This window comes from Telmatherina bonti (genome assembly GCF_933228915.1).
Source record: "Telmatherina bonti genome assembly, chromosome: 4".
NCBI classification, from domain to species: Eukaryota; Metazoa; Chordata; class Actinopteri; order Atheriniformes; family Telmatherinidae; genus Telmatherina; species Telmatherina bonti.
The window spans coordinates 10519763-10650700 of record NC_136622.1 but is presented as its reverse complement, the minus strand read 5'-3'; the positions used below and the strand labels follow the sequence as shown (position 1 = coordinate 10650700).

Sequence of the window (130938 nt, the reverse complement as noted above, 5' to 3'; positions counted from 1 at the left end):
AACCAGCAACATGTCTCAGCCCTTCAACCACAGAAAGGCTCCTGCACATTTACATACTCAATATAATTGAATAAAATATTTTCTAACAAATGATCTCGGTGATACAGGTGAAGATGTGTAAACTATTCCCCACTCTAATGCTTGTGCTGTTTTCTTGAATTGGTTTGTTTACCTCCACAGACATCTGGCATCCCACACCAGCATCAGGTCTGGACAAGTAAAGTAGTCAGCTTCCAGAAGTAGCAGTGGTCCTTCCATACGGAGCGATGTTGTTAAATGGGGATTATCAAGGGTTAAATGTCATTAATCACTTAGGTTTGTGTCATGATTCATTGATTATCATGAGAACAACTTCATATTTAATTGCATTTAACTTTGAGAAAACAGTAGTGTCATTATATGGTAAATCGTATGCACAAGTCATCATATTCATCATATGTAATACAAAAAAAAATTTGTCAAAAAGTAGAAGGGTTTTTCAAATTTTATATCTAAATTGTTCATTCATTTGAACCTTTTTTTTTTTTTTTTTTTTTTTTTACAAACACAAAGGAGCATATTTTTAGTGTTTCACTGACCATCTATTGTATTTGAAAAACTCATTTGAAAAGTTGCTATTAAGTCAATGATAGTAATAGTTCATATATATAGAGAGAGAGAGAGAGATACAGCATACATTCATATATACATACATGTTTTGGGGTTTTTTTTGTTTACACTTGTAAGATACTAAGAGGTCTCTGTTTCCATTGATGCTGGATCCAAGCTTTAAGCTAATGGTCCATGATTGTTGTTTTCTGAGCCCCTTCTCAACGACACTACATACATTTTCCATAGGAAACAGAATTAGACTGGAGGCAGGTCAGTGAAGAACACTCTGTTTATGAAGCCATGCTGAAAGTACTGTGGAATGAAGTCTGGCGTTGTCCTGCTGCAACATCTCTGCATCAGTTTTACCTTCATGCATATAAAATCATCCCTGCCACAGACAATAATGCTTCGTCCATACTATGACAGACACTGATTCTAATACCTTCCTCTGATAACAGCCTGAAGGATCTTTATCATGGATCTTCGGGTCATATTGACGGATGCAGTGATGAACACTGTTGAGAAAAACTACTCTTTACTAATGAACCTACAATCCCATGTACACATAGTGGTAGTGTAGTTCCACCTGAGGGCTCGAAGGTCAGCCAGCAGTTGTGTCGTTCTTTGGCCTTCAGGCAGTGTTTTTTTCAGCTTCTATGGTGCATAATAATGTGAAAGGATCCAGAGAGTTTGGAGAAATTTGAAGTTAATTTTTTTTACTGCAAAAACAAAACAAAGATGCTACTTTTATGCTGTGTTCTGACAACTTGACTTATGGCTGTTGAAGAGTTCAGTTATTCAGAAAATTGTATCTCAAATTTGTCTGCATTTACAAAACCTTCCAAACTTTCCAGGAAATGGGGTTTGCATTTAACTGCTGGTTAGCTGGGTGTTAAAGGTGTTCTCTCTATCATTGTCACATGAACTGTCTAAGTTGCCAAAAATAGTTCAAGGATAATCCAGCATTGCTTAGTAACCATGGAAAGAGAAAAAAGAAAGCTCACATTTCTATTTTCTGTGGTGTGCAATCAGTGATATAGTTGCTTGGAAATAAGAGTACATGTTGGGTTCTTTGTTAATCAAAGATTCGTAAGGCAAAGATTTAATTAAACAGAAGCACATCACATCAATGTTAACATCTCACTGTTAGCATTTCCAGGCTCACAATGAAATGCAAGAAACGCCGTCCTCCATGTTTGTCATAGACCTTGTACCTCATGTAAATATGCACCAGTAATACACCTGTACCTAACAGACCAGATGTGCATATTAACATATGGAAAAAGAAATGGTGAGAAATCAAACTTTGTAATTCTTTCCCAAGGAGTCCCAGTAGAAGAAAGCCAATGAAAGCAGATGTGGGTTAGTTACATTTAGTGATTCCCACTTTTGCAAAAGACCTCATTGCATTGTGGGAGATCAGATGCACATTCCCTCTCTCTCTCGCTCTCTCTCTCTCTCTCTCTCTCTCTCTCTCTCTCTCTCTCTCTCTCTCTCTCTCTCTATATATATATATATATGTATATTTATATATATATATATATATATATATATATATGTATATTTATATATATATATATATATATATATATATATATATGTATATATATATATATATTTATATATATATATATATTTATATATATATATATATATATATATATATATATATATATATATATATATATACACACACACACACACATGTATATGTATATATATTTATATCTTTTTTTGTAAATCTAACTCTTGGCAACAAGGGATGAGGAATCTAAAATGGAGGGAAAAGTACCCCGGTGCAATAGGGAGGCAAGACTCTCCTTGGCTGGTTAGTCAGTGTTGCTAAGCTGTTGTAACGAGTGAGAGGAAGGGAGAGGAGGGAGGTGGAGGTGGGGGAGTCTGAGGGAGAGAGTGAGAGAACGGACTGGCAGACTGTGGGGGAGGCGGAGGCCTCATCTGCAGTGCTGTGTGCAGAAGGAGCGCCTAACAGCGTTTCCAGGGGGGAAGGGGAGAGGGTGAGGAGAGGGAGGCAAGAGGGAGACGAAGGGAAGGAAAGGGGTGGGGGAAAAGGAGCTCATGGAGGGGGGGAGGAATGGGGGAGTCAGACAACACAGGGGAGCAGAAGATGGGTGAGAGAAAGAGAGAAAGGAAGAGAGAGCAAAGCAGTGAGAGGGGAGGAGGTGGAGCAGATCCTGACGCCCCCTGTAGCTGGAGGAGGGTGACGGTGTGGTCCCGGTTTCTGCCTTATCAGACACAAAGAGGTGTCGGGCTGAGACAAAAAAAAAAACATGGAGTTAACATGAGGGAGGCTCAGTGGATGAACTGGCCACAAGTCAGTCGTTTTCCATCCCTAAATGACCTGCCGCCCACATCCACCTGAGGTGTGATGATGAAGGTGATGAATGGGAAAGAGGAGGGAGAAGATATTAAATGTGATAAGTTTAGAGGAAGAAGAGAGGGACATGTGGGCAGATCACACCATAATAATTGTGGTGCACTCACTGGAATCAGCCCCTGATGTAAACTGGTGAGACTAGATTGCTTTTACAAAAGAGGAGGAAATGTATGTTGCTACTCTTAATATGACATGTAACTGGAGGTCATCTGGATCAGGGTAGCAAGTAAACAGGGTAAATAAAAACCAGAGACAGAAAGAGCGGAGGGGAGGGGGGCTGGGGGACTAAAGAAAGGCCTTGTAGACGGCAGGGTAGACAAGAGGCCTCTTCTGCAGTGTTGGGTGATGGAGGCTGGAGAGGCAGAGAGGAGGACTGGCTTGTGGGAGACAGAGAGGAATGGTTGCAGTTCCACTATGAGCGCCTCCTGCAGTTTGAATAGCCCTGCTGCACAGGCACAATGCAAATGAGTCATGGAGGGAATATGGTGAATTAAATCATTCAGAAGGTGGGGGTATTGGAGAATATTATGGACAAAAGAAATGAGAGTAGAAGACATAATGAGTTGAGGTTACATTGATAGAGATAGAAAGAAGTGGAACAAAAAGCCAATTAAGATTAAATTTACACGAAAAAGTAATTTTGAAATTCAGGTTAAAAACTTTCTTCATGTGCCTGCACATGAAAACTACATGGTAACTGTTAACTTATCGTGCTTTTAATCATTTTAATAAAATTCATGATATTATTATGATTTTATGGTGGTTTTTGCTATTTTTGGCTGCCTTTTACTCCTTTATAATGCTTTCTTTGCACCATCTGTAATGTTTTATGTAAAGCACTTTAAATTTTCTTGTACATGAAAAGTGCCATACAAAAAAGCTCACCTTTTGGACCCTGCAGCACACCATGTACTCTTTCTCAAATATTGTGAGCCGTTATCTGCCTGAGTAGGTGAAAGTTTAAGCAGCACTAATTAACCCTTTAATGTTCACACTAACAGAAAGGCCAGTTTCTGTGTTTTTCCTTTTGTTTGGGACAAGAATAAACAGAATAAATGTTTTTTTAGGAAATAGTTGAGATGTTAAAAAGAAGTTAATAATTATCAAGGATGCACCAATACCGATATTAGTATCGGTATTGGCTCAGTTCCAAGCGTGTGTACTCGTATTTATTATTAATGAAAGTGTACTGATACCACAGCCGATACCACACAAGTCAAGTTAGATGTGTTTGATGACATGCTTCGGACATGTTTTAAAAAAAATGTCTTGATTTTGTGATTGTGACGATTTTTGTTACACTAAAAGTTAGATCTGTGCTTCAAAACTACACATTTATAGTTGTATTTCGGTCAAATGTGCCCAATCAAATTAAACTTGTTGAAATTGTTAGATCTGTAACATTCTTATATTTGTGTTGGTGAGGTAACTTCAGAAAAGATGGGTCATTTATCCATCCATCCATCTTCTGCTACCCCTGCAACCTGAGGGCAGCAGCCTAAGCAGGGAAGCCCAGACTTCTCTCTCCCCAGCCACATTTGCCAACCCTGCGGGGGGGGATCCCGAGGCCTTCCCAGGCCAGCCGAGAGATATAATCCCTCCAGCGTGTCCTGGGTCATCCCCGGGGTCTCCTTCCAGAGGGACGTGCCTGGAACACCTCACCAGGGAGGCGTCCAGTAGGCATCCTGACCAGATGCCCGAGCCACCTCAACTGGTTCCTCTCGATGCAGAGAAGCAGCGGCTCTACTCTGAGCCCCTCCTGGATGACCGAGCTCCTCACCCTATCTCCAAGGGAGAGATAGAGCCACCCTGCGGAGGAAACTCAATTCAGCTGAGCCGCCTGTATGGGAGATCTCGTTCTTTTGGTCACGACCCACAGCTCATGACCATAGGTGAGGGTAGGAACGTAGATGGACTGGTAAATTGAGAGCTTCACCTTCTGGCTCAGCTCCTTCTTCACCACAACAGACTGGCGCAGAGTCCACATTACTGCAGACGTCTCACCGGTCCGTCTGTCAATCTCACGCTCCACGCTTCCCTCACCCGTGAACAAGACCCCAAGATATTTGAACTCCTCCATTTGAGGCAGGACCTCATGTTGGGCCTGGAAGGATGTGATATTTTTCCTCAGGTGCATCCTGACTGATTGGCTGCAGCTGTTCCTCGTTCCAGCCTGGCTGATAAAACTGAGGACTGCTCTCCAGCCATTGCCAGTTTGTCTGCTTGCCAGTGGTATTGTATGCCCAACCAGTGTTTGGTGTTGGTAGACTGAATAAAAGTCTAAAGAATCCTCCCTGTCTTGTTTTCCAGTCTTCAGCCCGTCCTGCCTTCCAGTCTTCAGCCTGCTCAGCCTGCCTCCTGCCTTCCAGTCTTCAGCCTGCTCAGCCTGCCTCCTGCCTTCCAGTCTTCAGCCTGCTCAGCCCGCTCCCCTGCCTTCCAGTCTTCAGCCTGCTCAGCCTGCCCCCCTGCCTTCCAGTCTTCAGCCTGCTCAGCCTGCTCCCCTGCCTTCCAGTCTTCAGCCTGCTCAGCCTGCCCCCCTGCCTTCCAGTCTTCAGCCTGCTCAGCCTGCCCCCCTGCCTTCCAGTCTTCAGCCTGCTCAGCCTGCCCCCCTGCCTTCCAGTCTTCAGCCTATCCAGCCTGCCCCCTGCCTTCCAGTTTTCAGCCAGTCCTTCACTGCCCCAACCAGTGACCAAAATAAAGGAATCGGGTTGAGAAGCATCTGTGTGCCTGACTTCTTGGAGGCTCTTTCCTGCACTATTCCTTAACACCTCATTCCCGACCCGAAGAGGGTAATCCACCCTATTCCGGCTGAGGACCATGGTCTGAGATTTGGAGGTGCTGATTCTCATCCCAGCCGCTTCACACTTGGCTGTGAATCACAAAAACCACACTGCTCCTCTTCAATCCGAGATTTGACTATCCGACGAACCCTCCTCTCCAGGACCCCTGAAAAGACATTACGAGGGAGACTAAAGAGTGTGATTGCCCTGTAATTGGAACACACCTTTCGGTCCCCTTTTTTAAGAAAGGGTACCACCACCCGTGTCTGCCAGTCCAGAAGCACTGTCCCCGATGCCCACGCGATGCTGCAGAGACGTGTCAGCCATGAGAGCCCCACAGCATCCAGAGCCTTGAGGACCTTTTTGACCCCCTCAGCCACTTCAGCCCCAGAGATAGGAGAGTCCTACCCTGAGTCCCCCAGCTCTGCTTCCTCATCGGAAGATGTGTTGGTAGGATTGAGGAGGTCTTCGAAGTATTCCCCCCACCGACCCACAATGTCCCGAGTTGAGGTCAGCAGATCCCCATCTCCACTATACACAGTATTGACGGAGCATGCCGCTTAGCCTGTCAGTACCTATCAGCTGCCTCCAGAGTCCCACAGGTCAAGAAGGCCCGATAGGACTCCTTCTTCAGCTTAACGGTGTCCCTCACTACTGGTGTCACCAACGAGTTCTGGGATTACCGCCACGACAGGCACCAACGACCTTACGGCCATAGCTCTGGCTGGGAACACAGCCCAATCATACTCAATGTCCCCCGCCTCTCTCAGGATATGTTCGAAGCTCGTCTGAAGGTGAGAGTTGAAGCTCGCTCTGAGGGGGGACTTAGCCAGACGTTCCCAGCAGACCCTCACAACACGTTTGGGCCTGCCAGATTTAACCAGCTTCCTCCCCCACCATCTGAGCCAACTCACCACCAGGTGGTGATCAATTGACAGCTCCACCCCCCTCTTCACCCGAGTGTCCAAGGCATGTGGCCGCAGGTCCGATGATACGACTATAAAATTGATCATTGAACTGCGGCCCAGGGAGTCCTGATGCCAGGTCTACATATGGACACTCATATGTTCGAACATGGTGTTCGTTATGGACAATACATGATGAGCACAGAAGTCCAATAACAAAACACCATTTGGGTTCAGAGGAGGGGGCCCATGCATCCCAATCCCTCCCTCCACGTCTCACTGTCATTGCCCACATGAGCATTGAAGTCCCCCAGCAGAACAATGGAGTCCCCAGAAGGAGCACCTTCCAACACTTCTTCCAAGGACTCCAGAAAGGGTGGGTACCCTGAACTGCTGTTCGGTGCATAAGTGCAGACAGAACCCATCCCCCCACCCGAAGGCGGAGGGAAACTACCCTTTCATCCACCGGGGTAAACCCCAACGTGCAGGCACCAAGCTGGGGGCTGATGAGAATGCCCACACCTGCTCGGCGCCTCTCACCATGAGTAACTCCAGAGTGGAAGAAGGTCCAGCGCCTCTCGAGAGTACTGGTTCCAGAGCCCAAGCCATGCGTCATGGTGAGTCCAACTATATCTAGCCGGAACTGCTCAACTTCGCGCACAAGCTCAGGCTCCTTCCCCACCAGAGAGGTGACATTCCACGTCCCTAGAGCCAGCTTCTGCTGCTGAGGATCGGACCGCCAGGGTCAGAGTAGTTTTTCAGGGTCCACAGTTGTAACAGCAATAATAACCATAGTCACAATAATTTTCATATAAACAGATTTGGTATCGGAAAATATCGGTATCGGAAGATATTCAAATTTCAGATATCGGTATTGGATCGGAACTCCAAAAACGTGGATCGGTGCATCCCTAATAATTATGTAACAAAAGTGAAATAGTTCAAATTTGAAAGAGTAGTGTTATAACAAACACTTAGTTTGGGTTTTGCATACCCAAACCAATTGGTAGAGATGCTCAGAGAGATTTATTTCCACAATCTTGTAAAAAGGAAAATCATCAAAGTCACTGCAAATTTACCTCTACAAAATGGTAGACCAGAACCTTAAAGGGGTCTATCATAGACCACACAACCTTTTATCTCAAGCTGCACACGGGCTTGAAAATGAAAGGTCTTCCAGTTCTTTCCACATTATTGTTTGTCAATTTTGAAAACCTAAAAAAAATGCAGTCATTTCACTTTTCTGGAGCCCAGTGGCATTCATCCCAGCACTTGTCTCCACTATGTACTTTTGTGAGCCACATAAAACAATATAACTCAGACCTTAACTGGATGTTGGAGGAATGTTTGTGGTGTTATCGTGAGCTCCTATTTAACTCAGAAGTCATCATTTTTCAATCCCACTAGTTCCCAAACTCTCATCTGGAAAGCTTTCAACTTAAGTGGGATGTCATTTCTTAGTTTTAACTTCTAAGACTAATGGGTCAAAGCATAAGAAACACTAGTTACTTTTATCAGGATGGACCTGTTTAATTACCTATAAACACAACCAGCTAATGGCAGCAACTCTATGAATTTAGCCGGACTTGGTCAAGGCAGCTTATGTAGTTCATTATGAGGAAGAAATGGGCTTTGAACATGGCTTGGTTGTTGCTACTAAACAGGCTGCTCAGATAGCAAGAAATGTTTAGCTCCAATGCATCCCACATGTCTAGTTTATGTTGGGCCCACATTCGGTCTTGACTGATGGTATTGATGGTATGTAAATGTGGCTGCTGAACTCAGCCACATCAATACTCGATGTGGGCCAAGTCTGAGGTGTTCTTTTGGCCCCTATCTGGCTTTGATTGCTACTGTGTGGCTGCCAAAACTCAGCCACATCACCAAAGATGTTCTGACTAAGAGTTGTCTTATTGTTAAGAGCCATTGGTTTAAGCCTTGGCGGGGTTGAGTGCACATGTTCTAGCAATGTGTGGGTTTTTTCCTGGGTAATTGAGGGTGGATATCTTGATTACTCTTTTGGATTTTCTTTTTTTGTGTGTTTTTATTTGTAATTACTTTGTTCAAATGCACATTTTGAAAAAGGGCAGTGCAAAAAAAACGAGGCCATGATTGTTAACCTTATGAAGATGTCATAGCAAGAGTTAGGTGTACCCAATGAATCCTTAATACCTCCAACTGCCCATTAAAACATGCATTAATAAAGAAATATTTTGTAATATTCAGTGTTGGAATTTGGTAAAGACAATATCTTTTTTTTTTTTTTTTTTTTTTTTTAAAATAAATAGCCTTTTGCTTGAAATTACTTGACATCTTTATTGCTGCCTATCAGGGTGATTGTTCAATATAAAGTCAAGATTATACAAATGTCTTCAAAGAACTAAAACAGTGGATTCTTCCATATCAGGCAGAAATGGGAAATTGACTGTAACAACTATATAATTGTGGATAAAGTAGGTTACTGTAAATCCTAGTAAAAAATGACAAATTCACACTCCTGGAATCTATAGATTTTTCATGACTACAGTTTGAAGATTGTATATTTCAGATTCTTCCAGTTGCTGAAGGGATCACAGCAAGGAAAACAATGACAAAGAAATGGTTAAAAACAAAAGCCCTGGCTATATAAAAGTGGTGCAAAATGACATATAAACTACATTTAAATGGAATTATACTAATAAAGCACTTTTCTTGTCATGCTGACCACTCAAAACTTTTTCCACTACATTGCCCATTCTCACACACACACACACACACACACACACACACACACACACACACACACACACACACACACACACACACACACACACACACACACACACGCGGATAGACACATCAGGGGGAGCAACTCGGGGTTCAGTGTGTTGCCCAAGACACTGAGACATGTAGTCATATTTTAGGAAATAAATTTACATTTTCAAAAGCCAATCTGCTGCGGTGTAGTGGTGCTGTTGCTGGCACCACAGCCTCCCCACAAGGAGAGCAGTGGTTTGTGCCTCAGCTGGGGGCAGGTTTGTCTGTTCTTCCCATGCATGTGTGGGTTCTCCGACTTCCTCCCACCACCCAAATACTATAAAAGACTCAAAAGACTCAAAAGAGCAATACAGTGTTTTCATGAGAAGTAATTATTTGTGCATAAAAATGTGGATGGTTAAACATCATTTCAAATTCAACAAATAGTCATATATATTTGAAAAGTGTAATTACGCCATTTAAATGGAAATATTAAAAAGGAATTGAAAATTGAAATAATAATTCATTATTAAATATTTTGATTTGTAGATGTATTTTCAAATGCTTTTTCATGAAGGAGAAATAAATAACATAATTCCTAAACTTGGTCAGAAATGCCTTTTTTATTTTTCATGTTTAAAACAGTGACTCCCTTTTCCATTTCCATTTTCTTTTCCCACTTGCATTTTTAAATCCTTTTTGCACTTGAATTTCCTTACTCTCTCCATTTAGCTTTTGTGTGACACTTTTGGCCCTTGAGCAGTAAAAACCAAGTTAAACCAATCAGACCTGCTCCTCCAATATAACCAGTTTTCTCAAAGGTTATACAACCACACTTATATACAATACAATTTATACAACTCTGTCATGCATTTGATGAAGCTGGAAAATAATATGATTACTTTTTACATTACCAGTGTATCCGCAGAATGCAATCGGAGGAAAGGTGGGATTCTGTAAGGTTTTGGGTGAGAGAGTAAAGTTCTTTGGTTAGACTAAGCAGAACCACTGTACTTTTAGGTGTGGTTGATGATTGGAGGGTTAAGAATGTGGGTGTATATCTGCATGGGTCAGGATGTTTGGCAACACAAGTGCTTTAAGACTGGATAAACTTCATGTATCTGATCCACTCATGTCCAGTTTAATGAAAGTGAAGTTATACCAGCAGTTAGTTCAGCCCAACACTTAATTAAAAGAGGAATTCTGGGTCATATTGACAGTTTAATAACAAAATGCTGCAAGATAAGATGTTTTGTGAAAGTTTAATGTTTTTCTGATTACAATGGAAGCAAAAGTGATAAAAAAAACAAAAAACAAAAAAAACCCAACAATAAATGGGATGTGGGTAAAAAAAAACAGATTTAGATTTTCTGACAGAATTATAGCTCTTATTCTGCCAACATGTTACCAGCAACAATACAGGGGCTTCAGGACAGCATGGTCATCAATTTGTGTCTATGAAAGATGTTTAGGCTGAAAAACATTAGGAGAGAGCAATTGAGGGACCCTGTTTGGTTCTCTTATCTGGATATAAAGTCGGTTACATATTTTGCAAGAAGCAAGAACTTTATCTTGTTTTCTTGAGGCCACAAAAACAAAACTACGCCATTTTGTTCTTGCAGACATAGTTGGGGACATCTAGCAGCCAAGCAGAACTTTTTTGTTGTGGTTTGAGTCCGCTTGGACATTTGAGGTGGTCATGGTTAATGTGGAGAAGCGTTAAGTGGAAAATTATCGCTTTAGAATTTGTGGTGATCACAGACATCCCCCCCACACCTGGAAAGCTTCTGTAAAGTAAGAGTTGACCAGACCAAAAACTAACTTTCAAGATGTCGTAGATATATGACCTCCCTTAGACCTCCAGCTGGATTGCTTTGTCCTACATCACCCTTGGTGTCACATTTCTCTGGACTTTGTCACTTGTCTGTCTATATCAGATGGTCACACTGTCATCCTGGAAGATTTCATCCTTAGGATTTCTGTCCTTAGGATTTCATCTGCAGACCACTGGCCAGACAGAGTGACTGAACCAGGGGTTGGAAACTGCTCTGCAGTGAATGGCCTGTCTGGTTCCCTCTTCCTGTTCGTTGCAGCTACTGCAAATTGAGTATGCACACAATTCCCTGACCTGCTGCTGTAAAAGCAAAGTTTTTACCATGAAGTGATGCTAAATGTCTCAGAAACTTGGCTGTGTAGGGTTAAAAGTAGGTATTTCATTAGTAACACCAGTATTGATTTAAATATTTCATGTCACAACTTCAAAACGCTGCATCATACCTGAGCTAGAATGAAACAATGATGCAATCTTTCAAGCAGAGGCTTCTTACGCTTTTTTTTTTTTTACACCATCTGTAGTGATTTTAATGTTTCATGTAAAGCACTTTGAATTGTCTTGTACATGAAAGGTGCTGACAAATAAACTTGACTTGCCTTCTGGACTCATGTTTTGTCTTTTTGCACACAAATCATGACGTGATAATCACAGATAATAAATCTCTGGTGCATTTTAACATGCCTTTTCTAACGACACTAACACCGCTGCAGCTAATTCTGGTAACTGGTCTGTAAGTGGAGAATAACTGGTTTGATATCCACTGTTTTGTGGGGTTTTTCCTGTGCATGTTGTGTGTCCTGCTCCTGCTTTCTGTGGGTGTCTAGCAGTTGCTGATCTGATAGATAATGCAGCTCACAGGTGAGCTCATGCTGCATTCTTCAAAGCCTAGATCTGATGTTCAGGTGTTAGTTTGTTTGCTTTCCAGTCATGGTGCGTTGGCAGATTTGTTATGTTTTAATATTTGAAATAAGTTTCTGTTGCTGATCTTGTCCACCTTTGCCTGTTCCACATTTTAATTTAGGATTTTGTTATTGGGATTCATTCGTACCTCTTCAGTGCATAGGAAATCATCAGTCCTGTGAGTTCATCCATCCTCTGGTCAGTCTGCACTGGTACGATCACTTCCTTGAATATTTCAGGAATATCCTCACCTCATGGTCAGTAGATCCCACTACTCTTTGGAGTGATTTCCCACCACTGAACTGTAGATTCACAAGTTTCATCTTCTCCAACAGTCTCTGTCCAACTCCCCCTCCTTCCTGTCTGAGTATCTACAGTCCATCTTATCAATAAATCCCTTTATGAACTGCAATTTGACTTTTCTCTCAGGGTCCTGCCTCCCACACAAAACTCCAACAGCAACTGTTTTCAGATGGTTCAGAAATAATGTAAATTTAAGAAAAATGAAGTTTATTTAGAATTCATGTTATCTATTTCCATAGATCGCGATCTACAGTGCCTTTAAAATGAATTTGTCTCCATGAGGTTTTTCCAGTTTTTTCATCACGGTTTGTATTTTAAATGAATTTTGGAGGGAATTTTAAAGAAAAAAAAACTCTACAAGATTATAATCTGAATTGTGAGATTGAAAAAAAATAAGTGAATAATATTGTAAGTCAGTGTTTCTGTAAACTGGAACTTTGTACACAGACTCTACTGATGAAATTGTCACATACATAGCAGATTAATCTATCCATCCATCCATTTTCTAAACCACTTAGTCCAGTTAAGGGCTGTGGGAAGCTGGAGCCATAGGCAGTTACACCCTGGACAGGTCGCCAGTCCATCACAGAGAGACAAACAACCGTTCACCCTCACAATCACTCCTACAAAGGATTTAGAGTATCCAATTTGCCTAACATGTCTTTGAACAGTGGGAAGAAGTTGGAGTACCCAGAGAGAACCCACACATACACGGAGAACATGCAAACTCCACACAGAAAGCCCGCTGTTTGAACCCTCACCCTGCTGAGGCTCACACCAGTGACCTTCTTGCTGTGAGGCTACAGGGTGAACCACTACGCCACTGTGCAGCCCCAGATTAATATAAACTTTTCAAATTAGGATAGAAGGAAGTATTCCAGAGACATTGACTCGTACATTCACATTAGGAAAGAACTGATGAACATATGCTGCAAAAAGCCTCTAGTTTGCCTGACAAGCCGTGTACCAAACTTTCAAGGATGATGCAATGAATGAGGCCTCTGAAACTCAGCTTAAGACTTTGCCACCGTTTCTCTTTGGAAGGTGGGGAGGACACAGAGAGAGAAAAATCCAGCAGGCTGGGGCTTCCTGTTACTTTGCCGTAGTTGTGCACTGAAGGTAGGAGGAAAACAGTGACTGAAAACAGTGAGTGTATGTCAGTGGGGGTACAACATAGAGACCTAAATGGAAAGGATTACGCGCAGCGAGGAGCTTTTTGTGACAGAGGCAGCTGCTGGCAAAGCTTGTAGGTGGAAAGAGGATGTCTGCTGCATCACTGTGTGCATACTGCAGATGGGTGGTGGGTGGGGTGACACGCAGGGGGTGGGTATGTGTGCTGGGAGGTCAGCTTTCTTCAAAGAGCTCTGTACAGCAGAGCGAGCAGAAAGAGACCAGAGAGAGAGAATATTCCAAACGCATCTTTCTGATTGCTGTAAACCCGGCTTCTTTGTTCAAACAGCAAAACGCTCAGAGGTCAGAGGCCACACACAGTAGTTAGAGTGCACAGACTTCAGGAACATCTTTTCAAATGACACAACTTAATGTTTCTGTCAGTAAAACAAACAGGACCTATACAAATGTGACAATATTGATCTTCTGAGCACACAGAGATTTTAACAACCTGCAAACACAACAGTGTGTTTTCACATGTTAATGATAAATAGATAAAGCTAAAGGGACAATTTCTACAACAGGTCTCAAGCGTGGATCAAACCACAGGCCTTCTTGCTTTTGCAGCTGAATTCATGTTATGACAATAAATAAAAAATACAATATTATAACTAATAACTGATAAACTGACAGGGTCCCAACACCATCCATCCATCCATTTTCTGCTGCTTTATCCAGGGTCGGGTCGAGGGGGCAGCAGCCTAAGCAGGGAAGCCCAGACTTCCCTCTCCCCAGCCATATCTGCCAACTCTGCGGGGGAGATCCCGAGGCGTTCCCAGGCCCGTCGAGAGATATAATCCCTTCAGCGTGTCCTGGGTCTTCCCCGGGGTCTCCTCCCGCAGGGACGTGCCCAAGACATCTCACCAGGGAGGCGTCCAGGAGGCATCCTAACCAGATGCCCTAGACACCCAACACTTCCATACAATATACCTCTGACTTGAAAAAAAACGTGGGATTCTGTGTAAAATATAAAACAGAATGTAACATTTACAAAACTCAAACCTTTAAAAAAAAAAACAACAGGACAAAGATTTGAAATGCTGAAAGCGAGAAATTCTACTATTAGATGTAAAATGAGATAAAATCAACCTTTTTTAGTCCACATGGGAAGGTTTATGGGATTGCAGCAGCACTCAGACGAATTATAAATGATTAAATATGATGGGCAAAAACTGTATTTATATAATATAAAATGCCATAAACTAAGTCATAATTGTATGTACAGTGAGACATGATACTTACAAATAGTGCTGTTTTGGGCTGTGATGGACTGGCGACCTATCCAGGGTGTAGCCTGCCTCTTGCCCAGTGAGGATAGGCTGAGATAGGCTCCAGCTTCCCGTGACCCTGAATTGGACTGAGCGATTAAGAAAATGGATGGATGGATGGATGGATGGATGGATGGATGGGTGGATGCATGCTATTTTGGGTCCAGCCCCTATGATCAGTCCATATTGCGGGATCTAACAGCAGCAGGTAGGAAGGACCTGCAGACATCTTCTTTGTGCACTCTGGATGGAGCAGCCTTCTGCTAATTGAGCTGCTCAGTGCACTCAGTGTGTCCCACATGGGGAGGGACTCATCATCAGTCATCATTCTGTCTCCTACTATCTGCTCTACTTCCCAAAGCAGAGGCAGCCTTCAGGATAAACCTGTTCCTTCTTCCTGTCAGCCTCTGGGACGCTCCTCTTCCAACACACCGCAGACTGCTGAGTTATGGAAGACCATCAGGAACGAGTCCTTACAGCCAAGTCTCCATAGCAGGAGCAGCCTTGTTAATCCTGGATTGGACAGCAGCGAAGATGCCTTTTCTTTCCTCAGTATGACATCTAAAAATATGTCAACTACATACTAAATTATACTGAAATCATAATAAAAGGGGCTCTTTAGCTGCTTATTGTATTAACAGTTAAATTCAGAGACATGTATGAGCAATCACCTTAATCAAACATTTTTTTTAAATTTAAAATTATGTTTTAATATTTAACATTTATTTGAGTTTTGAGAAGTCAGTAATAATAATTACTGTAGAACCATGCCTGTGGATCATCTCTTGTGTACCATCTGTCTTTTCTTTTTTCTTCTTTCTGTCAAGCCTGTTTCTTTATGAAAGTTAGGGGTGAAACTAAATGAAAGGATGCCAATCAGTCTCTTCTGAAATACGTCACATAAGTAGTGAAAATAATAGGGTTTTGGGGTTAAATACAATCATCACCATGATGTGGCCTATCCAGACATGATTATTTAATTTTAGCCATATTTTGTGAACACAATTATGGCATCAAAATATAAGATTCAAAACGTTGTGACTTCACATGTATAATTTTACTGGCCTGAATTTGACAACTCAATCACAATAACTGATCATGACTATTTTTAACCATGTATTTATTCTCTTTCTTTTTAATTAAGTGCTTAAAAAGTAGATAGTCGTTTTTATATCAGATAAACCAATCAAATAATTTTAAATCACTATTTTTTGTTAAGAGATGTAAATATAACATTGACATTTTGCAGCTGCAAATGAAGAAATTTTAAAGTTTAAATATTTAAATCAAGCTTTGTCATCAAATACTTTTTTTAAATTAATAACCTCTCTGTGTGCATAGAATTTAGCTTTTTTAACGATGTGTCATTCAACACCAGTCATTTTAGTGAGTAAAAGTAAAGCTCCACCATGCAGTTTTCTGGGCTTGACGCCAGCAGCAGTTTATGGCCTTTGGCCAGAAGATGTCACTGTACTATAAGAAAAACAGCTAATGCGGTTAACGCTTCTAATTTCACCTAATTTAATATATTTATCTATGACATCTCCATTATAACAGTATCTTTTATATACTTGGTACATGGCTATCTAACACATGTTGTACATAAAACACAATGTTAAAGGTCACATTTGAGGGGCTTGTTTTAATCTGGACTGAAAAGTGAATTATTTTAAGTCTCTGAATTTTTTAACCTTTTTTAACATTATTATTCATAAGGATAAATCAAAGTAAAATGAAAATCTAAGTCAAAGCCTTAATAATCTTAAAAGGAAATTATGAAAATATTACTGGTGGTTAACCAGTCCAGTGACTGAAGGTCAGGAATTGAAAATGTACATATACTGTTCAAATTAAATCACATGTTGCAAAGAACACGAGAAACATGACAATTTAGTGCAATTATTTTTTTTACATGTTTGAAGAGAAATATAATTATAACGAATGAGAAAGTTAACATTAGATGAGGTTGCCTTTATCCTTCATCCCAGCCTGAACATCCTTTGATAAGCTTTTTTGTCATTTCTGGAAGATGTCTTCAGGAATAGTTATCAGACGTCTTGAGTGCATTTTGGATGATCTTCATTGGATTTTTCTGCCTTATGTTCTGTTTTCTGTACAAATGATCCCACACTTTTTTTTTTTAGACATATGACTATTCACAGCCTGTTTCCCTTAGGGATTTGACCATTTCTGACTTTTCTGGTACAGCTTTAGTGACAGTATGGTTCAGATTAAGGTGCAGATATGCTGTGTGTGTAGGTGTGTTTTATTTATTTAATTTACTTCCAGATCCTGTTCATCTGCTGTAGATATTTTTTAGGGCATGCACTTGTCTGGTTTTCCCAAAGGTTAACATTGTAAATTATGCGGATATATCTCACGTTTTCAGGCAGTAGGTCTATAGGAATCAGCTTGTTGGAGGAAAAATACTATTTTATGTCTGTCAAACAATTTTTTATCAGTGGTATAATTAATAGATGCAATTAAAAAAAAAAGTGTTTGCAACTGACTGCTAGAAACAAAATTCTGAAGATACAACAAAATGTATTGTTTACTAATCTGTCTGCCATGTGTTGACACTGGTTCATTCTTTAAATTCGGTCCCTTTGCAATGCTTGAATGATTAAGATAAGATAAGATAAGATAAGATAAGACTTTATTTATTTCACAGTGGAGAAATTCACTGTTACATAGGCTCTCAAAAGCAAAAAGGAGGGTGCGAATAGTAATTAAAGGTGCAAACAAAGTAGATAGTGCAAATAGGTAGTAAATAATAATAATAAAAATAAAAATAAAACTAAAATCCACTACGAGTTAAAAAAAAAATCTAGAGAACAAGCAAAACGAGCAAAATACTGTACAATGCACATTATTGATGTGATATACAATATATATCTATATATAATATAATATATATTTATATATAAGATATATACATTAACAAGTCGATAACATGACTAAAAAAGATTACCAGAAAGTCTGACAACTTGGAGTGGAGATATAAAAGAGTTGTGGCTGATTATTGCAGAGGGTGTTGGGAGGAACCCAGCAGCTCCTGTGATGAGAAGTAGACTGCTGCGCCTTTTAGTGCTTTGAACCCTCCTCTCTCCAGCTCAAATGCAGCCAGAAGCCCGCAGACAGCGCAGAGAGCTGTCGCTTGTGTCGCGGCAACTATGAGAGGAGATAAGTAGCTGAGCCGGGCTGTGTGGCAGCCGCTGTCGCAGTTTTAAAAGGAGGCTAAACCGACCGGCGGACGCCGACAAGCCGCTGGACGAGCTGGAAAACAACTCCTGGCGGACGGTTCTGGGATACACGGCGGCCGCAGGGCACCGAGCAGGGCGGGCGTGAAAGCTTCGGTGGCGGTCCCGCTGCTAGCGAAACATGAACAAAAACCACCAAGTGCCGAGCAGTCGTTCCCCGAATGCCGTGGAGGTGAAGAGCAAGGTCATATGAAGACTTCCTTCTCGGTTTCATTGGCTGCGTTTGTGGTCCTAACTCTACGCTTATTAACATTACTCCTGCTAATTTAGCTGCTAAGTGGCTTCATGGCAGCTCATCATGTCGCACAAATTATATAGATATAGTACGACTTAAACTTTCCCGGCTTATACGTTGTTTTTATTATAACTAAAAGGTGGATAGTTTGTGAAACTTTGAGGTGTCTGCCATGGTTTAATGTAATAAGTTTGATGGTATGTTTGTAAGTTTGAAGGTGGAGGATAATGTCAGCTGACGCCGCAGTGTCACCTGTCACACAGACTCTTCCGCCGATCCCCCCCTCACTCTTTTTGCCAAGTTTTTACTTATTTTATTACTTTTTATATATATATATATATTTTTTTTTTTTTTTAATTTTATTTTATTTTATTTTTTTAGTAATGTCCCACTAATAGATTTAAACAAGTTGCATATTTATGTCGCGTTCACCCACCTGACTGTATTGGTGGCTGTTTATGTTATTTCTAAGTGTGCACAGGTGTCATACGGCCTGCAGGCTGGCTCCCTCCGCAACATGTTTGCATATATACAGAACAATGAGTACTTTTTACTACTGAAAAGTAGTTTTTATAGTTGTTGACACAAATATCAAACCCTTTCTTTTTGGTGCCACAACAGATTAGACTTTCCTACAGTCACTTTACAGATATTATTTTAAAAACTTATTTAAGGCTGAGGTGTTTAATCCTCTGACGTTTCTCCTCCTGGTAATGAATATATTACATGCTCCTTGTATGTAACAGGTTTCAAAGTTCACCGTGTATTGTAGATCATCTTTTGCCAGCGCTTGGCAACAGTAACCACAACAACCAGGGCTTCTCATCAACATCAGCAATTGTGCTGTGCCTCAGCATGTCTGCTGCCCAAAAGATCAGCAGCCATTGGTCCTGTCAGGCCACACAAATGACTCACAAGCCAGCGAAATGTGTTTATGGATACGCATTCGGCTGAAAAATGCGTGTTTTGTCTCATTTCAACAAACCAGCTAAATAAGACGATGACATCACTCTTGTATTGAGTGTGTCAGCAAATGTTAGCACACCCGTCACAGGGTTTAACTCACATTTATAACTCATAACATGGTGACGGACGATACGTACATGTCTTATGACAGTGCCACATCTCAGACCATTTCACAATATTTTCAGTGTGCACCTTTTCCTATCTCTCAGATGTGTTTTTGGTTTCAACACACATTCAAATTTCTGTGTTTGTATAATTGTGCTCACATGTGAACACCTTTTTGCCCCATTCTAGTTTGGTGCAGAGTTTCGCCGGTTCTCATTGGATCGGTCGAAGCCAGGCCGCTTTGATGAGTTCTATAGCCTCCTGCAGCATGTGCATCACATCCCCAACGTGGAGTTGGTGGTGGGCTACGCCGATGTGCATGGCGACCTGCTGCCCATCAACAATGATGACAACTACCACAAGGCAATCTCCAGCGCCAACCCGATACTGAGGCTGTTCCTGCAGAGTATAGGTAAGGACAAATGGTGAACTGCAAACTAGAAAATATCAGATAGGTTACTGAAACTTTTGTATTTTCCCTAGAGATAATTACAAAGGAATTTGCATATATTTTTGGCCAATATGATAATTTTGCTTACGCGCTGTCTGAGCTGTCATTGCAAACTTGGCTGCTTTCCATTAACCTGTCATGTGTTGTTTCAACTGTAACCCACATAGCCTGAGGTCAGTGACCTTTCTGTGAATCAGTGTATTATTCAAATAAGTCTCAAAGCTTGACAAAACAAATAAAAAGTGTAAGCTAGTTTAGTGTTTACCCTTTCTACTCCTTACATTTAAAAATACCAATACAATTTTCAAGTCCCTTTGGGCTGTGTTCCAGTTCTCCGGCCTTCGCAGCACACCAGTTCACAGCAGGAGCATTACAAATGCGTATTTATATTAGAGCTTCAGCTATTGAGTACTTCTGGATTCGGGTACTCTGTCGATTATTTTTACGAGTAATCAATGATTATATTTTTTTATTATAATTTGTAAAACAAATACTGCAAACTCAACCAAAGTAAATCTATACATTAATATTTGTGAAGCTGTTGCATGTGTTGTTACTACATAATGCATGAGGAAAATGTGTTAAAATGTAATACTATGGTGCAGCAAACGTGTTTGTGCACGCGCTCAATGTGTGGAGAAAAAATAAGTATGTTACACTCTCCATACACTCCCAAAACTGGTGATATCTCAACCTATGTGTTCTCCTTTCTGCTGTTGTCCTTGTGAAAAGGGTATATGAACCACCCCACCTGGGATCAATGGCTTCTAACTTGTTGTCACCATTAAAGACATAGTGTTTACAGAGTTCAGTGATCGCTAACCTGTATGAGGGACTTTATTTTGTTTTATGCTCAAAATACGCGTTACATGTCTGATTTCCAGTCCGAACTGTTGAGAAAAAGATACGGCGTGTATGTCTGTCGCAGAGCTGCGACAAGGTGCTTCTGACATTTACTGCGATGTGCCCGTCTTGAACAAAACCATTGACCTAAACACCCTCAATAAGCTCTGGAAACCGGCACAGCCGGCAGAATTGCACACGAAACCAATGGACACTGGGCTTTACAGTTGTTTGGTAGCTGGTTTTGCCAATGTGACCTCTTTGGGATTCATTCGTATACTGTACTTCTGTTGCTTCCTTCTTCCTTTACTTCCTGTTAAATAATTACTGGAAATATTTACTGTACAAAGTGTCCAGTAAATAGAGTACATGGCACTGGAGATCATTTCTTTAGCTTTTCTGGAAATTAGGAGTAGTGTTGGTTGCTATATGAGGTCAATTTGGGATTGTTTGACTCACATATTTTTGTTAGAATAATACCCTCCTGTTGATTTTTCAAGTGTTTTGTTGCTATCCCAGGATCTGCTGGCCAGGGGCACGCCTGCCTATGTGTGTGCTCTGTTGTGTTTAAGCTGTCTCGCTGTGCCATATGACCCTATAGAAGCTAAGCCACTTTGTCAGGAGATTAGTGGGGTCACTCTGTAGCGCTGCATGGGACCATGCTTCAGTTACACACTCCAGACAGTCTCTGGGCTCACTGCTGTCCATAAACACACAGTTATAACATGAACATATGATCATGAAGGCAAAGCAGGCAGTAGACATCAGTCATGTCTTCTCTCACACACACACAAGTACAAATGTGCTACCTTGTTTACATGCTGGAATTACACACACGTTTATGCAGCCACAACCCCCACAGACTCCATTAACCTTAGCCCCTGGTTTCCCTCCTGATTCCCCCCCCCCCCCCCCCCCCCCCCCACACACACACACACACACTTTACCGTTAGGCACCAGTTGGTCGAAGCCTAAAAAGCTCTGCAGTCTGCAGACGCAGCAAATTGTCATTGTAGAGAATTTATTATGTATTCGCAGACACCAGTTATTATCTTGTGATGGCTTTATGGGAAGTAAACGGCTTCTCTAAGTTTGGGTTAACACCAGAATATTTTTAGCATATACTTAACAAAATGTACCACATTTACCTCTAGTTGCATGTTTTTGTTTAGGTGTTTTGCTTTCTTGGAATATTATATCAGAGGATTGTAGATTCTAGGGGTGGGAAATATCAAACATTTTTTAAATGTATTTTTTTTTATTAAAATATAAACTTTTTTCAAATAAATAAAGATAATCCATTATAGATTTTTTTGGGTCATTTTTATTGTTTTTATTGATCGTTTTTACTTGTCTTCTTAGGCTTTATGGCAGCAGTATGATGGTCTGGCTACTGTGTTGTTTTCCCTTAATTGAAATTAAGAAAAATAACTAGCAAAAACAGTTTTGTACATTTTATTTTTTGTTTTTAGTCTAAAAAAATCAGCCATATCAAAGAATCATGAGAATCTCAATATAAATCGAATCGGCACCCAAAAAATCTGAATCAAATCGAGACGAATGCATATTGCCACAGCCCGAGTAGATTCCATGGAAAAATTTAAAGACAATCTAAAAAATGTGTTTATGTGTTGGGTTTATTCATGGTTTCATGTAAATAATGGAGATAAATTTGTTTGGTTACTTGAACGTATGGATGTTAAATGGAGTGTAAGAAGTATAAAAGTACACAGCATTGGGACTTAAACACTGTAGATGGTTGTTGAGAACATATGTGACACCCGAAAAGCTTCATGAGTACAGTCCTAACATTCCTCACAACTGTACAAAATGTAAATGTAACCATGGTAACTTACTCCATTGTATGTGCGAGTGCCAAAGGATCCAATCATTTTGGAAGGATGTGGTGAATTTGGTTTCCCAAGTGGTCGGCATGGAGGTGCCCCTGGAGGCGAGACTATGCATATTGGGTATATACCCTGAGCATTTTGTACCTGGCTACAATGCAACGTTGTTGGTTGATATGCACCTGCTCCAGGCTAGGAGAGTGATTGCCCTCAGTATGGAAGGCCTTACATCTGCAATGTGGTTACAGGAAATGGCGTCCTGCCTTTAATTGGAGAAACTTACTTATGTTGTCAGAGGGAAGCTAGACAAATTTAAGGAAGTGTGGAATACCTTCATATTATTTTTGGAAAGTATTCAGATTGAAGTTGATGACTGAAGCCATTACCATTCAGTATGCCCCCTTGTCTGTGTTTGTTTGCTTGTCTTAATGTATATGTATATACTTGCTGTGTGTGTGTGTGTGTGTGTGTGTGTGTGTGTGTGTGGGTTTTTTTTTTAATTTTTTAATTTTTTTAATTTTTTTTACCCATTCTCCTTGGGGGTTTTGGGGAGGGGGTTACTCACAAGTTTGGTTTATGTGTGTTTGTGTGACTCTTGCACAAAATAATTAAGATATTGTTTTAAAAAAAAAAAGTGTAAAAGTGGCCACGTAGTGAGAGAAAAAATCCTCAATGAAGAAAAAAAAGATGCAATGATAATAGTTTCACGATTCATCCCATGACTTCTAATTCTGGCAAATAGAGGACACGTTGCATTTCACATTGGAAGTTGAGTTTTTTGGAAGGTGTGTATCCTGTTTCATCAGGTTTAAAATAAAACAGAATTTGATTAAAAAAGAAAACATCATCATAGTCAAACATGGTGATGGTAGACAACACACCATCTACATCTTACATAAAAGTAATGAGATCTATGCACTTAGTGTTATTTATAAAGTTATCCAGGCAGTGAAACAGTGGTTATAACACACTGTTTGCCGATTTTGTCAGTGCATTTTACTTTGAAAAATCTTCTTTGCTGCTACCGTAATGTCCCATATATCAGTGCAAAGCTCCGCATCTCAGCTTTCAGAATCCGGTGGAATGGCGCCGTTGGCATGAACAGTCGAAGAGTTACAGTATTTCAAAGAATTTATAATACTTTGAATGCGAAAGAAGATTTTAAAGGATTTAAGTTCACGTATTAAATGGTAAAGAGTTTTTATTGTAACTGGACACTGTGAATCTAGCACAAACCTTAACCTACAACAGACCATGCAGTGGAAGGGAAAAAAAAAACTGTCTTGCTGTTACCTTACTAGTAGCGGACACATGACCTTTAGGACACATTTACATCAGCTTTTTTGATTCGAATCCGAGTCCATTTGCTCGGAAAGTCCGCTTCCTTTGGGGAAATGTGAATGCACCAAACAAATTCTGATTCGGACCAAAGAAGTGGACCCGGTCTGCCTGCAAACGCAGGTCTCAGCCCTTTTTAAGTGGACCAAATACAAGAAGCAGACTACAAAAAAAAAAAAAAATCCACTTCCTACATTTGATGTAGCATTGCATTGTGGGTAAATACATGGCAATGGCGTGTCTAGAATGTAAATGCTTTTCTATAATAAATTTTAAAAATCTATTAAAACTTTGTCCTATTGTAAATACAAGCGGCTAAAATGAGTTTCCTCTGCAAGGTGGCTGGGCCCTCCCTTATAGATAGGGAGGGAAACTGTGTTTCTATCAAACTTTTTTATTGAGGGTTATTTTTTTTGTCTATTGCACCATGTCTATTGATTGATATATTGTAATTGAATAGTCGTCTAGCCCTACTCCCGGAGGAGACCCTGGGGAAGACCCAGGACATGCTGGAGGGATTACATCTCTCTGCTGGCCTGGGAATACCTCAGGATCTCCCAAGATGAGCTGGTAAATGTAGCTGTAGAGAAGGAAGTCAGGGCTTCCCTGCTTAGGCAGCTGCCTCCGGTACCCGACCCCAGATAACCTGCAGAGGATAAATGGATGGATAAATGATGGATAGATGGAAGTGTTTAAACTCAACACAGATCAGTTTATGTGTAATAAGTTTTTGTGTACGGCATAGGTGCTCCCTGGGTTTTGTCCAGTCATCACTGTGCATGGTTAGCTTCGGTGGCTGTGAGGGGATGTTGGTCTGGCTCTTGAATAAAGCCTACATTGTTGTTGTTTGTGTGTCGATGGTGCATCACTGACCCGCTGTAAATGTTGTATTGTCTGCTGATTAGAACTGTGTTTGCATCTGTATGTTGACCGCTCTGTGCCAGTCATTTTTTAAAGTTGCTTCAACGCAAACCAGCAAGAGTCAGCAGCTGTAATATTGGCCACCACCATCTGTGAACAAAGTGTTGGTTATGGTTGAGCTGGCAGTGATATTCACTGTTTACTAGTTGTTATGGCGCCCCTAGAACAGAGCTGTTGGTTGATAGTCTGCACTAATGTGTAAAAATGCTGTGATGAAACTTTTTTTTCAGATGTTTGTGTCATAGAAACTACATTAAATGATATTCAGCAGAAGCAGTACTTCAGTGGGTATGGGTTCTTAGAGTACTTCCTGGTCCAAAGTTGTTTTTGTTTGTGTGTTTGTTTTTGGGTAAGCTCTATGTAATTGGAAAACACCATTGTCATTGTTAAGCTATTGAAGCCAAAACAGCCTACTGTGTAATGTCAAGGTTATTTTCCCTTTAAATATTTGTATTTTATTCTGCTCATGCGAGGGGATTGCTGTTTCGGTAGCTGACAGAGAGCTGATTTTGCCAGCTGGTTTGATGAATGCCTTTTTCATCTTTTGTTTTTGTTTTTCTAGTTCAATATCAGACAGAACTGATTGTATGTTAAAAGGAAACTTAGCTTTTTAAGTGTATTATAAATGGAAATTGATCATATAATGACATTCTGACAGTATTAAGAATATTTGAAAAAATCTTGATGATTTAAGGTAATAGTTGATATCATACCTGGGATCATTTCTGATACTTGAAGTAATATGATAGACTTCAGCAAAGCTGCCATTGGGCAGAAACACTACCAGATTTATGTTAACTTAAATAACTGTCAGATCAGATGAGGATGTTTTTAGGATAGTGTTTGACACCCTGTTTTCCTTTTATTGGTCATTCAACATGTCTTTTGTATGTTATGGACATGAAACTATCAGAGAGTTTCCAGTTTGTCATCATGTGGTGGAAACAGCTGTTAAAGCCATTACTCTCAGGGTGTGTTTGTTTGTGATGTTGCTCACTGCTTGTTCAGTTTCTTACCTGGATGGATCATAACTCTTTACCACTAAGGTTCAGGGCAAAGGTATGGGGTGGGACAGGAATGCTTGTATTTGATTATCCCAGCAGGACTGCTTGGTAATCAGTAACCAGTGTGTGAGTCACCCTGCTAAAGGAAAAGAAATGTATATTTATAAAACTAAGACAATATGTACTCTGTGTGTTAGACAAAGAGGTGTTCAAAAATTTTGAGTAACTTTTTGGTAAATTGCCAGGAAAACTGTAAATAAACAGTTTATTAAAACATTCAGTGATGAATGGAGGTACAGGTTATAAAGCAAAGACAGATTTGACTATTTTGATTTACTTATGTCAGTATTAGCTATGACTAATTATATTCTTCACATAGTCCAAACCTTGTTTTCTTATGATTTATTTGTATAGTCTTCAGGAATATTTATCCAGACTTATTGAAGGAGATTTAAAGACCCTTCTCTGGATATTTTCTGCCTTTTTCTTCCATTTTTCTGTCAAGATCATCTCACACTACCTCAGTGATGTTGCTACTGATTTTCAGTCCAATTCTTGTTGTTTAGCAAACTTCAAGGTTTTTTCTTTTATTGTTGAGTTCCTTTAGAATGGCTTCTTGACACCTGTCCTTTAATGGAAACCGTTTCTGATGTGGTTTTAGTGAACAGTAGATGGATTATCCGAAGCTCCAGTTGTATCTCTCATGTCCTCTGTCAGCTCTTTACTAAGGATGCCATCAGACTCGATCGGTCCACTCTGCATGGAACAACCCGCACTTCTGTCCCGCTGGTTTCCAATTTTGGAATACATTTTTGACTGGTGGAGGGTACAAGGAATTGATTGAAAATTTGTGGAAAAAGGAACAATGTCCCAAGAAAATATTTGAAATACCCTCAAAAAGCCAGGAAAACTGTTCCTTGAAACCATGAAGTCTGGCTCTGTGGAAACAAAGTATAAAGAAATGAGGGATGGCTCTGGGTTTTTGCACATCAGATGCGTAGTGATAGAGATGGTTGCAGAGCCAGATGTCATAAGCAAGATAAGAAAAGAGACAACTCTTGACTGAACGAGGACACCGCTGTGATTTAGATGAAATGATTAAAGCAACTCATGCATGCGAGTGGCAGGTGTAAATGATGCCTTTTACCCCAAGGAACACCGTCTGGGAAGGAAATAGAAATAATTCACTCCCAGTTTAAAAGAAACTTTTCTGAAGAGCATCAATTATTTGTCAGGATGCTGTCTGTTATGACTGAGGGAGTGATGGATTCAGTGCACTTGCAGAAGAATGTGTGGAGGAGGTGCACATCTTAGGTCTTATAAGAAAGATGGAAGGGTGGCGGGGAGACAGAGTAAAGAGTACCAAAGTAGGAGTAATGTATGAGGCATTGTTGTGGAACAGCGTATAATTAGAGATGAGCGGGAGTAGTGTAAGTGTGTGAGAGGAGTGCAACAAGATGCAAAGGGAGAGAGGGAGGGAGGGTGGTGGGAATAGTATTAGTAGGGGAGGAATGCAGAGAGGCCCAAGATGGGGAGGATGGGAGGGAGAGAAATAAAGAGTGGGAGAGAGATGGAGAAGTGGAGGGTTGGGGGCTTTTTGGGTGGAATGTGGCCAGCGTCTGATCAGGTCTGCTGGCTAGATTAGACAGGACAGCAGGCCAGACTAGAGAGACTAGCAGAGATAGTTTAAAAATGGTAAACAAGCCAAAACCTCACTCTTTCTACCCTTGGATAAATGTCTTAATTGGAGTCTGTGTAGGCTGCAAGGAAATGGAGGGAGTGTGGCTTGGATAGGGGGGGAAAGAGGGAGACGGTGGGAGTCCAGGCCCTGCTGGAGAGGCTGTTAAGATTTTCAGCTTGAAATTGGGAAGAAAGCTGAATGACCAGACAGAGAGGGAAGGATATGCTCTGCATATGAAATGCATTACTCATACCGCTTTCAACAAAGCGGTATGAGTAAAGGGGAACTAAGACTGAAAGACTCAAAGAAAAGAAATGTCAGAAATGTTGGATTTGGCCAATCCACAAAGGGGAAACTGGAAAGCAAGAGAAACTTCATGGTGATGGAGCGATAGATCGTAAGTGTCATATAGTACAGGAGCATGAAGGAATGCGTGGTGTGTGTATCAGGTGAAGGTGTGACAACACTGTTGAACTTTGTTCGGACTCAGACATCATACATGCCAGCTGATAAAATGATTTTGTTGGAAAAATTCTTTGTTGTTAAAAGAATTAGTGTATCTTGTTTTTGCATATTTTTGTTAACAGCGATCACCTCTGAGTGCTAGAAAGTAGATATTCGTTTAAAAATGGCAAGAAGGTGTTGCAAGTTATTTTTATTTTTTTGGATGGAGACTGAAAGATATCAAAACAAAACCTTGTGTTTTTTTTTTTTTTTTCCTTTTTATTTTGGTGTGCAAGATGACAGATTTATTTCTTTGAAATTTTCAATTAAAACACATTGCCTCTGTCCCCTGGGCTTGGCACCACTGTGATATTGATATGAACTATATGAACCATAATAACTGATAAGCTTATCAGTGGATTCCTGTCAGTTCACTGTTTCAGCATATTTGGCTTGGCTAGCTGCGTACCATCACCAGCAGGCTCTGACATGCAGCTCACAAACACTGTTGCTCAAATACTCAACGTTGATGCTTAATTTGCTCATCGTCTCGTAAAGTTTTAAGGATAAATTGAATTGGTCTTAGTTTTCTGTTGTAAAACAACGCTGAAGCACAAAGGCATAGATTGGACAGATTATTTAAAGATATATTTAAAGTAAATGAGAAATGCTTTATTAATCCCAGGGGGAACTAGAATATATTCAACTGAAAATGTGCATGTATATGTAATTTAGGGGTGTGCAATGATCAGGCGAGAGGCAGGGTACGGCCTGGACAGGTCGCCAGTCCATCACAAGGCCAGCACAGTGGAACAAACAACCATTCACGCTCACATTCATTACTCGGGATCAGTCAACTTAACATGCACGTCTCTGGATGGTGGGAGGAAGCTGGAGTACCCGGAGAAAACCTACGCGTCTGCATTTCAGTGCTTTAAAAACCAGTCATGGCCATTTTAGGAAAGAATTTTAAATTTATGCTGGGTGCTTAAATGCACCATGAAGTAGCCCTAAACAATATGGGAAAAGAACCTAATTTAGATTTTTCTGTCCAATAACACAAAAACCCCCAAACGATGCAATACACTTTGTAGGTTTAACTAAAGTTTGAGTAGGAGATCCTGGAAAAATGGCTTCAGCAAGCTGCATTTTGCTACTCCAACGTATGCGATTCGTGTACGAAGGGCGGCACGTGCAGAAGGGTGGCGGAAAGGACAAAGATGGGATAACAATCCTGCCATAATCTGAATCACAGATTCAAACCTCTTGTTACAGCCTTGCTGTTTTCAAGTAGACATTTTCATTTTCAAACACCCTCTTTATTTGTACACCATGTAATAACATTTTTTTTAAACTTAGTAATATTTGGACATTCCCTGAGCATCTTCTTCAAGGTATTCCACAATTTCACTCTGCATATTGTACTGTTCATAAGTTCTTCCATATCTCATTTACTGTGCAGACGTCAGGGGTAATAACGGCATAAGTACAATATATCCACGAGTTATTTTGCAAAAGAAGGCAATAAGGATCATTAATTGGGCAGGATATCAAGATCACACAAACACATTATTTTTACAGTCACGACTCATGAAATTTGTTGATATTGTGTAATTTCTGACAGCACAAACCCTTTTTAAAGCAAAAAATAATCACCTACCAGAACATATTCAAAAGTTATTCATCGGGAGGGAAGGGGGATATAATTTAAGGGGTAAATTTGATTATAAAATACTAAAGGTACGTACAACAAGAAGAACTGAATCTGCGGGGTTAAATTGTGGAATAGCTTGGAGGGGATGCTCAGGAAATGTCCAAAGATAGCTCAGTTTAAAAAAATATGTACATATAAAGAAATGATTTCTACGTGGTAAATAAATGAGGAGGGTGTTTGATCATTACTGGGTGTTACTATTAAGTTTTGTTATTAAGGTACTTTGTTATCTTTATTTATGTATGTGTTATTGTTATAATAAATAGATAATTAGAAAGATATTTTATTAATCCCAAGGGAAATTGTGAACACCAGCTGCTCGTTCACTCATAAAAGTAACTTTCATACAAAATAATAGGTCAAATAAAACACCTACTAAAATAAATACATAAATATAAAAAATAAAAACCAAGTGATAATAATAGACAACATAATGATCCTAATAATCGTCATCAGTCTGCTCACTAAGGCCAACACGGCCATCACAGCTCTACTATCCCTTTCCTCCTTAAAGTGGAACTATTATGTGCATTTCAGGCTAATTTATTTTAATTTCTGAGACCAGAAGGGCTGGGATTGATCGAGTTATTGTCACAAATCGCTTTATTTACTTCAGACTGACCCTCTCCGTAGGCTGTCAGATCAACCTGTGGGCAAAACGAGTGGATTGAGACTCTTCCGCATTAAGCCCCGCCTCCCACCACTGCGCTACATCAGGCGCGCATCACACCTGCTTTCGCAGTAACATCTCATAAACAGAAGGATTAGGCTCATATGAACTCAATAAAAACAACAAAGTACAATGTCAACACATAGCATACAGCCCTACATGTTGGAACCTGAATCAGAGCCTGAAAACAAAGTGGAAAACAGCAACGAATGCAGCAGGATGTCTCTCTTTGGTAAACTCACCAGCCATCGTTGGAAATAACTTTATCCCACATTTTCCACCCGCCTGATGTATTTGTACATGCCCTTGTTAACCAGTAGAAGGTAACCAATCACCGAACCTTATCCCCCGGGACGTCACAAGGATTTCCAAGCAGAAAAAACTCTAAAACGACGCGCTTTTTGTCGCCATGGAAACCGAACGGAGAACGTGCTGGAACTCAAACTCAAACTCAAACATGCGTTTAGGTGATAAAAAACAGTGCCGTTCACGTCTGATGAGGATTCAATACTGTAACACTGTAGAAAGCTCAGAAAACTTGAAATACCATAATAGCACCCCTTTAACAACAATGTAGAATATTGTTGTACACAAATTGTTAAAGATACAGATAATGATAAATTATTAGAAATATCCTGCTATTGACAGGAAGATGACTCATGAGGATGGGGTTTGGCTAATATAAGCTTTTACTTTCTTCTACTCCTATTTCAGATATGTAAAGAGAATATGTAGTTGTCAATTATGTCAGTTATCTTTGCTTTATCCAAGCACTACTATTTTGTCTGTTAATACTGTATAACTAATATGTGCCTTTCACATGTTGGAAATAAATTCAAATTCTGTTCAATTTAAAGCTGCAAATTGAATAAACAAGTTTCTTCTTATATTGACAGAAGAGTTTCTAAAGTCATTAAATGACTCAAAAGTTATTGGGGACATGTTTTGTCGTGGTTGGCAAAGTAAATTTGGGCTCCAGTGAATTAGCGTGAACAGTGCCAGTAGAATGGCGATGTAGATGGCTGAGTGCACCAGACTTTGGCCCGGTTTACACCGCCACGTTTCCATGCAAAACTTCTTCCTTTGCATATTTGAAAAATAAAATGCATTTACACAACAGCGGAGTGATAACTATCTCTGTAGGGGAAATACAGATAGAGCCAGAGACTCTGTATATGCATATGCCAAGCCTCGAGTAGGCAGTGAAGCTTTACAATAATACACCAAGGTGTGCACCGCTTCCTCATAAGATCAGGAAACACGACAACAGAAGTGTTGCGTGTCCACTGCTAGTTATCCGATTCATGGAACCTGTGCGTCTTTGCTGACAGGATAAATGCTCTTTATGAAACAGGTTCAAAGATTCCAATTTAATCTGACAAGACTTGTTTTCCGTTCGTTGCAGGAAAATTTTATACTGGAGGCCAGTGTCACATCTCTGTGGTTTTATCAGCCCAAAAAATGAGAGGCCAGAACACAACCACACTTATACTGTGTCATCGTTGTGGTGTAAACAGAGCCATCATCAATACAACTTGATGGAAACCTCTTTCCTGTATCCCAGTGCTGAAATAACCAAGCAACCCTCACCTGGCCCCTGTCCTTCCCTGTTCCAAGCTGAAAACCCAGTCCCACTAAAACCAGTCCAAACCAAATTACACATATTGACCATCTGGTACGGGCGTCCCTGTTAATGAGGGAAACCTCAGTGACCAACAAGTTGAAATAAAGGTTTTATATGGCTCTTGTGAACCCTGTTTTCACTACAAATTTCACACTAGTTGTTCAGGCGCTAAAAGAAAAAAAAACAGCAAAAAAAAAAAAGTAAAAAATAACCCTGTTATCCTTCATTTTCCTTCAGATAAATGAGAAGCAAAAAAAAGTAGAGAATCCTCCAAACCAGGTGGAAACACACACAAAAAAGGCTTATGTTTAGAAATGGACTGGAGTGATAAAAAGACAAGTTTACAGTCAAATTAATGGGAGGTAGTAAACTGGAGGCCAAAAAGGAGAAGAAATATTGCAGGAAGGAGTTTGTCAGCACTAACTAAACTGAAGGGACTGCTTCATACTGCAGTGACAAGATGGAAGCAAACTCACAAATACTGCACAACTCTTAAGATGGGAAAATAAATTCCTATTACCTGAAAGTCAAAAACGACTTTATTTATCCTTAAAGAGTAATTCAGTTTCAGTCCTCAGTTCATACTACAATAACCCCCTTTAAGTCTATGAAAACAAGCCACACAGTGGCAGTACTGTGTGACAACTTGTCTACCAGCAACTTATAAAAGTGAATAAATATATTTTTGCCATCAGTCTTGTTTTAATCGTACAATGCTGCTACATTAAATCTCTTCTTTCCTGATGAGGTGTTTTAACTAGTCACACTGTATTGAAGCTTATGTATAAACCTCATTTTTGCAGATTTATATAAGATTTTCTTCTTTCTGCTCATTTATATTCAGGTGTTTGAAATGCATGTTGTATTGATTTTTCTTTTCTTACTTAACAATGAAATAGATGGAAAAAAAGTAATAAAAAATAAAGAAATCGCACCTGTCCAGCGAGTGTCACAACCCATGAGTTTAATGGAGAATTTAGGTCTGAGGTTATATGAGGAGGCCTTGAAGTAGTATAATGAGTCTTAATGATAAGGAGCTGTTTAAATAATAGAGTTGATGCCTAATTCCTCACATTTTTAGCTCCGTTATACGTCATAGCTTTCTCTGTTTCAGCCTGCATCAGATCTCTGCATGTTTCTACAACTGCTTCCTAAAAACCTTGCTCATATCAGCACACTCACTGTACTCTGCTTCAGTGTGTATCATTACTGGTCCTATTCTGTCCCCTCCCCTCAGCACTCTCTCTTTGACCTCCCTTCCTCCATTTCTTGCTCCTTCTCTTATCAGCAGCATTAGGGCACTTTTATCTGGGGTGTGCCAGGGAGGTATGCTTACCATACCAGGAATAGCAACCTTCTGGGAATTTACTCCTTTGAAAGTATTTCTTTTATTTTTATCACCTACACCACTGTTTTGCTTTTGTTCTGTCAGAGTTGTGCATATTTGCTGTGTTTTTGTCTGTCCTTGTATTTAGTTTTCACCACCTCTGTTTTTACATTTCACCACCTCTGTTTTTACAATCTACAAAGCTTCTCACACACACACACACACACACACACACACACACACACACACACACACACACACACTCTTCCTTCCCCTCTTGTATCACTCTGTGTCCAGAACACCGTGGCACCGTCGGTGTGTGAACATCCAGGCTTGTCATTAAAGAAAAAAAAAAAAAAACCTGACGGTTTGCAGACCATTGTAGCCGCTAACTTGTCGACTCTTTCACTGAGTTTTTTTTTTACTCTGATGGTTGGAACGTGTTAAGTTTACTATGTCAGCCTTTTCCTTATCATAAACAACTGAAGAGCTGACTTTTGTTTTTTCTTTTTTTTTTTTTAAAAATCAGCATGAATTCAGATTTTTTTTCAGTATTAGCTAGTTGTATTTACTGTATTATATGATGACAAATTGTAGCTGTTCCGTAGCATTTTCTGTGGCACCATTAATAGAAGGGATAGTGGTATTGCTTAGGACTGCAGCGTAGCTACTTCCTGGTCCTGTTCCACCTGGACACGGTGTCGGGTTTCTGTGACGCACCAGAAATGAGCATCAGGAAATGATGGATTGCGGGCTTTAGTGTCAGTGATTATTACACAACAGAGAAGCGTCTCATTATCATGTGTCATCGTTATTCTTACACTGTGCACACTAGCAGTGAAGTGGCTGCTGCAGAAGTGGCCGTAATGGGCATTGAAGCGAGTTCATGCAGGAATGCATCACTGGAGAGGGAAGTATATTAATGCACACGTGTGATGGGTTTTTTCTTCTGTTCTGGTTTGAGTTTCCTCTTTTATAGTTCTGTCAGGATGGAGGTTGTGCGTGATTTTTGTATTTGTTCTGCGTGGTACTTCTCCCTCATAACGGTGTGCTGCTGGGTTGAAAGTTTCTCCTCTACTGCTTTGTTTCCCTCATTCCTCACTGACTCTGTCCAAAGTGTGGGAAATCAAAGCCCCCTCTGCATTGTTGGAATACCTAAGCTGTGAAGAGTCATGGTAAATGTTGAGTTCGCCAGTATGTTTTTGTATTCAGGGCTCATTATGCCTCCAGTATGATCCTGGTTCTGAAATGCCACATGTCTATTTTTAAGGTATTGTCAGACCAGCAGAGTGGTAAAGTAAGCTAAACACACTAGTTTTATTGGTAACTGTGTGGTGATAACTGAAATTTGATCAGATAGTTCACCGCAGATGGAAAAAATTACATAAGGACTCTTCAACTTGGTCCCACAAAGGCCGACAGGTTTTCAATGCATCCCTGCTTCAACACACTTGACCCATATTAAATGGATCCAACAGCCAATGAAGTTCTGTGCAAAGACTCATTAATATAAACTGAGTTTTAGCTTTATTAGTGTAGCGACACTTCACAACAGTGTAATCTCTGGGCATTTTACAGACACATCATCGAGCCAGTTTATAATTAAAACCAACTTTGAGTCAGGTGTTGTTGCAGGGATATGCTGAAAACCTGCCGGGCTCTGGACCTCGTGGCACCAACTTGAATAGCCCAAGAATACATTAATGTTATTATCTTTAAGCTCTTCTCACACATGCTCCGCAGCCCTGAGATGTTCCAGATGCAAACTAGAGGGGCTTTAAGAGCACAAATGTTTGCAACACTCCATTATTCCTGCAGCAATTTTATGTCTTAGATTTATCTGTGATCTCCCTAGATGTCACTCTGTAGTATTTCCAGCCATAAATATGCATCTGTATCAGATATGTACCAGGTGTGTATCAGGTATTTGTACAGAGGCTAAATGTGGGTGTGACAGCCAGTCGGGGTTGAATCCCAGTCTTTTAAGTGTATGCCATCCCACTCTCTTTCTCTGTCCACTTTTATGTCACAATCTTTGAAAGAAAAAAAAGGCCAGAAACGAGCAAAAGAAAAAACCTACCTAGAATGAAATGTCCAAGATCACTTTAAAGTATCTTATTTTAACTTTAGTAGAAGCTTTTAAAACACTTTCTCATAACAAAAAGGATGATTTAGTGAACGATGGTGTGACCTTTTCCTGCATTGTCTTTCATAGTTTCTGCTTTCTAGTGTTGATATGTCGTTAACTTTCCATGAAGTTGACAAAAAAGGAAGTTTCTAAGTTGTTGTGCGCTTACTGTATGTACGTCATTTACATTCATAGTTGACGTATTTTCAAATATTTAACTTATGTGCCTTAAAGGCCTTCAACACACTATTTCCTTGCTTACAGTAGTATTTATTTTGGATTATAAAAGACTTATTAAGTGTAAATAAAATGCTTATGCTGCCTTGTTTGACAAATAAATCTTCTCCAGCAGCAGGATGTATCCTCGTGCTCACTGGCATAGCGACCTAAAGCAGCAGGAAAAAAATAGTCCCACTATAAAAAGATCTGCTTTACAGACCTGGTCGCTCGTCCGCTCACTCTGTATATCAAGAATTATAAACTATGATACTGTGAGATGGATTTATATTTAGCGTTGCTGGAACAAGCCGTGAATATTAAATTTAATGTACTTGCTGATAAGTGTGGATGTGAGATGTTTTATTGTGTGACGGACGGAGAAAAGTTAACGTTCTCTTTGGTTATAATTGTTTTCTCATTGCTGGAGCTGACTGGTTTCCTTCTGTTGGCTTGGGTTCCCTGCTGGACGATGTTGCGTTTGTTACCGTCGGCCGGTCCTCGTCATGTTTTCTCTGGTTTGCATGAAAATTTAGCTAAACCAGAAAAGTTTCATTTTGACAAATGAGGAGGAGCATGTTCACGGAGGTTATATTAGCAACTCGCCGATATGCATCAGTAACGAATCAGAGAGCTCGGTTTGTGTCCTATAATGAGCTCTAATGGAGCTGTGGTTTTGCAGGGTGTTGGGTTTCTCAGTGCTGCTGCTCATTATGGTCGAGGCATCATCGTGTACTCTGGATAAATGTTGTGTGTGTTTATAAGCGAATGTCAGCTTGCAGACCAGTTCATATGTTGTGTTTACACTTACTTGCAGGATGCTGTTAGCTTACACCATCACCGTATCTATTTTCTGTTCTATTTAAGTAGGTCTCTTAGTGGCCCTGAGGGGGAGTCACACTGTCTGTCTGTCTGAGATTCAACATTTCCTATACTGGAGATGGAGGGATGGCTTAGATGAAAAGACATGTAGTGAGAGTGAAATGAGATGTGGAGCATCCTGCTATGCATGGCTGCACCAATAGAACAGCTCTTGTGTCAGTCATGGAGAAAGTTCAATGTGTGTGTGTGTGTGTGTGTGTGTGTGTGTGTGTGTGTGTGTGTGTGTGTGTGTGTGTGTGTGTGTGTGTGTGTGCGTGCGTGCAACTGACGACCTTTACGACGACAACCTGTCTGTACTTTTTCTGCCTTTTTGGCTGCAGAACATACAGAAAAACGCAATGGAACAGGATAATGATGCAGATGATAAAAACCTGTTTGAGGATTTTTACCTCAGGCTTTTGTGAAGCCGTTGCTATGGCATTTCTTCCACTCTTCAGGCCTGACGCGGATGTAGCAAGTGTGTGTGTGTATACGCCGAACTCCTGCCTCATGGGAACTGAAACGCGAGACTGCCACTCTTTCTCGGGACAATTGATCCTTTGTTTTGGTTTTGGGATGGAGTAGGGAGCGGCTGGGCGCATACCTGTCCGAACCTGAGAGCTGGAATCTCTATCAGGCACCTGAGCGGATACTTTTCCAGTTTTACACTCAGGGAAGCACATTTCAGTGGGGCTAGTATTTAGCACAATTCTGTTAGGGCTTTATTTATAGATCACTTTCATCTAAAAACAGCTTTAACAAAGTGTTGAAAAGATAAAATGATCAGTTTTTTTTAAGGTTAAAGCTATTTAAAGTACTTTTCAAAGAGTGAAGGTAAAAATAACATCAGAAAAAGAAAGACGTTAATGTTCAGCCAGATGTTTTATGCTGGTTAACTATTAAATGATACTCAAGGTTCAGTTTTTCTCTTGCCAGGCATGAGAGTCTGTTGTACCTTGGCAGGCACTTGGCTGTCCTTGTGACTCATTCAGCTTTTTTATGCCAAAGTTAACACAAATGTTTAATATTTAACATAACACTGACAACGCTGTTTTACTGTATGTGTTTCAAATACTATGCATACATGAACTTCTTCCTTTGATTTTAGCATAAAATGTGCAACATAAAGGAAATGAGGGCTCAGCTCTGTCAGGTCAGGCAGATATGATCTTTATTTTCTGTCTTAAATTAGTAACATGTTGTATGTCTAAAGTGTAAAAACAGAGTTCAAGTTGTAAATAAAAGCAAGACGGGTGGAAGTCCGTCTGGTCATGAAGTATTTCAGCACATTCAGCTGTGAAGCCACAGCTTTACATATTCTCTCACCTGATTTGTATGAATTATGCAGACAGATGTGGAGAATTTATGCTTTGGTGATTGTTTTATGTCTGAACAACTGTTTCCAGTTTCTCTGATTTAATTTAGACTGTGTTTGTGGTTGTAGAGCTGAACTTAAAGCAGAGAAATTATGTTTTTCTCATTTCTTAAATTATCCTTTAAAATAAATATTTATGCTCAAGAACACATTTTTTTTTTTTTTTTTTTTTTTTTTTTACCTTTTATTGATTTTTATTTTGATAAAGTGAAATGTTACATTAAGTTTAACTAGACTGCATTTTTATTAGCATAGCTGCCTTGACTCTTGAAGTTAATTTGTTCATTTATACTTGGCAATATAATTTATTAAAAGGCCATACTGGTAAATATGTTCCAAAGTATAAACTGAGTTTTTATTTTTTCTAAATGACTTCAGCCTGAGAATATAATTCATGTGGTGAGTCTGTGGCAGCAGTGAAATTTTTATTAATAATGCAGCACATCTGCTCCCGGTGTGCACCTGTGAGAGCGTACAGGCTCATTTTTGGATGGCTGAGAGTCCAGATATAGAGCTGGGAGCCGTGCAGACTCACATCCGTCAGGACCTGAGGGGAACTATGAGGATCAATGTCTCGTGCGTGTGTTCATCTTAGATACCCTGAAGCAGCGCCTCGGGCTGATAGTCACGGCATTATTCATTACTACATGATGCAACGGCATGTCACCCTGCAAGTTAATAAGTAACTGGCTCCACATGATATTTATGGAAAATTAACCCACTTTTTAAATGTCTTTTTTCTTCCTCTTAATTTCTGCCTTTTTTTTAAATTAATTAAATTAATCTCCTCTTCTCCGTTTCTCTCCTCTACTTCCTCCACTTTGTATTTTGCAGAGGAAGCTGTTTACACGTTCGGTAAAGACTCGCTGACCAGGAAAAAGAACACCGGGCTTTCGGCAGTTCTACGACCTGATGCTAACAAGAAGAAGGTGCACGTGATCATCGGCCCTCCGAGAGACTTCCGGCCAGTGTCTTCCATCATTGATGTGGACATCCTCCCAGAGACACACAGACGTGTTCGCCTGTACAAGCACGGTCAGGAAAAGCCGTTAGGTTTTTACATCCGTGACGGCTCCAGTGTACGCGTCACTCCTATGGGTCTGGAGAAGATCCCCGGGATCTTCATCTCTCGCTTGGTGCCCGGCGGGCTGGCTCAGAGCACCGGCCTGCTGGCCGTAAACGATGAGGTGCTGGAGGTGAACGGAATTGAGGTGACTGGCAAGTCTCTGGACCAAGTGACGGACATGATGATCGCCAACAGTCACAACCTCATCATCACCGTGAAGCCTGCCAATCAGTGGAACAATGTTGTCCGCGGCGGAGGAGAGTTAGGAGGCGGCGGCACTGCGTCTGGTAGTTCAGGACGCTCTTCTGACAGTGGGGCTAGCTTCTACGGGTACTCCTCACATGGCGCAGCAGCCTCCATGCCGTCGCACATCATTCAGAACTTCCCCGTTGGGGAGCTTGATAGCGACGAAGATGATGAGGATCTGGTGATCGAGGCGGGAGGCGAGGCTGAGCCCATCAGGAGCGCCCCCAATTACAGCACAGCGTCGCTGTCTCGCTATGAACCACATCTCAACCTCCGCACCACCACCAAGTCCCCCTCTGCCTTCTCCATCAGCGCCAATGGAACGATGCCTGCCAGCGGCAGCAGCGGATCGCTAAGCAACATCAACGCCAATTCAACCTCGCTGTCCCCAGATGGAGCAAAGGAGAGGCAGAGTCTGGAAGAGGATGGCACTGTCATTACGCTGTAAATGGAGAAAATCACTGGAAATCAGAGAGAGACGAACGTTTGAGTACTTTAGCGCCCTCTGGTGGTGATGGGGAAGTCATAGACCAACAAAACCATCACAGTAAGTCCTGTTATACTGGGACTGTACCTGTGAAGCACAAAGAATCTCAGCATTACAGTGACACCTAAATGTTTCTTCGTCTTAACACTTACAGGTCAAACTAAACCCCATACTTTACTTTTCTACATGCCAATGATGATGCATGTGTGCCATAGCGATAACTCACCCCACCCCCCACCTTTCATGGGTATAGTAAGATCACATGATCTGATCTAATGTCCAACTGCGCTCCAATCTAAACCGCTAGAAGCACTCTTTTTAGCCCCTCAGCTGGTAATGTAAGCCTCCATGAGAGAGCAGAGATGAGACATCCCATCCTCCCTCTGGTGTCTCACAAGTTTGTGTGAACAAGTTTAATCTTTTCCATTAAAAAAAAAACACACTTTTGCTCAAGCATTAGTACCGATCCTTGGCTTTGCATTGCCTCCAAGTCACAAAGCCCCGACCATCGTCCTTCTCCTGTTTAAGATTCACAGGATGCAAGGCAGCGTGATGTCCTTTGCTCAAATGCTGAAATCTGCAGCTTTTACTTGAGGGAAAGCCTCCTTTCAAAGGAAAAACACATCTTGGTTGTGTATTAGGATCATTTTAGCCACTGCTTTACTCGCTTTCCTTTCTTTACCTCACGTTTTGGTGAAGCTTTGAGATTGCTTGTACTGTAAGAATCATTTTTGTCATCAAGCCTGTATTTTTACTATAACATTGTCTTTCCTTCATTCTTTCATTATTGGCCTGAATATTACTCTTTTACAGATTGTTTACTCCTGGGAATTAGTCACACTTCACCATAGGACATCTTCAAATTAATTCTCCTTGTATTTCTTTCATATTTCACTACCTTTTCCTTCCACAACAAGGGCTATTTCCCCTGCTGCATGTGTATAAATGGGAAAAAAAATGTGAGTGATTTTAATTTTCTTTTTCTCCCTCTCAATTCTCGCTGGACCACGATTTAATACATGTAATCTGTTTTTCTGTACACTACCACCTCTTTTGTTGACTCCTCTTTATATATGAATAATCTGCAATATGCATTTTGGTGTTTTAATTCTTATGAATTCAGTGATGTAATCTGTTCAGATGAACTATTTAACTGGTACAAAGAGGCCCACAGTTAGCTGTGCTGTAATGTTAGAAAATAGAACTGCAGAAGTGAGATAAGGTGACTCGCTCACATGGAGAGGAACAAACCAATTCACTTTCTGTGTTTGTTAAAGGTGAGGCACGTCTGCTTTTATGTGCAGTGCCTCGCAGCTCTTACCTGTATTTATTGTTTCTATTGAGGTTGAGCATCCTTAAAGCAAAAGCCTGATCCATGTTATGTTTCCTCGGGATTCACAAACACGTCCTGTCTGACACATGACAGTTGTGGCAGACTAGAGACGTTTCCTCACATTAATCATGACACAGATCAGTACCGTTCGTTCGGAGCATCCTGTACATCCCTTCCTGCTGCACGCTGCTGCTAACTGGCTCACTGAAGTGAGAGCAGATGGTCTATTATTTCTCATATTGATTTTCACCGTTAGCTCTCCCGTTAAGTGCTAAGCCTCACATTAGTGTAGGCTTGTTTTGTGCATTAAAAAAGGCACACACTTAGTCACTTTCAGTAATGTCAGCTTCATGATCACTATCATGCTCATGTTAATTATTTGCAGCTCTGTTTAGTTTTTCATTGTCTGATGAGCCCATTAGACCTGAAAATCCACAAGTGGAAGCCAGTACATCCGTTGTACTCTAAGATGTGTGTATGAGGTACTATCTTTCTGACCTTCTATGGTACAGCAAATGCTGGTTGGGGTCTTGTTTTTTCCAGACTGTAATGAGTGAAACTGCATGGATGTCGATCAATAATCATTGTTAATTTATTTTCCATATCTCAAACTTCACCACAGGACACTGGGATTGTAACCACATCTGCTTTTTTATTTATTCTCTCATCTTGTGTCAGGATATTTTCTTTCTTTGTACACATTTTAAGATGTTTTGGGTTTTTTTTTTTTTTTTAATAACAAATGCTTTTGTGTATTCCTGATTGTCATCATGTTCAAATGAAAAAAGGTTACGGTAGATGTATTACCCATAGAGATCATTTCAGTAAGTGATTTTGCTCTTCTGGTTATAGAGAAAAATCTGTTCATGATATGACAAACTATTTTCAACTACTACTTCTTTTTTCCATACTGTGAATTATTTTGGTAGAGGAACGTTTGGACTGATGCAGCCTCAAAAATGTTCGGAAATGTTTTGCTTTGAGTTGGATTTTTTTTTTTTTTTTTTTAAAAGAGATCAAGCAATGATTTTTGCTTGCCAGATAAATCCTATGGCATAGATTTGTAATGAATAATGTCAGTATTTTCATATCGGTGTGTGATATTATGTATGTTTTTATGACATTAAATGAAATTGTTTTAAGAGTCAACTGCAGATGTACGAATAAATAGACATACCTGTTACTGCTGAATGGCAGAGCTGGATAAAATAAACTAATATGTAGCAATAATCACTGTTTGCTCTCTGTTGATGTTGGGAAATGGTTTTCCAGGGAATGAAGGAAAGATTATGCTTTGTTAGTTTTTGTACAGATGAGAAATCATGGTATATAAAACAATCCCTGACTTAATATGTGAAATCGCCACACTTAGATCATATTTTTTAAAACTATGTTAAAAGCTGAAAATTATGACTACAGCAGAAGATGTTGCAAGATGATGAAGCATTCAGACTTTGTGAAACTGAATAAATTTAAGTGATTGGGGGGGGTGGCGGCTAACCTGGTTTGTATGACTGCATTGCATCTTTGACGTGTGAACCAATGGAAAAAAAAGATTCCACCTTTCCTGTTTAGCAGTTTGCAGATCAGCTTTGCAGGATGTTCGTATTTGTAGATGCACCATCATCCTCAGCAGTACCCAGCCTCCTTTTGGAAAAAACTGCTGGAATAAACTGAAACATCCAGAATTACGATGTCCATGTGTGTGTTTACGGGAGAGGTAATGACTACCATCTTCCCGCCAAACTGTCATGAAGTCCTGTTTCATCACTCATCTGTCCGTTTAATTGCTTTATGTTCTGCTTTTCTGGAAGTAAATTTTTCAGTTTTGGTTAGGATGTTTTCCATTCTTTTTTTTTTTTTTTTGTTTTTCTACACCACTTAGTCCAATTCAGGGTCATGGAGAAACTGGAGCCTATCCAGCAACTAGCAGGGTAAACCCTGGACATCACCAGTCCATTGCAGGGTAAAGACATCGAGACAAACCTCCAGTCTCCCTCGAATCACACTAAAGACATGTAGTGATCAATTAACCTAACATGCATGTGTCTGGATGGTGGGAGGAAGACGGAGTACCCAGAGAGAACCCACTTAAACATGCGAACTCCACACTGCTTGTTAATCAGTTGTTTGCTTTTTTTAAAATGATAACAACAGAATCTACTGAAATGACCAAAATGATGAGAAGTTTGCATAACCTAGTGTTTTAATACTCTGTATATCCTAATTTAACATCAATGACAGTTTGAAGTATTTCATGCTAGTTGTTAGGGGTGGGGAATTGCGTCAAAAAAAAAAAAACAAAAAAAAAAAACAATCTGGATTTATGCTTCACAATTTCAAAATTGATATTTTTGTTAAAAAAAAATCTTTTTTTTTTTTTTTTGCAAATAGATAAAATACTCCCATTATTAAATTTTTTTTGTCATTTTTATTGTTTTTATTGATCTTTTTACTTGTCTTCTTGGGCATTATAGCAGCAGAATGATGGTCTGGCTACTGTGTTGTTTATTCTTAAGTGGAATTAAGAAAAATGACGAGAAAAAAAAAAGTTTTTAACATGTCGCAATTTAAATCGAGTCAGCCCTAAAAATTTCTCAGTTCCATCTAGCTTATAGAAGAATGAAGTTACTTACCTTTACCTTTTGTTAGTGAAATGTAATGATAATAAATCAAAAAATCAGTTCTGAATCGAGAGTTGTTGTAGTTGTTGATGAGGGACCTTATTTTCTCACATGGTTTCATCCTTCTCACTAAAAAGCATCCAATTCCTGTAAATTCTGGTTCTGTCTTTCATGAACTGCAGGTCTGAGATCTCCTCGAAGTGTTGCATGAGGTGAGTTTTTTTTCCTGCTGGAGCAAACGGATTGACTTGGCCATGTATTTTGAATCATTTGGGGTCTCTGTAAGCGGGTTGCTTTGTGGTATTGGTGTAGTAACAGCTTTTTCCCAGCAGCTCGACCATGCAGAGTAATTTTATTCAACTGCCTCATGATTATACATCTTTAGGCAGCAACATTGAGTGAGTGAGCTTAAGTTAACTGTGAGATTGTTATGAATTCATTTCTTGCTGTTGTAGCTGATGTTTTTGGTGGTCTACATGACCATGACTTGGTATCAACTGAATCTCTTACTTTGTTCGTGATAAGACTTTGAATGCTGCTCTTAGAGGTTTTCTCAATTCCGTGGACATTTTATGAATAATGTTTTCCTGTTTTCCACCAATATCAATGAAATGGATAAAACATGCCGTCTGTCAAGAACCAAGAAACACACTGATTTTTGACACATCAGTTACCAGCAAACTTATCCCAGTTGTCTATGTTTGCCCATAGTAGCCATTTGAAGGTACTGCATGAAATACAGTGTTTCTAAACCCTAGTCTGGGACCCCTGACCTGCATGTTTCAGAGCTGTCAATACTAAATTAGCAGCTTATTAGTTGACTTGCAAGAAACTTGATGAGCAGTTCAGTTAATCTAAATCGACCATGCTGGGGTTGGAAACCTCTAAAACATGAAGAGCGGGGCGCCCCCGAGAACCAGACTTGAGAAACAGTGCCTTGCTTTAAATTACTGTAACTTTAAGTGGCAACTTCAGCGAAAAAGTATAAGAGTTACTGACATCTAATGATAAAGGTGCGCAGTTATAAATGAAACAATGGCTGTCAGCGGTCAAAATTCTTCCAGACATAAACGTGTTTTCTTCTGCAGGTGAATCCAGCGGCTTCAGGTGCAGCAATGACAGCACCACAGGCAACTACCTCAAAACTGTTTACGTATTTAGTGTTTTCTTTGGTATGCCTTTTAATGCGTCATTTATCTCAAATGGTGCTCCAGTGCCTATCAAACAAAGCCGGTCATGCAGTTTTTAAACCTGCGTTTTTCCTTCACACACAAGTTTGGCCATTTAGAGACACCATGGTAAAAAGAATGGTGCCATAAATATAGTTACAGATGTGTGTGGATGTGGACACATTAAAAGTAGATGAACGGCTCATTCTAAGAGAAGGAAAACAAGAGCTATATCAGTGAAGTGATTGTAGTGGTTTATTTATTTTTTATTTCATTTATTTTTCAGTCACCTTTGATTTGGAAACTCAGGCCCATCAATGTGAGATGGTGGTGGACTGTAGGAAGAATAATCCACTGCCCTCTCCTGTCTGCATCAGGGGGACGGATGTGAATCTAATGGACTCATACAAGTACCTGGGTCTAATACTGGTCAATAAGCTGGACTGGTCCACCAACGCAGAGGCCATTATGAGCTGGCTTTACTTCCTGACAAGGCTCAGGTCATTTCATGTCTACAATAAGATTCTGCAGATGTTTTATCAGTCATTTATGGCAAGCATCTTTTTTGCTGTGGCGTCTTGGGGCGCAGGCATTGAGGTAATAGATGCATACAAACTAAACAAATTGATTAGGAAGGCACAGTCTGTTTTTGGCTGTAAACCAATCACTCTGGAGGAGGTGGTGAAGGAGAGGATTCTAGCAAAGCTGCTGACAATCATTGACAGTCTCTGTCACCTCCTCCACAATACACTGAACGAGCTAAAGAGAAGTTTTAGTAACACACTCATTCAACCCCGGTGCTCTCAGGAAAAATACAGAGAATCCTTCCTACTTTCTGCAAACAGACTTTATAATTCCCTACCTCCATGTATGTGTATATATATATATATATATATATATATATATATATATATATATATATATATATATATATATATATATATAAATGTATATGTGCATATGTATTAATATGATCCTTCTTATTATTATTGTTATTAATGTGATGTAACGTATTTTCTTTTTACTTCTATTGATATTATTATTACTCTTGCTATGTTTCTATTATTAGGTTATTATAAAAATTATTATTTTCAAATACCATTTCTGATACAATAATATACTATTATTATTAGGCTACACTGTCATTGTTACACTGTTATTAATATTATTATTATATTTTTATTATTATTATTATTATTGTTATTATTATTACCTTACAGGTGCCTTTAAGGTATCTATTTTATCTTTTCTACTTCTTTACTTTGTCTTAGTGTTATTTTGTGCATTTGTGCATTGCACAACATAGTTATCTATCTATCTACCTACCAACTTGTAAGCCTGTTATGTTGTCATTATTTAAAAGCGCAAACAGAAATGTTTGATAATTAGTGGCTTGTGTACCCAACTCTTTCGCTCCTAAAAGTATTTTTTAATAAATGCTGTTGGAAAATGTTGTGTTTTGTCGCCATCTGGTGGTCTGTTGTTGAAATATCGCTTTCTTTGGGAGCGCTCGATTTTCTGTAGTGGTAAAATTGGGGACTGCTGCACCACTCACGAAACTCGGAGTTTAACCATATAAATTACTTTTCATCAATTTCACCCGATATCCGTGTTATATTTAAGTCAAACAATGAAACCGGGACTATTTAAGCCCTATTTCGGAGGTCACGTACGCTTCCAGGGTTTCTGTTGTCAAACCAAGACAGCTGAGAATCACGTGACGTGACGTGTAGTCAGCATGGCGGCTCTGAGCTGAGATAGAACCCCGACTGGACGGATACAGATAGGCTGGCTTTTCGTTAGTTTTCCTTGTCACCTGCCTTTTAGCAGGACCAGGCCGAAGATGTTGGCCTGAGAGAGGAGCGGCTACGAGACAGAGAGAGATGCAGCAACAGTCACACCGCCCGCCGCAGCAGCAACACTCGCAGTCGAAGGCTGAAAACAGCAGAACCAAGAGCATGTTTCTGTCCAGGGCGCTGGAGAAAATCCTCTCGGATAAGGAGGTGAAGAGAAGCCAACACAGCCAGCTGCGCAAAGCCTGCCAGGTGGCGCTTGGTATGTTGCTTTTGTGTTGTTTTCCTGTTGGCTAAGCCAGGTGTTGTGTGTGTAATTCATACATTTTGCTTGTTTGGTAGACTGTAGGCCTGCATCGCCTGCTCTGCCATCTGCTGACCCAAACAGTCAATAATGGCTAATAATATATTGTCAATACTCTCACGTCTTATGTTAACTCTTCTTTCTTTTGTGTCCTGCCACTGTGAGGAAGTAAACAGGTTAACTTGTAGCCTGCTTTAGCTCGTGTCGGCTAGTGAAACAGACCAATCCCTGTGCTGTACGTATCACTGTCAGCCACCCAGCCGGCCAGACAGTCCAGTCCGGCTCTGCACACACACACACACACACACACACACACACACACACACACACACACACACACACACACACAGAGGCTACCTAACTCCCGGATACTCTGACGTCCCTGCCTTTTTTTCCTTCTTCAACACAATCACGGATAGTGTTACACCTCTACAGTTCATTTTGCTTTTGCCGTTTGTAGTGCAGCCAAACTCTTTGCACATTTATACACACTCACCTCACTGTGGCAACTGGGAGACTAGCTGGTTTTGCTAATATGCAGGTGCCAAAAGCTTGTGGATGTCAACGAATAAATATTCTATTAAAGATATTTATATTGATGTAAAGTAAGGATTTTAAAGCATGTGATAAGATGGTACTGAAAGAGTTGAATCCTCTGAGTGGTGGGTTAACAGGTTGCTGTTCAACTCAGTTTTCAATTACATACAATTTTGACTTAGTTTATGGCATTTTATATGATGTACATACAGTTTTTTTTCCCCATCGTGTTTATAATTTGTCTTAGAGCTGCTGCAATCCCGTAAATCTTCCCATGAGGACTAAAAAAGGTTGAATTTTATCTGATTTTACATTCATAGCAAAACTTCTCGCTTTCATCTTTGTCCTGTTGTTCTTTTAAAGAAACACAGGTTTGAGATTTGTAAATGTTACATTCTGCTTTGTATTTTACACAGAATACCAAGTTTTTTTTCAAGTCAGAGGTATATTGCATGGAAGTGTTGGGTGGCTCGGGCATCTGGTTTGGATGCCTCCTGGACGTCTCCCTGGTGAGGTATTTCGGGCTCGTCCCTGTGGGAGGAGACCCCGGGGAAGACCCACGACACGCTGTTCAATTCAATTCAACTTTATTTATACAGCATCAAATCACAGCAATGCCATCTCAAGACGCTTTACATACAGGAAAAAAAAACATAATGAAAGCCAATTCATAATAGCCTATATAAGGAAACCAACAGATTGAGTTGGAGGCTCCAACTCAATCTGTTGGGGAGGAGGGGAGGACAGAAAGACAACATACAACAGGAACTGCTACTCCCGGCCAGGCAGACCTGCTGAGACAGGAGACATACATGTTAATGATGCAACACTGTTATTGGGGGGGGGGGATAAGAGAGAGAGACAAAGAGAGAGAGAAAGAAGCTCAGTGTATCAGGACATGTTCCTCAGCAGTCTTACCTGCTGTGTTGGGAGTGTGTGATATTTTGCTGTCTAACCTGTCTTCCAGTGGCCCTCTCTCATTATTAATGACACAAGCAGCACCCAGCACTCCTCCTCTCGTCACAAATGTGGGCTTTATTTTACTATCTGTATGCCCCATTTCCCATTTAGTTTAGTTTATTTGACAGGGACAATGTACATCAGCATTAATCACAGAGAAAATATGCCCAGTACCAGATTATAGCTCTCAGAACTAATTTCCATCTGTAGTCCCTGGATTAACAAGACACAGAGACATAAATTAAACACAAAACAATGTAAAAAGATACAAAAGTTCAACATTTCATAATAAAACAGTAAAAATGACCATAATAAAAGGTGCATCTGTGCACTGTCAAACCCCTGTCCCCTGTGAAGTGCACTACACTACAAAGGGATACACACCAAATAGTGCTCACATATCTGTGCATTGAAAAGATGTTTTGTTTCTGTACAGAATATTTTAAGATTTTTTGCATAATTTAAGTTCTGCCGGAAGTTTATTCCATTCTGTTTTTGTTTTAAATGAAAATGTTGATTGTCCAAATGTTGTTTTTGTTTTTGGTATTGCACATTGTCCAGCTGTCGTTGATCGTGTTGTTCTCATCATTTTTTCAGATGTTAATGTAACAAACTCTTTGGGAGGTGGAGGCGCCATGTTATGAATTATTTTAAAAAGCAGACATAAATAAGCACATTTGATATTATTGTTCAAGTTTAACATATATTTTCTGATTATTTAGCAATTGTGATACTGTCGTGTTTTCCTAAGTGCTTGTTTATGAAGAGTTTCCAGTGGTTTGATGGTTGTCTTGTTTGCTTGTGACCAACATGACATACCAAAAGATAAATGCAAATACTGGTCAATAAGCTGGACTTGAATGCAAAATCATTGCATTCAAGTGAATCCTAGCTCCTTCTGTTGTCAGTGAGTTTCTTATACATCTAAAGTTGGACAAATTATATTTAACGCCCAGATATCTAAACTCATCTACATTTGCAATCTGTTGTCCCATTACAAATATTGTAGGGTAGGTTTTGTGTTTATGTTTAAGTGAGAAAACATTGTGGATGTTTTCTCCACATTTCATGTCAAACAAGAGTCATCCAACAAATTTATTTAGCAAACTGCAGACGAGCAGCATTGCTCCTCTTTGCCAGCAGCTGTTATTCATAAAGTCATTAACTATAGAGGCTAATAGTCCCTGTTAATGTGCTGAAGGAGTCCTCGGACTCTCCAGAGTTCTCTACTTGTTGTTTTTGGAGTGATCTTTGTTGCTGGGCACTTCTGGGGACAATAACAAAACTCTTTTAAGTTTCTTCTATTTGCACAAGCTCTACTTCTGACATGGTGTTCAGATTCTTCTGTTAACAAAAAGCAGCTCTTTTAGAGGCGCCAAACAATCATTGTGTGAAAAACAGATGCTGATCTATTCCTGCGCTTCAATAAATAAGCAAGACATCCACTTACATGTAGTGGTCCTCTCAGTTAGTAAAAAAACAAAAAAAAACATTTTCAATTTTACTTCTTATTCTTGTTAATCCCAACTTTCCACTCACAGATATATAATATTAGATCGTTTCCTTAAATAAACACATTGCCTTGAACAATATTTCAGTTTTTTGGGGTTATATTTATGCAGAAGATTTAAGGGCTTCACAAACTTTCAAGCAGTGCTGTATTATCCACAGACACAAACTACTTGTTCTAGCATATAAATATCTAATTTCTTCTGCTTTAAACTGCAGGCATTTTCATGTGCTTCCTCCATGTCTGACTAGGCATGCAGTGGAAAGAGCTGTGAATATTTTCTTCCTTTTTATGCAACATTAGAGGCAAGTTAACTAAATCAATAAATCTTTGAGCATTAATAATGCTTAATTTTTTTTATTTTTTTTTTATATATAAAGGTCCAGTGTTAACTAGACAGTAGGAAAGGAGCTGAGCTCACAGTTTATTACATGCAATGACAGGTCACATATTGGAGGTTGTTTCTTAAAGTATGTTCATCACTATAACTGTGATTGTGACAATTTCTGGTTAATGTTGCTCAACCTTATTTCCTCTGTGAAGCCTAGAGATATGGGACAATTTGTCAGAGTTGAGCTATTAATGCTTTATGTGTGTGTGTGTGTGTGTGAGAGAGAGAATCTAGTTGATTTGGTCGATCACATCAGACTGGATGTACCAGGTTACTCACAATGTCGCCAGACTGCAATGACAAGTTCAGAAGAGTATGCGTTCTCAGTTAAATGTTTAAATGGAAATTAGGTTTGACCAGCTCTGGTTGAAGAGCGGGCAGCGTTATGTGGTGATTGTAAAAATATATCAACTAAACAGATTATGTAAGAAGGGCCAGCATTAAAAACACAGGTTATCCCAGGTTAAATTCTTAGCTATAAATTCAATACCTGGACCAGAGGTAGCACTTGTAAATTAAACTACAATACAGGTGAGCGTTGAAGTTATGCTGAAGTCTTATTTGCCATAAGATCTTCTGCTTAATGTCTTTTGTTTCTTTTTTCACAGATGAAATCAAAGAAGAACTGGAAAAACAAAAGTAAGTATTACTGCTCGCTCTGCCTCTTATCTGTTCCAACAACACAATGACAGCGCCGCCATGGATATACTTTAATTTCCACCTGTCTTTTTGCTATACGTTGTTCCAGTCTGAGTCTGGAGCCGCTCACTGTGATCTGTTACTATGGAGATTGAGTTTTTTTTGTAGCTGCAGCCTTTAGGTATCATGCCTGCTGCCAACGGCAGTTTCAGAAACGAAGCCTATAAAATTTAATCTGAGAGCTACTGAATGCATGTAAATATGTATTAAATAGTTTTAACTGAACCTTCGGCGTTAGTGTTTCGGATGAAGCTCATTCAGCTGTTTGTGTTTTAGGGATGGTACCGTGGTCGCACCCAGAGCCAATTACATCGAGGCTGACAAATACGTGCTGCCCTTCGAGTTGGCCTGTCAGTCAAAGTCCCCTCGGATTGTTAGCACCTCTTTGGATTGTCTGCAGGTTAATGATCACACATACACACACACACACACACACACACACACACAGATATGAGGACTTGACTTCATGCCTACAGTCAGAAAAACTTCCATCACTTTTCCACTGCAGGTCATTTTTGGTTTGATTATCAACTTGCATGCTTCAGCTTGGCATGTGGGTGAAATCCAACTCCACCTGTTTCAGGCATGTGACATCCACTTAAAACAATAAACATCCATCTTTTAGTTTCTTGTGGTTATGCTTATTGAGTTAATATCCAATATTTTATTTTATTTCAGCTGAAATATAATCATTATTTACATTTTTGTGTGCTTTATTTACTTTCTGCTCCTGCAGTGTTTTATTAATGATTTACTCAACCATGTTTAAGAAAAGCATGTTGGGTCTTTTCTGTCTTATTTTGTCTTTTTAACTATTATGTTGTCTTTATTTTAGAGCTTTTAATGTTGATTTATTTTATTTTACCTGTACAGCACTTTGGTTACTTTGAGGTATGTGAAAGTGCTCTACAAATAAAGATTGATTGATTGGTTGATGTATGACATTACTCTAAACTTACAAATCAAGCTGATGCTCATCTGAGTATTTCTATTAATCAAGGTCTTCGATAAATAATCTGTTATCTGGACTTATTTGACTTGCCTTGTTACTGTGACACAGTGACATCAATCAAGCCAATGTCACTGTTTTGTAATAGTTGACTCAGCGGTGAGCTATCAATGGAACAAATTAATCATTGTTTCCTGTCAAGATGTGTGTCAATACCAGGTTTTCACATCAAATGAAGGATGATTTACAATTTGCCCAATAAATTATGTTTTAAATCAAAATGTTATGAAAGGAAGGCTGCGGGTTTGAAAACAGAACATAACCAAACACTGACAATGACTTGGGGCACATTCACATCAGCCTTTTTGCACTGGATCATGGTCCGTTAACTTGGAAAACCTGCCCTTTTTGGGGGGAATGTGAATGCGCAAACTAATTCTGATTCAGGTCAAAAAAGTGGACTTGATCTACCTCCAAACGCAGGTTTCTGTTTGTATCAAGCTGACCAAATGCAGTAACCAGGTTTACAGAACAAAGTGCATTGTGGGTTCAGCACCCAGCATTGCAGATAAATACAACCCAAACACACATGAGTGTGAGATGATGGATGGCTGTGGACGGTAGAAGTAACTCACGGGGAAGACATTGAAGAATTTGGTCAAAGTTTTGATAAAAATGGAATCAACCAGACCACTGTGATGTGATGCAGCTCCATGTTACCTCAGATGAAGAGTGAGACGTTTTATAAAAGGTCTGATTGGTTTGAGAAGTGCAGCGTGAACACTGGGGCTGTGACAATATGCTTTTCTCCTGATTCGATTCCAATTTTTTAGGGTGCCGATTCGATTTAAATTGCGATTCTCACAATTCTTTGATACTGCTCATTTTTATAGATTAAAAACAAAATAATTGTATAAAATTGCTGATGATTTTTGCTTGATTTCAATTTGTAAAAAACAACCCAGTAGCCAGACCATCATTCTGCTGCTATACCGCCCAAAAAGACAAGTAAAAACATCAATAAAAACAATCAAAATGACAAAAAATATAATGGATTAGTTTTATTTATTTGAAAAAAAAAATAGTATTTTTTTTTTTTGTTAAAAAAAATAGATTTTAAAATTGTGAAGCAAAAAAATCCCGATTTTGGATTTTTTGATCCCATTTTCCTACCCCTAGTGAACACAGTCTCAGTTCCCCCCCTCCCCCAACTGAACAGAGTCTAGCGGACCGAGTCTAGCGGACTATCTTGATGTGAATGCATCCTTAAAGTGTCTTGTATTCAGTGCAGTCTGTTTCTTTAGGGGCTTGCTGGTAACCAAAACATCAGATTTCCTTCTTTTTTTTTCCCTACAAATACCTGAACTTTCATAGTGGTGAACAATCTGATGACCTTGAATTAGAATATAATTTCCCATCTAAGCAAAGTTAACACTGATAATATTAATTCATCCATTCATTATTTATACCACTTAGTCCAATCGAGAGTTGGGAATATTGATGTTATTTAACAATAAATAACACATCCTGTTTTATATGGTCGATCAAAGATAAATCTAACCTCACACAGCCCTGTTCAGGAATACATGTGCATTAGACCCCAAATAGCACTTAAACCACCCAGAGTCCATAATATTCAAGTAATTACCCCCTAACTTGTGTGCTGTTTCTCCACCACAGAAGCTGATCGCTTACGGTCACATCACAGGGAATGCTCCGGACAGCAAGACCCCGGGCAAGAGGCTGATCGATCGGCTGGTGGAAACCATCTGCAACTGCTTCCAAGGCCCTCAAACTGATGAAGGAGTCCAGCTACAGATCATCAAGGTAGATCCAGCTGTTCTCCCTCCATCTCGCAGACTTCATATCTTCCAGCTGTTATCATTTACGTGAGACACAAACAGTGGAATCTGTTGGATGAGACCTCCTTACTGCAGAGCATAACGATCAGCTTTAATATCTTTAGCTAAATTTGTACTCCAAGCCTATAATACAGCATATTTTTTTCTATATGTCATTAACTGCTTCTCAGCTCCCGTTCAACTTATTTTAACTTGAAATGATTTTGTGTTTGGTTTTAGTTACGGATGCTTATTTACGTCCCTTGTACACATCCTGGACGGTAGGAAAGGCCAAAGTCCCTCTTTAGGGTGGCTACCTGGGTTCTATCAATGTTGACCAAAGATTTATAGAAGGATTATCTTCATCTGTCTGGATTATATTCACTGCTGAAGGAGACCTGACTTTCTGTAATATTAGAATACCATATGAATACATCAGCATAGTTTTCCAGTCAAAATGGAAACAAACAGCTGACATCTGTACAGTAGACATGGTGTGAAAGTACTGCTTTGGAATGGATAAGGTCTCTCACATGTGAGACACCGTTCTGTCTTAAAATAGACCATTTTCAGCTTTCCTTTGTCCTGCGGAGTTCACCAGGGGTCTATTCTTGGGCCATTGCTTTGTTTTATTGCACCCCCTTTTGGGGCTTGGTGAAATGACCAAAATTTCATATCCTGATATAGCTAATTTTATATCCCCATAACGATATACATAACTATATAAAACTGTAATTTTGTGTCAGTCATCAGTTATGTGTCAGATGTACTTGGCAACGGCAGCCATGATTTCCTTCCTTCTGCAGGAACTATGGCCGTATGACGTTTCACGGGTAAATGCCTGTTGCACCGTTTGCGTCTGGAGTTTATTATGAGCTTTTGCCTCCACTTGATGTGGCTTTTACTCGTTGACTCTGTTCTTTATTTTGTATTCTTTATCCTGATTCCTGCGCAGGGGATAAAATGAGTTAGTTGTGCCGGAGTCCGCTGTTGGGACTGTGAGCTAGTCTGTTGTCAGTTCCACGTCGGTCTTTTTACATCCAAAACCACATCCATGCGACAGTAATTTGTCCTCTTTCATGAACAAGCACATCAGTTTGGGTTGGCTGGTCATATTTTAGTGAATTATCCAGCTCTGAAATGCTTCTGCTACCGTCTCTCTTCATGTTTGTTTATATATTGTAGCATGCATGCCGTAAAGCACATCTTGATGTAAATTACTGCAGTAAAGCACCTTATTGTGGCGTAAAAGATAGAGCCTCATAAAACGATAGACATTTTCTATCGTCCAAACGATATATATTGTCATATTGCCCAGCTCTACTTCCATCTCCTGGGACATGTCTTAGAAAGCACAAGTATGCTTTTCATTTCTATGCTGATGCCAGTCAGGTCTGTGTGCCCCTAAACATAAAGACTATTTCACACAATAACTTTTAATCTGTCGTGAAAAAGTTAAAGCCTGGATGGCTTTAACTGGAGGCCTGAAGATAAAAGTATTCTTTTAAAACAAGACTTTGAAACAGTGAAACTCTTCCATTTCTTTTATATCTACTTTATTTCCATCTCATTTTGTGCCATTTTATGTTTTATTAATTTTATGTTCAGCACTTTGTCAATAACTGCTGCTGTAAAGTGACTTATAAATAAAGTTGTCTTGCCTTGGCACAGAAGTGGGGAAGTGGACTGTTGATTTAGCTCCAGCAGCAGCATGTTAATGTCTGATAAGTCTTGACTTCCTATTCTCTGTCCAGGCCCTGCTGACGACGGTGACGTCGCCACACATTGAGATCCATGAGGGCACGGTGCTTCTTACTGTCCGGACATGCTACAACATTTACCTGGCCAGCCGCAACCTCATCAACCAGACCACCGCCAAGGCCACCCTCACACAGATGCTCAACGTCATCTTCACACGCATGGAAAACCAGGCGGTCAGTTTGCTCTCCTCTCAATATCGATTAGAGGCGGCCTGAAAAAGACCAAAGCTGATCACTGGTTTCTTCACAATGTTTAATCACCTGCAGCCAGTCGGTTATTTATCATGTTCATCGGCATCTTTACAGTTAATTTCAAGCCAAATGGTGCAACAGGGGTTAAATGAACATCCTGTTTTTGTGCCAACTTAGCTTAAATGTAGCAGGCGGTGACCTAAGTGCCGGCTACATTAATTAAAAGTATTTTTTCATGAGCTGGCAGACTAAAAGGTTACGTCTTTATTCACTAAGTTGTGTATTATTTATTTGTAGGAACAGCAGTTTTTGTCCTTTCTTGTTGCAGCCATTGTCTTAGCTTAAGGACATAATTCATAGACTGTTTTTTTTTCTGACAAAATCACACCATGTTTGCATCTTTTATTACATTTGTATAGTTCTGTTTTGATTCGCTGGCTTCCAACAATACGGTCCAGGGTTTGTTTTGAATCCATTCATCAGAATTTCCCTCCATGATTTGTTTGGATTATAGCCACTAACTGAGAAATTGCTGTGGTTATTTAATGTTGACCCTCTTTTATCTGGCAAGACACGTTTATTTGGAATAGCACAATTCAACAACAGAAACATTAAAACATTAGAAAAGAAGAAGCAGAAATTAAAATTAAAACAAGAAAGAAAGTAAAGGAAATGGTTTTAGATAAAAACTACTAAAAAGAGGATGAATTCCAGCTTAATGAATAAAAGCAGATTTGGACTCGAAATAAAATAACTTTAAATAAAAATGACTGAAATGCAGCTGAGAACCGAAAGCCAACAAATGACTTGCCGTGTGCTGGGATTTCCACCGACAAACAAAACCAGCCAACATAATCTACTAAAACAACAAATAAATGGCGCCATCATCAAGCTGCAGGGTGTATCATTGATATTAATGAATGTTTGTATAAATAAATCAGAACATTGTATCCATATCTGATTAAACTGATTATTTTTGTTTATTAACACTTATATTTTCTGACTAAAAGTATTTAATATTATGTTCCACTTCTACCATGACATCCACAGTCTCTGGAGGCTCAAGAACAGGAGAAGGACCGGCTACATCTGCCCCAGCAGAACCCGTCCCCGGTCCCAGGTAGTCGGAGGTCCGGCTCACCCCGGTCTGACAGGAGTCCGACTCCAGAGCCCCAGAACTCCCCATCTCCAGCTGGCAGTACTCCAGATCTCAACAACACCGCTACTCGCTCCACGCCTTCTGACTTGGAGCAGGACCAAGCAGCAGACACCCCGTCGATCAACGGAGAGCCAGACGGTGGCAACATTCCAGTAAACGGCGGAACAGAACCAGTCACACCATCAAGAGGTGTGTCAGATATAATTTCCATTAAAAAAAAAAGAACTAAACCTGACAGACATATTTTATAAAGTCAGACTGAACCTGTGGTTCTATGTTGTCATTTGCATCAGATTCAGTTTTTGAAGATGAAGGTGCAGAAATTCCTGCAGCAGCTCAGCAGACCGAAGAAGCACCAGGAAGTCATATAAATCCAGCAGGGCTGGCGATGACTGAGGAAGAGGAGGAAGAGCGACAGAGACACAGTGGAACCGGTTAGTGTATTCACTCATTTCTGTTTACTTTTATATTCTTCCAGATAAATACATCTGTCTGCGCCGTGTATATATTTATCACGGTGATGAGCTGGAGATGCTCATTTTGGCCTCTGTTCCAGGTGAGCCGCCAGTCCATCCTGTTCCTGAGCAGACGGAAGTCCCTCCAACCAGGGTCAGGTCAGAAGGTCAGCAGATGAACGGCATAATCGAAGACCGCTCCTCTGTTTCCTCCACAGACATGCTGGTGAGCATCATTTACACACATTAGTGTGTTTACATGGTTCAGGTTATTGATTGAATGCATTGTGCACTTCACTTTCTCAGTTTAGATCCTGGCCTCTGTGGTTTGATCTGAGATCAATAAAACTCATCATTCTTGTCAATACTGCTCCCTTTAATCTCCTTCTGTTATTATTTTTATAGCTATTTTATTGTTGTTTTGTTTTGGTCAGGGACTTGAGATGGGAATTGTTATGGTCTTTCATGTGTACATCGTCGGTCAGTCATTTTCCGAACCACTTAGTCCAATTAAGTGTCACGGGGAAGCTGGAGTCTATCCCGGCAATCATTGGGCGAGAGGCAAGGTCACCAGTCCATCACTGGGCCACACAGGGAGACACAGCCATTCATGCTCATACTCACTCTTATGCTGGGCGGACACTGTGCGATTTTGAGGGGATTTCACCACGATTTTGCTGTCGCAGACCACGCTGCGTCATCGTAGAAACATCGTAGCGTCGGGATGTCCGGTCGGGAGGTCGTAAGCCGTACAGTGTGAGAACACTCACGAGGAAGGATTAATTGCTGCTACGTTCTAACGATGATGCTGCGACCTCCCAATCAAACTTCTGGCATGTCAGAAATTTTCGCCGTCCTTGGACAGTGTGAGTGGTGTTACGTCACAATTCTACGTTCGCACCTGCGCAGAAGACACCGGTGGAGCTTTAAACAATGGCGGGCAACCCCAACTTCAGACGCAGCTGCTAGAAGAGAGATTAGTAGAGCTATGGAGAGAACACGAGGTTTTCTTTTGTTTTTCGTTTCAGCGCACAAGACAGCGCACACAACTGTAACAACTTGCTGTCTGCTCGCCATCTTGTTGTCAGGCACGCTGTGGTTGTCATAGGAACTAGGAACCTTTGTTTTTCGTTGTTCACACTCGAGCACGTCGTGCCGTCACACACCGACTGACGCCGACAAGTAGTCGTGGTTGTCAATAATCGTGGCCAACAGGAGTCGTACAGTATGAGTACACATGTCGTAGGGTCAGATAGAGTACGAGGGACAAACCCGGTCGTGCAGTGGGAGCATTTCCCCAACAGTCAGATTTCTAAAATCGCACAGTGTCCGCCCAGCATTAGGGACAATTTATAGTAACCAGTTAACCCAGTGTTTCTCAATTCCGGTCCTCAGGCCCCTCTGCCCTCCTTGTTTTATGAGCAACCCTACTTTAACCCATCTGAATGAGATAAAGGTTTGTTAACAAGCTGCAAAGAACTTGATGAGGAAGTTCAATAATCTGACTCAGGCGCTTTGGAGGAGGAACGTGTGTAAAACATGCAGGGCAGGGGGGCCTGAGCACCGGAATTGAGAAACACTGAGTTAACCTAACATGCATGTCTTTGAACTATGAGAGAAAGTCGGAGTACATGGAGAGAACCCACACATACACAGGGAGAACATGCAAACTCCAACCCTCAAACAAGCGACCTTTTTGCTGTGAGGTGCTAAGAGTGCTAACCGCGAGGCCACTGTGCTGCCCTGCACATTGTATCTTGTATTAACATACACCGTCCCCCAGTTCACTTCAGGGTCACTTCTCCTAGCTATGGACTTTTTTTGGCTCATCATTTATTTAAAGTGAATAATAAGTAAATAAAAAGTTTGTACGGGGCTGCATGGTGGTTAGCACTGTGGCCTCACCACAGTGTGAGTGGTTGTTCGTCTCTCTGTGGCCCTGCGATGGACTGGCGAGCTGTCCAGGGTGTACCCTGCCTTTTGCCCTAAGACTACTGGGATAGGCTCCAGCTTCCCAGCGACCCTGAATTGGATTAAGTGGTTTGGAAAATGAATGAATGAATAAAAAGTTTGTTGATCAGTTTGTGTATCATGCTTGTAACTTTGGGGCAATATTGAGTTGTGTCGCCAACATGCAAATGTCGACAAGAAAAAAAACAGAGAAGAAAAGGAACAGAAACAAGACAAAGCAGAAACATACAGATAAAGTTGGAAACTGTTTTATTTTTCTACTTCTTCTGGTGTTTGGATGATTATAAACAACTTCACAGCGGTGTATCACTGTTGCCAAGTGGTGTCAAAACATGGAAGTAAACTCTGAACTCTTCACTGCCACCTAGCGGTCGAACTGGCTTAACAACTACAGTTGCGTAAAAGACGTATAGAAGTATGAGAGAGGCGATGCATGGCAAGGTTTGAAACAGACGTTCCCATTGACATACATTACGTAAGAGAGCATAAACAAGCCTGACGCATCTGCTGAAGAGACGTGAGATATTATTTGTAATGTTTCCATAACTGTGGGTTTAGAACTCATGAAGTTTAGCTTTGATATTACATGACTATAGGAACATCTTGATGAAAACCTATTAGCAAAATAAAAACCTTTGGTTTTTTCTTGTCTTTTTAAATGTATTTTTCTTTGTCTCTGTCTCCCTCAGGATGCTGAGGCACTGCAGGGACCCCACAACGCAGCCCGTTTTTCTCATATCCTGCAAAAAGATGCCTTTTTGGTGTTTCGATCTTTGTGCAAACTTTCCATGAAACCCCTTGCTGATGGCCCTCCAGACCCAAAGTAAGTGTTTAGGATTTAGTTTTTTTCTCCTTTATGTATAAAGCCATCACTCTCAGCCCTCTTAGTTAGCACTAAGAAAAAACAAAAGAGGAAAATGTTTCTCTGTGCTTTTATCCTTTCTTTTGGACAACACTGAGTTTTCTTATTCCTTTTAAAGACGCATTACAGAACTTTTCCCAGCGACATATCTCCTATCGTTTGCTTATTCTGCGTCCATCTCACCTGTTCTGTGAGCTGTCTCCAGCCTGCAATAGACAGTTTATCCTGAATCTTGTACTGTCCCTTTCTATCTTTTCCTCTTTTTCCTCTGATAATGTATTTTTGCAGTTTTTTTTTTTACCAAATATAATGCGCTTTCTTAGCCTCGAGATGCTGCTGGGCAGTGACAGCTTCAGAAATGCACATGATAGATGTCACAGTGCCATCAAATGTCCCTGGAAAGTGGAGTTTTAAGGTGGTAAAGTTATGTCATGCACCAAATATTTAAGATACTATATTAAAGTTTGTTTCATCCTCCAAAAGAAGCAAAAACTTTGTTCTTGCATCTCGAGGCTGCAAAAACAAGAAAAAATTTCTATTTCTTCAGGTCCATTCAAGCTCCACGAGAAGTTTTTTCTGCAGTGGAGGAGGGATCCCTGCTTTTATGAGCAGTGAACCCAGTTATTTTATATTTAACTATAAACTTTGTCTGCATGGGTTGTAGGGTTGTGAAGATATGCTTTCGATTCGGTTCCGATTTTTTTTGGGTGCCGATTCCATTTAAATTGCGATTCTCACGATTCCTCGATATTGCTGATTTTTGTAGACAAATATAAAGATCAATAAAAACAATAAAAATGACAAAAAAATTTATAATGGGTTATTTTTATTTATTGGGAAAAAAATCTTTTTTTTTTTTTTTAAGAAAAAAAAAAGGATTTTAAAATTGTGAAGCAAAAAATCTCAATATTCGATTTTTCCCACCCCTAGTGGGTCGTGCACACAGCTACATGCGTGTGTTTTAATCCCTCATGTTGTAAAAATGTTCGTACTTTCTCACCACTTCGATCAGCTGTTTTATAAAAACAAGAAACAATGTTCTGCAAGCCTGATGTGATGAGAGCTGCCTTCAAACACGTCCACGAGAACAAAATAACGTTATTTTTATTCTCAACGCCTCCAGAACAAGAACAAAGTTCTCGCTTCTCATTGAGTCTGTAACAAACTTAATAATAAAGAAATTATAGTAAAATGGTCCAAATTCAAAATGGTGACAAGGTTACAAACACTTACTTTTGGCATGAAATTACCAAACCAAGCGGTAGAAATGTCAATGCAGGTTTATTTCCACAAATTTATAATAAATCTCAGGGTCACTGAAAAATGTTCTCAACCATATGGGCAGCGGGTTGTTATAAGTTTAATCATTTTGTTGTTAACGATTGTTAAAATCGTTTTCTGTAACATCCTGACCAAGCGGAAACGTCCGGTGGTTAAAAATGGAGCTTTTCCCAATGTGCCAAAAACTGCAGTTCCCCCTTCATCCACTAGGGGCTGCAAAACAGAGCGAATCCCCATAGACTCCCATGTTAAAAAGACCAACTTCACAGCAGAAATATATTGTTTACAGCCTGGGACCAAAATCAATTTTAGGTTTAATAGGTCAGGTTTACCTTCATGACAACTTTGTGGGGAGTAATTTTTTTCTAACTCCCCTGTTTGTAAGAAATTTCATCTCGAAGTTTGGCATATTTAGGGACATGTTCTTTTAATTGACAGGTACCCGATCCCCCGCTTCAATAAGGCATAGTGTAACACAACTGTGCTTTTTAGCCAGTTAGCAACGTGACTTAGCTTTTGCCCACCTACCTCGTTAGCTGGTTAGCTTTGATTAGCTCAGCTCTTAGCCACAGGCAGATCAGAGGCTGATAGATATCAACTCCCCCCCACGCTTTCAGCCTCCTTCTCAGGTCTATATATTTGCCAATTTTTGTATTTTCTGGGAGAGATGGCATGCGTGACACTGCCAAGAAGACGACAGTGGAAACCACCCAATGAGCTTCAATTCAGCTCTTCACAAATCTACGGGTGATGTCACGGAGGCTCCATCCATCTTTTATATTCAGTCTATGATCCTGACTGAAAACATAGACACAGCCCTACCTTCTTTCTCATACACCTTTGATTTGATATCCTATTTTTTTCATGCTGTAGTCAGCTATAATGAATACAACTGCTCTGCATCAGAGTCTGCAGGTTAACTTGCCCTTTTCCATCCTGGTGTGATCCTGTCATCTCTGGTTACTGTAACATTATATCTTGGCCCAGCCTGTGTAAATAGGCCAGATCGAAATGTGCAAAGCAAGACTCTCACTAACAAGGCAGCCTGGCCATTATTAGATATCCTGCTGAATTTCCACTAATCAGATACATGTTGTTGGTTTATTTCAGCATAGAGTAGAACTCTTGTTATTAGACTGGGTATAAACACTGACTTTTACCTGCAGGTCCCATGAGTTGCGGTCAAAGATCGTCTCCCTGCAGCTGCTGCTTTCCGTGCTGCAGGGCGCCGGACCAGTGTTTCGCACCCACGAAATGTTTGTGAATGCCATCAAACAATATCTGTGCGTGGCACTGTCCAAAAATGGTGTCTCATCTGTGCCTGAGGTCTTTGAGCTCTCACTGGCCATCTTCCTCACCCTGCTTTCCCACTTCAAGGTCCATCTGAAGATGCAGATTGAGGTACAAAGCAGACTGTTTTGAACTGTCTCAATAAGTTTTGTAGCATAAGAAATGTGTATTTCCCCACCGTTGTGGTCATTTAGAAATTTGATTGTGTTTTTACATCTTGCTTGATGAATCAAACTGGATTTTAATCTCACCCTCTTTACCTCAGGTGTTTTTTCGGGAGATCTTTTTGACTATTCTGGAGACATCGACCAGCTCCTTTGAGCACAAGTGGATGGTTATCCAGACACTTACACGCATCTGTGCAGGTATACTTCAACATAAAACATTTGACTAAGACCATGTCCACGCATAGCCGGGTTTTTGTAAAACCAAATATCTTCCCCCCCTCCTGCCAGTAAAAAAAAAAAAGTCCACACAACCTCGTTTTTCAAAACCAAACCATCCACACATAACTGTGTTGTTAAACACGTTCATAAGCAAATGAAACCTTTGCGCGGCGGTAGCGCCCATAATCCTATCCAATCAGAATAACCTTCCATCTCACAACATCACCTCCACAAAACGCAAAACTGCCTCCAACGTGATCTGGCTAGGTGGTGGAAAATAACTGTCTTTCATGTCGTCCTTTGCTGTTGGTAGTTTATGTGGAGCGGTATGAGCTTGTAAAAACAAACACAAGCGCCTGGACAACAGATAACGCCATCACAGTTTCGAGGACGTCCATGTTGTTGTAAATATAAAAGAGTTCATGTGTTCAGGAAGCGGTGTGACTACAGTTTTATTTTGAAAAGGCCAGACAGGAACTCTGCGCTGTGTTGTTGGTGAAAGTTTGACGATGCTGACTAATAGTAAAAGACGGCGGCTGTGCCAGTTCTGCAGAACTTCTTTGTGTTCTTGTTTTATATATTATAAAAGTATAGTCGCATGAATAAGACTCCCTGTTACATAAACAAAGGTCGCACATGTCACGTCATGGCATTTTCTGTCGCAGACTATCACATTTGAAAACCTAAAACCCCCGGTTGTATGTGTCCACATGCAGACATGCAAACGTTTGCAAATCTTCACTTGGCTCGGAGGTTTTTAAAACCATCGTTTTTGATGCATAAATCTGCATTTTGGTGTGGATGACAGGCCAAATCATAGAAAAATCTCTTTGTTTTGTGAGATACCTGCTACGTGTGGACAAGGCCTCACTTTAAAGCGGTTTCACATGTGGAGGTAACCGCCTGTGTCAGGTTACCGTTTTATGGCTACTCCATAATCTGAGTAATGATGTCCTGCTGAACAGTTTGTAGTAACTAAAATATAAGTGAACAACTCCGATATTCATTTGGCATCTGCAGACCTGTCAGTCTAAATGTATTTTACGTAGCGAGCATGATCGCGTTAAAAGCTGCTGACACCATCTTTCTAAATTTTAGAAATTAAATTATGTTGAAGTTGACAACAAGAAAATTCATTCTTCTTTCTGTGACCCACTTGTTAAAATGCATCCCTCAGCAGTGCAGTTAGACCTGTTTGTTTGCTCCCTGTTTCCCCTTCCTCCCTCCTGCTGGTGGGCTTGGAAGGATCCTTTGAACTTTTAGCACAGAGGTAAATTGAGAGGGAAACTGAAAGTATAAATTACGACAACAGTAGCTAGCATGTTCAATTTTACTTTGACAACATTGAAAATAATCAGCTGATAGTGTCACAAATGTTCAAATGTGGCTTTTTTTAGATTCTCTGATTTTGATCCCTACAGTCAAACACAGCTATGGTGAGACGAGCTCTCTAAGATATTTGTGCCTACTTCTGCTAAAACAAAAACAAAGTGCATGCACAGCTGATATTTTCACAAAGACACAGTAAGAAATGTGTTTTGCACACACTGCAATGCTGATAGTGATATCAGAACGACATGATAGCATTGTAAACACTGTATTGTTTGTGTGTGTGAGAATGAGAAGTGCATCATAAAGCACTTTTTCAAACATGGATGAGGTGAAAAGATGCTCTCTTGATCTATCCATTGATCTGTTCATGTTAGTTCAGACTAGTGTTTTTCACACTCTTGTTAAGGTTCGTAAATGTGTGCAAGTTTAGTCTTTATGTGGATCCATTCATTCAAAAGTCACAGTTTTGAAGGCATGGCAGCTTTTATGTTGCCGTGGTGATGCATAACGATTATTTACATGCAACAGAAACCCCAACTCTTGTCATCTGAATCCATTACATCTATTATTACAGTTTTACTGACATATTTTCCATCATTTCTTCTCTTTGTCCCTTCAGATGCTCAGTGTGTGGTTGACATCTATGTAAACTATGATTGTGACTTAAATGCTGCTAATATTTTCGAGCGTCTTGTCAATGATCTCTCCAAGATTGCTCAGGGCAGGAGTGGGCAGGAGCTCGGCATTACTCCTCTACAGGTATGTGTCCATTAGGTGTCACTGTGGTGCATATTAAAGAAATGTACAGTATAAGAGGGTTGATGCAGAGCATTTCTATGAACTTTGCTCATTTTCTGATTCCTACAGGAGCTGAGTTTGCGTAAAAAGGGTCTGGAATGTCTGGTATCCATCCTCAAATGTATGGTGGAATGGAGCAAAGACATGTATGTGAATCCAAACCTTCAAGCAAACCTGGGTAAGCATACACTGACAACACAAAATGGAGCGGGGAGTCTGAACATGTAATAATTACGGTGTGTTTATTTTTCAGGTCAGGAGCATCCGTCTGACAGTGAGGGAGGAGAGTTGAAGCTTCCTGAGCAGCTGGCAGGGCGTCGGGACAGCATCAGCTCACTGGACTCCACTGTTTCCAGCGTCCCCACGTCTCAGGCGGATCATCCAGAGCAGTATGAGGTTATTAAACAACAGAAGGACATCATCGAGCACGGCATCGAACTGTGAGCTCCTCTTCTCAGCCTGGCTAGAAGTTGACTTTAGGATTATTTAGGAGTGTACCTGAACCTTATGATGTTTTTGTATAAATTTGTCCCATTGTTCTTTCCACAGCTTCAATAAGAAGCCAAAGCGCGGCATCCAGTACCTGCAGGACCAGGGGATGCTGGGCTCCACAGCTGAGGATATTGCCCAGTTCTTACAGCAGGAGGACCGGCTAGACACAGTGAGGGGAATAATCTACATAAAATTATGCAGTGTTAAATTCTCATGTAGTTGGGTCATTTTACTAAATTCCAAGCTTTTTTCTCTTCATCCGCAGACGCAAGTCGGAGAGTTTCTCGGTGAGAATACCAAGTTCAACAAAGAGGTGATGTACTGCTATGTGGACAGGCTGGATTTCTGTGGGCGGGACTTTGTGTCTGCGCTGAGAGCGTTCCTGGAAGGCTTCAGGTTGCCAGGAGAGGCCCAGAAAATTGACAGACTAATGGAGAAGTTTGCTGCCCGGTATCTTGAATGCAACCAGGGGTAAGAGTCAGAACTTTATAATATTTCTTTTTACTGTTCCAGTTTGCATTTCATCAGACTGAGGAGCCTGATGCCCTGTTGTGCATCCTCTTTTGTAGACAGACCTTGTTTGCCAGTGCAGATACTGCCTATGTGCTGGCCTACTCCATTATCATGCTCACCACAGACCTGCACAGTCCTCAGGTAAAAACTTTCAGTGCACAATTTCCTGTGTCACCTTTTGTCTGTGTGTGTGCGCGTGCGTGCGTGCGTGCGTATTACTGCTTTTATTTGTGTGCAAACAGACCAGACAGTATTAGCTGTAAGTGTCACCATAGGTTTTACATCAACCAATCTGTGATAAAGACTCTGAGCCTTCGAGAGCTTATAAGGACTTCAACCGTCATTTTGTTGCTTAATTTTTTTTTTTCTTTCATTTTTATTCACAATAACAAATAATGCATTTTATGTAGAATGCCTTTCACGGAGCCCAAGGAGACTTAACTATCCAAATTGACAAATAAAAATGTTATTTATGTAGGTGAAGAACAAAATGACTAAGGAGCAGTACATCAAGATGAACCGTGGTATTAATGACAGTAAGGACCTGCCGGAGGAGTACCTCTCCTCCATATATGATGAGATTGCAGGCAAGAAAATTGCCATGAAGGAGAGCAAAGAATTTTCAATCACCCCAAAGTCCACCAAACAGAGTGAGTACTTGAAGGTTTTGTCAGACGTTTGCCCTGTAATATTATGCTAAATTGAGAAATGTGTGAGAAATATTTCTCTACTTTTTCGTCTAGACGTGGCCAGTGAGAAGCAGCGCCGTCTCCTCTACAACATGGAGATGGAGCAGATGGCAAAGACAGCTAAAGCTCTGATGGAGGCTGTAAGCCATGCTCAGGCGCCATTCTTCAGTGCTACACATCTGGAACATGTCAGGCCCATGTTCAAGGTAACATTTTTAGACATTTTCTCACGTAAAGTTAAACACTAATAAGGTTAAATGAATAACTAACATCTATCACCAACTTTCCTGCTTTTTTCTCCATATTAAGGCTTTTACTTTTTGAAAGTTTATGTTTAAATATGCGAATGAGATATTCAGCCATTACTTGGTTAAAAAAATCTAACCACTGAATTAAACCATGTCCAAAGTTCATGTTGCATTTTGTTGTTATATTAGAGCCAGAGGTTATTGCAGAGCTTCAAGCTGCAGTCAGAGCAGAGGTGCAAGAGGTTAAACCTCTGCTGCATGACCAGAATGAAGTTCCCACTGATTGATCCTGTCCTGGTTTACCGCCAGATATTAATGTCTATTAATGAAGTGGGTGGATGAAAACATGTTGTAGACAGTTAGAGAACAGCTGGAGATGTTGAAGTTATATGTTAACTCTCGGTCTGTTCTGTTTTTTCTATTTCTATTTTACTGTTTTTAAAATTAAAAGCATTTTTCCAGACATTAATAGAGCCTGAGTTTACATCCACTCAGTTAGTCATCCAGTAAATGTAATTCAAATGAAAAAAGTTGCTTTTTGGGGCAAATATACTTATGTGATTAATATACTATTAGTTTAAATTAATTAATCACAAAACCTGTAATTAATGATATACAATTTTACAATAGAGCCCACTCCTATTTAAAAAATAAATATTCTGATGTTTTGTTTTTTTTTTTATCTGATTTATATGATTGCATGTCATAGCTGCCCTCTGTGTCTATGATGGTGTCCGCAAGCCGATACAGTAGGATACGATATGACAACACGTTACCAGTTCTGAACTTTCAGAATATTTAGAAAGAGTCCGCTGAATGAAACGGTTTCATCAGCACATTTGAAAAGTTCACATTGTTTTTTGACCAGGTTGTTTTTCTGGCTTTGAATAGAAAGAAACACTGATTTTTTTTTTTTCCAGAAATACATTGAATTAGTATTATTTCAGATTACTATAATTACCTGATTGCACTTAGATAACTGATTTTGATTGACTTTTATGTGGGCTCAGTATTATATAAAAATTATTTGCAAATGTCTAATACACATTTAAATCAAATTAAATCAAACTTTATTCATCTCTGAGGGGAAATTCAAAGTTCTAGACAGCTTGTCCAAGATTTGACAGACAGACATTTAACATTTATGACAGATAAACGGGTCTGAACTGAACTTAGGCCACGCAGCCAGTTTTACCGGCGCCGCCTTACAACAGGTAAGAACAGAGGTACATTAGGATCATAAGGGTTGAGGGGAAAAAAGCTGGAAATGAATTGATATATCAAATCTTTCATTCAGTCATATTTTTTCTTAACCATTTAGTCTAATTAGTCTAATCAGGGTTCGTGGGGAAGCTGGAGCCTATCCCAGCAATCACTGGGCGAGAGGCTGCTGCACCCTGTACCCTGCCAGCCTTCTTTCAGAATGATGTCAGAATTTTAGAAGTAGGCGATACAGCAGAACGATAAGTCCAAACATCAAAGTGATGCTACTGAAGGTTTTCACTTACACACACTGCTTCATCGCCTTGGTATTGTGTGAAATGACCTAATGAGAGTTGTCCTGAACACACACCCAACAATGTGGCTGGACATTGAGAGGATAAAAGGTTCAGATTTCTCCTGAGTATCCACGACTTTTCAGATGTATAAACAGATGTTTGTAATTGTGCTGTAAATAAAGATCAGCACCGATTTTAAGACGTGTATAGCTAGCTGCTATACTTCAAATTCCCAGTTAGGTTGGATTCTTTGAAAGTGTTTTCACTTTGTAGCTGAAGGACTAAACTGTTAATGCAGTCTGATAAGTGTAAATGTGGAGAAGTCCACTTGCTGATAGTTTCTTTTGTGCAACAGCTTGCATGGACTCCATTGCTGGCAGCATTCAGTGTGGGACTGCAAGACTGTGATGACCCAGAGGTGGCCTCGCTGTGCCTGGAAGGCATTCGATGTGCCATCAGAATCGCCTGCATCTTCAGTATGCAGGTTGGTAACATTCTTTAAATTAAAGTGCTCAAAACAACATTTTTACATTTTTTGCAATGTATTATTAGCCAAAGAGTCTTTCTTGTTGATGCTTGTAATACTGTCGTGCCTGCATAAAATTTATGCCATAAATAAGACCGTGGCACCTCTCACCGACTGAGGGAGAAGGGGAAGGAGACGTCAACGTGACAACACCTGCCAGTAAACAGAAAGGCCAGCAGCAGCTTCGTAGCAGAAACCCCCCCCAGTTTTACCATTAAACAATTGCAGCTTTGCCGTCACATCATACTACAGGTTGAGCTTTTTCATGCAGACACCAACTTGTGACTGATGATACAGCACCATTCAAAATCGTCATGATGTCCACCTTGGCTGTTCCAGTGTCTTGTGAAGAAAATAATGTGTTTCTAACATGAAAACAAAGGCAGACCAGTCTGTGTTCCCCTGCTGTGTGTTTGCCACTGCTGCTGTAGCGGTCATGTTTGCCTCTCCACCGTCGCTCTCGACTCAGTCTGAATTGCACGATTCTAAGTCCCCTCAATAAGGTTTGATCTTCCCTCATATTCTTCAGCATTAACACACTCTGAACTGGAACTGGCCAATGATTCCACCACACAAACCAGACTAGATGTGCTTGGAACTATCATCGGTGTTAACCCACTTCCACAATGTGTGTAGAACGGTCAAATCTTAAGGTGTTCTCCCACTGACGTCACAACATGGTGGGGTTTTCCGTCCACAGACAGACAAACTTTTAAAAAAAGTTTGTCTGTCTGATTTAGAAACGCAGAAAACCACCTATTTCACCATGTCATATTATTGTCATGCGCAGATTAATACCTGCGCTGCCCAGTCTGTGCTATTATGAATTGGCTTTAATTATGTATCTGTATAGTGCCCTGATATTGCATTGTTGTGAAGTGGTGCTATACAAATAAAGTTGAATTGAATTAAATTCAGTTAATATTATATTTTATTCCGTATACTTTTATTTAAAAAAAAAAATCAGTTCAATGCTGAAAATCCATTACTGAGTCCATGACTGAGTAAAAAATGTCCTGTTTGTTTGCAGTTGGAGCGAGATGCCTATGTTCAGGCCTTGGCCAGATTCACTCTGCTGACTGCCAGTTCCAGCATCACTGAGATGAAGCAGAAGAACATCGACACCATTAAGACCCTGATCACTGTGGCTCATACTGATGGAAACTACCTGGGAAACTCATGGCATGAGGTGGAAAAGCTTTATCTCAGAGGAGGAATGTAACAAAAAAAAAAAAAGTGTTCATGATCAAGTTTACATTGTAGGAGAAGATATAGATGTATGTTGCGCACAGATTGAGTTGAAAAAAAGTGATGAAATTTGAAAATAATATAACTTTATTAAAGTTATAAATTTGTCATTTAATTTAGCTTGTGTACATGTGTATTTATATATGTATATATGTATGTAGGGATTTTTCTTATTTTCAAAATGTACTGATATTTCTTTTTAAATCTTGTGTGTAAATATATATCAAATGTGTTTTTTGCTCAATGTATATGTGTTATATGTGTGTGTGTGTGTGTTGTAGATTTTGAAATGTATCAGTCAGCTAGAACTCGCCCAGTTAATTGGCACTGGAGTGAAGACGCGCTACATCTCGGGGGTTGTTCGAGACAGGGAGGCTGGCATTAGGGGTTTACCTTCAGGCACGGAGGAGTTTATGCCACTGGGGCTGGGTAGGTCACACATGCACACCTTATCCACAACATAACCTTTATCCAACACCATCTTCACTGTCACTGCAAACAATATAAACACACTTATACTTTATCAATAATATATATTTTTAATCCTTTGTTTTTCCCATTGTTGTTAGTTAAGTCTTCTGGTTGTTGCATGTTTGTTTATGTTGAATATCATTTTATGCTGCAGGAAACCTGGTCGGAAGTCAGGATAGGAGACAGATGGCTCACATTCAGGAGTCTGTAGGAGAGACCAGCTCTCAGAGTGTGGTGGTAGCTGTGGATAGGTGAGATGACATTCCCTCAAAACCCTAAGATTCAGCACATGACTAAAGATGCACAGTTTACTTAAACATTTTTATCTGCAGGATCTTCACTGGTTCTACCAGACTTGATGGAAATGCAATCGGTGTGTATCTTATGCTTCTGGCTGTATGCTCATGTAGGGTTTGTCTGAGAATAATTTCACTCAGCAATGATGTTGAATTCCTTCCAGTGGACTTTGTGCGGTGGCTGTGTGCAGTGTCCATGGACGAGCTGGCCTCAGCACACCAACCGAGGATGTTCAGCTTACAGAAGATTGTAGAAATATCTTACTACAACATGAACCGCATCAGGCTGCAGTGGTCCCGAATTTGGCAGGTCATTGGAGACCACTTCAACAAGGTCAGTTCAGCAAAGCATCCATAAACTTTGAGCTGTGGAAGTCTATGTTATGTGTAGCATGTGTGAAATTGACTACAGAGTTAGATATTTTTAGGTAAAATAACAGTTTTTTATGCTGCTCTATGCTGTATTCATGTTTGTCCTGCATTTTCTAATGAAAACCCAGGATTTATTGTCGGGATTGATTTCCACCACAAAGCCACTACAGTCAGTCACTGAGCCATCATTTCAGTCGTAGAGATTAGCTTAGACAATTTTACTTTTATCCTTACAAAGGGAGCATGAAGTAAAAACATGCCAATAACTGAGTGAAAAACACTAATAATCACACGCATGCATCAAGCAGAGGTTAGTTAGAGATTTAGGCTCTGATTACACCACAGCTTTTCCACACACAACTTGAAACCTTGTTCTTTGTATTTGGGGGGAATGACAAAAATCACAATGCAGGGGGAAATCACAGATAGGACCAAAAACGATGTAGTGTGCATGCCAGGCCTCTTGCGGGCGACACACGCAGGTGTGCACCATCTCTTCATAAACATAACAGAAGCGTTTCATGCTAACAGACAGTTATCTAGTTCACATAACCTCTGTGTCTTTGCTGACCATAGGCCTGACACAGAAACAAATTTTGCCATGCGATTAATTATCTCAGAAATTATTGCGGTAGACAATAATATTGCGCTAAGCGATTATTGTTGTCATTTTGAGACAATTTTCAACTAAAATTCCAAAAATGCTATAATAATGCAAGTACGCCCTTTCAGAGATCAACATACTTTAATTTCTACCGAACATTTAGCTTGATGTGCAAACTAGACTCATCCAGTCCCCAGTGTGCAAAAGCAGATCGGGATTTCTCCAAGGGCTTTGGCAACGTGGTTATCTGGAGCACATGGTCTCTGAACTCTATGTACACATAGTCTAAGGTCAAGCTCATATAAGGGGACATGTTTGAACTTGACCAGAGGTGGAATGGTAAAATATGTCTGGAATATGTTGTATTTGAAGATTTGCAGATTTTATTCATCCATATAAATTGTGATGATTTGTATTTGTGGTTGGACATTAACCAGCTCTGCTTTTTGTATCAGCCAAATGGCGAAGGTGTGAGTGTTCGCAGTTTGTCATATAAAAGACATCTGGTATAATCAGCAGCTGATCTGGTGTTTAAATGATCTACAGGTGTAGTAGCATGTACTGCTGTCATCTATACTGTTGTCATGTCTCAGCAAAAAAGACAAAGTCTTATGAACCTCATTGCCCCCACCATCACCACACCACAGACAGACCACATGGACTTCTAACTAGGTCATAGGTGAACATTTAAATGCATTTTGCCTGAAGAGTGAACTATTTCCTGTCATTATGTGAGCCATGCGCTGCCTCGATGGCAACACAAACATACATGTTTATGATGTATGAATATATTTTGTCATATCATATATCATATCGTATCATATATATCATATTTCATATTGTATCATATCATCATATCATGTATCATCAGTCATCATATCATATATATATATCATATTGTATCGTATCATCATATGCATCATCAATCATATTATCATATCACATCATATCATCATATCATATATCATATCGTATCATATATGTCATATATCATCTTGTATCATATCATCATATCATGTATCATCAATCATCATAACATATATCAACATATCATAGCTCGATTTTAATAATTGCTCCTCCGCAGGTGGGCTGTAATCCCAATGAAGATGTCGCCATCTTTGCTGTGGATTCACTGAGGCAGCTTTCCATGAAGTTCTTGGAAAAAGGAGAACTGGCCAACTTCCGTTTCCAGAAGGACTTTCTCAGGCCTTTTGAGCACATCATGAAGAAGAACAGGTGGAGAATATTGAGATAGAAATGGATCACAATGACTTACTATATATTTTCAACACTTGGAGTAAAAGTGGAGCATACAGTATGTTGGAGGGAAGAGCTGTGGTTGTTTGTCGGGAAAATTTTTCACAATGTGTCAGGGATAATGCCCGACGAGGTGTCCATTGTCAGAAATTAATGGACAACACGGGGAGTGAACTGCGCCCAATAATTTCTGATAATGGACACCTCGTCGGGCATTATTCCTTACTTAACGGACACCCTGCCACCAATCAGAATCAAGTATTGACCCAGACCATTGTATAAGTAAGGATTAGCCAATGAGGAGCCGTGCATTAGATGCTTATAATGCACGACGCGGAGTCTAGAACACCACGACGCACAGAGAAGTGCATTACACCTGTATTATGCACGGATCCAAGTTGTTTAATCCGCTTATACCATGGTCTCACACAGTAAACATTTTATAACAAATGTTGATTTCTTTTTACCAACACTTGCTAAATATGCTAAAGTACAGGAACAATTTCAAGTTGGCCTCGATGTACTTTTTATGCCAAACAATCGCTGTCAAGCTACAACGCATTCCTCTTGTTCACCTATTAAAAGCCAGCTGATCTGAATCAGCTGATTAAGTTGTAGCTATGGTGACGCCGCATCATGGAGGGCTATTACAGTGATTTAACTCACAGAACTACATGTCCATTTATATGAAAATAACGCACACCAGATGTCATTAGAATTCTCACTGACCATGGTATAAGTAATATAACAAACATCAAACACATTTATCACATTAAATTTGCTTAACAACTCCCCCTCAGGTCTCCCACCATCAGAGACATGGTGATCAGGTGCATAGCTCAGATGGTAAATTCCCAAGCGGCCAACATCCGTTCTGGTTGGAAGAACATCTTCTCAGTGTTTCACCAGGCTGCCTCCGACCATGATGAGACGATAGTGGAGCTGGCCTTCCAGACCACTGGGCACATTGTCAGTGAGTATGACTGTAATGGTTATGACTACTGGTGAGCACTTTGGTCAGCAGTTGTTGTTTAAATGTTCTATATAAATAAATTTGGCATTGACATTTTGTAGCTGCAGCTATATTGTCAGCTGACACAGGAAGAAATCACCGCTTTAGCTTTGCATATTTCTGAAAATAGATTAATTTATGTTCAGCAAAAAGCTCATTCTTGTTTTTGGGTTGTTTCTTTCATCAGTGAACACCTTCCAGCAACATTTTGCAGCTGCTATTGATTCATTCCAGGATGCAGTAAAGTGTTTGTCAGAGTTTGTGTGCAATGCAGCTTTCCCTGACACCAGCATGGAGGCGATTAGACTCATCAGACATTGTGCAAAATACGTCTCTGAAAGACCACAGGTGGGGGGTTTTTTCAGCTATACATACACTGCTTGAAGAAACTGTGGGAAAATTGAAATATCTTTGTGAAATGATGAAAAATAAGAAACTTCTACCATGCTGTGTATCTGTTCAGGCTCTGAGGGAATACACCAGTGATGACATGAATGTTGCTCCTGGTGATCGGGTGTGGGTTCGTGGCTGGTTTCCCATCCTGTTTGAGCTTTCTTGTATCATCAACCGCTGCAAGCTCGATGTCCGGACCAGGTAGCAAAACAAAGTAGATTTATTAAAAACATTGAACACCAAAACATCACAATAACACAATATGATCTAATCTGAACATGGAGATGTGTGATCGCTGACTTACGTGATTCATACTAAAGGTAAATATTCATGAATCAGCTGCAGTCTGCATCTGCATCTCCAGTCAGATTCTCTTGTTCAGATGCTTTTCTTGCAGTGCTATCAAGGAACACATATTGAAAGCTGTAAACATTCCTGTTTTATTTAATTTGCATCATAGATTGTTTTTTTTTTTCTTTTTACATTATAATAAGATGATGAGTTGTTTTCGGGCACATTCACATCAACCTTTTTGATTCAAATCTGACTCCGTTTGCTCGGAAAGTTTGCCTCTTTTGGGGAAATGTGAATACGCCAAACGAATTCTTCTTCAGACCAAAGAAGCGGACTCGGTCTGCCTACAGACTCAGGTCTCAACCTGTTTCAAGCAGGCCGAGTCCACAACCGTTGCAGTGTATTTCTGCAGTATACTTGTATAAGACAACATAAAAACCCAAAACAGCGATAGTTTTGACTCCATGTTTAATTCGCAGCGGAGTTTCCTTCTTCACGCAGGTCTTGGCCTCTCTTTTACTAAACACTAGTGCAGTGCAACCTTTGCTGGGAATGGGGATATATTATTGTAAAAGTTTGACTCGTTTGACCAAAGTGCAGCGTGATTGCGGTCTCTGTATGAATGGATACACCCCCCCTACAACTGAACTGGGTCTCCAGTCGGACCCAGTCTAGCAGACTATCCTGATGTAAATGCACTGATGTGAATACTGTCCTTTAACCGGTCATACTTTTAGATATGTTGTCTGTTGAAGACCACTGAGAGTGCCAGAAAACAGTCAATTAAACAGAAAAAATGTAATATAAAAAGGTACTACTTGGAAATTGATGAGATTTAGATTTTTTTTTTTTTTTTTTTTACTAAATTATTTCAAAATTGGTAGAAAAGTGAAAGTTTTATTCAGTTTACCTCTTCCATTACATGAGCCCCCTGTAAAGGCGGTAGCATGAGATGCATGGAATACATAAGATCCGAGCACCTGCTGCTAAGCACTGGAGCTTATCAATGGCTTGATAAAAAAAACTATCAAGATTTTCATCCAAATGGAACCCAGTTCACATCCCAAGTTGTAAGATCAAAAACATGAGAACAACTCTGACCACTTTTGAGTCTCCTCTAATTTCTTCCTTTCAAGTAAACCACTCAAACAGTGTTGTATAAAAACAGACCCTCTGCTGATCATAAATATATTCGTCTCAGGCTGAGCTCGCAACCAACATCATAAACACGTCCCCTGCTCCTCCTGTGTGTGTTGAAACCTGCTGGATCGCAGCTCTTGTTGGACTAGAATGACTAACTCTGTTCTGCAGCCATCAAGACTGTTTGCATCTGAGTTGTTGCCAGTCCCTGATCTCTAGTCACCCCTGAGGAAGTAGCTCTCTTCGATGTAACTAGCCGCCGACAGCAGGGGTGTCCAAAGTCGGTCCTTGAGGTCTGCTGTCCTGCAGGTTTCCCATGTATCCCTGTTCTAACGCACCTGGCTTCCATTAAATGGATCCAACAGCCAATGAAGTTCTGCACAAGGATTAGTATGAGTCAGGTGTGTTGGAACAGGTATACATGGAAAACCTGCAGGATTGTGACACTTAAGGACCGAAGCTGGACACCCCTGGCATACAGCTAACCAGAACCTGATCAGATGTGGCAGTAGCGCTGGAAGCTCTACTTCTAGTTGGATAGTGTTCAGGCTTTATTGCTTATTTATTTAGTTTTGCTTTTTTTTTTGCTTTTTTTTTATTCCATCGCAGTCACACTACACTGATGCTGTAGCTTCAACATGCTCCTGTTTTCCTGTGATACATCAAACTTGATGTTTTTTCCTGTCTCTGCTTTGACAGAGGTCTCACAGTCATGTTCGAGATCATGAAAAGTTATGGCCACACCTTTGAGAAGCACTGGTGGCACGACCTGTTCAGGATAGTTTTTCGCATTTTTGACAACATGAAGCTCCCAGAACAGCAGACGGAGGTAGAAATTGATCAAATCTGGTTGGTATGCGTTGAGAAAAAAGTCTGTGCAGACATGCTTTAATGTTTTGTTTGTTTCCAGAAAACCGAATGGATGACGACGACGTGCAACCATGCACTCTACGCCATTTGTGATGTGTTCACTCAGTTTTATGAGCCTCTCAGTGAAATCTTACTGGCAGACATCTTCACACAGCTGCAGTGGTGTGTCAGGCAAGGTGGGAGTTTAGTCCTTACTAGAGCAATGACACTCAACAACCAGACAAGCAACACCTGTTTTATTTTTATTGTACAGACTTGATCTTTTTAAGCTTCCGTTTATACGTAACTTTCCTATTCTGGAGATTGTCAGCGTGTTTAAACGAAGGGGTGGTGAGGGAGCTTTCCTTTTTGTATTATAATTTCAGCTTTCTTTAAAGAGATTTGTTTGGTTTCTGAAAAGATATATATTATCTTGAAACATATAGTGCTATCATCAAAATGCCTAAATAATTAAAGTGTAATGTGGATAGAAATGGACAATCTCTCATCCTGTCTGCAGTTTTTTTTACATCTCTCGGGGTGTCATCTTTGTAGCTTTGTATAAATAACAGAGCTGATGACTTCAAATGCAACTTTGGCAGGTCATGGTAAGATGACATGAATGGAAACACACCAGTCCATTCATCTAGTTAGACAAACCATCCTTAAATACAACCCCTCATTTACTGCCTGAGTAGCCTGAAAGGCAGGTGTTTGTGTCTGAAATATGTTCCTGCTGTCATTTTAATGACCAGCGATCTCACAGTCGCCATGACAATTTTAGCCAAATATTTAAATTCCCTCCATGTTTTCCTCCAACACAGAGGCAAAGCTTATAGTTGTTGACGACAAGCTGAGTGATGTGGAAAGCATGTGTACATGGCGGATGTGTTTGACCTGGTTTCTGTTGCAGATAATGAACAGCTGGCTCGGTCAGGAACAAACTGTTTGGAAAACCTGGTGATTCTGAACGGGGAGAAGTTCAGCCCTGATGTATGGAACATCACCTGCTGCTGTATGCTGGAGATCTTCCAGAACACCAGCCCTCATGTGTGAGTACTGTACCACTTTCCAGCCTATTACATGGGTCTAGTTTCCACTCTGTTGAAGAACTCATTAATTATGGCTGTAAATATTTTCAGTAATTTAGTAATTTAACTGTTTTTAGTATTCTTTGTGTTGATTTTGAGACTTAAACCTGTTTTTCAATCTGTTATCACATTTCTCTTTTGCATCAGTTTGTTAAGCTGGCGACCAGCTGGACAGGATGAAGACACTGCGGATGGCAAGCACTATGTAGGAAAATATTAATGATAATAATGCATGTAATAAATTGCTTTATGAAATGAAAAGAACTGCTCTGTGTCCTGGTAATGTTTTAACTGTAAAAGAAACGAGCGACTATGTGAATGTGAGTAATGTTTGTTGCTGTGCATCTCCAGGATGCTGATTTTGACTGTCAGTCCCAGAGTAGCTATGACAGAGCTCTGTCTGAGAGAGGACACAGTCAGATGTCCAGCGATGACACCTGGAAGTGCAAGTCAAATGGCAGTAAGTACATCCACACAACGTTCTTTTTTTCTATTTTTTCACTTCTCTATATTCATATTTAGCCCCACATTTGTCCTGATGAACATAGTGTGAATTCTGTTCTATTTTGTTCTTCTGCACTCCAGGAGTCTCAGACCAGAAGCTGTTTGCAGGGCTGCTGATTAAATGTGTGGTACAGCTTGAACTGATCCAGACCATAGACAACATTGTTTTCTACCCTGCAACCAGCAAGAAGGAGGATGCTGACAACATGGCTGCTGCACAGGTGCAGTGAGAAACAACCACCACTGTCTGTTTACTGTTATAGGTCAAACAAACACTACTGTCTGTTTTATTTCAACACTTTCTATGTCTGTGAACTTCTCATTTTGAGGGAAATATTTTTAACCTGACTGTGAAAAATGAACAAAGAAGTTAGCTTGTTGTGTTTTTCTAGTTCTTGCTGACAAGAAACCTAAAACAACTGTTGTAAACTATGTAACTATGCCTGTCTAACTGCTTCAGCGAGATGCTCTGGAGGAGTCGGAGGCAGAGGGAGGCAAGTTAGGTCCAGATCAGGGCATGTACAAACATATGAAATCTGCACACCTCTTCAAGCTCCTGGACTGTCTGTTGGAGTCACACAACTTTGCCAAGGATTTCAACTCCAACAATGAGCAAAGGACAGCTCTCTGGAGGGCAGGTAGATGGAAGATGCTTAAAAAAAATCCTCTTATTTTAGTTTAAAAATCTTAAATTTTTGCATTTGTTCCATAAATAAGCATTTTGTTTTTTAAATAAACAAATGAGAAACAATGTTGAGCATGTCCAGGTTGTGTGAGTGTCTTTTGGGTTTTCTTTTTGTTTGTTGATGGCCAAAAAGCCTTAAACGTGTATAAGATACTATCCTGAAAGATAACAAAGATTATTCCAGTAAGTGAAATTCAATCTAAAGTTTATTTCCAGTGTTAACATTTACAGGTATTGAAAACTAAAAAGGCCAAAATAGCACTTAGTTTTCTGGAAAGGTTTATTGTGTTGTTTGTTTGTTTTCTCCTTATTTACTTTGATTAACGCAGTCTGGCTACCAAGGGGTAAAGAAGGGGGAAAAAGGCATGTGACATGCAAGAAGTATCACCAACCACAGTAAAATGAAGGACATTAGGGAAAACAACACCATGCACCTGCAAAACAAACACCTCTCTTCTGTCTTCAGGATTTAAAGGCAAATCTAAGCCCAACTTGTTGAAGCAGGAGACCAGCAGTCTGGCTTGCAGCCTGAGGATCTTGTTCAGGATGTACTCTGACCCTCAGCTGCAGGACTCATGGCCTGACATTCAAACACGCCTGCTGCTGTAAGTGAAATGTTCCAGATTATCATCATATATTTGACAGTCAATGTTCTGGCGACTGGTTCACCTGTCAGCACAACGATGTAGGAGAGGGGTATTCAGATCGGTCCTACGACGGCCGCAATCCAGAAGGTTTCGCATGTATTCCTAGTTCAATACACCTCAATTAAATGGATGTAAAAGCCTGCTGGGTTCTGCAGAAAGACTTAATCATTTGGGTCAGCTGTGTTGAAGCAAGGATACAGGGAAACCCTTGTGGTCCAAATTCAGTACCCCTGATCGGAATGTGCTATAAAACCAAACAATCCCGTGTGTTTGTGCTCATGATAGGACAAAATGGCACAGCTTCATATAAAATATCACAATCACAGACTCTGATCACAGTGACAACGCTGCTTCTGGTCCATTTACTTTATGTGGAACTTGTGCAATGAGGCGAAAATGACCTCCCTTCTCCAGCCAAGTGACAGGCGTCGTTTGTGCACACAAAAAAATTGAGAAATGTTTGACCTTTGTCACTGTTGCATGGCACTCCAACCAATCAGGGAAGGTTTCAGTGACTGATCAAGTTGAACGTGAATTTTTCTGGATCAGCTTTGAGATTTTCCATCAAATGATGATATTCACTGGAATGTGTCCTTGTTTTTAATAAAGGATGAACCCAGGATTGTATTTATTCTTTAAAGAAGTTAACAGCAAGATTTCTGTCTATTTGAGCCATTTTGCCATTGGATTTGGACAAATAGCGAGAGCTGGAAATTACAACCACATGAAGCCAAAGAGCAGAGACCCAGTCCTGAGGCCACCAAACCGGATCCCTTCAACACCTGGGATAAGCCTAGAAATTCTGTCCACAAAGGTTATGAATAGAATCTGTGATAAAGGGCAACCTTGACAGTCCAACCCACACTGGAAACAAATCCAATTCACTACTGGCAGTATGGACCAATCTCTGACACCAGTCTTACAGGGACCAGACAGCTAGTAGAAAGGGGTTTGGTAATCCATACTCCCTTAGCTGGTCCACTGTTTGACAACCAGGGCGAAAACCAAACTGCTCCTCCTCAACCCGGGATTAGACTATTCAACGGATCCTCCTCCTCTCCATGACCCCTGAATAGACTTTACCAGGGAGTCTGAGGAGAGTAATCTCCCTGTAGTTGGAGCACATCCTCCGGTCCCCTTTCTTAAAGACAGGGACCACCACCACCCCAGTTTGCCAGTCCAGGGACACTGTCCCTGATGTCCATGTGTATGGACATCAGTTAAAGCTCCCCAATGACCAGGATTTGGTGTTTACCCTGGAGGACGAGAGGGTAGCCTCCCTCCGTCTTCAGACGGGAGGTTACCCTCTCATCCTCCAGGGTAAACCCAAACATACAGGTGGCATGCAGACTGTAAGTAAAAAGATGGACGTAGCCTCCGTGACGTCACCCATAGGTTTCTGAAGAGCTGAATTAAAGCTCGGTGGGCGGTTCCTACCATCGCCATCTTGGCACGGGCAAGCGTGTCGTCTCGCCCGGAAAATATAAATATGGGCAAAGAGGTGGAGCTGAGAGGGGGGCTGTGAGCATCATGGTGGATGATTGACATTGAGTGAACTCCGAGCTGCCTGTAGCTAAGAGCTAACCGAGCTAACCTGGTGATAACAGGAGCTAACCAGCTAACGGAGGTAAGCGGGCTAAAACTAAGTCACGCTGTTAACCGGCTAAAAACCGCGGTTGTTCTACGTTCTTCTGACTTTAAGCGGGAAATCGGGTACCTGTCAATCAAAAGGAAATACCCCTAAATATGCCAAACTTTGAGAATAAATTACTTTTAAATGGGCGAGTTAGGAAAAAAAAATCACTCCCCCCACAGTTGTCATGAAGGTAAACCTGACCAATAAACTGAAAATGTATTTTGAACCAGGCTGTAAACATGTTTATTTCTGCTGTGAAGTTGGTCTTTTTAACATGGGAGTCTATGGGGATTCACTCTGTTTTGCAACCCCTAGTGGATGAAGGGGGAACTGCAGTTTTATGCACTTCCACATAGGCTCCACTTTTAACCGCCAGAGGCTCCGTCCATCTTTCATATACGGTCTATGGCACTACGTCATGGGGGCAATGAGTATGCCCATACTGCTTGGGGCCTCTCTCTGGGAGCTACTCCAGAGTGGAGGAGTCCAGCTATTCTCGAGGACACTGGTTCCAGAGCCCAAGCCATACGTTGAGATGAGACCAACTCTTATCTAACTGGAACTGCTTGACCTCGTGCCCCAGCTCAGGCTCCCTCCCCGCCAGAAAGGGGACGTTCTACGTCCCTGGTGCTAGTTTCTGCTGGAACTTTGTTCCAATGTTTTTACTCGTGAAAATGTACACTCTTAAGTTAAATCACTTTGTATTTGCTCTAGCTCATGCTTTAGATATCTTCAATATTTAACATTTAATAACACTTGGTGATGTTAATTCACTTTGATACTGAAGTTATTAAAGGATATTGATCATCTTATATTTCCAGATGTCATGGTTATCACAGCTGTGTGTTGTTGCCTCTTTCAGGGTGTGCAGTGATGCTCTGGCTTACTTCATCAGTCTGACCTCAGAGAGCCATAGAGAGGCTTGGAACAGCCTGCTGATGCTGCTACTCACGAGGACGCTACGGCTACCTGATGACAAGGCAGGAACACGCAAATACAGCAAAAAAAAAAACACTAATCAGAGGCTGAAGTGGTGGATTTCAGGACCTGAAAACTGAGTGAAACTAAAGGGTAAAAATGAGAGGGATAAAGAGACAAAAGAAGAAAGAAATGTGGAAAGCTGCCAAAATTACAACTGTATTTCCAAAAAAAAAAAAAAAAACTAGTTCAATCCTACAAAAAGAAATGCATAACCAAAATGGGTAAATGTAAGAAAAATAAGAACAGGCACATCCAGCTGGTGCATAAACCAAACAGACAGCCTTATGTAATCTCCATGAAAGTGCAATAAATAGTCATGAAAAGTACTTGCAGAGAGACGTACAGACTCATAGACAGCAGTAGCAAACAGCCGAAAGCAGGTGGGCACAGTAGTACCTCGGTGTGCAGACATGTCAACACTTGTTGACAGACTGGTATCGTTCTTTCATACAAGACTTACTTTGAATTTTGTAAAAGCAGTTTCAGAATGAGAAGTTTGATGAATTTCTCTAAATGCAATATTTGAAATTCAATTTAAAAGGAAGAAAATACAAATACTCCATGTAGGAGTCTGAGGTTTCACAGTAGCATCAACACAGCCAGGCTCACTTCCATTTCACTTCAGAATATTTACAAACCAGATATACATTTGGGCCTGTAACTTTCCATATGGCAGAATTGTGATGCTAATATGCTTTATTTTCCCTTTTTTTTAGTTTAAGCCCCATGCTTCCTGCTACTATCCCCACTTGTGTGAAATGATGCAGTTTGACCTGATACCGGAACTGCGGGCTGTCCTCAGGCGCTTCTTCCTCCGAATCGGCTCTGTCTTCCAAATCGCTGCTTCTGAGGGGTCTCTTACTTGAACTCCCACCTCAGAGGAAAGATTGTTGCAAGGCCAGGGGGAGAGAAATGGACATGGCAGTGGAGACAGACTAGGAAGATCTGACTTGGACTCGATACAGCAGACTTATGAGGAGATAAGTGAAAAAGACTGTAGCTTTTCAGTTTCACTTCAGTACTTTGCATTAAAGTGTTACATTTTTCTACTCTGCTTGGCTTGTTGAAAAATTGCTTCACGCTGTCCCTCCTTTCTTTCTCTCTTGGATGAGCAGCACTGTGACCAGCACTCCCTGCTGACTGTTGTCATTCATCACCCTCCCTTCAACTTTCATCTCAGTGACCAGTATTTAGAAGTCTAAATAATTTATTGTTGCAAATCCTGACTGGGTTTTCATGATTTTTTCTCCTCTTTGTTCTGGTTTTTAAATGCTTTAAAGAAAAGCGACTGAGAGAAAACGATGCAGTGAATCTGATTAACCTTGGATTTGTCCTTTGGCCGCCTGTGCCTATCAGAAAATGTTATCAACTAATAGTCTTTGTATCAGTACTCCACTTGGAGCATTACTCTAGTGTTTACGCTTTGTAAACACTCACATATCGGTGTTATTATATCAGGCTTTTGTTGAAGAGACTGAAAACCTTCATCTGCAGGTAACTCTATCAAAGATCTGATGTGGCTTTGTTTCTGATTAATCTGCTCTATGATCAACCGTCCTGTCATGTTTCTTGCTTGTTGAGATTTTACTTATTTATTTTTTCTAACTTTAATTTGTTTTATGACACCTCCCCAAATAATAGTTGGTTTACAATGTAAAATACTCGTCTGTCCTGTCATGCATTCTTGTTTGTCTTGCACGAGGTTGACTCCTCTGCCTTTAGTCTTCAGGCCATCTTATAAAACTCTCTACTTATCCATCAATTGGCTGTATGACATAATCCAGCTATTTTGCACATTTGTCTGCTTACTGTATTGACAGAACCCAGTGTATCAACATAGAATGTCAATCATTGTTGATTCACTTTTATATGAGAATACCACATGAAGGTCAGACACAGAGCAAAAACAGAACATGCATCAACAGAGACGCTGGAATCTATCTATCCTGGATCCTTGTAGTTATACTTCATGCCTTTATTTGAATCCCCCCCCCCCCCCCCCCCCCCCCCCCTTTTCTTTTCTTTTTGAAAAAAGTTGTATCTAATTATGTTAAGTGCATTCATTTCTTTTTTGTTTGGTTTTAGTTAAGCATTCCTTCTCTTCCAACTATGGATGTCTTTTTCATATATATATATATATATATATATATATATATATATATATATATACATACACACATATATATATATATATATATACACACATATATATATATATACATACACACATATATATATATATACATACACACATATATATATATATATATATATATATATATATATATATATATATATATATATATATATATATATATATATATATATATATATATATATATATATATATATATATATATATAAAATATGAAATCAATAAGTACAGACTGTAAAGTTTTCAATGTATGATACATAGAAATGAAAGTGCTATACGGTTCTATACATAATATTGTGATGTAATATTCCAGACATTTGGTGAAGTAATTAATAAACCAGAGTTCTGATCCATTTCAGTCATTATTTCTGTAGTTTTTAAGAGCTGTTAACTTTTTGATACAGTTAAAACAAACTGACTTTTGCAGAGTCCACCAGTTTAAAGGTGGTGATAATACACTGTCATGAAGGGTAAGTTATTGAGATGAGACAAATAAAACCAAAGGATGCAAATCCTTACCACTTGTAAAATTGGCTCAGTTCAACCTAATATGTTGTCTATGATGTACCACCAAACCATTTCAGCTTGAGGTCTGGGCTTGAACTGGTCAAACACATTAATTCTTACTTCAGCTGTCAGACCAATAGCCTCACATTTAACTCTAGATTACTCATTCAGCATACTAGTAGTATAGTGTCCAGTTCAGTCTATGGTCCAGGTCCTGTGGCTGCAGAACAACCCCAAACCATCAACCTCTCACTGCTGTGTGTTACACTATATACAGTTTATGGTTTTACAGTAGGTATCAATACTAATATAGACAGTTGAATCTGAGGTCCGTAGCATCTGAAATGTAGGTTGTAGGGGAGTTTTGTAGAACATTCTCAGAACATTGCATAGTCTAACTCTGGGTAAACAACACTCCAGGAATATTGTCTTCACTGTTTTCCATTTTAATTTAATTATAAATTTCCAAATTGTTCAGGGATCGGCTCTTGACCCAACTCAAAATAATGGGCAGTAATAAAATATGTTTCACTAAGATACAACATTATACTGGTGGATTTCTCTGGGAAAATAATAGAGACGCCACGAAGAACATTCTACTGTAAATAAGCATTTAGTTCCATCACCATATTTCAGTTTTTTTAATGTCATTTTGCTACAGCAGATGGGAGATTTATTCCTGTTATGACCACACGATGGCATTGTAGTCCAACCAGTGGGCCGCCCTAGATTTAGGGGTAACAAAGGTTACTATGGAGACCTCTCACATCTTTTGTTAACTTAAGTGGAAAAACGCTAAACCGCTGCTTCATGAATTGTAAAGAAAATATTATTAATCAATAAAGCTGCGATGAATACAATCCTTTGGCCTCAACTACTAACTTCCTACAACTCCTGTATGGATTTAGCCGTTTTGGATGATCAAACCAGCTTAACTTTTAGCCTGTTAGCGCTAACAGAAATTAGCCAGCCGCAGCTAACGACATCTGGGACTTTCAAGGTCTTAATCTGTCACTGACCCACAAATCTCACAACATCAGTGACTAAACTTCCTTGATTCCCATTAATGTATTTGTTGTGGGGGGCCCTAAAAATGTGCATGAAGGCCGTCTTCCATCTGGCTGGCTTCCATGAAGCGGACGGAGCACTGGAAGTGTCCGTGACGCAGGCAGCGTAGTGTGGGCGGACCTGCCAGTAGCTGCGCTGAGCCATCTTCCTCGGCGTTAGCCAGACAGGCTAGCGATGACGGATTGGATTGCTCCGACCGGGATTGTAGGCCACCAGACATGATTTTGTGGAGACCACCCTACAAGTAAGAGACCCTGGTTGATGATAAAATGCAAACTGTAATTCCTGCGCTAATGGTGTTGGGGGAAATTATGTGTGAATGAGTGTTGGTGAGGGTGGATTTTCCTTCCTGCTCCTGTAGAAAATAGGGCGACAGATTTGAGAGAACCTGCAACCTTTATTTTCTTGCTAGATTATATATATATATATATATATATATATATATATATATATATATATATATATATATATATATATATATATATAATGGATGTTTACTTTATGGTAAATGTGTTTCAGAGTTACTAAAAAAGATTAAACCCATGCAGAGCCACGTTAATAGGCCTGCAGTCTTCCACTATGCGAGTGCAGAAGTCTGTAAATGTAACAGTGACAGCCATCTTCACTTCATTGCTTCTTCACTTATATCAACCTAGGTGGAGCAGTGTCTGTACTCCATTCTTCCCATAAAAATTGCATGTCGTAATACTAGTTGTTGGTGTGGTTGAAACTATTTAAAGCTGGAACAGGGTGGTGTTGCAAAGTGGCTTTTTTTATGTGGCGTAATCAAAGAACCTGGCCCTGTGCTGATGTCAGGCGATGGGATGGCCTGTGTTGCCTTCAGGAGCCGCTCAGATTAGCCAACTAACACAGTGTAATGTGTGCATCTGTATCTATATGTTTGTCTGTTTTTAATAAAGATAATAGCTTAACTATTAATCTCAACGCAAACATACATCCGTTTACAAATAAAGTGCATAGCATCGAGTAAACATATGTTACGCGTTTGTTTTTGGTTTTTTTTAAAAGAAGCAAATGCCTAAGAGAGACGAAACCATATTTTTGCTACCAGAGTAAGTAGTTTTGTGTGTTTTAAAGCTAAAAAGACGAGAATTTTCTGTCAGATCTCAGCTGCATCAGTGATGATGATGATGATGATGATCTGTTACGTAACAGGGGAGGGGACACAGGAGAGTGGTGGGTACGTGCAATTTCTCGCAGTCCCACACAAAGTGGATTTATTTAACAATCCAGGGATTTGACAGCTTTTGTACAAACGCAGCGACACATTGAAGTTTTGGACCTTTTTGGTACAACGAAACGGTGAGCAGACAAAAGGTAAACTCCCCGGAATATTATTATTATTAATAATAATAATAATAACAATAATAACCATAAGCGTATTATTATTTTATTATTATTAACAATAATAATCATACACGTATTATTTTTAATTATTATTATTATTATTATTATTATTATTATTATTATTATTATTATTATTATACCATGTCCTTGTAAGACCTATTCGTGGTAATATCTGCGCGTGTTTTTCATATGAAAGCGCTACATTTGTTGTCGGAGTTAATGTTTAGTGTGGACATTTATCGTGGGCACAACCAGAAGATAACGTCGAGTTTCGTACCGGATTGCTTTACGTGACAGTTCAGAATCCACTATGATAAAAAGAGAATCAAGTTGAGTTTGAGTGAGTTAATATTTGAGCCAAAGTGTGTTCAGGTTTGCTGCTTTACGTCCCGTGTGCTCCTATAGCAGCCGCGTGGTGTTTACATCCGAGCTGGCCTGTAAAAACTCCAGCCACGTGTTGGGATCTGGGCACCATGTGGTTGTTGTAAACACTGTCGCCTTGTTGGTCCTTACTTGCTCTAACAAGCTGATTCTCTTCCTTTTATTTCGGATAATTTACTTTTGCTTTAAAGGAAGTTTTTTAGTCTGAAATTGCAGTAGTTCTTTGGAGTCAGTAGACAGGTTTCTTGTCTCTATTGTGCTCTTTAGGATGAATCTGTTATGTAATGACGTAAGTATTATTTGCACGAAGCTCCCATCCTTGTGTCTGTCTGTAATTATTTAGTTCAACATCTTATCAGCTTATGGGAATTTTATTACAGGAAAGGTCAGGCTCCCACGGTAGCTTGCAAATATGTTCATAAGCTGGTCATGATCCTCCCACATCTTCTTGTTTATGCCAGTATGAATGGTATACATGGATGAGAGAATGGCTTTGGAGGCGAGATGCTACTTTCAGTTGTCTTTGTTTCAGGAGCAGCTCCAGTTAAATCTGCAAGAAATATTTAATATAGGTCTTATTAATGATAAGCTGATGCCCCTGTTGTAATGGAGGAAATTGGGGTTTGCTTTTATGGTAACAAGTGTTATTCTTTCATTGTGTGTCTGGGTTTAACGGGTGTATGCCACACTGGAAGTGCTGCATTATCAGATACAAAACGTATCGCAAACTTACAAACATGTAGATGTTTAACATTAGGTGAACACTGATTTAACATGTAATGAACTGTTATTTCCTGAATAAATCTTTGACAAATGATGTTTACAAAGTGTGTAAAAAGTCTGACAATTTCCCACAGTTTTCATTTGCTTTGTGTTGAGAACTTAAATATATAGTCAAAAAAGAGATAAATAGATAGATGTGTGGTTGTGCGTGTCTGAAAGAGCCATCCCATTTAGCTCCTTTTTTCATTTTTGCTTACAAAGAACCAGATTTTCTTATGTTTTATTTTTAAAAAACGGCCCTTAGCAGAGGTTCTCCATCTTTCTGAAGGTCTTATAGATGTCTTCTTCTCATGAACCTGTACCTTTTTAAAAGAGGATGTTTTTATTTTGCTTAAGCCATTTAACGCTGAACTTGGAATTGTTCAAGAACAAAGCTTCTAACTCAGAGGATGAACCAGTGTTGTGTTTTTATATGATAGGTTATTAAAATGATTTCTAGATTGTTTTAAGCAGAACAGCCTGTTACAAAGAAACATTTTATGCTCTTATTTATGTCGTATATCTGAAAGATGCCAAAGATTAAACAATTTTGCAAGACATAACAGCATTTTTGCACAAAGAATTATTATTTCGGAAGACATTTGTTGAGCTTGGCTTAACAAGGTGTTTCTAAAAATGAAGCAATGTGGACAAATGGAAAACAAAATAATAGGTGTTGGGCCAAAAACACCCCTTATCTGTTCCAGATTAGCAATATCTTAAAATTAGTCTTTAAATAAGAAACTGAAATCCAGCAGAATTATCTAGACCTTCACAAATCAGAAATGGTCTCCATGGAGGTAAGCCTGTCTAGAAGCCATTCTTAATGAACAAAAACAGGGAAAGTTGGCTGAGGTTTGCCAAATGACTCAAAAACTGGACTGAAAATCTCTGGCAAAAGGTCTGAAGGAGTGACGAATCCTTCCCAGAACCCGACCCCCATCTTATTAAAAGTCTGACAGATCATCTTCACAGATAAGGTTACAAAAAGCAGCCAAACTCCTGTAAAATATCCTTTAGGAAGCCTGGAGAACTGCTCATGAGGAAAGGACCAGAAAGGGCTCAGATGGCTCGAGTCATTTGCAGGCGACTGTACAGAGAAAAGACTGAAGGTTCCAAATAAAGTGTGATTTTATTTAGGTTATTTGACTTGTAATTCAGCTTCAGATGTAACTCAGACACGTGGCCAGAGTGTGGTGATTAATTCAGGCCTATTTGGATGTCATAACTTTTAGGAAATTCAGGTTGGTGTGCAGATTTAAGGATGTGTGTGTGTGTGTGTGTGTGTGTGTGTGTGTGTGTGTGTGTGTGTGTGTGTGTGTGTGTGTGTGTGTGTGTGTGTGTGTGTGTGTGTGTGTGACAGCTTGGGTGTCTGAGCGAAGTCGAGACAAACAAGACGTCTAAAAGCTCAGACTGGAGGTTAGAGGGCACTGATGATGAGGACAGGGGGCTGTCTGCGTGGCCAGACCGTCCCTCTGATCTTTCCTCACACCATCTCGCCCTTTGTCTCCGCAGCTCAGCGTGACATTCTCAAACACACACTTCCTGTAGCGTCCTCTCATGAATATCGCCACCATCTGCTCCATATGTAACAACCCAATTAGAGAGATGATCTCTGACCGCACCTGTCCAAAGTTAATTTGAGATCCCACAGCCGTCCCCGTGCTTTCTAATACACACGTGTTATCATATATAGATGGACTGTCCAGACTTTGACCTTTTGTTGTCGTCTCTCTGCAGGACCTGAGCTGATTTGTCAGCCTTGTGTAGGTTTGGTTTTCATCCTTCAAGCGTCCTGTGGATATCAGCTGACCATGGTGGTCTGAACGGAGGAAGCTTGGGGAAAAGCAGTGTGTGTTCGCCCTTAACACAGCAAGGATTCACCAAGAGAGGTGCATAGACGGGTCGCAGCGAAAGGAGACGGATATTTAAAAACAAAATGTCTCAAAACAGAGAACTGGTGGTTTTCTACATAAAATATAAACTCTCCCAGAGAAACTATCCTCTCAACCACATAGTGCTCAATGAGCCTCCCAATAGGACTGGTGCAGGAGATGATGGGTTGACTGAGGACCAGAGGACAGAGACACACGCCAATGGGACTTATAACGGGACGAGTCCCGGGACCCCACCAGTGTCGCCACTGCGGCCGCAACCGTCGACGACGAGTCTGGATGTGGTGAAAGAGACCCTCCGAGACACAGCGAATGAGTTCGAACTGAGATACGCCCGCGCTTTCAGCGACCTGCACAGCCAGCTGCACATCACGCCGGCCACTGCCTACCAAAGCTTCGAGAACGTGATGGACGAGGTCTTCCGGGACGGCGTCAACTGGGGCCGCATCGTAGGGCTTTTTGCGTTCGGTGGGGCGCTGTGTGTCGAGTGCGTGGAGAAGGAGATGAGTCCCCTGGTGGGCAGGATCGTGGAGTGGATGACGGTCTACCTGGACAACCACATTCAGCCCTGGATCCAGAGCCAAGGAGGATGGGTGAGTCTCATAAACACACACAGAAACAGAGAAGTGTTTAGTGCTGCGGGGCTGGTTCAGGTCTGCTGCATGGAAAATTCCCATGTCCACACTTCTCCCTCTGTGCTCCCAACCGCCAGCAGTCGGGTGGAAAATGCAGATAAATGCTGCTCTTAACTACTTCTAGTAGCTGTTTGTTTTGTTCCAAGCAGAGGAGAAAACAGGATAGCAGATACACAAGTTCTGCAGAAGTCAGCAGACACAGTGTCTGCGATTAAAACCAATGAAAACAGAATGTTTGTGTGGTCAGCAGCTGCTTCAGCTGTCCTCTAATTGATCAACAGCACAAAACTCAATGAGCTAAATCGAAATGGGGGGCTTAGAAGGCTACTTCGGGGCTTTGCAGCTCTTTTGCCTGGGGATCGAAGTTCTCATCACAGGGCGGGATGAAGTCCAGGGCTTTGACAGATAGCCCTTTGTGTTTCTACGGTCAGTTGATTGGCTCTGTGCTTTGTCCTCCACTCCCTGACATCTGACCATTTTATCAGCCTTTTTTTTTTTCTGTGTCTGTTTTGTTCTTCGCTGAGGCAGCTGCGTGCACATGAAAGCTTTGTTGGCTATAAAGCGGTCTGTCCTGGTGCAGTACAGTCCCTACTGTGTGTTAGTGTGTCCACGCGCTCACGCTCACCTCCATGACAGCGAAGGGCAGCTTTTTCCCCTTTTTTACAGTCAGTTGAAGGTATGAAGGAAAGCAGGAGGGGAGGGGCTGTTTATGTTCAGTCTGCTGCTGGACACACCAGGTCAAAGGTCGGTCCTATGGAAACTGACATCTGTGTGGCTGATACCTTTGTGTAGCAGGCTCTGGCTATATGTGTTTTCCTGACTAAAACAAAGCATCTCTAGGCGCGTACAAATAATGATACAGCAGGGAGTGCCACCATTTTAGCATTTCTTTGTATGATTACTGTAAAAGAAATAATCATATTATAATTATCACAATTATTCTGCTTTTTTTTTTTTTCAATATTAATATGCAAAACTACATGAACCCTGCCGATTGGTCCTTAAGTTTTATGCATCTCTATATTTTGATGCCACGATAACAAAACAATACATCAACAATTAATTAAACATTCCCATTCCAACATAGTCCCCCCCCCCTACCTGTCCGTTGAGAAATAAATAAATAAATAAATACCACATTTACATGGATTTCTCACAGGGAAAGCGGATGGAAATGGTTTTGGGACTCTACTTGTACTTGGGAAGTTTCTTTATGTAAACTAAAGCTACACAAACAGGAACACAGATGTTGTTTTTGTTCCATTTGTAAATTGCACAGATCTGCTGACGCAGCTCTGACTTAATCTTTGGAAAGTGATGACACACAGGGATCTTTAATTGATTAATTAAAAGCATTGAAAACTGACATTGTGAAATGAAATAAATAGTCCTTATCTACCTTTAAGCGCAGGCTAAAGACGGAGCCTGTCAAGGAGCACTTCTGCACATAGCTTAACGCTGCTGTCCGTCAGGGGAGTTGGAGAACTTGGTCCAGCTCTTTTCAACCAATCAGCTCTGAATTAGCTGATGTCATCTGCGATGTCATCTTGCTTGTGTTGTTCTCACTCTCATATGTACGTCGCTTTGGATAAAATGCTAAACGACTGTAGAATAGAAATAGAAAAGAAAATATCTGTGACACCTCTAATCTCACCAGGTTTTGCTGTCGCTCTACGTTATAATATCTCGACAGCCTCTTGTTTTGTTGCCATGACATTTTGCAGATACATCCCTTCAGGATGAAATACGATCATTTTTTCAAATATTTGATATTTTATTCAAACCTCACCGTGAGGAGAGTATTTTAGATTTCCAACAGCTGTAGCCGTGCTTTGTATGGGACTCTGCATCTTGCAAAAATCACCTCTCTTTGATTATTATCTATCTTTTCAGTATCGCAACAAGTAAAAGCTTTTTGCAGAGACAGATTCATAAACTGCAGAATAAAAAATTATGAGCCATGGTGGCGGCTATTTTAAGGGTTAATCTCATGTCTCATCATGACCACTAAAAGATATTTTTCTGGTTGCTGTTTTTGTTATCGGGGGAAGCAACGCTTGTGTCATCTGTGGGTGATCTCCATGAACTCATATGTCCAGAATGGTTTAAACGCACAAACTCCTTTGATGACATGAATACAAGATGTTTCCCGTAGCAACAAGTAGGATGTAAACATCAGTCAACATGCAGTTGGATCGATGCTCGATGTCGGTGGCTTCCGTGTCAGTGTAACCCAGGACCGGAGAAACTGATGACTTAACCAGAAATGTTGAATGGATCAGCGAACCATTTACAGTTTCACTTCTGCTGCAGACGGATGAAATTTCCCTCAGCACATGATTCCACTTCCTTCCCTTCTTTACTTCAGCTTGTGATACACGGAGGATTTACAGGTTGGCACACTGAGTAGGAGAATAAAACTAAAGTTTCAGCAGGTGCTTTCCTGCTTGTACTTTTTCTCATCCTTTTTGTTTCTGCTCTTTGCACATTTCCCTTGCTGTGGTTTTATCGGGTTAAAGCTTTCATGCACTCTCTCTGAAACTTACAAGTCTTTCACTGAAACCCACATGAGACTTTGTTTCTTTTTTTCCCTGCTCTGTCTTTTTATTTCCCTCATTCTTCATTCCTCTCCTCCCCTGACGCTTCCTCACAGGAATAAAGTCAAAGCTGTTGGCAGATGTGGGCGTAGCTTTGAGGCAGGTGTGCCCCCAGCGTTAGCTGATGAAATACTAGTCTGTCCTAAGCAGCCGCAAGGTCACTTTACGTTTCATTCAAATATTTTTCAGTCTCATGATCTTATCGGTGCAGATCATTTAAAGATATTTGCTCTTTTCTTCAGCAGAATCTGGCCAAATATGGTGGAGAAGTTATTTGTATTATTTAAACCAGTAAACATTTAATGTAAATGGGCGGTTTTTTTCAGTCTTTTTCATTCTTAATCTTAAAATATTTTCTCTTATTATGTTGAGCCGAGCTCAGAGATGCTTTTCCAAGTGATGGAAACTTAAAGCCTGAGGAAAGCAGAAATGTTTCCATGCACTTAAACGGATTTAGGACCATTAATCTGCTCGTCAGCAAGGAGGTTTGACTCGTCGTGTCAAACTGAGAATCGCATGAACCATCTGAACAGGAAACAATGCGACACCTGAACTGGTGGAAGCAGTCAAGGTGACGGGTAAATATTGGAAAGTAAAAGGTGTTTTGCAAAACAGAGCGCAGCTAACCGGCATTAAGACTGTAAGCCTCAGCCCAAATGATCCCGCTGGAGCTTGTTTGGAGCCAGGGCTCATGCTGCTGATTTGATAGCAGCGACGGATGTGAGATAAATATGCTCAGCCAGGTTTTCCCTCTGCAGCTCGACGGTTTCAAAAGGAAGCACAGGAGTAAAGCTATATATCGTCGGATAATAAACCTCCTTGGCAGACAGCAGAGGTACACGAGGCAGAGACGGTGCTGTCGACCTAATAACGCCGTTTCCAGCAGAGCAAACGATGGCAGTGATTACTCAGTGGAGATTGAGACGCCTCAGGGTGGGGCAACGGGGTTATTCCCAATTATAGATGAATAATATCTCAACACGCTACTGGGGAAAACAATGACACCCCCACCCTGACAGACTAATAAAGGCTAAACTCAATGAGAAAAACCACACTGCCACAGTCTGGGGATGCTCCGCTGGAAATGCATGGAGATGAAAGGGTGGAGGGGGAGACATCATTAGTCCAGTTGTTTCCATTTGAGCTTGCAATGGTTTCAGTAAGGTCAAGGAAAAGTTAACAATGAAGAATGTGTTCGCCCAGAGCAAGTCTTGGTTTAGCTCATGTGTCTGTTTATGGTCGCAAATGGCAAATGACGGGATTTTAGCTTCACAGTTAAAATCTTTTTGTTTTTTTTTTTGTTAAAAATTGATTTTTTTTTTCTAAATAAAAGTAATCCATTATAAAAAAAAAATTGTCGTTTTTCTTGTTTTTATTGATCTTTGTACTTGTCTTCTTGGGCATTATAGCAGCAGAATGATGATCTGCCTACTGAGTTGTTTTTTCCTAAGTGAAATTAAGAAAAATTACAAGGGAAAAAAAGTTTTGCACATTTTTTTTTGTTGTTGTTTTTATTCCACAAAAATGAGCAATAAAATTAAATTGAAACGGCACCCAAAAAAATCGGAATTGATTTGAATTGGGACAAAAGCATATCGTCACAGTCTTAATGTGTGTGTGTGTGTGTGTGTGTGTGTGTGTGTGTGTGTGTGTTCATATATGTATATATATATATATACATATATACACATATATGTATGTATATATATATATATATATATATATATATAATATATGTATATGTATATATATATGTATATATGTGTATATATATATGTGTATATGTACATATACACACACACACACACATATATACACATATATGTGTATATATATATATGTATATATATATACACATATATGTGTATATATATATATATGTATATATATATATATGTGTGTGTATATATATATATGTATATATATATATATATATGTGTGTGTATATATATATATATAATGTATATATATGTATATGTGACTTACTACCCACTGTTGATTATGTGGTGTCCATGAAGCTCATTCTTTTCTCCTTAACATTGAATTAATTTCTAATTATGTTAAAAGAAGCAAAAAAAAAAAAACAGAAAATAATTTGGGAAAAATATATGAAAAGAAAAAACGCTAAAATACAAGAACACCACTATTAATAAGATTTAATAAATAAGGATAGATAATTACATTTAATGAAAATAAGTAATACATAAATAGAATAATGTTTTAAGATATAAAGAAATAATATAAACGCCAGAATTGATTTGTCACAAATTTGCTCTGCCAGAAGGCAAGGGGTTAAAAATGTTTTTAAAAAAGAAGAAGACATATTTTGTAGTTTATTCATTGCAAAATGATTTAAACCTCTGTCGGTGATTTTAGTGACATTTACCAGAAACTACAGTGTGCCTCTGTTTGGGGAAAACCCGCCCACCCTCAGCTATTAAAAACAACTTATTACTAAAAGTATGGGTGTGCTGCGGAGGAATCGTCGGGCTTTGAGCTGACGACCGGGGTCAGTTCAGGAAAGGCAGAAGAAATGTGATGATAACGCTGCAAGGTAAACACTATGTTCACACGTGTGATGATGAAGGTCTCCAGACCGGCGGTGTGTGAAGTGGGATGGTGGTGAGGCTGTGATTAAAGACATGAGAGAATCAGTCCATCGACTTGTTTTGACTCGGGAAACACCTGAGTTTCCTTTGTGCCTCTCTCCTCTGCAGACTTATTTACTCTGGGTCTCTCCGTCTGTAATTAACATGCACATAGGATACGCAGCAGATTGATGCAGTCCTCTGTCATACTACTCTAATGTGTAGGAGCGAGAAATCTCACCCGCGGGACCCATCCAGACTGCCTCTCCTTCTCTCCCTCTTTCTCCTCCTCCTTTCCCCATCCCCAGCTTCATGGTCTATACATCCCTCCCTGTTGTTTTTGTCCGTTGTCCTTCCATCTCCTCCATGTGAACCCCTCCGTCTGCCAATAAATCGATTTCTGTACCTTATTTTTCTTTGTGCATCTCCACCCACCCTGCTCTGTTTTTTTTTTTTCTCCTCCTGGTGCCTCCTCTTACCTTTCCCTCCATGTCTACTCCATCTGTCTCTCCTCCATAGACCTATATGGCTTAATGTCCCCGAAATATGTGACTGCACACACTCGGATTCTTGCCATTGACAATGTCCACCCCTCTTCCGGTGCTTTGTTCCAATTTTGTTCGTTGCTTTTCCATAGAATAAACCATCTATTGATTCAACCTGACTTGATCATTTCTTCGACATCATTCCTCCATTCTTTAATCTTTCTTTTGCTCCCCTCTTCCTCCATCACATCCTCCCCATTATGATGAAGAAGAAAGGTTGTTTTTAGCTTTAATGGGCTGTTTTTACTCATTAGGTTAAGTTTCACAAAGTGATGTATTTTCTGTTGCACCTGCTTTGGGTTGTTGTTGTTGTTTCACATGTTTTATTGTATGGTGGCGTGCTGCAAAGGGGAGGGGACAGCGCCAAGTCAGACTGATCATGTGACTTCTTCAAACAAAGGACCTGTGGCCACACACACACACACACACACACACACACACATTTGCTTCATTGTTTCTTTAGTTATGCCCACAGGTGTGTTATCGGTTTGCAGACGAAGTCGTGTCTGAAAAAAGACGAGCCGATCGTAAAGCAACTTTTGTCGTCGTCTCTTTCTGGCGCTTGTGACACAGAATCCAGACACAGACAATGCTCCCACAAGCCCCCTTCACATCTGATCAATGGCGGCTACTTTTTGTTCAAACCGCATCCATAAATGCCTCTGTGTGGTGGGCGGCTGTATGCAGATTGATCGCATGAATGTAGCAGCTCAACCATGGCCGTGCCTATTGTTTTTGTATGCATGTGTTACACATATGCAGTCGTTCTGGGACACCAGATGTGTGAATTTGTTCATTTGTTCCCGCTTGTGCATTTCTAGCATTTTCTGGTGGGTGTCGGAGTCATTGCGTGAGAATGGCTGGAGCAAGCTGTTGTATGATTCATTTGCTTCAGCTCAGTCACTTGGATCACTGGGACTGTATGGTGGGTTTTAAAGAATATCGACATACAGTAAACATGCTGTAAATTTCCATTGGATTAACCTCCTTTCATTTTTACATCTCCTGTCTGAAATTACCCAAAATAAACTTAGTTTATTGTGGAGCCATAAATTCTGCTGTTTACCAGAAAATCTTGAATGATGACATTCGGCCATCAGTTTGTGACTGCAACCGTACTTGGGTTATGCAACAGGACAACGACCTGAAACACACCAGCGAGTCAACTGAATGGCTTCAAAAACCAAAATGGAGTTTTTGGAGCAGTTATGTCAAAGTCCAGGCTTGAATCCAACTGAAATGCTGCGCTGTGACCCCAAACAGGCAGTTTCAGCTTGAAAACCCTACAGTGTGGCTGAGAGAAACAATCCTGTGGGGTAGACTGGATGAAAATTCCTCCACAGCGATGTGAAAGACTCATTGCCAGTTATCGCTGCTGCAGGTGGGACAACCAGTTATTCGGTTTAGGGGGCAAAAACCTTTTCACAAACAGTTAGAAAGGCTTGGAGAGATTATTTCCTTAATAAATAAAATTACTAGGGATGCACTGATACAGATATCAATATAGGCTTAATACCATTTGTGTGTACTCGTACTTGGTATTAATAAAAGTGTACCGATACCACACTAGTCAAGCCAGCACAGATGTGTTTGATGACATGTTTCGAACATGTTTTAAAAGAAGCAAATGTCTAGAATGTTAAAATGTGACATTTTTTGTTACACTAAAAGCTAGATCTCTGCGTTAAAACCGCACATGTATAGTTGTATTTCAGTAAAATGTGCCAAATCAAAAATAACATTTGTTAAAATTGTTAGATCTGTAATGTTATTATATTTGTACTGGTGAGGTAACTTCAGAAAGGATGGGTAATTTATTACAATCTAATGAAATCTTACACAGTTATTACAGCAATAATAACCATAGTCACAATAATGTTCACATAAACAGATTTGGTATCGGCAAATATCGGTATCGGCAGATCCCTAAAAATTACCATTTAAAACCACATTTTGTATTTACTCAGGTTATGTTTGTCTTATATTAAAATGTGTGTGGTGCCCTGAAAAACTTAGGTTTGACAGATATGCAAAATTGTGAGACATCAGGAAGGGGGCAAATACTTTTTCACAGCACTGTATTTGTCTAATCTTCGTCTCAACAGAAAGCTGATACACGTGGGATCATGTGAGTAAATTCTCCTGGTTTTTCCTTTGAAAAGAAAACCGCATAACTGTGAGTGAAAGCCAGAGAGTGGTGGCCCAATTAATTTAGGAATGAGTCAAGTAATACCTGAGGAGGTACTCTGTAAAAGTAGAAGGTTAAAGTGAACCTGAGCAGTTTTACAGTAGTTTTAATAGAGGTTTTGCTCAAGTAAATGTCTCAGGAACCCATCAGTTGATGTTAATGATGGACATTTCTGTCAATCAGTGGTGGGGGTAGAAAATTTCTGCAAGGGGCTGCAAAGGAAGGGCAAGGGGTCTAAACAGGGTTGCATTAGTTGTGTTTACATTGAACACTTTTGAAACGCCTGTATTTACAGGAATGAATTTTAAACCAGATCAGGAAGGGAATTTAAACATTTCCACAATCTTGTAATTAGAAGGAACTGAGCATGTCTACCAGGGCTGTGGCGATATACTTTTGTCCCGATTCAATTCCAATTTTTTGGATGCCGTTTTGATTTAAATTGCAATTCTCACAATTCTTCAATATAGCTGATTTGTGTCGATTAAAAACAAAATAAATGTATAAAACTTTTCCCTTTGCTCGTCATTTTTCTTGATTTCAATTAGGAAAAAACAACACAGTAGACAGATCATCGTTCTGCTGCTATAATGCCCAAGAAGACAAGTAAAAAGATCAATAAAAACGACACAAAATTTATAATGGATTATTTTCATTTATTTGGGGAAAAAAAAAAGTTGTTTTTTTTTTTTTTTTTTTTAAACAAAAAAGCAGTTTTAAAATTGTGAAGCAAAAAAGTCCAGATTTTCACTTTTTTTTAAATTAGATTTTCCCACCCCCAATGTCTACACTGATGGTTCCTGTGATGTCTCTGCTCATGCTGACACCACCAGGGGGTAAGGTGCTCTGGAAGCATACAAGATGTTAGTTGTAAACTGAGCATCTCGAGTTGTTCAAGCACATATCTGGTCAAATTTCTCCTTTTCTTTTCATCAGTACACACTGTGATTGTCTGAAGCATCATGATTGTATAAATCTTCCCATCTTGCAACACATAACTGTTCAGATCACTTTATCCGGGTTCCACGTGAACACGTCAGCTGGAATCTCTGATCAGACTGATGTCAGTCAGACGAAATGTTTGTCCATGTAATCGCAGCTATTGATTGTCCTAAGTGCAGCTTGGAAAATGGAGTCAAAACAAGATCTTTTAAAAACATTTCAAAACATTTTAATCTTGTCATTAACATTCTTAGAAAACTAAGACAAAATTTAAGCTTTCTCAAATTTTTCTGCACCATAAGTGCAGAAAAAGAACCTAAAGAACAGGAAGGACATCAGCCATCAGATGACGTTACGGTGCTGTGCAGTAAAACATCTCACAAACATCACAATCTCAAGCTCTTAGAATACTGAGAAAAACTTTGTTACTCACATGATCATTACTTTGTTTTCATTTTTCTAAATAATATTCTAATAGTGACAGAATGATCTAATGATCTCTATTATAGACTTTAAATATTTAGATTCATTATCATCACTGGTTAAATAAATGGGATGTATTAGTACAGCTTACATATCTGACCTTATAACACATCTGCAGCTTTTTATTGAAATCATGTTTTATCCTTGGGATAAAACTGCACTGGAATTTATACAGAGAATAAAAACAGACCATGTGGTCCATCTGGAAAACAGGATGGATCCAGTTAGATTGCTTATTATTATCAAAGCCTGTTTGCTCTCGAAAAGGATGTAGCCTGGTTTAACTGATAAGCTTCGTTGCTGATACTGATCACACAGAACCGTCACTGAGGCTTCGGCCCCTTGTTCATGTCTGAAGTATTCATAAAATGCTGCTTTTCTGTTTACTAAAATGAAATGTAGATAACTAGAGAAATATTTTCCCATGAATTGCAGGCAAGCGAGTCCTTATCAGTACATAATTAATAGATGCAATAAACTGCGACCATCCATTGCCTTCTGCAGGTACTCTCTTTTTTACATGTTTCATTTCATTTCAGTTTAATGTGGTGAAACTGCTGCTTGCAGCATATGACGGGTTGCAAGCGGACTGTCTTTTGCCTCTTTTCCATTAGTATCAGCTTGTCTCAACTTAACTCGCCCCGACTCGGCTCAGCTTGGTCCTGTTTCTTTTCCATGACCATTTAGTACCAGGTCTAAAATGGGCGTGGTTTGTGTGAAATCGCTGTGGCGTCAGTGTTGTGCACGACAAGCTCTATAGAAAAACAGGACCTGGGGCAATCTGCTACTTGGTCTGTGGATCGCCGGGCGCTGATTATAAATCGTATCCATTTGTTGGAACCACTTCCAGTCTCGTCTGTTTGATCCACTCCAACCATTGTGGTTCTTGACCTGCCAATAGTCACTTTTTAGCTTTTTCAGCTTCTCTCTATACTGCTGGAAACTCTGTTGCTAGTCGCAGCCATTGAGTCGAAAAGCTCTTGATAGATTTTTTGCATTTCGTGTTGCTCCATCTGGTTCCCTCTGTATCCCTTCCTCAGCAACCAAGCAAAGAAATATCTCCACCTCAGTTAGATCACAGAAGAGACTTTTGTAGCAACCATAGACCATATATGAAAGATGGACGGAGCCTCCGGCGGTTAAAAGTGAAGCCTATGCGGAAGTGCATAAAACTGCAGTTCCTCCTTCATCCACTAGGGGCTGCAAAACAGAGCAAGTCCCCATAGACTCCCATGTTAAAAAGACCATCTTCACAGCAGAAATAAACATGTTTACAGTCTGGTTCAAAATACATTTTTAGGTTTAATAGGTCAGGTTTACATTCATGACAACTGTGGGGGAGTGAACATTTCTTTTAACTCGCTCGTTTAAAGGTAATTTAATTTTGAAGTTCAGCAAATTTAGGGGCGTGTCCTTTTGATTGACAGGTACCCGATCTCCCGCTTCAAGTCAGAAGAACGTAGAACAACCGCGGTTTTTAGACAGTTAACAACGTGACTTAACTTTAGCCTGCTTACCTCTGTTAGCTGGTTAGCTCCTGTTATCTCCGGGTTAGCTCGGTTAGCTCTTAGCTACAAAAAGCTCGGAGTTTGCTCGATGTCAATCATCCACCATGACGCTCACAGCCCCCCTCTCAGCTCCACCTCTTTGCCCATATCTATACTCTCCGGGCGAGACGACATGCCAAGATAGCGATGATAGGAACCGCCCACCGAGCTTCAATTCAGCTCTTCAGAAACCTACGGGTGACGTCACGGAGGCTACGTCCATCTTTTTATATACAGTCTGTTGTTGTACCATTGCTTGTCACGTATTGTAAACAACTTGCGAGTTGGATTCACTCTTCCTGTGATGTCACCTCCAGACCCTGACCTCTGATTGGCCGCGCCCCTGACCAATAGTGACATGCAGTCTGGCGACATCGCACACAACCTGACTCAGCTCACTTATAACATGGGCTGAGGAGTTACAAACAAAATACCGGTAAACTGGTACAAAAGGCGAGTGGAAAATCCTACAAACCGAGCCGAGGCGAGTTAAGTTGAGACAAGCTGATCCAAATGGAAAACAGGCATTTGTCTGTTGCATGTCTGTGATGCACCACCATGTGAAGCCGTGGACTGCAGTCAGACATGGGTTGATGCAGGGCTACAGCTACATTAGGCCCTGAAAATAAATTTATCATTTCTTTTTATGAATTATTCTTTTATTTCAAAGCTCTGAGAGATTTTGGACTTACCAAGGATTTGTGTTTTAACAGGTATCATTTAAGGAAAAACGTTAGGGGAGGGTGAGGTTTTTTCCCCCCTGTAGATTTGTCAGGAGAACGGGGGGAGAGCCTCAACCATGACGATCCAGGAAGAAGTGAACCCCAAGAGGGTGTACTGTAGCGTGAATACCTCACTTTAACACCTCTTTCATCTTCATGAAACTAGCCGGATCTTCATGATTTGTTTGAAATACAAGCCACAGGAGAACACACTGGCTGTATTTTCATAGACTTTTGACCACAAAACGGCATGTCTTTGGCTGCAAGGTCTCAGAGTTTTGGTCCCACAGTGGTGACACGGACAGCTTTTTAATCAGCAGGGCCTCTGCTTTCATGTGACACCTTTTGTGGTTTGCTTAAAGTGGAGAAATTAGCAGAAGCTTGTAAGTGAATAATGCTGCTCTTGTGTTTCTAAATGTTTTCTCATACACTTACTTGGGGTTGGAACTGTGTTTAATCTGGATGCCAGTCTTTGGTCTTGCAGCTGAGTTTCTCCCAGTGACTTTAGTGCTCTGCATGCTTGGACTGCTGCTTCCTGTCGTGTACAAACATCTTCTGTTCTTCGTGGATCTCATGCCGTCTGTTATGAAGATGAGGTTAACACTGGAAAACTCGACGAACTTGTGCTTATTGACACTGGAGCGACAAACGATTACGCATAAACTGCGTGATTCCTTTGCATGGAACAAGCAAACATCATAAATCTGCCTTTGAATAGCTCTATGTATGTAGTAGCTGGAAGATCAACCTTTAAACAAGGACTTCCCTATCAGTATGCAGCTTCTGTTGGTCATGTGAAAGACGAGACCTGTTGCCCCGAAGCGTCCTGCATACGCACAAGAAAACACACAGCAGGGAGACATCAGAACATTCCCTAATGGCTGCATTTGCAGCATTTTAAAGCCTGAATCTCTTTATCTGCGCCGCCTCTCTCTCAATTTAAAAAATTCCACGCTGGTGCCACAGCAGCGAGGCATCTGTATGTTCCTCATCCAGATGCTGTTTATGTTGGCAGGATGGATTTCCAGCTGTGTAATGGATGAGTTTGTGTGTCCATATTGCCAGTACGCTGCAGAGCACCAGAGCTGTTCGAGCGGCTTTGCCAAACTGGTAGGGATCAGGTGTCCACATTACCCAGCATCGCCGCTACTGTTTCTGGAAGCACAGCAGATGAATTAAAGGAGATGAGGTTGTAGAGGGAGACACAGATGGCAGACAGAAAGCTGGGTGACTCAGCCAGAAAAAGGATGCAGTGTTTAGTTCAACAGGTTAAACAGAAGAATAGTGAGGTTTGCAGTGCGGTGATCGCTGTGCATGTGCAGCTCACGTGCAGCTGGATGTTTGCAGCACGCAGCGAAGACGCTGTATCCACTTGCCATCTTGCTGCTCCACTTTTTCATAGCTTAGTGGTGAAATCAGGTCACAAGCAGCCCCCCCCTTCCCTTATCCCTCTGTCTGCTCATCCCCTCATTTTTTTTACCTCTTCTCTGCAGCCCACATCCCTACTCTTCCTACCGAGACACAAATTTCCCCATCTTTTGTCTTCCTCCCATCCTTCTCCGCTCTGCATTGTATCCCTTCTCTTCTCTGCTTTCTGTGCTCATATCTGCCATCAGATTATGAAGCATATCAAAGGATTAGTGAATCTCATGGTATGTATTAATGTGGAGGGAATGAAGGGGAGTGTTTCATGGTAATGTGGTACCCAATCACACACATAAAACTACATTATGATAAAGAGCATCAAGGCCATCGTTGTGGTATTAATCAATGAATGGCCGGGGGGGGGGGGGTCTCTTTACATGGAGACACAGGATGACTGAAGTGGAGGAGAGAAACAAACTTCCTCAGCTTCTATATAAGCATCAGCTTAACGGTTTCTCTTTCTTTCAAGTTGTCAAACATCAGCGTTTACTGCCACCTCTACCTCCCCTCATGAGTCTCCCCCTTTCTCAACTTACAATCATTTTTATCACCCTTATTCTTCTGTTCCAGTTTCATCTGATTCCTCCCTCTTTCTTTTTTTTTTGTCTTGCACCCTGCCTCCCAATTTCTGTTCCTGTCTTCCAGCTCGTACAGACAGATGGCAGGTCTCGGGGTCATGGTGAGGTGTCAGGGTGGGGTGATTGCCTACAGGGTGGGAGGTTGTGTTGCAGACGACTTCCAGCGATGGAACATCTCGTCTGCTTCTACACGATCTCAAACACATGCTCTCTCTGTCAGACGTGTGCACCTAGTCTAGTGTCTTCAGTCTTCCTGCTGTTTCTTAGCAGCATGTGTACACAACGTGTGTGTGTGTGTGTGTGTGTGTGTTTGCTGACAGAACTGGGTTCTGCAGAGAGATGGCCCCCAGAGTGCGGCATGGAACAGATTGGAGTCTGAGCCTCCTTGTCCTGACTCATTAATCTCCTCTTTAATTCATGGTCTCACCGCCGGCTCAACTCAAGCACGCACGCACACATAGACACACACAGTGTCGACTTCAAAGTCCAAAACTAGAGGAAAGAGCGCATTCAGTCACATTGGTGTTTGGCACAAACAGTAGTGTCACCACTAAAGGGAGATTTAATTATTCAGTTTCCTCTTTCTTTCTTTTTTTTTAACACTTTTTTTACTGCTTGGAAATTATCCATCACAACCAGTTCCACCAGCCCCTCTCCAGTATCCAACCCATTCAGCACCAGCACTGATATCATGCCTTACAAAGCAGTCGTGGCAGTGGAGAAAAATCTTCCATGCAGATTGATCCTCGTACCATTCTCTAACTGAGCTTGTTAGACTTGCTCAAACTTTCTCCTCTCCGACTCGACCTTTGCTCGCATTTACAGCAGCGAGAACAGGATCTTTTAGTGAACAGGGCTGCTGCCTGTCAGATTTAAAATGTCACATTCTCTGACTCGGAGCAGCACTTCAGAAAAATAAATGGCGGGGAACCACATCCAGACTTCTGCAGGCAAGCAGAAGAGCTTCAGCTATAGGAAATGTCCACATTTAAGCATTGCGATTTGAATGAATGCACTGTTCTTCAGGGATCAGCAATGGTAATATGTAATTTTCATATTTTCCTCTCACAGTGGGTGAATTTTCATCGTTTTGACTTTTAAATCTGGCATTCTGGTCCAGTGTGCTTTTTTTTTTTTTTTGCCTGAATTTAGCTTTTAGCATGACATAGTAAACACACATGTGTAACCTACTTTTACTTATTAAAAAGCCTAAAGAAAATGCCTGAGTTGTGTTTCACTCCTCAGCGCTCAGCTTCCTGTCATGTGAAATTTTTGGCAGCCACCTCCCTTATTCCAAATTCCTTTTGCAATTCCGATAAGGCTAAAACTGGGACAGAAGGCCTTCAGGAAGAGCTGGAGGAGCTGGAATTCATGGAAATGATGAGGACATTGATAAGGAGGGAGGAACATGCAGACAGATTTGAAGCTGTAAAGGCAGAAACTGACATCATTTCACCAAAGCGATGGTGGTGATAATGAATACAGTGATTCTAATCACATGATGGTGGTGACATGGTGTAAATAAGTAGGAAGTTTGCCATGTGATGCTGCAGTTTCACTGTGAGATCATTATTTGTTATGATGCTGAACTAAACTTTGACTCAGGAAATGATGCAAACAGTGTGAAAAACAGGAGCACTTCGTTCATTTCTGTGGCGAAGGCAAGGGGAAAAAAGTAAACAAGGCAGCTTATCCTGGGTGGGGGTTGGGGGGAGTTTTTTTTTTGGTCTGCTCCATTCATACACCTTGAGAAGCTTCGTCTGCAACGGGGCACGCATTACTGTGGGTGCGTGTGTGGGGAGGGGGGTGCTGTGCTTTTCTGTGTAACAAACAGTTATTTAATATTTAACGAAAGTTCATCCGCAACAGGGTGGGTTGTGCACGCCACTGGATCCCTGTCTTTAACGGCCACATGTACCCATTTTTGTCAGCTGTTTTATTGAAACTATCCGTTCAGCCTCACATCAGTGAAAATGCAGTAGCAGCAACTTTCCTCGTCATGCTTTTCCATGTTGACTGCACCCGCTGTTTATGTCCAACCAGTCACATAATACTTACTGGACCCATCGAGAACAAAGCTCTGCTTGGCTGATGCGTCGAGAACAAGCTGCGAGCGGTCCACAAGCACGTCTGCGTGAACTTAAGACCTTTTTTTCTTGTGACCTCGAGAACAAGAAAAGAGTTACGCTTCTCTTAATGTGTGTGTGTGTGTGTGTGTGTGTGTGTGTGTGTGTGTGTGTGTGTGTGATGTGTATGTATCATATGTGACAGACTTTAGGGCTCTCGGGAACGTGGACATTGTACAGTGGTGGAAGTGGCTAACTCATTTTGGGTGGCTGCCTGGGTCGGTCTTGCCTTCTCAAGTGTTGGCCGTTCCCTCACCTGCTTGGTGGGTTGCTCTTGCGACCCTGGGTTTGGTTCCTGACCGATGTTCAGGGGGCTGGGAGCCTGGTGGGACTAGTGACCCCTGCTTCCCCGGCCGCCTGCACTTTGTGGGGGACCCCTTCTTCTGCCTCCTTCTGTGCAGGCAGATGGCTGTCCCTGTGGTGGACTGTCTCGGTTCTGCACTCCGTGGTGGTTGCTGGTTGCACAGTTCTTGGCTTGGATCACTCAGCACAACTCATAATATATTCTACACACAGTTTCATACACCCACACCACTGCACACAAACACACACATTTTTCGTTCCCAGAGGTTTTCCTGATAATTGTGTTTTCTCAGACTTCCTAGAATATTTACTGTTTCTTCACAGGTATAGCAGATGGTTGTCTGGGTTTTCTGTTTAGATTTGTTTGCATTTGTTGTTTCTCTTCCCTTCTTTCCTCTGTCCACCTTCTGCCTTCTGTTGTTGCTCCAGTACTTTTTCAGTAGTTATGAGTCAAATTGACAAGAAATATTTGTTTTTTAAAAAAAAAAAAGCTAAAATGAAATAATAATAATAATAATAATAATAATAATAACAATAGGGCTATGGCACGGACCCTAATAAAGAATAACATTCAAGATTCAAGAGGATCCCCATATCCAAAGGGGTCCTCCCTGAAAAGTAAACTTGTTCTGCACGATGTGGCAGCCAGACCATCATTGTGATGTCATGATGCTGGCCAGGATAGGCTTCAAAAAAGGGCTTCAAATAGCTGGGGAGCATAAAGATTGGGCTCTGGTGCAGTGGTAAAAAGTCATGTGGTCTGATGAGTCCAACCTGTTCTAGTGTGATGGTCAGGGTAAGAAGAGGGGAGGAGAAGGTGCCGAACTTACAAGCCTGTGGGGGCAGTGTATGATCTGGGGTTGCTACAGTTGATCAGTTTAAGATTCAGCAATGTTATGTGTCCAAAGAATGAGGTCAGCTGACTGCCTTAATGTACAGAAGGACCAGGCCAACTTCCGTGACGGCATAGGCACATTCCTAGATGGCAGTGCCGTGATTCATCAGGGTTTGATTGTGAAAGAGAGGTTCAAGGAGCATTAGACATAATTTTCACACGCGGATTGTCACACACAGAATCCAGACCTTAATTTCACTGAAAATCCCTGGAGGGTGCTGGAGAAGTCTTTGCACTGCAGTTGGACTTTATCATCATGACGAAAAGATCTTGGAAAAAATAATGCTACTATGAAGAGAAATGAAGTAATACTGCAGAAGATTATCAAAACATTGTCACAGCAAATGCTGCTGTAATCAAAGCGAAAGGTGGTCCAACGAAATACTAAAGTGTTTGACTTCTTCTTTTGGACTGTTGGTATATTGCTTCAGTACTACGGTTAGAAAAGCCTAAATTTGTTGTGGTCAACGGCTGCAAACACTCATGAATTCCAATTATTACGAGTGTGTGTGAAGCAATGAAGCATCACCTGGAACACAATGAACTGAGGTACAATTCTCTTCTTTCATTCAGCTACATTCTAGTGTATTCTATGCATAAAGAAGTCAGAAGAGCGTCCTTTAATTTGATTTATTCTATATTTAGAGACTTCAACTATCTCTCAATGGCAGCCACTTAATTCCAGGTCATATCACTCAGCCAGGAACCGTCCTCAGCCAAATATGACCCCACACCTGCTTTACGGACACACATCTGATCCCCTGCTGCCCTATTTGAGGACATTCAGAGAAGAAAAGTCACTTCAGCACTGTCTCAGCAGTGCACTCCAAACACATGATGGGAGTCAACCTTTACCATCAGCATGATGATAAGCGGTATCTGGTGCTCCCCAGGCACAGAGCTTTTTCTCTGTGGTGTCAGCCTCTCCAAAGCCCCAGCTGTTCTGTGTTTTCCTCAGACATGACCTGCATAACCACTCTTCCATAAAAACCTGATTGTTAGAACCCATCCTCAGGTTGGCCCTTCTCTGCAGAAGACACCTGAAACTCTGTCCCAGAGACTCATTTGTTCTGTGTCAGCCTCATAGCCAATCAATTTCTATGGCTGCTAACTAAATTAGGCCAGACGTTAAACTCCATGAAGAAGCGCTGTGCCTTTGATAGCAATGAATTACACCACAGTGAACATTCGCAGCTTGAGACATGTTTGTTTCCATCTCTGTTGCAAACACCATCTGATTGCAAAGGGGTGTATTGTCTTTAAAGAAACAAAAACAGTGCCTTGCAAAAGTATTCACACCCCTTCAACTTTTCCACATGTTGACACATTACACGCCACAAAGAAGAATATATCTTATTGGAATTTCATGTAAAAGACCAACACAAAGTGTCAAACAATTCATTTTTTCCACAAATAACACCCCTCTTCCGAGTCAATATTTTGTGGAACCGCCTTTTGCTGCAATTACAGCTGCAAGCCTTTTGGGGTATGTCTCTACCAGTTTTGCACATCTAGAGACTGAGATATTTGCTCATTCTTCTTTGCAAAACAGCTCAAGCTCAGTCAGATTAGATGGAGAGTGTTTGTGAACGGCGGTTTTCAGATCTTGCCACAGATTCTTGATGGGATTTAGGTCTGGACTTTGACTGGGCCTTTCTAACACATGAATATGTTTTGTTTTAAACCATTCCATTGTAGCCCTGGTTTTATGTTTAGGGTTTATGTTTGTGGCGTGTAATCTGCCAAAATGTGGAAAAGTTTAAGGGGTATGAATACTTTTGCATCCCACTGTGACAGTCAGGCCACTAGATTTGTTGATGTGAACTCTAGTAACACTGTAGAGATGCATCAAAAGAGGATAGGCTGAATCAGAACATGCTGTTGCTCAATCTGAAGTGAAATACTGTTGCAAAGAAAAATAACTCGTCCAGTTCCATGCAGCAGACTTACACATTAATATTACACCAGAATTCAGGTTTTAGCAGATGAGCTATATTTTCATCTTGCAGAGTCACTGTGATCTGAATATTTCGTCATGTCAGAGGTTTGTCAGAGGTTAGTCGGAGGTGACTGCATACCGCAGTTGTTTAATGCTCCCGCCGGCTTCATCACTTACCTGCATGAAAAGTTAGTTTCAGAACATGGTGTCACCTCCCCTTACAAGCATTTCTTTACCATGACAGAGGCAACAGTAACTTTGCTCAATAAACAAAAACGCACACACACAGTGTGTTACAGGCTGTACCCTGGGCCCAGGGACACTGCTGTATTCCTGCTCCACTGTGTTTGGTGCTCATGAGGCTACATGTGTTTTATCTGGACACATCCCAAGTATGGCATTTTACAGACAACGTTGCTCAGCTGCAGCTTAAACAGATGGTATTTCCAAGTGCATAAAGAGTCCTTGTCAATGTCGGGGATCACCAGAGTCTATGAAACTCTTTTAACAGTGAAACAGAACCTGAATTTGCCTGAATTTAGCTTTTAGCATGACATAGTAAACACACATGTGTAACCTACTTTTACTTATTAAAAAGCCTAAAGAAAATGCCTGAGTTGTGTTTCACTCCTCAGCGCTCAGCTTCCTGTCATGTGAAATTTTTGGCAGCCACCTCCCTTATTCCAAATTCCTTTTGCAATTCCGATAAGGCTAAAACTGGGACAGAAGGCCTTCAGGAAGAGCTGGAGGAGCTGGAATTCATGGAAATGATGAGGACATTGATAAGGAGGGAGGAACATGCAGACAGATTTGAAGCTGTAAAGGCAGAAACTGACATCATTTCACCAAAGCGATGGTGGTGATAATGAATACAGTGATTCTAATCACATGATGGTGGTGACATGGTGTAAATAAGTAGGAAGTTTGCCATGTGATGCTGCAGTTTCACTGTGAGATCATTATTTGTTATGATGCTGAACTAAACTTTGACTCAGGAAATGATGCAAACAGTGTGAAAAACAGGAGCACTTCGTTCATTTCTGTGGCGAAGGCAAGGGGAAAAAAGTAAACAAGGCAGCTTATCCTGGGTGAAACAGAACCTGCTTTTCCCATTGACACAATCAAATATTTTACCTTCCCCTTTCAGGGTTTCAACCCCCTTCCTTCCCTTTCATTTTTACTGCTCATTGAAAAAACTAGTTAGTACATGTTCACTTATTCACCCACATGCACTTTATGCATGAGAAACCCAGAACTGATGTACCTCACAAGGCAAATTGGTAAGAACCTTACACTGTAAAAATAATTCAAATGTTTTAGCTGATATGTTGTTTAACTCTAATAAAGGTTGTGAGATCTCATTTCTTAAATAGCAACATCAGGAGACACATCCAACACTCTTGAGCAAGAAGTCTCTTTTGTTGGAGAAGGGTGAAATTGTTGTTTTCATTCATTTATTATCCAAACCGTTTAGTCCGATGAAGGGTCGCAGGGAAGATGGATCCTATCCCAGCAGTCTTTGGACGAAATGCAGGGTACACCCTGGACAGCTCGCCAGTCCATGGCAGGAAATTGTTGTTTTTCTTTGAAGTAAAGAGACAACTAAAGAAATGTCAGAATGACTCAAAGTGAATCAAGATGTGTCCAAAGCATAACCAAAATCTCAGAGGTTTGTGTGATATTGATAAGCATTCCACATGTAAGACCAAACACACAACTGCAAGCTCTAAATGACAGAGGGAATTTGGCTGGATAAATATGATAAATTATTAGAAATTATTTGTTTAATAAAAACAATAAAAAATAAACAGTTTGATTGAACAATATATTGCAGGCAATTGAATGCCACCTACTCTCATGTATTTATGGAGATTTTAAGAATGGGGTCCTTAGAGCTGAGGAGGAAAGTTTTGAGGTATACCATCCCTATGAATTTTTGGTATATATACACTATTTTACCAAATGTATTCACTCACCCATTGAAATAACCCATTGAAAGATGCAGAGGTGTGAAACTCACCACCATTAAACTGCAGATCAGTGGAAACATGTTCTCTGGAGTTACAAATTCCAGTTTTCTATCTAGCAGTGTGACGGACAAGTCTGGGTTTGGCGGTTGCCAGGACAACGGAACCTGTTTGACTGCACTGTGCAAAGTGTTAAGTTTGATGGATGGGGAATTATGGCATGGGGTTGTTCTTCAGGAGCTGGGCTCGGCCCCGTAGTTCCTGTGAAAGGAACTCTGAATTCTTCGGAATACAAAGAGATTTTGGACAATTCCATCTTCCTAACTTCATGGGAACAGTTTGGGGATGGTTCCTTCCTGTTCCAACATGACTGCACACCCACGGCATCTTGTTTTTAGTTTTAGTTAAAGTTGTTTGAAATGTAATTTATCCTTGAGGAAATAGTGTTGTTGCTCAGCAGGATGCATTTTCATTTTTGTGCGGATATTTCACCAGTAATTGTGCTAACCATGTCTGTTGGGACAGGCAGAATGAATTTTCCTGCAACAGTGTGGCTTTGGCTGAGCAATGTGACCAAAACCTCATATCCCGATATAGCTCATTTGATATCCCTGTAACGATATACATAACAGTAAAAACAATGGTTTGTGTAATTTTGTGTCAGTCATCAGTTATGTGTCAGATGTGCTTGGCAATGGCAGCAGTAATCTCCTCCATCTGGAGGAACTATGAGTGTATGACGTTTAACAGGTTTATCGTCCAAACGATTTATATCGTCTTATCGCCCAGCATTAAGTGTGGCTCTTCTCTGTGGCCACATGGTACGGAACCAGGTGAGACGCTAGCTAAGCTTTGTCGTTTAATGTCACATTTCTACTTTGCTAACATTAGGTACAAGCTTTTCTTTGGCTGAACCTGTGTTTATATGCCAATTGGGTTGATTTTCAGGCTGACCTCCATGGTGTACGTTAGCCTGGTCTTTTTCCAGATTTTCCTACTTAATTACCCAAATTAACCAAGCATCCATTTCTTGGGGCTGGTTGCAGTCTTCCATAAGCCTATTAAAAAAAAAACAACAACAAAAAGAAAAACAATGACCTTCCTTGTGCAGCTGATAGGCAAACTGCACATGTGTATTTCTTTCAAGAACACAGTTGGCCAAGAAAATAATAAGACTTTACTTGGTGACCTAAATAAAATCTCCCACTTGTGGGTCAGGTCCCCGTCTTTGGGAATGACTGTTCTGTACAGGTGTAGCAGGTTGTCTAAAGCAAAGAACCTCCAATGGCAAAAGCACCAGGTTTTAGACCAACTAAAAAGAAACTATGAAACCAAGAGAAAACTCACTAAAACTAGCTTTTAGTATATGAACCTACAGGACAACACAGCGACTGTCTGCCTCTGTGGCAGTGCTGATAAAATATTCATGTGTGCTACTTTGATTTAACCATCTACCTGAATATTGTTGCTGACCAAGTACATCACTTGAGGTAAACTGTGTTCTCTGAGGGCAGTGTGTCTGGACAGAATAGCGATTACAGCCACACTGTAGATGTTGTCTGAATGGTTTGACAACATGGCCAGTTTGTGGTGGTGTTCAGATCTTAAACCAGGATGAGTGTCTGAGGAAAGAAGTGGAATCATTTTTCTGGGCCATTGAGATGTAAGGCTCGCTGAGCTTTCTGTTTCAGGCTTAAGAGACAGAAAATATTTCATGTAATATTTGTTACAAGCTAATCTAAATTCTGAATGGTTTAGAAGGAAAGTTCCTTAAATTTGTTGTTTTTATAAAGAATTTTTTGGACTTTCCACAGAAACGTTGAGGAATACTCCATGTGCATTAACCGCGTCCAGGGATTACACACACAATTGCTGGTCCAAACACAGAGCTCTTTTTCTAAATGTCCCCAACCTATTGAATTGCAATTTGTCTTCAGCCCCATTTTGCTTAAAGGGAAGCGACGTTGAGGCGTTAATCGACGTCTTGCGTGGGTATATGTCATGATCAGGGAGTTTCACCAAAGGAGACTGTTGCAGCTTGTCATGGTGCAACAGCAGAGCAACCGCCAAGTCAGAGCTGATGAATTGGAAGCTGCTGCTAATGATTGTTAAAATGATCATTTCTCCACATGTAGTTTGGAGCCATTTATCAGCCACAGAGATGAACCACCAGACCTAAACACTACCAAACATCACACGCGCTAATTAGCTGCTTTCTGGTAGCTATGGTAACCGACAGCAGTATCTCTTTCCTTGTGCCCCCTACTCTCTTTCCACTCCCTTTCTCCGTCTTTGTATCCAATCCTTTGCTTTCATGAGCTAATCCTTCCCTCATCCATGTTTCCCCTCTCTATCTAATGAAGAAAGAGAAAGTTAAAGATGTGGAAAAACAGGAGGGAAGTGCTCTGCAGCGTGCTGCCTAGCACCTGATTTCCTCTGGGAGCACAGCAGAGATAAAGGTGTGACTGTGTGGAAGGGAAAGGGTGAGAGGCAGTAAAGACAGGGTTTACCTGTCAAGCTGGACAAGGGGAGATTGAGTAATGTGAAAATGATTCTGAATAAAAAAAAAAGTAAAGCTGGAGCCCTAAAAACCTTTTAATCCATATATTGAAATCAAACGAAAAATCTTCTGATTTCATGAAAGGGATTGCTCCAGAGAAAAGACAAAAGTCAACTTAGGCAAAGAATCGGCTCGTTGATGTCTGACGAAAGAGCAGTGTGGATGTAAAACCCTGCTTTCTCTTTGGTTTAGTGTTATTAGACGGGTAAGTTGACTGTTAGCCTGTACCAAAATGTGATGAACTTTTTCACATCTTTCTGCCAGCATTTATTCAAAACAATTGCAGTAAGCACCTGATGAGCTGCTGAACGTTGCAGTAAATGTCTATATCTTTAATTTGCTGTTTAGTAGAAGCTAAATGCAGCTAGTTAAGCTAGCAGACCAAACCACACAAGTTGGGCTGGTTTGGATGCAATGAATGCATTTCCTATAATTCATGTAAATATTAAATTACCATTATTTATGGGTTATAAAGGCACAAGGGTTATATGAGCCAGACCTTTACAGACCGTGCAGCAGTTCTATTTCCTCCTTCAACAGCCACTAAGATTGCCGTTAACTTTAAGGCTGCACTCATTCGTCAGTAAAAGTCCAGACATTAGCTCCATCCATTTAAGCCGCAACATTGAAATCGTGTAAAAGAAGTCGTAGCTTTTAGCATAGCGACCCCTTTCCTGTTTTCTCTTTCTGGCCTCCTCGGACACCGTTTTCCTCTCTTTAACTGTTGTTTGAAGAGGAAGAAAAAGCAGCACAAAGTAGAGCCCTCTGCTTTGCTTTACACCGATGTAAACTCCCATTTTCACCTAATAATTTCCTCCTTCTCACGGGGTGGTTGGTCCCCCATTTTAATGGGAAACGCCAAGGTGAATGATATATGGTCATCTTTGCTTTATTCCCCTACCCTACAGGGATTTAAAGCTAAAATGTATAAGGCTAACAAGTTTATCTCATTTTGGCTTCACTATTCAAAGATGCCGATGCAACATGGCGCCATTCTGCTGGGTGCGCCGCCACTTATGTATTTATAAATAGCTCATTTTAAGCTACGAGAACACTTATACTTGGTGTGGTTATAATTAGACTTCTGTAAAATACATATTTATGAAAGCGATGCTTGATTTGCTAATAAAAAGCCAAATATGTTACACTGTACATTTAAGGAACATGAGCCGTTGCTTTTCCCACAATTGCAATTATTAGCTTGATATATTTCTATAAGTGCAGTTGCACAATAGTAATATATTGTCTATATTCAGATAGCTTACAGTACAGGGATGGGTCAGTGGGGATGGGGAGTCATTACCTACATACAAGTAAAGTTCTTCTCGAGTAGTGAATGATTTGTTTATGACTTGCACAACACTGACATCTGTAAAATGGACATGCCAAGACATCAACAGTGACAGTTAAAGGTATTGTGACACGTAGGATGGGCATATCAAGTAAAAAATACATGAGCAAAGCTGAGCAACAGTATAACTTTTATAGGTTATTAGTGGTGCAAAGAAGTGCAGGTTAGAGAAAGAATATTAAAAGTTTCCCTGCTGAGACATTGAGACTTTCTTTTTTTTTTTTTTACCGTGGATTATTTCCTGTTTTAGTCAGTCTGTTTTGCTGTATGAATCAGTCATAAAATATAGCTGAAGCTTGTGTGCAAATGTAGATCTCTATGCACTGTCTGAGTAACTGACTCAAGTGACTCAGAAACCTGATTTCATCTTTTGAGTGACTTATTTCAACTAAATTTAGTTAAAAGAATCAAGATTACCATTGCAAGTATCCATCATCATCACTAAGTGCAGCCGTTTCTTTTACACCCACATTCTTCAGATTGTCCTGGAGGGTTTCACAGGAAGGGCAAGGGAGTGGTCACATGGTGTTATTCCTTTGTAAGAAATAAAAAGTCAGCCATAAAACTCTGACTCATAGTACACGGTGTGGTTATGGATGTTATCTCACTCCATAACGATCCACTTAAGTGCCATTTATCGGTCCCTTGCGGCCACTTCGACTGCTTGACTTTAATGTTGCTCACTGCTTTTAAGAGCATCATTACTCAGGTAAATATCTTAAATTTCATCTGCCTTCACTCAGTTTGACCCCTCAACTTTGGCCCAAGCTAGCTATCGTTCTATTTTCTGCGCATCATGAGCACTGTGTATCTTTCCAGAAAACGTTCATCCACTGCATCAAGGGCTAGAGAAAGTTCTGATGAGGTTGAAACCAAATATTTACTTTTATTTGGCAGCGTCTTCCTATGCATTTAAGAGGCTTTTTGACTCCTTACGCTCATTAACAAGGTTTTTGTTTTTAAAAAACAAACAAACACAAGGGCAGGAGGAGGGGAGGGTATCATGTTTGCATAAATAAACTGAGCAACAGATGAGGTATGAGGACCCCCGGAGGAGAGATCCTTGCCTTGACCGACTTCTGTATGACAGACAAGCAGGCATCCAGTAAACTGCCCACTTAGCTGCATACTTTCAAATTCCACAGATGCCAGTGCCTGACTGGGAAACAGTCTGATGGGAAAAGGTCCTGTTGGATATTTCCTCAGTGAGTCAGGTTATATTGAACAGTAGGAATGTGTTTGTTTATATAGTGGCTAACTGTGAATAAAAAGAGCTACTGTGAGGCAAAATGTGACTCTTTCATGAGTTCCATGGCACAGTGACCACTTCAGGCCGTCATCTCAACTGCAAGCACATGTGACACATGACTGATCTCTTCGGTGTTGGTCAGTTTGTTTTGTTTTGTTCTTTTTAACCTGATGGAAAAATAATTTCTTCCTTTTTAAAACAGCTTAAATGACAGAGCTAGCGAACAGGAGAAGCTTCTGGGTTGATGTGTTTGAGTAATTACAATCAGCATGATGAATCGTCTGTGTGCTTGAATGCAACATGTTGAACTCTTGTCAAATGACCAGTTTAATCTAGATAAGCTTGCCTTCTGTAAAGCCTGGTTGGCCTTATTGCACATTCCTGTCATTGTCTGCTGATCCTATTCAAGCAACAGGAACCAAGCATGTGACAGGTAAAGCCTTCTGACTTCATGATGCTGTCCTCAACTCCAAGTCAGTTTAATCAGTAAAATCAGCTTATTTTACATCCAAGTTTGTATTCCTTAAGAAAAAAATCCTCATGAATATCTAACATGTTCAATTTTCCTTTGTTTCTGTGAAGCTACAGTCTTGCTTTCATGCAGTACACTTTTATTAAGGTTAACATTAAAAAAATGCCCATTGTTTATCATAGAGGAGGTCACAATAGAGCCATGTGGCTTTCTGGACTTGCTGCAACATGTTCTGCTCCTGTTTATGTTCAGATACCGTATAGATGTAAGACTAGCATGCTACTTCAGTGATAATGCACGTTTTTGAGCTGCAATTTTCAGACAATGTAGTGATGATGCAATATAACAGGAGTGAGGTCAACGCTGAACCAGTTTCACCTTATCTCCCATCTGCACACTTAGAGCCTTCACATTCTGTGAGATAACCACAAACACAAGTTTTTTTTATCTTTAAAAGTCAACCCAGAGTATATTATTCATCCTCTGACAAGACATTTAATAATTATGATGCTGTTTCATACTGGTGTTTTGTAATGGGACAGTGCTGCGTGGAAACAACGTGCCCGATTGTCAACGGAATGACTTCACTTCCACATTTTTCTCAGCATGTATCTACAAATAACTAATGAATAGTTGTTAGTCCAACCAAAACCAACCCTAAATATGTTCGTCAGACCGAAACTCTCAAAACTGAACAAACACACTCAGGCAACACGAGCACACCGCACACGCTTCAGTTTCCACTTTGTAGAAACAATAAAGTGAAAGTGCATCGTCATACATCTGAACTCCCAATTCAGCTGCTCAGACCCATTTAATTTAATGTTTCTTTTGACACTTTCGGAAAGCTTTAAGCATCAGAAATGTTCATTAGAAAACAGGCTGCTAGTCTGTCATTAAAGCATTCCACGTGCTAGTCAGCGAATACTTGCATGTACGATTTCATGAGAAAGTTAGCAGCTGGAGAATGTCTGTCACACAGTTTAAAGTGTGACATGTACATGGACAAGGACAAGAGTCCAGTAAATAGCAGGAAAATCTAAATTTACCATAAGCTATGAGGACACTTGTCTGATGCTTTAATAACATGACCTGACAGTAATATTCCTTATCCCACGTAGTAACTTTTACATCATGATGTTGGTTTTAACTAAGCACCGCCTGAGGAATTGAAGGTCACGGCCATTTAATGTTGGTTTCAGCCTTGCCACTCACACATAGAGACATGTCCAGATTCTCTGAATCTTTTTATGACACTATGAACTGTAGACAATGAAACCCCTAAATTCCTTGCAACTGTTTGTTGAGAAATGTTCTTCAACTGTTGGACTATTTCCTCACGCAGTTGTTCACAAAGAGGTGAACCTCGCCCCATCCTTGCTTTTGGAGATGCTCCCTTTATACCCAGTAATGACTCGCCTGCTCACCTGTGGAGTATTCCAAACAGCTGCTTTCCCAGTCTCATGTTACCCCGTTCCCAGCTTTTTTTTTTTTATATATATATTTTATTTTAGGGATAATGCTTCTGATTCAGCAGAGGCACTATCCCTAAGAGCGTCCAAAGTTGGTCCTTGAGGGCCAATGTCCTGCAGATTTTCCATGTGTCCCATTTCCGACACGCATTAATCGGAACCAATAGCCAATAAAATTTTTCACAGTGACTGATTCATTTGAGTCAGGTGGGTTGGAACAGGGGTACTGGGAAAACCTGCAGGATTGTTGCCCTTGAGGACCAGAACTGGACACCCCCGCCTAAAAGTTCCAGAAATGTAAAGGCTTTCCAGTAACACATACTAGTATTATTAAAGGACAGAAATAATCAACAAACGCACACACTTTATGGAGAACTACTTTGTTTACGCACAATTTCTGCCTCCAATAAACACAGCAAGTTGACACCCAGCTCAACATTTAAAGTTTGTATTATCCTAATTGTTTAAACTCTTCCATGACAAAGTGGTGACTTTAGGTGTTAGGTGTGAGTTTCGGTTTAAAGAGCCCTTGTCTGTCTGTTTATGCTTGGACTGGTTGTACTGGAAGACATTGGGAGGAAAACTGGAAAACAATCAGCAATCCTGAAGAGTGAAACATATCACACCAATCTTAAAATCTCCACTGAAGTGTTTGCAGAGCTCTGAATAGTCTGTTGCTTTAATCGCCAGTGGTTTTAACAGCATCAGACACACTGTTGCATCCATTTGATTGAAATCAGGTGTGCTGGAGCAGGGAAACAACAGAAACCCGATGGATACCGGCCCTCGAGGACTGGAGTTTGACACCCCTTTAGTCTAACCAGGTGGTTATTGGGTAATCCCCAGCAGGTTGGGTACTTAGCCTGCCCTCATGCCCAGTAAGATCTCAGAGAGAGATGTTAGTTTTTCCCCAAATAATCACAAAACCGAAACTTGGACAAAAACTTTTGACTAAATGTCAATAAGTGAAACACTTCTGACGTTGAGAGAGGGGACTGTCCCACAACACCCTCACAGTGACATCAGGTCTGCGCACTTTACCGAGACATTTACTGCAATTTACTGGAATTAACTTTGCAGAAATAATTAATAATTCAGAGAGCCTTAATACAACCAGCTCCACTCCCAATCAATGTATAGTGAGCTCATATTTTTCATGCTGTAATTGGTTGCAGTAATTGACTGTTCCTGTCACGTAAAAGATAAATGGTTAAAGAAATACTCTTCAATTTTTAATACTCTGTGTGTGCATGTCTTCAGTACGGTTAGATGAGCTAAACTCACCCAGCCCCGATGCAGCATATAAGCCACGTTAAAGGGCCACTGTGGGTCCTCTCTCATCACTTTTAACACAATTGACTGGAAGTACCTCGCCATTCTGGGCCAGTTACCATGGAGATGCAGCCTCACCTTCTTTAAAGCAGCAAATACTTCCATAAAAAAAACAAACACAAACAAAAAAAATCTTTGAAATCACGACAGAAATAGAGAGAGAAATGACTCAGTGTTGCTGTGTCTCACCCTGGTGAATAAGTCATTTCTTCCATTTGTCATGTGGTTGTTGCTCATTTCTCATCCTTAAAAAATCCACCTAACTACTAAAATCAGTTGCATGTCACCTCTCAAGAACCCCCACCCACCACTATTAAATGATCTTCTGTTGAATTTTCATCTGACTAAGAGTCCTTTTCATATTTCTTTGATGAAATATTCACGAGCTGATGGTAAGAAGTGTCATTAGCTTACTGAGATGATGCCTGGACTGCTGCGAAGTGAAAGGAGATGCAGGGGTGAGTCAGTGTCCCCCTCTGCAGATCTGATGTTCACATGGAGGGGAGCAGAGTTTACTGGCGCCCCCTTGTGGCTTGAAACCTGCACGTCTGCAGGCAATCATTTCCAGGAAATGGTTTCAGTGGGCGGCTGCGTGGGCCTGGCAAATTTAGGACAACTGTGGGGAAGAATGTCAACAAAAGCAGTGGTTCTGGAGGGATCGGCGGCACCAGCGGGGGTGGGGGATGGTGGGAAAGCATGGGGAGAAGGGGGATTTTTCTCTGAAGCAGATGGCATCGGTTCAGGTGCTTTTACTTCTTGGAGGTGAATTACCTGTATGATTAATGCAGTGGGTGGAAATGTTCCTATCTGACACTGTGGGTTGTGACAGTCATTCATGTAGCCAGCAGTGGCTGCTGGAGGCCTGAAGACCTTTGCAGAAGGGAATCTACCTGAATCACAAAGCGGCCTGTGGTTTTTTTTGTTGTAATTTCATACGGGGGAGTTTGGGGAACTGTGTATTTGCAGGTTGTTGTTTTTTTTTTGGTCACATATCAGATTGCGTGGCGTTAACCCTTCACTCTCTGTGTTTCCTGACATCTTCTAGGAGCGATTCGCTGAAATCTTCGGACAAGATGCGGCGGCTGAACTCAGGAGGTCTCAGGAGAGCTTCAAGAAGTGGCTGCTGGTGGGGATGACGGTGGTGACGGGGGTCGTGGTGGGCTCGCTTTTCGCCCAGAAACGCCTGTGAGAGGACAACGCTCCTCTTTTTTTTTTTTTTTTGTCTTACATCACTCTTTCCACGCGTCTCCTTCACCGTTGTCAACATTGAAATGAAGGTTGCTGCTGCTGATGTCCCCTCACCACGCCGCCTACATCAGTCTGAGAATCATCGCAGCTTGTTGGACTTTTTGAGAAAAAAAGACGGCGTTTTTGTGTTCTTGTGTTTTACCCTCAGATCGAGGGGTTAAAGAAAAACACAGATTTTTTCACCTACTCAAGCCTTTGCTTGTCCTCCTCGTTCTCCATTTGTCTCTTCATTCTTGTCCTGCAGAGGAGCTTTCTTCTCATCCCTGAATGGTTGTACATTTTAGTTTTAACAAATTTTTCTTTCTTTTTGTTCTTTTTTTTTCTTAATCTCAGACAACGTTCGAACTTATTCTAGTCTTACAATTAATCCTGAGCTGTCGGATACCGAAGCAGTGTGTGTGTTGTGCAGTGTGTTGAAGCTTGTGTTGTTGCCCATCCCGACAGACAGCTCCACATCAGCTCTGTATGTGCCATATGGGAGGGGTGGGGAGTGAAAGCTGGGGAGGCACCTGCTCCCGATCCCCTGCAGTTTCTATTCTCTGCCAGACATCCTGGTGACCATCCAGATCATCATCCATCCCTCCACATACTGCTCTGTCCTTCATGCTTTCTGGTTGGGTATGAATGAGATTTTAGTTAAAGTGAATCCACAACATAACCTGTTTGCTTGTTTATTGGTGTGTTTGGTTGTTGTGTCCACATTAAAATCTAATCTGTCCCACTGCGCTGCGACCTCCAGTTGTTCAGGTTGGTGTTTGGTTTGCCGGCTGACGTCTCAGAGCCAGTTAAATAATGGCTTGTGTAAGCAGTGGGTCACACCCTGCAATCTTCACCACACGATAGCTGAAGAATGCAGCAGATATTCTAGCAACGCATCCAGCAGAGCCACATTGTTCAACATTGTTCTCACACACTCAGTAATCTTAGGTTGAATATGTGGATGTAAATCTGTCCTTTGGTTACACCTGTTTGTAATGCCTCCTCCCACGGTCGGCTTTTTTGGGTTTTCCTGGCTTTAAACAGGACGGAACGTGGAAGTGGAAGGTTTTGAAGCAGATACGGGGATAGAAGTATCGGTGATTTTACAGCAAATCACTGAACTGTGAGACAAACTGGCTTACAAGAACTTCAGTCTTCATTTTTTGTCCTCAGACTTGTCTCATACTTGACTAAATGTCCACAGACCAGATAAGTCGGCACTTTCCTGAACGTCTCATTGTCTCTGTGTGTCATTCAGCAAAGACACTGCAATACTGTGAAAAAGCCCCCCTTCCCATTTCTCTGTATACCCATCTGAAAACAGGAAGTAGTTGGATGGTTTTATTGCAACATTAACAGCTGGGCGTATATAAAGCAGAACAGGCTTGTAAGTTGGTCTAAGTGGCTTCATTCTTCGCAGCTGAACCGTCTGAAATGCGTCTTCAGGTATAGTTCTCCAGACTGACTGAAGGACTTTCCAAAGCTGGCTGCTTTGTGTTCAGTCCTCTGTCAGCATGACCCAAAACTGGTTTAACGATGCTCATTAATGACTCTGGGGAGGATTCATCATCCATCAGACCTGCAGATTATCGGTCCAGTTCTTGGTCTTTTAGCGTACATCAGTTGTTTCCCTTCATTAAGAATGACTTCTAGGCAGCCATCCTTCCATAGAGACCGTTTCTGATCCAGCTTCAGCGAACAGGAGATGGACAAACTAAATGTCCAGATTTCTTCCGCTTATCTGGTTTTCTCCGTTTTATAAGGACACACTGCACATCCTGCTTAAAGACGCCAAATGTTCAGCTAATACCTCTCTGGGAATCACTTTTTTTTGATGCAAACATGCTTTTTTATGCCTAATTATTATGTTTTTTGGCATTTTTAATATGTGCAACTGAAAAAATGGAAACAAACAAAGTGTCTGTGGTAAAATATCAGAAGATACCAGATAAAGCTGGAGCTGTGCTGCGTTGCCTGTTCTGCGTCGGAGTCATTTTACACCAGAGTTGGGTTTTAAAAAGCTTCAATGTCAACAAGCAAAACACACGTTGGTATGAAAATGGTCAGATGCAAAGACTGGACTGAAGGTGGATGAAAAGCAGAACACGTTTGAGAAAAACCTTTGAGACTCTCAAAGTCTGGAAAAACTATGTTTACAAGAAGATCCGGCTGCTTGGAAGCGAAAGTTAAACGAGAGGTGAATCGAGAGTTTAGCGCTGCTGCATGTCGTCCATAAGCTGATTGTTGTCGTCCTCTGGGATTTATGCTTTCTGTCTCTTCATCCTCCACTTAAACATAATTCACAGTTGAAGGTGAACTTATTAAAGAACTTCTTTATTGTGATTACTTGTTTGAGAAATGATGAAATGGTTGCTTAACTGGAGGCTGAAACAAAGCGCCTCAGTCCTGCTGCGCTTTTTAAAACGTCTGGTTTTTTTCCACACTTCTTCCCCGTCAGTCTTTATTTTTCAGCCATAATCCAAACCTAGCATCTATGAGTGACACACTTCATGCTTCAAGTCATCGTCGACACACACACACACACACACACTCGGCCTTGACAGGATTTATGTAGCAAACTGACAAAGCAGCTGTCTTTTAAAGGACAATGCGTTTCTGCACCAGATGTTTTTCCTCCGTTTCTTTTTCATTTCCTAAAGAAGAGATGTCTTGGTGTGTGTGTTTACACTCTGCATCAAATCGGCAGCCGTCAGTGGCTGGAAAACCGTGAAACAAGACGCCTAAATCTTCATATGTCATCTCGCATGCTCTTGCTTTATTTATTCATGCATCTCTTTCTTTTCCACACTATAAATCCCCCCAAAGCCCCTCTTTCTCCTCATGCTCCCCAGACACCTCCAGCTCCTCCTCTTCCTCCTGCAGTCCCACGGCTGTCACTGTGGGTAGTCACGTGTGTCAGTCACAGCTGGCCCACCTGCCGCCTCACGCAGACATCAGCTCACACACCAACACACACACATGCCAGCCAGATGCGGTCCACAGGAGACGTTGTGGGGAAGGAGACCTTGTCTGTCTTTATAAACATCTATCCGTCTCTAATTTAAAGTTTCAGCAGGATTGTTTGTTGTCGAGTGTTTTATGCACCCATTTATTAACTGGGAATAGTAACTCTCATCTTTGGAACTGGAAACTACACACTGCTTCAGACTTGATCTTCTTCCAACTTTGTCTTCAGCAAACAGCACGTCGTCTAGACGTGTTAACACGACACACGGTTCACAAGCTGCTGCTGTTTCCTCCCTGAAGCCCAGATTCAGCTGTGTGGTTCCACGTTAGAGTTGCCCGACGTAACTTTCTGACCCTAAAAAGGCATTTTTCTAACTTGTTCGGATGGCGCAGCATCATTCCTGGAGCCGCTGTCGCCCAGCGGTGTCCTGGCTGGGAAACCTTTCTTCACAGCTTAGTGTTGGGAAGCCTGGTAAAGCCTGGCATGTGACATGCAACATGCTACCTACTACATGGCAACACACTTGCTGTTTTGAAGCGCAATGCGGCAGATTAATTAAAGAAACGCTAAAGATCAGCCACAGTGCATGACACGGTGAAACCCTGCCATGATACAAGAGTCCAGATCGGAGCACAAAGTGATGTTTCTCAGCCTTGGGACTCTGCATGGCGAAGACCGCTCCAGGAATGCACCTGTAAACCTCGGTGAGTCGTCAAGGCAAGTCAGACACAAATGTTTTTAAAGTCAGAAAAGGAACTGTGTTAAATAAATGAATAAAAATGAAGATTTCTGTGTAAACATGACTACGTCCTGAGTGAGACTTCCTCCACTTCCACAGCAGGTCTCCAGCCATTTCATTCAGAGATCCACTTCGCTCTAGTGAAAATTGATTTACCAAGGTCTGCTCAAATACATTCCACTACAGTATATATAACTATTTTTCTAGTGTGCGCCCCATCAAAAAGCTGCTCACAACTTTTTCTCTGTTGTCTGGGCCCCATTTAGACAACTTCCACTGATCCACATCGTGTGTGTGTGTGTGTGTGTGTGTGTGTGTGTGTGTGTGTGTGTGTGTGTGACTTTCTGTCTGGCAACATGATCACGGAGGAGGCACAAATGAAGGAATTATGACAAGAATGGCACATATAGGTATGCTTGATATTTAAACTTATTAGAATAGTAATTTAGCTTAGTGACATAATTAAATAAAGCATAACTGATGGCTTTTAAACCTAATTTATACTTGGTGTAAAAAAAAAAAAGAAAAGAAGCATAATTGTGCCCCTTCAGTTGGCCTTAAACTCCATCTTTCCAGTTGTGAGGGTTTTTTTTTTTTTTTTTTTTTTTTCTAGGATTATTTTTATTGCAATCTAACAATAAAATGCTAACAAAGGAAGAAAGGAAGGATATTTTCAGACATATCTTAGAAAAAATATTTGTGAAAAACAAGTCTGGTCCTTTCTTGTCGGGTGCAAAAATTAAAGTTCACAACAGTGTCCAATGGTCTCTTTGTATGTCTTTAGAATGTCATGTAAAGTTTTAAATGACATCAACCCAATAAAGTCCAATATTGGATGAAGTCCTGAGTGTGTCTCATCTTTCCTGAAGTCTTGGATGATATTTGCAGGAACAGCTGCTTCTCAGCATGTGTTGCATGTTTTACCAGACGCTGAGTCGGCCATTCAGACGTGCGTTTTATGCCCTGATGGCGGAGATCATACGAGGAACTGGGAATCCAGTATAGCCATTAAAAAGGTTAAGTTGCATCAGTCTGAGTCCAAGGCAGAGCGGGGATCTGATGGTTGGTGAAGTCCCGAAACACAACTGTCATTCTGCTGCTCCTCAGCTAGAGGAGCCGGATCAGGTGGGTCGGACATCCGGTCAGAATTCCTTCTCCTGGATGTTTCCATGGGCAGGTTTTTCTGGGTACACCCCCCTGAGAGGAGCCTCTGGGAAGACCTGCTGGCCTGGGAACACTTAAGGTGTGCTCTGGATCAGCTGGAAGAACTGGTCGGGGAGAGGAAGTCTGCTCCCACAACATATTGCCATCGGTGGATGGATGAAACCTGTACACCATGCAGACACAGACGCTTGTTTTGTCTGTCTCATACTGTGTTGTTTTCCCTTCTGTTACATCATATTGAGTACGTATTTAATTAACAATGACACCAAATTGATTTACTGATGATTCATTCATGTTTTTTTAACTGCTTAGTCCAATTCAGGGTCGCAGGAAGCGGGAGCTGATACCAGCGATCACTGGGCGAGAGGCAGGTACACCTGGACAGGTCACCAGTCCATCACAGAGACACAAACAGACATTTGCAAATATCATACCATCCCATTTCTATTTCTAAAGCACTTTAAAGACAAACAGCAGACTAAAGAGCTGTAGAGTAACAGCAAGGGAATAAAAACAGCCTAAGAAAATATTAAAAAGGTAAAATAAAGAGATGCATAAAAAAGAACAGTTAAAAATAAATACAAGGACACAATTAACAACTCAGTCTTGGTCAAATGCCAAAAAATGTGTTTTTAAATGACTTTTAAAAACAGCAAGAGAGTTAGCCTGTCTAACCTGCAGAGGGAGACTGATCCAGATTTTTGGAGCAAGAACCTAAAAGACTCCCCTGGATTTACACCGCGTCTTAGGGACAGTTCAGTTCATCTGGTCTGCTGGTCTAACAGCATGTTGTGGTGCGTAGGGATTCAGCAGGTTGGCCAGATAAAGAGGGGCAAAGCCGTTAAGACGCTTAAAAACAAATAAGAGAATCTTAAAACTGAACCTGAACTGAGCTGGAAGCCAGTGAAGGGACGCTAAAACCGGAGATATGTGCTCAGTTAAAAATCCTGCAGGCAAGATCATGGCTGATTCCAGTATAGAGTAACCAGTTAACCTAACATGCATGTCTTTGGATGGGAGGAACCCATGCACACATGGAAAGACCTCTTTCCAGCCAAGGCTCGAACCAGCGACCTTCTTGCTGTGAGACCACCGTCCAGCCTTACTGATGATTTTGGGCTAAAATATTTTTGAGTTTCAAATATACATAGGTTTTGTTGTATAATAGTACTTAAATAAATAAACTGTCGTCAGGAATGGTTTCCACAGTTCACTGTGAGGTTTAACAAGATGACAAGAAGTCGACAAACTCAGTCAGGTTCTGTATTTGACCTTTTAAGACTAACTTTGTCCTTTCGAGGCGACGGCGAAGACTTTGATGGGAACCTGAGTGTGACCCAGTGATTCAGTAAAATAAGTAAGAAAATTACATTTTTTTACTGTTTATATTTGACTGTGTGTAAACCTCCTTCCTGAGACTGTCATGGCTAAAGCACGCGTTCTTCGTTTTTAGTTTAGATGTCTGCAACTTCATCAGACATGTGCCTGAGCAGCAGAGAGATTGTTGAGAAGGCATGGGCATGTTTCCAAACCAGTTCCTATCTAAGATCAGGGTCATGCTACACTTCCAGCAGAGAATGCAGGATTTCTGCAGAGTTCTGGGTGGTCCAAACGTGAGCCTGGTAAAACATTAGTGGTAAAGAAATTATAGTGCAGAAACTTTTGTTTAAACATTTAATTTTTGCTGTTTGTTAGTTTACTAAAACTGACATTGTTACAGTTTACCAACTTAAAACTAATATGTGAATCTGCTATGTTGCATCAGGATCAGAAATATAAACATGTTTAAACGTAGTTTAAAAAAACAAACAAACTTGGAATCCTTTATATTCATCACTTGGTATATCTGATCCATCCATCACCCACTAATTCAAGAGAAAACTTTCTCAAACTCTTGCTTTCTGTGCTCAGAAGAGAATTCTTTTAAACTGGATAATGGATAAAGCCCCTCAAATGTCCAATGGCAAAAGGTAGTATTGATCTATATAGCTTTGGATTTGGATTATCTGACATACAAAACGATACAATAAAGATGATATTTTTTTATAAAACTTAGGAACCATTTTTGCCATATAGCTTAGATATTTCTACGACTCTTGTAAGACGGTTACTGTAGCAGAGACTGTTCTGTAAAGGACATTATAATGTTTATATGTTTATGGCATCACATAATTTTCCCTGGCCATATTTCATGCTTGGAGATGCACATATAGACTATTTTACTATGCTGTATAAGATGACGTGAGTTTACCACCTGGGTTGGTCTGAACTTAAATGTGAATGTGAACTATGAATGTATGTATTTTTTCCCTTAAAGTTTCTGTCTGTTTGTTGTGTTGTTATCATAAAAATAATTCATATCATTTTAAAAAAAATCAGTAGAAAGTGGAAGTCTGGAGTCAAAAACCTTGAAGACTGTAAGCATTTAGCAAAACAGCATAAAAAATACAGACGTCAACTTGAGTCCAGACTGATTTTATTCTCCCAGGGAGCAGCTTTATTCTAGTACAAATGCATATCTCATTCCTGCCCATTTAATTTGTTATTATATAAAATTTCTATTTTTTAAAATAAAAATGTGACCGCCCTATTGGGAAAGTCCCATTAACCTTCACTTTCCTTCTCTAACTACACATCACGTTGCGTCACTCGTAACCACATTGCTGCTTATTTCTAACTACAATGTAAATGCATGTAAACATTTATCCAGTGTATTTACTGATTATTGGCAGTTATTCTTACTAGTTTGTTGTTAGATATCAGGCATATGACTTTAACACAACATTGATAATATATTTTATTAGTAAAGACCGTAAAAACATTGAAACACATTAGTACAGTTGGATGAGGGTGATGTTACCACGACGACTGGCTTTCCCTCATTAGCTAGCTGTCGCCTGTTTGGGGCCTTTAGAGGTTCAGCTGTAGATCAAAGTACTGCTAAGCAACACACACACAGCACAGATAAACCAGTACATTTACACACAACATGTCAAAAAGAGTGCCAAGCTAAAATAGGGGCTTTTCTGGCTTTTTGTTTTCCAAAATATTGCACTGTTGGTCTGTAAATGGACCAACGTCTAACTGTAGGCTAAGCTGTTGGCAAGAGGTGACCCTAAATGACCAAGTAAATCCAAAAAAACCCCTACAATTTCACCCTACATGGGAAACTTCCCAGTTTTGTGAATGTGACTCACACTCCGCGTACCAGCAACCCCCGTATAGACAACACCAGTTCCTGTGAAGTCGGAACATGTGTAAAACATAAATAAAACAGAATACAAATATTAACAAATCATTTTACCTATATTCAGCTGGATATGCTACAAAGACAAGTTATTTCATGTTCAAACTGTTGTTTTATTTTTTTGCTCATTTTGAATTTGATGCCTGATGTAACGCAGTTTACCACTGTGTTAAATTACCTTCACTTCTAACAACACTTAACAAGCGTTTGGGATCTGAGGACACTAATTGTTGAAACGTTGAAGATTAAGTTATTTGCCCAACAGTCCGGGATTTTCATAATGTGTCATAGATCCTCACTGGGAGACAGTGTTGGACTGCAGGCAGACCAGTATAGTACCTACACTCTATTAATACAAAGCCAGGCTGTTGTAACACGTACAGAATGTGGTTCGGCATGATCTTACTGGAATAAACAGCAATGTCTCTAAAAAAGATGTTGCTTGGATGCAGGATATGTTGCTCCTAAACCATGTGTGTACCTTTCAGCATTAGTGGTGCCTTTACAGATCTTCAAGTCAACCATGCCGTGGGCAGATCCCCGTACCATGCTGGCTGATAACAATCCAGATGATCCTTTTTTGTCCGTGGGTTGGAGGACACGACATCCATTTATTCATTCATTCATTCATTATCCTAACCGTTTAGTCTGACTAAGGGTCACGACATCCATAATTTCCAAAATAAATCTGAAATGTTGGACTTGTCAGACCAGAGTAGAGTTTTTCACTTTGCATAATGAGTCCAGAGAAGCTGGAGGAGTTTTGGGCGTCGTTGCTATAGCTTTGGCTTTGCATGGTAGAGTTTC

At 40.6% G+C, this 130938-nt stretch overlaps 3 protein-coding genes across 3 annotated transcripts; all 3 read left to right on the top strand.

Moving 5' to 3' along the window:
* Positions 1-18130: 18130 nt before the first annotated feature.
* Positions 18131-39652, top strand: pard6b (par-6 partitioning defective 6 homolog beta (C. elegans); the record flags this gene model as incomplete). The annotated part of the gene is made up of 3 exons (XM_079239939.1): positions 18131-18326; positions 19638-19860; positions 38727-39652. Exons 1-3 carry the CDS (start codon positions 18264-18266, stop codon positions 39650-39652), a joined length of 1212 nt encoding a protein of 403 aa, XP_079096065.1. The 5' UTR covers positions 18131-18263.
* A 6988-nt stretch (positions 39653-46640) lies between these two features.
* Positions 46641-84680, top strand: arfgef2 (ADP-ribosylation factor guanine nucleotide-exchange factor 2 (brefeldin A-inhibited)). Its single transcript, XM_079239005.1, has 39 exons — positions 46641-46872; positions 50921-50951; positions 51288-51411; positions 53641-53787; positions 55556-55735; positions 56804-57101; positions 57206-57346; positions 57469-57593; positions 60028-60161; positions 62648-62882; positions 63037-63136; positions 65109-65248; positions 65357-65465; positions 65541-65727; positions 65837-65948; positions 66045-66250; positions 66349-66433; positions 66771-66942; positions 67036-67187; positions 69084-69212; positions 70285-70443; positions 70784-70931; positions 71128-71224; positions 71306-71346; positions 71434-71603; positions 73330-73481; positions 74303-74475; positions 74702-74862; positions 74978-75108; positions 77041-77170; positions 77252-77387; positions 78104-78242; positions 78429-78486; positions 78633-78741; positions 78867-79006; positions 79246-79423; positions 79937-80075; positions 82616-82733; positions 83451-84680. Exons 1-39 carry the CDS (start codon positions 46701-46703, stop codon positions 83598-83600), a joined length of 5508 nt encoding a protein of 1835 aa, XP_079095131.1. The 5' UTR covers positions 46641-46700; the 3' UTR covers positions 83601-84680.
* Positions 84681-86583: 1903 nt separating this feature from the next.
* On the top strand, positions 86584-126474 carry bcl2l1 (BCL2 like 1). The gene is made up of 3 exons (XM_079239323.1): positions 86584-86708; positions 90716-91463; positions 121832-126474. The coding sequence occupies exons 2-3, from the start codon at positions 90915-90917 to the stop codon at positions 121973-121975; spliced, it is 693 nt and encodes a 230-aa protein (XP_079095449.1). The 5' UTR covers positions 86584-86708; positions 90716-90914; the 3' UTR covers positions 121976-126474.
* The last annotated feature ends 4464 nt before the right edge of the window (positions 126475-130938 follow it).

What these genes read in the sequence shown, in the direction of transcription:
- arfgef2 (XM_079239005.1), top strand. Translation starts at nt 46,701, where the DNA reads ATGCAGCAACAGTCACACCGCCCGCCGCAGCAGCAACACTCGCAGTCG. An exon ending in GATGGCCCTCCAGACCCAAA is followed by an intron (nt 60,162 to 62,647) that starts GTAAGTGTTTAG and finishes TTTTACCTGCAG; the next exon opens with GTCCCATGAGTTGCGGTCAA. An exon ending in ACTTACACGCATCTGTGCAG is followed by an intron (nt 63,137 to 65,108) that starts GTATACTTCAAC and finishes TTGTCCCTTCAG; the next exon opens with ATGCTCAGTGTGTGGTTGAC.
- bcl2l1 (XM_079239323.1), top strand. Translation starts at nt 90,915, where the DNA reads ATGTCTCAAAACAGAGAACTGGTGGTTTTCTACATAAAATATAAACTC. An exon ending in TCCAGAGCCAAGGAGGATGG is followed by an intron (nt 91,464 to 121,831) that starts GTGAGTCTCATA and finishes GACATCTTCTAG; the next exon opens with GAGCGATTCGCTGAAATCTT.